General features: G+C 47.9%; 5 protein-coding genes across 13 annotated transcripts in view; all 5 read left to right on the top strand.

Annotated features, from left to right (window-relative positions):
• The window catches only part of GPSM1 (G protein signaling modulator 1), a 95,508-nt gene extending 84,112 nt beyond the window's left edge, over window positions 1-11,396 (top strand). Inside the window, exons 12-14 of the mRNA XM_083375100.1 lie at window positions 5,400-5,559; window positions 6,679-6,881; window positions 7,837-11,396. Coding sequence (XP_083231226.1) covers window positions 5,400-5,559; window positions 6,679-6,881; window positions 7,837-8,040 — 567 coding nt within the window. The 3' untranslated portion in view covers window positions 8,041-11,396. The remainder of the gene's footprint in view (window positions 1-5,399; window positions 5,560-6,678; window positions 6,882-7,836) is intronic.
• Window positions 11,397-32,591: 21,195 nt separating this feature from the next.
• Window positions 32,592-43,346, top strand: ENTR1 (endosome associated trafficking regulator 1). 2 transcript variants are annotated; one of them, XM_083375182.1, is made up of 8 exons: window positions 32,592-32,967; window positions 34,040-34,164; window positions 35,592-35,984; window positions 37,924-37,997; window positions 38,974-39,085; window positions 39,346-39,408; window positions 41,074-41,207; window positions 42,754-43,346. In XM_083375182.1, the coding sequence occupies exons 1-8, from the start codon at window positions 32,892-32,894 to the stop codon at window positions 42,848-42,850; spliced, it is 1,074 nt and encodes a 357-aa protein (XP_083231308.1). In that variant the 5' UTR covers window positions 32,592-32,891; the 3' UTR covers window positions 42,851-43,346. The 2 variants fall into 2 exon arrangements, with proteins under 2 accessions (XP_083231308.1, XP_083231307.1); XM_083375181.1 differs by having other exon boundaries at window positions 32,599-32,967; window positions 41,068-41,207.
• Window positions 43,347-45,638: 2,292 nt separating this feature from the next.
• Window positions 45,639-80,401, top strand: SNAPC4 (small nuclear RNA activating complex polypeptide 4). 5 transcript variants are annotated; one of them, XR_014493906.1, is made up of 24 exons: window positions 45,639-45,657; window positions 47,294-47,437; window positions 50,147-50,187; window positions 51,285-51,443; window positions 54,563-54,688; window positions 56,216-56,294; window positions 56,780-56,861; window positions 57,438-57,542; window positions 59,648-59,720; window positions 59,903-60,067; window positions 61,343-61,490; window positions 63,052-63,158; window positions 63,348-63,442; window positions 64,277-64,371; window positions 66,358-66,443; window positions 67,190-67,603; window positions 67,803-67,895; window positions 68,685-68,913; window positions 71,761-71,831; window positions 73,555-73,662; window positions 75,938-75,962; window positions 76,542-78,193; window positions 79,382-79,593; window positions 80,089-80,401. XR_014493906.1 is itself a non-coding variant. In XM_083375028.1 (23 exons), the coding sequence occupies exons 2-23, from the start codon at window positions 47,305-47,307 to the stop codon at window positions 79,469-79,471; spliced, it is 4,173 nt and encodes a 1,390-aa protein (XP_083231154.1). In that variant the 5' UTR covers window positions 45,639-45,657; window positions 47,294-47,304; the 3' UTR covers window positions 79,472-80,401. The 5 variants fall into 5 exon arrangements, 3 of the variants coding, with proteins under 3 accessions (XP_083231154.1, XP_083231153.1, XP_083231155.1); XR_014493907.1 differs by having other exon boundaries at window positions 80,023-80,161; XM_083375028.1 differs by having other exon boundaries at window positions 79,385-80,401.
• Window positions 80,402-92,553: 12,152 nt separating this feature from the next.
• Window positions 92,554-94,953, top strand: LOC310647681 (uncharacterized protein). Its single transcript, XM_083375139.1, has 2 exons — window positions 92,554-92,803; window positions 93,034-94,953. The coding sequence occupies exons 1-2, from the start codon at window positions 92,788-92,790 to the stop codon at window positions 94,497-94,499; spliced, it is 1,482 nt and encodes a 493-aa protein (XP_083231265.1). The 5' UTR covers window positions 92,554-92,787; the 3' UTR covers window positions 94,500-94,953.
• Window positions 94,954-114,185: 19,232 nt separating this feature from the next.
• On the top strand, window positions 114,186-136,415 carry CARD9 (caspase recruitment domain family member 9). Of its 4 annotated transcripts, none has more exons than XM_083374892.1 (12): window positions 114,186-114,285; window positions 122,109-122,367; window positions 124,051-124,188; window positions 124,764-125,089; window positions 126,590-126,769; window positions 127,420-127,572; window positions 128,812-128,937; window positions 130,350-130,541; window positions 131,723-131,764; window positions 132,355-132,403; window positions 134,085-134,160; window positions 136,042-136,415. In XM_083374892.1, exons 1-12 carry the CDS (start codon window positions 114,235-114,237, stop codon window positions 136,136-136,138), a joined length of 1,689 nt encoding a protein of 562 aa, XP_083231018.1. In that variant the 5' UTR covers window positions 114,186-114,234; the 3' UTR covers window positions 136,139-136,415. The 4 variants fall into 4 exon arrangements, with proteins under 4 accessions (XP_083231018.1, XP_083231019.1, XP_083231016.1 ...); XM_083374893.1 differs by having other exon boundaries at window positions 135,956-136,415; XM_083374890.1 differs by lacking the exons at window positions 134,085-134,160; window positions 136,042-136,415 and having other exon boundaries at window positions 132,355-132,837.
• The last annotated feature ends 4,342 nt before the right edge of the window (window positions 136,416-140,757 follow it).

Raw genomic sequence — 140,757 nt, 5'->3', positions numbered from 1 at the left:
CACATATCAGCAAATTAACTCATTCACTTCCATTCTGACTGCTTGCATAAACAATTTCACATACAAAAATTTCATTTCATACTTTCTCCAGACAAACCAAACTTCCTGACAGAACAATTAGCCAGTGGAACAGCTTGCCACCAGAAATTGTGGGTTTTCAAGAAGAGACTGGACAGCCCCTTGTCTGAATTTTTTTAAAAAATCCCATTTATATCCCACCCTTCTCCGAAGACTCAGGGCGGCTTACAATCTAAGAAGCACAAATCAATGTGCTTAGCAATAGCCTTCGTTCTATGTATATGCCTGCTTATTAGGGCTTTCGGGGGGCCCCAAGCGGCATTATTACAAAGTCAGCTTATTGCCCCCCAACAATCTGGGTCCTCATTTTACCTACCTCGGAAGGATGGAAGGCTGAGTCAACCTTTTCCTTTTGGGAGGAACAGAGAAGTCGTAACTCCTGGATTCCTACATTTAAAGGCAATTTTGTCGGCTGACCTGTCTCCGGCTTGAGCAGGGGGGGGGTTGGACTAGAAAACCTCCCGAGGTCCCTTCTTTGGACCCTTATTTCTGCTGCAGCTGGGTCAGGATTTGTAGTTGCATTGGGAAGAGAGCTGCGAACAGGCTCCATTTGGTGCTTCCTGTTTCAATATCTTGCACCAGAGTGTGGTGAGACAAAAAAAAAAATCAAGTTGGCAACGGGAAGATCACTTTGACCTCACCACTCTGGCTCCTGTCTTTATTTATTTATTTTTTTAACCCTACCGTGCAGACAAGCCCTTCCTTCTGCAGAAGCGGTGCACAGCGCAACTTCAATCGCCCAGGCAGCATGAATGCTGGTGTGCAGGCAGGGGATGATGGAGCCGCAGTCCAATACATTGGAAGTTGACAGCGGGGGCAGGTGGCTTAAATACAAGCGCTGGGACCCGTATTTACTTCTCTGGGACCTTGAAAAGGGACAAGAAAGGGAGCAATTTGATCACCTCTCTCTTCTGACAGAACGGCAACATTTCCCTCCCATATCAACGCCGTGAGAGTTCATTCTCACCCTGCCGGTGAAAATGGAGAAGAGAAATTTGACTGTTGCATAAACAAAAGACAAGTGCAAAAAAAAAAAAGCCCATCCAGCCAAAGGAAGGGAACGGGTGACTGACTAAGGTGAGGCAGGATGAAAAACCAGAGCAAAAAAATGTCTTTATAAATCAGACATGTAAAACACAAGGCCCAGGGGCCGGAAGTGGTTTCACGCGGCCCGCGAAGCCATCCTGGAAACAGTGAGGGAACGGCCCCCGCTGCGTTGGCCCTGGCCCAGAGACCCTCCTTCTGCCAGAGACCCTCAGATCTGTCCCACTCCTGCCCAGGCCCCCATAGGCACCCTTGATGCAAACGATGTAGAGCTGGCCACACCCACCCGGTAGGCCATACACACTCTGGCCACGCCCACCCAGTAGGCCACGCCCACCCTGGCCATACCCACCCGGCCCCCTGAGGGCAACCGCAATGCTGATGCGGCCCTCAATGAAATTGAGTTTGACACCCCTGTTATAAATAATGCCGGCTCACTGCTAAGTGCAATTGCAGAGATGCATCAGAATCAGAAGAGAGCCGGAAGGGACCTTGGAGGTCCTCCAGTCCAGCCCGCTGCTGAAGCAGGAGATCCTAAACCATTTCAGACAAGTGAGTGTCCAGTCTCCTCCCAAAAGCCTCCAGTAATGAAGCACCCGCAACTTTTGAAGGCAAGGTGTGCCACTGGTTAATTGTCTTTGCTGTTAGGAACTTTCTCCTTAATTCCAGGTCGCTTCTCTCTCTGATCAGTTTTCATCCATGATTTCTTGTCTGGTTGGAAAATTAGTTGACCCCTTTTGCTTTGTGGCAACCTCTCAAATACTAGAATACTGCTATCATGTCACCCCTAGTCCTTCTCTCTAGACTAAAAGGTAAAGGTAATGGTTCCCCCACACATGCGTGCTAGTCATTTCCAACTCTAGGGGCCGGTGCTCATCTCTGTTTCAAAGCCAAAGAGCCAGCGCTTGTCCGAGGACATCTCCGTGGTCATGTGGCCAGCATGACTAGATGCCAAAGGCACACGGAACGCTGTTACCTTCCCACCGTAGCGGTCCCTATTTTTCTGCTTGCATTTTTATGTGCTTTCGAACTGCTAGGTTGGCAGAAGCTGGGACGAGTAACAGGCGCTCACTCTGCTATGCGGCACTCGGGATTCGACCCACCAAACTGCCGACCTTCTGATCGACAAGCTCAGTGTCCTAACCCACTGAGCCACCACATCCCTTTTCTCTAGACTGGCCTGCAACCATTTTTCATATCTTTTTGCCTCACCATGGAGTTGACTTCCCGGATAAGTTTTCCTTACTTAGGGGAGGGGGAACCACAGTTGTGTGATTCAAACATCCAGACGACTTGCCCGCCAGAAAGATGTTGGAGAAAGAAAATGCAATGAATGCTGCCTCTGAAGGGGCATGTCGGTCACCAGCCACCAGCATCTGAAAGATACATTGATATGCATCAGTTTGAACAAATTGAGTTGTGCTCCACTGGCATTTGAGAGAACGTTTCGGGTTGCAGTTGAATCCTGAAAAATGGTTCCTATGCTCTGGGAACCTGTATCCTGGGAGCAGTGCAGATGGACACTTGACCCCTTTGGTTCCCAAGCAGAGAAGAAGGTGCAGTGCACTCCCCCCATCTAACCAAAGCAGCACCCCCAGCTTTTACAGTGATTTTTCTATGGGCACCACCTTGATTTTCTATCTGCTGTGTCATAGAATAACAGAGTTGGGTGGCACCTTGAGGTCTTCTAATCTAACCCCCTGCTCAGAAGGAGACCCTATAAGATTTCAGACAAATGGATGTCCAATATCTGGTTAAAAACCTCCAGTGTTGGGGCATCCAAAACTTCTGGAGGCAAGCCGTTCCACTGATCAGTAGTTCTAACTCAAAAATTTTCTCTTTAGTTCTAGGTTGCTTCTCTCTTTGGTTAGTTTCCAACCGTTGCTTCTTCTCCTGCCTTTGGGCACTTTGGAGAATAGGTTGACCCCCCCTCTTCTCTGTGGCAGCCCCTCAAATACTGGAATACTGCTATTATGTCCCCCCAGTCCTACTTGTCTCTGGATTAGCCATACCCCATTCCTGCAACCATTTTCATTTTGAGACTCCAGCCCCCTAATCATCTTTGTTGCTCTTTTCTGCATTCTTTCTGGAGTCTCAGCATCTTTTAATTTATATAATATAGTGACCAAAACTGGATGTGGTATTTTAAGTGTGGTCTTACACTAAGGCTTTATGAGAGCTTACACACTGGAGACTAATTTCTTGTGCATCCAATCACACTTGGCCAGTAAAGAATATTCCTGTTCTGTTTTATTCTAACAATTCTTATTCTCATTCTTATTCCTATTCCATTCCATTCTATATCCTATCCTACCCTACCCTACCCTACTCTACTCTACTATCTCTGAAAACTGACAAGATGGAGGAAACAAGGCAAAACTAGAAATTAAGACGCCTGAACATCATTTTCCGAGCTGGTAGAGGGGACAAATCAAATCCAGTTCCAGTTTCACCCCACTAGGTGTGATGTGTGGGGAACCGTGGTGGCGCAGTGGGTAGAATGCAGTACTGCAGGCTACTTCTGCTGGCTGCTGACTGACAGACGTTTGGCAATTCGATCGTGACCGGCCCAGCCTTCCGTCCTTCCGAGGTCGGTAAAATGAGGACCCAGATTGTTGGGGGTGAGATGCTGCCTGGGTAAACCGCTTAGAGAGGATCTGTAGAAGCAGTATATAAGTCTAAGGGCGATTGCTATTGCTGTGTTCATGGATAGAAAATCATCTCCCTTGTTTCTTTCTTTTTTAAAACTTTTTATTGATTTTCTAATATAACATTTACATATTTGAAAAGCAACATGGCGGCTGAGTACAATAATTTTGTTACACATAGATATCATCAGTACAGATCCCAAACTATTACAATCACCATTCTCTCTCTTTCCCCCTTAATATGTGCTGTCTTCTATTTCAACTAATACAGTTCTTATTCTGTCAGTCAAATAAAAAATAACTTTCTAACGTGTATCAATAGCTTTTAGTTTATGTGTATCTTGTTTTAACATTCAATCTTTTAGACAATCAATGACCTAATCAATTTTTCTCAGTTTTAATTTCTCATGAATATTTAAATTTAACGTTTTGGTATTTCTCATTTCCAAATTTTAAATGATCCCAAGTCCTTTATCACAATTACTCCCAAGTCTGGTTGTTCGGGATACACATCTACTGTATATAAGTTGGAAAATTGTCTCCCTTTTTTTTAAAAAAAACAAGTTTTATTAATTTTCCAATTTTACATCAAAATGTCAAGATATTTAGAAAGCAACGTACTTATTGGGTAATTCATAGTCCAGTAACAAAATCATTTGTACATATCTCAGGTTAGATCATCAAGAGTTCCCTCTCTGTTTCCCATAATTACTATATCACAATCAAGTTAATACATTTCTAGTTATAACACAATCAGTTAAGATATTTATCAATATATCTTTACTTATAGTGATCATGTCCTGTTTTTAAATTCTTACCAATTTTCAATTACAGTGCTCCAATTTAGCCTTTAAGATCCCTAGTATTTAACTTTCAGGTAACCCAAATTTCCCCTATTTCATTACATAATAGTTACCATATCTAACATTCACATATTGCTTAGTTAAATACATTCTTATTTATTTCACAAATACTTTTCACAAATATATTCTATTTGTCATCCTGGTACCTCATCACTTACTCATAAAATATCCTTTCTTGTCTCAATCCGACCTCCATATTATAATTCAAAACTATATTCTCATAGCTAATGTTCATTTCCCTTGTAAATCAAAATCCTAAATATTAAATTGAATAATATCTTAGATAATATCTTAGAATAATATCTTAGTCTCCCCTTAGCCCCGTGGTGGCGAACCTATGGCACGCGCACCGTCGCCCCAGTCCTACGCCTTCAGCTGGGTTTTATAAAACCTTTTCACTTTCAATCAATCAATTTCAACTTCTCGCAGGAAAAAAAAGATCTCGCAAAGTTGGAATTGACTGAACTTTTTAGTTCCACCCAGACTGCCGTTACCACCGCAGCCACGCCCACCCAATGGGCCACGCCCACCTGGCACCAGACAATACATAAGTGGGTTTTGGGTTGCAGTTTGGGCACTTGGTCTCTAAAAGGTTCGCCATCACTGCCTTAGCCCATTATAGATTTAAAGAAACCCATTTTTAAGTCTAACTTTGGCTTTCTTTTTGTGCCAAGCAGGCTTCCATACCAGTGCCCCTAAATCCTCAAGTGGATCTCCCTTCATTCCTACACATGTTATTTGAATCAAGTCTCCCTTGTTTCTTCAGAAAAACCAGCAATCCCAGTCGAATGAGGACTGCTTCTTTGACCTCCTAAGCAAATTCCAGAGCAGTCGGATGGATGACCAGCGCTGTACATTGGAGGACTCCCAGAGAGAGTCGGACGAAGCAACTGCTATGCCTGTCCCTGCCCTGGAAGAGGCGCAGAGTAAGTGGGCCACCAGCTTCCCTGACCCTTGCTCCCTGTCCAGTGCTGGGTTGTTACACAGCCGCAACGCAACTTTCTCGGGAGTTGCCAGCAACCAGTCTGCACAAACAAGCAAGGCTCCATCCGCGGCAGCACACAAAACCACACCCCCGAACTCACATGCACCCCTCTTCCCTGAACTCACATGTAGCCTAAGCCAGGCTCCTCTGCTCCCCCCTGAAGCACCCCACACTCCTTACCTTTGTCCGCTTGACAATCTGTGAGATTGCTAAACAGCAACAATCAGGAGTGCAGGATTTGCAGTTTTTGAGCAGAGCAGCCACAGGAGGAGGCCTCATTTAATCATCAGTGTGCTGTTGCACTCACCCATACAATGTATTGTTTTGAATCTGAAGGCAACAATTGCAGTTTTCTAACCCTCTTCTCCTTCAGCCTCAGTCTTCCCAGGGGACACAGTCTCTTTCAGGAGACAGGGGGGATGGTGTGTCATGGTACGTGGCTGTCTTTCCCTACAGGCACCCCAAAACTAAACCGTTATTTCAGAAGCGCTGTTTTTAAAAAGAGAGGGTGTTGGGTGTCATGGTTCCGACAGATGATACTCTTCAAAGAACTTTGAGGCATTGTTTACCTTAAAGAATCTTTATTTGAGTAGCACAGCATTGGCACATACATGGTCAAAGCACAATTCCCTCCTCCAATTAACAGTCATAAATCACATTCTTCAATTAGTTTGAAATGCCGGCCTTCCCTCCAGTTCTCCAGCCCATTTCTTATCATCTCTTATTTCAAACAACCTTGAAAAAACTCTCTGCTACGATGTTATGTCCAACTAATTCCCATACACATTCTTCCTCCTGCCCCCCCCCACGGCATCATCTTAATTCTAACTCTAAAAGTAACACACAAGTTAAGGGGGAAAATGGCTACATCTTCATATATGGTCAAAGCAAGAACATCCAATGTTAGCAGCGTTGACATCAGGTTCTGCAGACCTCACTGGGAGTGGAAGACAAAAGGCTGCCAGAAATGAGAAGATCCGAGCTGATATCCCCCCCCGCCCCTCCCCCCCACCACCAGGGCTGCCTGGCTTGCTCATCCCTGGGCTGGTTTCTCCCCCAGCTCAGTCCATGGCCTCCCCGCAGACCGAGGAGTTCTTCGACCTCATTGCCAGCTCTCAGAGCCGGCGGCTTGATGACCAGCGGGCCAGCGTGGGGAACCTGCCCGGCCTCCGCATCACGCCCAGCAACCTGGGCCACCTTCGCATGGACGGCGAGGCCGAGGAGCCTGGTGACGAATTCTTCAACATGCTGATGAAGTGCCAGGTGGGTTTGCTCCTCTCCCACGTTTCCCACCACTGCTGGGAAATCCTAATAATAAAGGGGAGGGAAATTCAGCCTCTGCCAATCAATCAGAATGGAGCTGGAAGGGGCCTTAGGAGGTCTTCTAGTCCAGCCCGCTGCTCAGGCAGGAGGCCCCAGACCATTTTACACAAGTGACTGTCCAGTCTCTTAAAAGTTTTCAGCGATGAAGCACCCGCAGCTTCTGACAGCCTCACAAGGCTCAGGGGCTTCTCTCATTGCGCTGGTCTTCATATTCCCCAGGTGAGCATAGAACTCTTTTAAGGTTACTGCTTTGGCCTTGGCACTAAAGTTGGGGTTCAAGCCATCATTTAGCCACAGGGTTCATTGGGGGATTTTGAACCACTTGCTCCCTTGCAGCTATCTCACATGGGCTTGTTGTGATGGAGATGAAATTAGGGGGAAGGACACCCCGACATATGCCATTTTCAACAAAGCAGGCTGTAAATCCAGTAATGAAATAACATACAGCTGTTCAGAGCAGTCTGGCCCAGTTCATGAGGAGTTGTGGCCAACCGTCACCTAGCATCTGGCACATCTTTGCAGGCTGGGCACCATGTCCTCCTCTTGGAGAGCCAAGCAAGAGGGCACAATCCTTTTCCCGTTGTAGGGAAAGATGCTGGAGTGTATGGTTTCCCCTGCCTACCCGTCAAGTCAGTTTAGCACATCAAGTGCTGGAGGTTGTCTAAATTAGGTTATACCCATCCTGCTTTCTCATGCTTTTTCTCCCAAGATGCTCAGCGCAGTGTGTGGGGTTCTTACCGCCTTGCGTTGAAGTCTTCTGACAGCCTTGCAAAGCTGGCTGGCAAGGAAGGCTGCCTGGTGGTATCTGAGAGAGCAACCGAGCAGAGGACTCCTGCCTTGGTGAGGTTCACCTCCTTTAAGTCATCAATGTGGCCTTCTCTTTCCTTCTCTGCAGTCCTCCCGCCTGGACGACCAGCGCTGCGCCCCGCCCCACTCAATGCCCCGTGGCCCCACCGTGCCCGATGAAGACTTCTTCAGCCTGATCCAGCGTGTCCAGGCCAAGCGCATGGACGAGCAAAGAGTGGATCTGGCTTCAGGCGAAGAAGATCAAGCCGAGGAGCGAGCGCCAGATCAACAGCAAAGACCCAGCTTCAGTTAAGCCAGAGCGAGCGGCTGGAGAAGGGAGGACTTCAGCATTGCCCCCAGCTGAAGGCCGTGGCGCTCAAGGCATTCCTGGTGGCAATGGCTCCCTTCTGCCCTTTCTCAGCCTGGAGAAAACGGCAATTGTGAGACTGGCAAGCAGAACGGGCGGGCTCTTTTTCCTGTCCCAAGGTGCCTGTGGACCAATTGGGCAGGATCAGTAAGGGTGAGGTATCTTCTTGGCTTGAACATCAAGCAATGAACACCAGGCTCGGGAACTGAGGAAGGGGGAAATCTGCACCACGGACTCTGGATCAGGGCCAAGCCCTAGAAGGAGCAGGACAAGGGTCTGCTTTGGGATTTGACCCCAAGTCAGGTTGATTTATGCCTCTGCCTCTTTAGGTCCATATCCTGTGCCAAACTGTCAGCCGACTTGGGGAGTATAAATTGAAGATGACAATCAAGGGATACGTGTGCAAATTTTTGCTTTCAAAATATGCTCTTTGCTGCACTTTGTTCTCAGGTGCAATCTGATGCTAGTTGGAAAGGTGCTAGGGAGGAGACAGAGGGAAGGAAGCATCCAGAGCCAAGATATAAGGTTTCTGTTAGCCATGGGAAATTGGGACACCTAATTACAGATAGTGTTTGACTGATCACCCTAATTGATTTCAGAAATATGTCAGGCGGCCGTTTTGATCAGTGACTGCAATCCCGGCTCTCCCAGTTGTAGTGATTGGACAGGTTATTAAGCAGGGCTCATGGAGTGGGGGAGATCCAGTGCAAGCTATCAGGCTGCCCAGTATGCAGAAATCTCTGCAGGCCAGGCCTGACAGCTACAGGGCTCCCTGGGGCACAGAAATATGCCATGGACTTTCTGCCTGCCCCCTTGGCTGATTCTAGGATCCAGCAGCACTTGTAAATTGCTCCACTTACCTTTCCAGTTTTCTGAATCTCTATACAAATAGATGGCTTTGCGTAGTTGGCAGCTGTTCTTAAAACAAGATGGGGTGCGGCCACTTTGCTCAAAGGCTACAATCCTAGCACTCCTGCTTGTTGTTGATGGGTCACTAAGTGGGCTGAATCCCAGGTTAGGTGTGCAGGGGTGTCTTAGGAAGGATAGGGGAGATCCTGAGGTACCCGAGGCAGGCCGTGCAAGAGTTAGCAGATGCTGCAGTGCATCACAAAGCATGCATATAGCCCATTAGGATTGGGAGGTCCGGCCAGTTAACACACAGATTACCCCACTTTTGCCATTTCTTTGCAACTACGGTCAAGTGTGCCCAGCCTGTGTCTGGCAAGGCCTTCTTACCAAGGCTGCCTTGTACCTTCTCCATGGGGTCTCTTGAAGCCTTGCAGGTTTTGACATGCTCACAGGCCAGAGATTCGATCACAAAGAGGCAGGTGTGGGGAGCAGCAGCAGCCTTGCGGACGGTCATAAGTTGTGGCAGGGTGCAGAGTGGCGAGTTTTCATTATGTGGCCAAGGGCACTGACGAGGGCCATAACTTCAGGGACAGGTCCTAGGTTCCTTCATTCAGAACTGTCCTAATGCATGGTTAAATGTGGGCTCTACCTCCATAGCTATTGCAGTCATCACGAGATATTGCAGCGAGCCCTCTCTTTTAGTAACCAACTGAAGGATTTTCAGTTAAAATAAATATATTTGACAAATCCTGGCCCTCTTTTAATCTGGCTTCCTTGAAGGTAGAGAGGAGTTATTTTTCTTTGCTTATCATGTGTTGTTGATTTGGCGCTTATTCCTCAATTTAATCAATGACTGTGGAAGTGGAAAAAAGTGTGTTGCCGTTCCCCTGGGCAACTGGATCTTTTTTCCTGGCTTCCCTACTTGTTTGGTTCTTTCAAAACTCCGGCCTTTTGAAGGGGAGATACAGGTACTTACGACCACAATTGAGCCCAAAATTTATGTTACGAAGTGAAACAATTGTTAAGCGAATTTTGCTCCATTTTACCACCTTTCTTGTCACAATTGTTAAGTGAACCACTGCAGTTGTTAAGTTAGTAACCCGGTTGTTAAGTGAATCTGGCTTCCCCTTTGACTTTTCTTTGTCAGAAGGTCTCCAAAGGGGATCACATGACCCAGGGTACACTGCAACCATCATAAATGTGAACCAGTTGCCAAGCATCTGAATTTTGATCAACTGACTACGCGGATGCTGCAAAGGTAGTGTGAATAACAGTCATAAGTTCCTTTTTTCCAATGCCGTTGTAACTTTCAATGGTCACTAACTATTTTAAGTTGAGGACTACCTGTATTCTATGGTGGTCCCCCACCAAAAAAATCAGGAATTGGCTGCACGCTGCAGCTCCTGAAAGCATCTTGCCTTTTCATCAAATGTGTTTCTTGGAATAGGTGCTACCCAAGTCCAGATTCCTTTGACTGGTTGGAAAACCTCTCGAGAAATGCCAAGGTGTCCAAGTGTGTCTCAGTTCTCTATTTAGTCTGGTCCCTTTGCTGCCTGACAGAACTCTCCTGAACTGCAAATAAATGTCTTCTCAGCAAAATCATCTTCGATCGCATCCTAGGAAACGTCCAATGGTGGTGAACGTGTCCTGACTCTGAAAGGTTTCAAGGGATCCCAAATGCCCCTTCTGGTCATAGCCACAACTAGAAAGCCTTTCTCCTCAAAGATTCCATGGGCAGTGTGTGGGGGGATCATGCCAGGGGACCTGGCTGCCAGTGCAAACAGCCCCACCCTTTGCTTCATGCTGCAGTAGAGGTCTCCGTGCTGCGAGGCCAAAGCCCCACTCCAGTCTCTGCTGCAGAGGGGAAGGTCAGCTGGTGGAGAAGGCCTGGCCTGTCCCTTTGTCCAGGCAGCAGAAGAACACGGCAAGAAAAAAGCTGCTGCTGGGAACATCTTGGCCGGTATACTTGAATGTATCGCTAATTTATTGTTTTTGAAATGTATTGCTTGTGATTTGTTGAGAGGATGGGGAAAGGAAGCAATTTTTTAAAAATTCTTTCCCTTCCCTCTGAGAAGTCAAAAGAGCTGCCAAATTAATTCAAAAATAGATATCTTGGAGTAGAAAGAAAATAAAGTTGTTTAATAAACTTTTTGTGAGCAAAGTTCTTTGGGCATTATTTTCTCAACCGTCCAGGACTAATACAGATGTAGGGGGGGAAACAATCGAAAAGGGATCAGCTGCCTATACATAACGCCCAAAGTATGAAGAATAAATAGGGTGACTCTGAAGTCCTAGTCCATGAGAGCAAGTTATGGACCTGCCCCAGCGGCTCCCTCAGGAAAACAAAACTCTTGACTCCATTACAATTAATCAGAACTTTTACTGAGAGGGAGTGGATGCAGAGAAGTCAGGTGGAATCCCACGCAAGGCAATTCTTTCATTTTCCTCAAACCCTCCCCCCCCGACCAGTCCACTGGCATCCAATATGAGTCCATAGAGGTGATTTGAGAACGCTGAGGTGGTAAACAGCTAATAGGTCACTCTCAGGGCACAACGGCCTTGTAAACAGGCTAGAAAGGAGCCTGTTTCTTCTCCGAATTCTGAATTCTTCCAAATTCCCAAGCGGTTACAGCAAAAGTGGAGCAGCTCCATGTGGAGCTCCTGTTTGCAGTGATCCAAATGGGACATGACTACGGCATGAGTGACGGGGAGCAAGTACTCCCAATCCAGGAGAGGGAGTAACCGGCTTCTGTACAGGGAGGCCATATGGCACATGTGCCAGGTCTTTCAAAGGGCAATCCTTCAAGGTTTTACACGGTGGAGAGAAGGCCCAAGGATGCGGGACCCAGCAGGGCAGGAAGGCCAAAGAACCCAGTGGAGTCACACTGGTTGGTGGAGCAGCTTCAGCATCCCGAGGGTCAGTCATAAGGGATTTGCCAAGCACCCAAATTGTGATCACACAATGGTGTGCGTGTGTGTGTGTGTTGCAGTGGCCATAACTTTGGGTATAGGTCATAATTTTGAATGACTTGCTCTAAGACTTAAAAGTCTAAGTTGAACTCTAAGCTGTATTTGCAGCAATACTGCCACACTGTGGGGAGAAATAAAATTACTGTTCAGGAATAAAAGCAGTGATAGGTGTTGCACATTGTGAAGATCCTGGGGTAGAGGGGCGGAGGGCTGAGCAAGGATACTGTTGTCTTAATTATGTTGTGCACATTTGGGAGCACAAGGTCAACGCTCTCATTCAAATAATGTACGAGTAAACTTTCTTCTAAATAAAACATATTAAAATGGCAAGGACAAAATTACTGCATGTAGCCTTTGTAGATTTTAAATCTACATTTGATTCCATTTTGAGACAAATACATTATGAGGAAATTGGAAAATGCAGTTTTTCTCTTTCAAAAATTGCATGAAATGTGCTAACCATCCTCTTCAGAAAATTCTTGCAGGGCTGTATTTTGACCTCCACCTTCTTTAAGTAGCATCTCCACTCAACACCTCATCTGACCATCTCCTGCTTACCCCTGCCTCAATCTGTATGCCCTATTTCTCCTCCTATATGCTGAGGATATGGATAGTATCTCACAAATCTTTGTTGGCCTCAAGAGAGTCTCCTGTTTCTTCTAAAAAGCTCTAAAGGGGATCATTGAGAGTATGCAATTTAGAGTTTCAGATATCTGGGGATGGTCTTACATGGTGCTTTCATTTGGGAAACCCATTGTTGGAACCATGACATCGGATGTTCTTGCTTGACACCCATACTGATTATATCAAACGGAGCAGCACTTTCGCATCCACAACAGTGAAGGCCAAATTAGCCCTAGATTCAGCCACGGCACACTTGCTCCAATTAGGCACTGAATAGGATGATCATTTTAAGTCAATTTATTATAGGAAAGATGTTTTCTTAATGAAGAGTGAATCCAGGACACAGAATCGAATTTCATTTTGCACTCCATACAGTAGAAAAGGTACAAAACAAGACTTGATTGGATGGAAATCATCCTGTTCAGTTATGTCAGAGAAATGGACAGTAACACCTCATAATATTAAGCATAATTGACACGAGCATCATATTAAAAGAACGTTCACATCGGAAAAGGCATCATGAGTCACATTATGTTGTGGAAAGGTACAATTTCAGCCAGATAAAACCTTTAACATGTACAATTGAAAAAGTCTTTTATTAGTAACCCTGAGAAAGTCCCTTATTTGGCAGTTACTATCTACCCTTATCTTCTTTACTCAACCATCATATTGGAAATATATTATCATTCTGTTGCCTTGTATGTACACTGAGATCTTGTGCGCTTGAGACAAATTCCTTGTGTGTCCACACTTGGCCAAATTAAGTCTGCAATTCAATTCCTGAGATACACACTATAACTGAAGGTCTTTTCACACTCGGGCATATTTATCGTTTTTCTCCCACATGAAGTTTTTGATGTCGATGTAGGTTTCTGCGCGCAATAAAGCTCTTTCCACACTCAATGCATTTATATGGTTTTTCTCCATGGATTTTTTTATGTAAATTAAGGTTTTTCTTTAAATGAAAATGCTTGCCACAGTCCAGACATTTATGTGGTTTATCTCCTGAATGGATACTCTGATGCATGTAAAGACTTTCCATCATATTGAAGCACTTTCTACATTCCTGACATTGATATGGTTTGTCTCCCAAGTGGATTCTTTGATGCATGTAAAGGTTTCCTCTCCGATTGAAGCTCTTCCCACACTCCAGGCATTTATGTGGTTTTTCTCCAGTATGAATCATTTCATGTCTATATAGGGTTCCACTCCTATTGAAGCACTTTCCGCATTCCAGGCATTTATATGGCTTCTCTCCAGTGTGAATCCTTTGATGTTGATGGAAGTTTGTACGCTCAGTAAAGCTCTTTCCACACTCGAGGCATTTGTAGGGTTTTTCTCCTGTGTGGATTCTGCGATGAATAATAAGACTTCCGCTCTGGGTGAAGCTCTTTCCACATTCCAGGCATTTATATCCTTTTTCACCATTGTGCATTCTTAGATGGTTTTCAAGAATTTCATTTGTTTTGAAGCATTTTTCACATTCCCTGCATTTATAGGGTTTTTTGTGCAGCCTTTGATGTGTATTAAGGCTTCTCTTCTGCCTGAAGCTCTTTCCACACTCCAGGCATTTAAATGATTTCTCTCTTGAGTGGATCCTTTGATGTCTGTCAAGGCTTTCCTTTCGACTGAGGCTCTTCCCACACTCCAGGCATTTAAATGGTTTCTCTCCTGTATGGATTCTTAGATGCCTTTTTAAATGTGTCATTTTTTTGAAGGATTTTTCACAATCTGTACATTGATATTTCTTTTCTCCCTCATGGATTCCTTGCTGATTCCTCAGGTTCCCCGATTGATTCAATGTCTTTCCATACTTCAGGAATTCATCTGGTGTCTCTCCTGAGTGGATCCTTTGATGTCTGTCAAGGCTTTCCTTTCGACTGAGGCTCTTTCCACACTCCAGGCATTTAAATGGTTTCTCTCCTGTATGGATTCTTAGATGTCTTTTTAAATGTGTCATTTTTTTGAAGGATTTTTCACAATCTGTACATTGATATTTCTTTTCTCCCTCATGGATTCCTTGCTGATTCCTCAGGTTCCCCGATTGATTCAATGTCTTTCCATAGTTCAGGAATTCATCTGGTGTGTCTCCTGAATGGATTCTTTGATGCATATTAAGGCTTCTCTTCTGACGGAAGCGCTTTCCACACTCCTGGCATTTAAATGGTTTCTCTCCTGTGTGGATCCTTTGATGGGTATAAAGGTTATCGCTCCTGTTGAAACTCTTTCCACACTCCAGGCATCTATACGGTTTTTCTCCTATATGGATTCTTTGGTGCCTATACAGTTTTGCATTCACACTGAAGCTTTTGCCACATTCCAGGCATTTAAATGGTTTCTCTCCTGTGTGGATCGTTTGATGTCTATAAAGGTGTCCCGTGCTACCGAAACTTTTGCCACATTCCAGGCATTTATAGGGCTTTTCTCCTGTGTGGACTCTTAGATGGTTTTCAAGAATTCCATTTGTTTTAAAGGATTTTCCACATTCCGGGCATTCATGCTTTTTTCCTCCCTCCTGGATTCTGTGGCGTTTCCCGGGTCTTCTGCCTGTCCCGAAGAACCCTCCGCCCTCCGGGCCCGTCTCGGGGTCTCCGCCCGTTTCCTCATCCCCGCTTCTCCCTCCAATCGGGCTCCTTTCGCGGGCTCCCCCTCGGCTGATCCCTTCGGCAGCCGCGCGGCCTCCAGGCCTTTCCCCGCCGTCTCCCGCGGAAGGCGCGCCGGGAACAGGCAGGGCTGCTCCTCGGGGCCTCTTCTTCGGCGGCGGTGCTTTCCTCTGGCGAAGGAAGAGGAAAGGCCGGTTACGGCTTCGTCCCCTTGCCCGGAGGGGAGTCCCAAAGCCGCCCGCCCGCCCGGCCGGGCAGGAAGGCCGAAGCCTCCAGCTGTCACTAACCAGGCCTCCTTTCCTCCCTCCCTCAAGAAGTCCCTTCTCCGGAAGTGACCTTTCCGGACTGCAACTCCCAGCATCCCTTGCGCCAAACCTGCATTCCCGGCTCCTCTCTGGCCGATTCAGGAATCTCGCTCGTTGCCCTGTTTTGGTTTCCAGAAGCGAAGGCTACAACACTTCCTTTTGCCCCGGAAGCTCCTCCGCCTGTTCCTCTGGAGGGGCCGCCCCCACGGAGGCCCGCGGCCAATCGCCGCCATCGCCAGAGGGACCAATCGGCGTCCTCTTTCCTTGACTCGGGCAGGCGGCGCCTGCGCACTAGCGAGGGGTTCCTTCGTCCCGTCTCTGCCTCTCCCCCCCCCCCACTCCGAGGGTCTCTCCCTAGACTGGACAGCCATCTGTCAGAAAGGGTGCATGGTTGGGTGGGTGGGTGGGTGGGGGTTGGACTAGATCAGGGGTCTTCAAACCTGGCCATTTTATGACTGGTGGACTTCAACTCCCAGAATTCCTCAGCCAGCATTCCTGGCTGAGGAATTCTGGGAGTTGAAGTCCACCAGTCATAAAAGGGCCAGGTTTGAAGACCCCTGGACTAGATAACCCACAAGGTCCCTTCCAACTCTGATATTCTGTGAATTATTTAAATGTATGGTTTGATTGGCTGTGTTACCTGCCAGAATCAAACGCTGCTCAGTGACTCAACAAGACCGCCCAAGATTAGAAAACGTTCTTCAGGTCATGTTACTCCTTTAAAAGCGGAGTTTGGAAAACAGACAAGGATCAACATTGGTTAGCAATCATAAAAAAAAAATTAAAAAGCAACCAATTTAAAAAGGAAGGCTGCGATCACAACCCAAATGCTTTTCAAAACCACTCCGTTCCGACTTGGATAAAAGGCTAATGAGTCGGGCTGATCGCATCTCGTTGACAAAGTGATCCGTGGGGCAGGAAGAAGCGCCAGGGTGGCTTCATGACTTTTAGCAGGAGAAAGCAAGTTCTCTTGGACTTTCCTGCTTAAACGGTTGGATTCTGCTGGTCCCTCCCAATTCTCTTCACAGACAACCAGTGGCTTCTCGCTGGGGTGTCTCCATAGCTCCAGCACCTTCCATCTCCTGGTGTCTAGCTGATCTTCTTAGGCCAGGGGTAGGCAACCTTGGCTGTTTTATGACTCGTGGACTTCAACTCTCAGAATTCCTGAGCCATGGCTGGCTCAGGAATTCTGGGAGTTGAGGTCCACGAGTCATAAAACAGCCAAGGTTGCCTACCTGTGTCTTAGGCCTTGCTTCACTGACCCAGCAGGACTTTATTTCGTTTGCATGAGATTTCCTGTCTGTTGAGAACACCACCACCACCCCACCTCCAACAAGAAGACATTCCAAATTCCCCCCTCCCCCAATGCTTTGCATTCTTTGCTTCCAGCTGAGGATTTCAGCTTTATAATCATAATAGTAAAGTTGGAAGGGACCTCGGAGGTCATCTAGTCCAACCCCCTCCTCAGGCAGGAAACCCTATCCCATTTCAGACAAATGGCTGTCCAGTCTCTTCTTAAAACTTCCAGTGTTGGAGCATTCACAGCTTCTGGAGGCAGGTTGTTCCACTGGTTAATTGCTCTGTCAGGAAGTTTCTCCTTAGTTCTAGGTTGCTTCTCTCCTTGGTTAGTTTCAACCTGTTGCTTCTTCTCCTGCCTTCAGGTGCTTTGGAGAATAGGTTGACCCCCTCTTCTTTGGGGCAGCCCCTGAGATACTGGAAGACTGCTATCATGTCCCTCCTCATCCTTCTCTTCATTAAACTAGACATACTGAATTCCAGCAACCGTTCCTTATATGTTTTAGCCTCCAGTCCCCCAATCATCTTTGTTGCTCTTCTCTGCACTCTTTCTAGAGTCTCAACATCTTTTTTACATCGTGGTGACCAAAACTGGATGCTGTATTCCAAGTGTGGCCTTACCAATTATTATTAATGATTAGATTAATTATTATGAGATTAGCTCCAGAGTTTCCAGGGGCAGGACAGAGGAGAAAGGCATATCCAGCGCAGTTGATGAAATGGCTTATCCACCTCTCTGGGAAGGATTCTGACGTGGCAGATGCAGGCACAATAACTGAACTGCCAACCCACCGATGCTCCCCGTTTTAAGAGCTGTTCCAGCCATAAAGATTTCCACCTTCCCCAGAAACCTAAAGATGTAACCCATTCCTACTTCAGTGGCCCAACTGATCCTGATTCGGCATCCATGTCAGCAGGGGTGCTCTCCTCCCGCCCCACCCCTCCCAATCTCAACATCCCAGGAAACGTTCCTTCTTTACCCAGGAAACCAGTTCCACCAACCTGCTCCGGAGTTTCCAAGCAACGGCCTGGCTGGCCTGACCCGGGTTCCATATTCACGGCTCCGGTGCCTCCCGAGCTGCCCGATCGAAGGAAGCAGCTGGTTTTCCATGAGGCATCAGGCAAGGACAGGAAGGGGCCCCAACTCCCACCCGTTGAAAGTGAGAGAGAGAGAAGAGGAAGTGCAAGGACGGATGAAGCTTCTTGATTAAGAAGCGAAAATTCTTCCTCAAGGAAAGGAAAAAAAACGGTCTGGTTGCTTTTTAAAACAAAGACAAAAAACAAAACACCTTTGAGGCAACCATGACGTGGATGACTGACAATCTCCATAGACACGCAAGGATTGAGGATTTGAGAAGAAAGCCTTCCATGATGCACAGCCAACTGTCGGTGGGGTGGATGGGTCCTTGGATACTTTCTGAGATGGGTTCAAAGGCTGCCAGTTCCCCTCCATGGAGAGCCTCTCCAAGGCACCACTGTAATCATCATAACCCATGGCCCAGCCATCCTCCCCCCAGTACTGGCTGAGAGCATCCGAGGGAAGAGAAGGAAGAGGGGGGACAGGAGAGCAATGTTCCAATATCTCAGGGGCTGGCCCAAAGAAGAGGGAGTCAAGTTCTCCAAAGCCCCTGAAGGCAGAAGAAGAAACGGATGGAAACTCATTAAGGACAGAAGCAACCTAGAACTAAGGATAATCTGTTAGAGCAATTAACCAGTGGAACAACCTGCCTCCAGAAGCAGTGAATGCTCCAGCACTGGAAGTCTTTAAGAGACTGGACAGCCATTTGTCTGAAATGGTATAGGGTTTCCTGCCGGTTGGACTAGATGACCTGCATGGTCCCTTCCATCATCATCATCATTGATCATCGCAGTCAGCCAGATGTTCAGACTGGATTTGGCATTTTTGTCTACCTATCAACTCCTTACCAAGTACCTGGGATAGGGAGATATGGATGTTTGATGGTATTACAGATCTCGTCGCAGGATGGAAGGCCGCCTTTTGCAATTGACTAACGGCGAATTTGTCAATGCCAATGGTGTCCCAGTATATTATTATTATTATTATTATTATTATTATTATTATTATTATTATTATTATTATTATTATTATTATTATTATTATTTTCAGCCTGGAATTAAGGAGAAACTTCCTAACAGTGAGGACAATTAACCAGTGAAAGAGCTTGCCTCCAGACATTGTGGGTGCTTCATCACTTGAGGTTTTTAAGAAGAGGCTGGACAGTCAGTCACTTGTCTAAGATGGTATAGTGCTGGCATAGGCAACCTTGGCACTTTTATGACTCGTGGACTTCAACTCCCAGAATTCCTGAGCCAGCCATGCTGAGGGGAAAGGGAGAGGTTTCTAAGCTGAGCCAAGCTGGCTTAGAAATTCTGGGAGTTGAAGTCCACAAGTCATGAAGGGGCCATAGTTCCCCATGCTGGCTCAGGAATTCTGGGAGTTGAAGTCCACGAGTCAAAAAAGAGCCAAAGTTGCCTACCCCGGTATAGGATTTCATGCTCAGGCAGAGGGCTGGACTAGAAGACCTCCAAGGTCCCTTCCAGCTCTGAATGCAAACCTCCCACCACTGTGCTTGGGGTCTCACTGTAGCCATGGCTTCAGGGCTACTGGGAGGCTTCTCATGCGCAGATTGCATTAATCCCAGAGAGCAGAAAGGCCCATCCTGGCCTTGCCTTCTGACGGGGAGAGAGGAGCTAAAAAGCTGCTCTTCCTCTCTTCTGTCCCTGAATAGTCCGTCAGTGGATAGAGCCACCTAACCATCTCGTTGCTTGATGTGGCGTCGGCAAATTAAGGCCTTTCATACAATGCAATTCAAGGGGAGAAGGGAGTGTGGAACAAGAGGGGGCTCCCCACAGTTTATTGACTCACCCCCCCTACAACTTGATTGACATTTAAAGGTGCTGTCTTAAAAGCAGAATTTGTGACCCTGAAAATTCTTTAGGGACATTTAATCAGAAGCTGTGGGTAGCTGAAAGCAGTTACACTCTCATTGTTGGTGTCCTCTGGGTTACCTGTCCTACCAGACTATCACATTTTTCAGAAAATAAGATTGGGAAAATTAAGATTTGCAAAGAAAACCCAATATTGGTGGTGACAGGATGGGCACCAAATGGGCCAAAGATGCATTCTTAGAAAAGAATCCCCTTTGCTCTGTGCTGGCTTTCCAGACTTCGCCTTGCCCTGCCGCAATAAACTGTTTCTTGCTGAGGCAGTTCCTTAGAAACCAGTTCCTTAGAAACCCGTAATAGAAGCGCACCAAAAAGAGTAAGTTTTTATGCTTTAAGAGCTCTATGGACAGGCTTATCGAATCAAAGGGTCTAGAGAGCTCCGGAGAATAACAGCAGTTCTTCCACTGTTTATTAAACTCAGCCCTTCTCTTTGCTCGGAAGTGATGATAAAAATCTTAGGCGAGTTCTACCGAATAACAGGTGCTAGCCAGGGGCAGGTAGGCATCCATTACACTTATACAACCACACTCTTTAATAAAAGCGGAACGTAGAAGCCAGTAAAGAGCCTCCCAGCTCCTCCATACCCAGCGTATCCCCCCTTGTCTGGAATCAGAGGGTCTCCTGCTGGAGCTGGGGCTCGACTAGAAGACCTCCAAGGTCCCTTCCAGCTCGGTTGCTCTGTTGGCCGGTAAGAGAACGTCCTGCCTACGTCTAAAAGCACCTGGAGGGCGTCGCTGGGCTCCAGCATCGGATCTCGCAGCCAAGGAGGAGCTGGCTGGAGCCTGAGAGCGGCAGGAGCAGGAATCCCTCCAGCCTTTGGGGAGTGCATGGAATGCGGGGAGCCCCCCAAGGCCGAGGGTCCCGGGCCAGGCTTCCCGGGGGAGAGGGGCGCATTTGGGGGGGGGGGGGCGACGGAGGAAAAGGTCCGACATGCCCAGATATTAAGGGGGGGTCCTGGAGGGGATTCCCCCCCGCTGCAGTCTCGCAAAGGGCTCCCGGGAAAGGGGGGGCGCGATTGGGGGGTCCCTCGGTCTGGCTGCCTGGATGAGGGGCGGGGGGGGCAGAAGAGCGGAGCCCCCCGATCGCCCACCTCCGCGCCGGGAACAAAACCCAGCTGCTACTGCGCAGGCGCCATCTCGCTTATACAGGGAAGGAGGACGCCGATTGATCGCTCTGGCGATGGCAGCGATTGGCAGCAGGACAGCTCGGGGCGGTCCCTGTAGAAAAATAGGCGGAGCTCCCAGCCAAGGGGAACGCACATCTGGGATTAAACTGAGGCGTTTAACTGACGTCGCGCCGAGCCCAGCACGCCCCTCGATACTGCACAGGCGCGAGATGGCTGATTCGAGGAAGGAGGGCGCAGATTGGTTGGTCGGGGGAGGGCGGAGATTGGGAGGAGTTCTCTTCGGGGCGGTCCCTTCCATGGAAAGAAGAGCTACCAGTTTCAGAAAACGGGCTCGCGGCGAAGTCACGCCTCCACTTCCGGGGAAAAAAAATACAACTGAGGCAGTTAATTGAGTCGCCTGCGGACGGGCTGGAAGCCAGGTAGGGCGCAAGGGATGCCGGGAGTCGCAGTCCGATAGGCTCTGTGGCGCAGAAGGAAGGGAGGGGGAGGCCGAGGCCTGGTCTGACGGGACGGGCGCGAGGAGGGAGGCCTGCCCGGAAAGTCTCACTGAAAGGCCGAGGCTTCGGCCTTCCTCCCCGGTCGGGGCTGGGACTCATCTCCCGGAAGGGACGAAACCGTGACCCGCCTCTCCCCTTTCGCCCCTGCAGGACCTCGAGCAAGCCCGGCGGAGGAAGGAACGAGGACTCGCGGAGAAGCCCCGGGAGGAAACGGCGGGCAAGGCCCGGAAGGGATGATCCGAAGGGGACTCCGCGAAAGGAGGCCGCCTGGCGGGCGAAGCGGGGAGCAGGAAACGGGCGGAGCCCCCGAGACGGGCTTGGAGGGCGCAGAGTCCCTCAGAAAAGGCGGGAGACTCGGAAAACGCCTCAGAATCCAGGCGGGAGGAGAGAAATATCAGTGCCCGGAATGTGGAAAATTCTTTAAAATAAATGGAAACCTTAAAGCGCATCTAAGAACCCACACAGGAGAAAAACCATTTAAATGCCTGGAGTGTGGAAAGAGCTTCACTCAGAAGGGAAGCCTTCATAATCATCAAACAATTCACATTGGAGAGAAACCGCATAAATGCCTGGAGTGTGGAAAGAGCTTCACTCAGAGGGGAAACCTTTATAAACATCAAACAATTCACATTGGAGAGAAACCGCATAAATGCCTGGAGTGTGGAAAGAGCTTCACTCAGAGGGGAACACTTTATAATCATCAAAGAATTCACACTGGAGAGAAACCACATAAATGCCTGGAGTGTGGAAAGAGCTTCAGTCAGAGAGGAAACCTTTATAGACATCAAAGCATCCACTCAGGAAATAAACCACATAAATGCCTGGAATGTGGAAAGAGCTTCAGTCTGAGGGGACACCTTTATAGACATCAAAAAATTCACACTGGAGAGAAACCATTTAAATGCCCGCAGTGTGGAAGGAGCTTCAGTCAGAAGGGCGACCTTTATAACCATCAAAGAATTCACATTGGAGACAAACCATTTAAATGCCCGCAGTGTGGAAAGAGCTTCAGTCAGAGGGGACACCTTTATAAGCATCAAAGAATCCACTCAGGAGAAAAACCACATAAATGCCTGGAGTGTGGAAAGAGCTTCAGTCAGAGGGGACACCTTTATAGTCATCAAAGAATTCACACTGGAGAGAAACCATTTAAATGCCTGCAGTGTGGAAAGAGTTTCAGTCAGAGGGGAAACCTTGATGTACATCAAAGGGTCCACACTGGAGAGAAACAGCATAAGTGTCCGCAGTGTGGAAAGAGCTTCAGTCAGAGTAGCAGCCTTTATAGTCATCAAAGGATTCACTCAGGAGAAAAACCATATAAATGCCTCGAGTGTGGAAAGAGTTTCAGTCAGAGGGGACAACTTTATGTACATCAAAGGCTCCATTCAGGAGAAAAACCATATAAATGTCTGGAGTGTGGAAAGAGTTTCAGTCAGAGGGGACACCTTTATGTACATCAAAGGGTCCACGCTGGAGAGAAACAGCATAAGTGCCCGCAGTGTGGAAAGACCTTCAGTCAGAGGGGACACCTTTATGTACATCAAAGGGTCCACACTAGAGAAAAACCATATAAAAGCCTGGAGTGTGAAAAGAGCCTCAGTCAGACAGGAAACCTTTATAGTCATCAAAGAATTCATACTGGAGAGAAACCGTATAAATGCCCAGAGTGTGGAAAGAGCTTCAGTCAGAGAGGAAACATTTATAAGCATCAAACAATTCATACTGGGGAGAAACCGCATAAATGCCTGGAGTGTGGAAAGAGGTTCAGTCAGAGGGGAAACCTTTATGTACATCAAAGGATCCACACAGGAGAGAAACCGTATAAATGCCTGGAGTGTGGAAAGAGGTTCAGTCAGAGCGTAATCCTTTATGCACATCAAAGGATCCACACAGGAGAAAAATCAACAGGCAGCCGAGAGGCAGCAGAAGTAGCCTGCAATACTACATTCTAACCAGTGCGCCACCAGAAGGGGAAGGGACCTTGAAAGTCTTCTAGTCTAACACACACACACACACACACACACACACACACAAAGCAGGAGACCCTATACATTCCAGACAAGTGGCTGTCCGGTCTCTTAAAATCGTCAGGTGGTGGAGCACATACAACTTCTGAAGACAAACCATTCAATTGGTTAATTGTTTTCACTGTCAGGAAATTTCTCCTTAGTTCTAGGTTGTTTCTCTACTTCATTACTTTCCGTCTATTGTTTCTTGTCTTCCCTTCTGGTGTTTTGGAAAATAGATTGACCCCCTCTTCTTTGTGGCAGCCCCTCAAATCTTGGCACCCCTAGACCTTTTCACTATAATCAGAATAGCATTAGAATCAAAATAGAAAATCAGAGCTGGAAGGAACCTTGGAGGTCTTCTAGTGCAGCAGTAGGCAAGTTTGGCTCTTTTATGACTTGTGGACTTCAACTCTCAGAATTCCTGAGTCAGCGTGGCTGGTTCAGGAATTCTGGGTATAGGAGATCCACACGTCATAAATAGCCAAGGTTGCCTGCCCCTGATCAAGTCCAACCGATTGCTCAATCAGGGGTCCCTGCATAATTTGAAACAAGTGGGTGTTCAGTCTGTTCTGAAAAACATCTAGTGATGAAGCATCCACAACCCCTGAAGGCAAGCTGCTCCACTGATTGTCAGATATTTATTTATTAGCATATGGCTGGTCACACACAGAATTAAAAGCACTTCATGTTTACCAGTTAGAACAGTTAAAACAATTTTTTTTTAAAAAGAAGCAATTATAAAACCTAAGAGGAAAGCAGAAATAACATTTCAGAGTTTAATGTCGACTTTGGAGATCCAGTCAGTAGCTGCCATTGTTACGCAGAGGAAGTCCTTAAAATCTCCTGGGTATTTTCTATTAGTGCATTCCCTCACTATATGTTGGATTGTCTGTTGGGGAGCCCTGCAATCACATTGTGCTGAAGGTGTCTCCCCATTTATACAGAGAATCAGCACGCACCCCATGAGTTGTTCTAATTCTATTGTATGTCACCCATATGTGTCGGGGTAGATTAAATCCTGGAGGTATACTAGTAGAATTAATATGCTCAGAAATATCTTGGGAGGTATAGCTACTCCATGCTTCCATCCACTTTTGTATAGTGCTCTGATGTTCGGCCAACAGCTTAAGTGCTGTGAGGAGTGGTGGATTTCTTGACTTTAATTGACATGAGATCAGAGGTATAGGCTTGAATAGGTAGAGAGGAGTTTAGCAGGATCTTACTATACTCCCGAATGAGAGCTTCTTGTCGTCGTAAGTGTGGGGGAGGTATGTGGCTAAGAACTGGTAGCCAGTGAATAGGTGTAGATTTTATGCACCCAGTAATTAATCTCATTGTATGGTTGAGTTGAACATCAACAAGTCTTGTATGTGAGCTGTTTATCCATACAGGTGCACAGTATTCCGCTACAGAGTAGCAAAGCCCAAGGGCTGCGCATCAAAGAGTTGGAGCTGAAGCTCCCCAAGTTGTTCCGCATAGTTTTTGCAGAATGTTGTTTCTGCTGTTAACCTTGGCAGCCATATTCTGAGTATGTTTTTTAAAAGACAGGGTCCTGTCTAAGGTGACCCCCAGATATTTTGGAGTTGCCTCATATGAGAGCAATTTGTTATTTAGGTATACATTGAGTTCTCTTTTTGCCAGTTTATTATTAAGGTGGAAACATGATGTGACTGTCTTACTTTTGCTTGGGATTAACTGTCTTACTTTTGCTTGGGATTGGTGGAAGTATGTGCTCAGAGTTGTAAGGTCGGCTGTAAGTATACCTTCTGTAACTTCGATGTCCTTGTGGCTATATGCTAATGCCAAGTCATCAGCATAAGAGAACTTTGTTGATAGCGTGGGTGGTATATCGGAAATATATAAGTTGAATAAGGATGGGGCCAATACAGAGCCCTGAGGGAGTCCATTATTCAGATGTCTTTGCTTACTAATTTTATCGCCCGTGATGACTTGAAAGGTCCTTGCTGAGAGCATGTTATTTATTAGGCGACCCATGGTCCTACAAGGGACAGCGTGGAGGAATTTGCTTAATAGACCATCCCTCCACACTGTATTGTATGCTGTTGTGAGATCCACAAATACAACAGATGTTTTCAATTTATTCTGATAGCTGCTTTCAATGTGGCTAGTAAGACTAAGGACTTGATCGGTACAGCTCCGATAAGATCTAAACCCAGCCTGCTCAATCGGTATTTGTTCGTTAATTTTCTGTCCAATTCTGTTAAGTGTCAACCTTTCAAGTAGTTTATAACAAACACTTAACAGAGCAATGGGGTGATAGTTTTCTGGCTTGTTGCTTTCTTTTCCAGGTTTTAATATGCCGATTACCTTGGTTCTCTTAAATTCTGGAGGGAGCTTACTGGAAGTTAGGATATCTGTGTAGAATTTTGCCAGCCATTCTCTTGTGTGAGGCCCAGAATGGATGATAAATTCAGGCATTACTCCATCAAAGCCAGGAGATTTTCCAGCTTTGACATTCTTCAGGGCAGTATCTATTTCAGCCACTTGGAAGGGTCGAGCATATTCCTGGCTAGGCGAGCACAAAGTTTTTAAGTACAGGTTTGGTTTTATCTTGTGTCAGATACTGGAACAGTGCTATTATGTCACCCCTAGTCCTTCTTACGTCTAGACTAGCCATACCCAGTTCCCACAACTGTTCTTCATATGTTTAGTCTCCAGGCGTTTCATCATCCTAGTTCTTCTTCCTGGCACTTTTTCCAAAGTCTCAACATCTTTTTTGGAATATGGTGACCAAAATTGAATGCAGCATGCCAGGTGTGGCCTTACTAAGTGTCAGAACCCACCCCAATCCACTTCTTAGGAAAGAAGAATTCTTGAAGACAAGATTGTCCAAACAGGAACTTTTACGAAAACATAGTTGACAGTGGATAATATAGACAGGATCTGAAGCTGTTTCACAGATCGATACTTTTAATGTGTCCCCGAGTAATAACCCCACGCCTCAGTCCATTTGGTGAGTCCTGGATTAGTCAAGTCTCAGGTGTCAAACCCCTCATGGGGAAAAAATTATCACCAGTACATATACAACATTATTACTTCTGCCCTTTAACATTCCATTCGGAGATGCAAACCAGAATTCCCTGCCCACCCCCTTTTTTTTGTTGTTTGGTCTTTTGTGATGGCCACTAGGCAGGCTGAATAAACAAACATTACATCTAATGTATAGGGAGAGGCAATTAGCACCCCTGTCTTCTCTTTCCTCCTTGGAATGGCAGAATCCAGTAAGGGGTGGTGGTGGTGGTGAGATTTAGGTTTGCACAGATAGGGAGTTAGAAATGAAATATAAGTGGATTCTGACATTCTGCCCTTTTAAAAAAAAGAGAGGTCCACCTGTAGAAGAAACAAAATATAAATGCTAGTCCGGTTTGTTAGGATATTCTGTATGAAACTTCTTAAGCAACCTGGGTGCTCTAATGTGATGTTTATTGACCCACTCATTTTCTGCAGAGGGGAGGTGTTTCCAAGCTACTAAGTATTGAGTTGCTCCATGGTGTTTCCTAGAATCCAGGATTTCTTTTACCTCGAAGTGTTGTTCTCCTTCCACCATGATAGGAGGTGGTGGTGGTGGGTTGTTTGTAGGGGTTGTTCTCTTTTTAGTAAACTGCGGTGAAAAATTGGGTGTATCTGCCTAAGATTTTTGGGTAATTCTAATTCTACTGTTACTGGGTTTATGATTCTTTTATATTTTGGTCCGAGTTTTTTTACAGGATTGTAGGGATTTAAGGTATTTTGTGGATAAATATACCATCTCTCCCACCCTGAATGGTTTGGGATCGGCTCTTTTTTTTGTCTGCTTGTGTTTTGTATGCTTGTCTAGCTTCGTCTAAAGCTTTCCTAATGATTGGACAGATGTTTTGTAATTGTGTAATCCATTCCTTCAGTGCTAGAATTACCGGTTCATTTGGGGCTAGTTCTGGCATGGGGTTGAAACTTTGACCGGTAGCTACTTGAAAAGGAGTGTAACCTGTGCTAGAGTGGACCGCATTATTATATGCCACTTCTGCGAAAGGTCCATCCAATTTGTTTGGTGGAAATTAATAAAGCATCTTAAATATTGCTCAAATACTGAGTTCGAACGTTCAGCCGATCCATCCATGTGAGGATGATGACTGGATGACAGTCCTTGGGTGGTTCCTAAAAGGAATAAAAATTCTTTCCAAAATGCCGACGTAAATTGCACCCCCCTATCAGATATGATGCGTTGTGGTGCCCCATGCAATCTATAAATATGCTGCACGAATGGTTTCGCTAAGGCTTTTGCGGTGGGGATCTTTTGGCAAGGGATGAAGTGCTCCTGTTTGGAAAACAAGTCCGTCCAGACTACAGTGTTCCCATTGCTTTCTGGTAATTCCATTATAAAATCCATGGCTATTTCTTTCCATGGGGCTGAGCGGTTCGCCAGTGGTTGTAACAGTCCTGGCGATTTCCCTTGCAGCCTCTTAGCCGCCATGCAAATTTGGCAGCTGACCACGTAGCTTTCTATGTCCTTTTTCATGGATGGCCACCAAAATTGCCTTTTAGTTAAGTGTAGGGTTTTAAAAAACCTGAAATGTCCTGATGATTTTGTATCATGGCACAACTGCATAAAATTGATCCTCTGGGTGGCAGGTATGTATAACCTCTCACCCACCCAGGGTGTCAACGCTGCTAACATCAAATCTTGCTTGACAAGACATGAAGAAGCAGCTATTTCATACGTTAAACTTGTGTATTGCTTTAAGAGATTGAGTTTAAGGTTGGGAGGAGGGAGGAGGAAGATTATCTCAAGGCTGTCTGAAATGAAAGAAGATAAGAATTTGGCGGGTTGTCTAATGGAAGAGAAACTAATTTTTTTTAAATTAATTGGAGAATATGACTAATGACAAAAATAGAAAGGTGGAGAATTGTGTTTTAATATATTGTGCAAGGGGGCGGAGATTTCAGATTCCAGCTTCCTTCGAGCAAGCATTTGCCAGTATATTGGCAAATAAAGGACTTTTAAGGTAAACAATGCCTCAGAGTCACTTGAAAAGCTCATACTCGAAAACTTGACACAGGGAAGTCCATCTTTGATTGTGCACACATGTCTATTTTTCTGGAACCATTCATCACTTTCCAAAGACTTTCGGAATTCTGTTCCAGTTTGGCTATCCACCCACGGCTTCATTTTAGCTTGGGTCCTGTTGGTGACTGGTGCAGCCAGTTGTTCAGGCATAAGTGGTTTAGAGTCAGTGGTCCATGTGCTGTTACATTGGGGCATGCGAGATAATGCATCTGCCAACCCCCCCCCCGGTAAGTGAGAGTGAAACAAAATCAGTGAAAATGTTGGGACCAGCGGGCTTGCTTAGGAGTGAGTTTCCTGGGAATTTTTAGTGCTTCCAAAGTTTTGTGGTCTGTCCAGACCTGGAAGGGGATTTTATTTCCTTCAAGGAAATGGCACCATGTAAGTAATTACCACCTCACAGCATATGCCTCCTTTTCCCACACGGCCCAATGTTCTTCTGTCTGTGTGAGTTTCCTGGACGTATATGCACATGGCTACAATGCACCCTCATTTCTAGGGAGTTAGAAATGAAATATAAATGGATTCTGACAACCGAGCAAGATGGTTTTTGTCCCAGAATTTTGAAGGACCTGGCAGATATAATTCTGGAGCTACTGAATGTACCATATATACTTGAGTATAAGCCGACTCGAGTATAAGCCGAGACCCCCAATTTCACCCCCCAAAACTGGAAAAAGTTATTGACTCGAGTATAAGCCGATACGCCGTTCTGCAAGCCTCTGCCGCCAGCAGAGGCTCGATCCGCCATTTTGCAAGCCTGAATACACAGGAATACCCTGTGTGGCCGCGGCTCTCGGGGAAGCCCTGGCTGTCCGCTTCCTCGCTCCACGCTGCCATTCGGGGCCCGCGCGTTCCCCGGGCAAATCGCGGCGCCCAGCAGGCGAGGAAACACGCCCGCTCCAGTCGCCCCCCCTTCCCTCAGGAGACGCGAAGCAAGTGACCGCCTGGAGCTTACCGAGGACTTGCGTGCGGCCGAGGCTTCGGTGCTTCCAGGATCGCGCGCACCTCTCCCAAGCCGCCGCCGTCCGGAGACCTGCCGAGGTTTGGGGAGGTGCGCGCGCACCTCCCCAAACCTCCCCAAACGTCGGCAGGTCTCCGGACCTCTGCGCCCTGCCTGCCTGCTTCTTTCCGCTGCGGAAAGAAGCAGGCAGGCAGGGCGCGGAGGAACGGAGACCTGCCGACGTTTGGGGAGGTTTGGGCGCCTCCCCAAACCTCCCCAGGTCTCCGTTCCTCCGCGCAGACCTGCCGACGTTTGGGGAGGTTTGGCCGCCTCCCCAAACCTCCCCAGGTCTCCGTTCCTCCGCGCAGACCTGCCGACGTTTGGGGAGGTTTGGGCGCCTCCCCAAACCTCCCCAAACATCGGCAGGTCTCCGTTCCTCCTGCCGACGTTTGGGGAGGTTTGGGCGCCTCCCCAAAGCTCCCCAGGTCTCCATTCCTCCGCGCAGACCTGCCGACGTTTGGGGAGGTTTGGGCGCCTCCCCAAACCTCCCCAAACGTCGGCAGGTCTCCGTTCCTCCTGCCGACGTTTGGGGAGGTTTGGGCGCCTCCCCAAACCTCCCCAGGTCTCCGTTCCTCCGCGCAGACCTGCCGACGTTTGGGGAGGTTTGGCCGCCTCCCCAAACCTCCCCAAACGTCGGCAGGAGGAACGGAGACCTGCCGACGTTTGGGGAGGCGCCCAAACCTCCCCAAACGTCGGCAGGAGGAACGGAGACCTGCCGACGTTTGGGGAGGTTTGGGGAGGCGCCCAAACCTCCCCAAACGTCGGCAGGTCTGCGCGGAGGAACGGAGACCTGGGGAGGTTTGGGGAGGCGCCCAAACCTCCCCAAACGTTGGCAGGAGGAACGGAGACCTGCCGACGTTTGGGGAGGTTTGGGGAGGCGCCCAAACCTCCCCAAACGTCGGCAGGTCTGCGCGGAGGAACGGAGACCTGCCGATGTTTGGGGAGGCGCCCAAACCTCCCCAAACGTCGGCAGGAGGAACGGAGACCTGCCGACATTTGGGGAGGTTTGGGGAGGCGCCCAAACCTCCCCAAACGTCGGCAGGAGGAACGGAGACCTGCCGACGTTTGGGGAGGTGCGCGCACACCTCCCCAAACCTCCCCAAACTTCGGCAGGTCTCGGACGGCGGTGGCTTGGGAGAGGTGCGCGCGATCCCGGAAGCACCAAAGCCTCGGCCGCGCACAAGTCCTCGGTAAGTTTTTTTGTTGACTGGAGTATAAGCCGAAGTGGAATTTTTCAGCCCAAAAAGTGGGTTGAAAAATTCGGCTTATACTCAAGTATATACGGTATGCTGTGTTACACAGGGTAAATACCAGAGGACAGGAAAAGAGCTGATGTGGTTGCAATCTACAGAAAGGGGGGGGAAATGGATTCAGGATTTTAATATCGAGACCTGGAAAAATCCTAGAAAAGATAAGCAGAGGATTTGTGAGCATCTAGAAATAAATAAAACTTATCACTAGAAGCCAGCATGGGTTTATTAAAAAGAGATCATGGCAGACAAACCTTATGGCTTTTTTTTTGATAAAGTAACTAAATTAGCAAATCAGCAAAATAGACATGGTATATTTGAACTTTAGCAAGACATTTAATTAAATAGACCACAACCTTCTCCTTGGTAAGATATTCCCATATAGCAGGGGTCTTCAAACCTAGCCCTTTTCTGACTTGTGGAGTTCAACTTCCAGAATTCCGCAACCAAGCATGCTGGCTGAGGAATTCTGGGAGTTGAAGTCCAGAAGTCATAAAAAGGCCAGGTTTGAAGACCCCTGCCATATAGGGTAGGCAGTATCGCCCCCAGATAGATTCAGAATTGGCTGACCAGCTGCACTCAGCATGTCTGGAGCTCTGTATTGATGGAGGTTCAGTCTTGGGGCCGGTGCTGTCCAACATCTTCATAAATGATCTGGACAACGGAGAGAGAAGGGGAGCTCATCCTATTTGCAGAGGACACAAAGGTAGGAGAAATATGGGTAGGCAAACATGGCCTCTTCGTGACTCGTGGACTTCAACCCCCAGAATTCCTCAGTTGGCCATTTTGATGAAACTGCGGGCTTGGATTCAGACTAGGGGTCTTCAAACTTGGTCCTTTTATGACTTGTGGACTTCAACTCCCAGAATTCCTGAGCCAGCATGGCTGGTTCAGGAATTCTGGGTATTGAGATCCACAAGTCATAAATAGCCAAGGTTGCCTGCCCCTGATCAAGTCCAACCGATTGCTCAATCAGGGGGCCCTGTATAATTTGAAACAAGTGGGTGTTCAGTCTGTTCTGAAAAACATCTAGTGATGAAGCATCCACAACCTCTGAAGGCAAGCTGCTCCACTGGTTGTCAGATAGTGGAACAGTGCTATTATGTCACACCTAGTGTGACATAACAATGCTATTACGTCTACACTAGCCAGACCCAGTTCCCAAAGCTCTTCTTCATATGTTTAGTCTCTAGGCCAGGGGTCTTCAAAGTTGGCTCTTTTATGATTTGTGGACTTCAACTCCCAGAATTCCTCAGTCAGGCATGCTGGCTGAGGAATTCTGGGAGTTGAAGTCCACAAGTCATAAAAGGGCCAGGTTTGAAGACCCCTACTCTAGGCTCTTCATCATCCTAGTTGCTCTTCCTGGCACAACATCTTTTTTGCAATATGGTGAGCAAAATTGAATGCAGCCTTCCTGGTGTGGCCTTACTAAGTGTCAGAACCCACCCCAATCCACTTCTTAGGAAAGAAGAACTCTTGAAGACAAGATTGTCCAAACAGGAACGTTTACAAAAACATAGTTGACAGTGGAATAATATGGCCCCTTCATGACTCTGAGGGCTTCAACTCCCAGAATTCCTCAGCCAGCATGGGGGAACTATGCCCCCCCCCCCGTCATGACTCGTGGACTTCAACTCCCAGAATTCCTCAGCCAGCATGGCTCTGCTTGGAGAGATCTCCCTTTCCCCTCAGCATGGCTGGCTCAGGAATGCTGGGAGTTGAAGTCCACGAGTCATGAACCAGCCACGGTTGCCTACCCCTGGGCTCAAACCTCAGAAGCATTTTGACAGACTTGGGGATCAAGCCCTATCCCAGGGGTCTTCAAACTTGGCCCTTTTATGACTTGTGGACTTCAACTCCCAGAATTCCTCAGCCAGGCACACTGGCTGAGGAATTCTGGGAATTGAAGTCCATGAGTCATAAAAGGGCCGGGTTTGAAGACCCCTGCCCTATCCAATAAGGTGCAATAAAGGTTTTTAAGAAAATGCTGGACAGAATGATACCGCCAGTGCTGCTTGAGCAGGGGGCTGGACTAGAAGACCTCCAGGGTCCCTTCGCAGCTCCATCCCGATTCTAATGAACTTCAGTGCTGAGAAAGGGAAGCTTCTCCGCGGGCGACTCTTCCCGTTGAGTAGCTCTGTGCTTCGGGGGGCGTGGATCCGAGGCCCCGCCCAGGCGCTCCCGGAAGTCCGCTCCTCTGGCGGGGCGGGAGAGTCTCGGCCGTCTCCCGCGGCCCATGGCCGGGCACAGCGCTCTGCCTCCCGGCGCCGTCCTCGGGGACAGCCCGGAGCCTGCCTGGGCAGGCCTCGCCGGTGAGAAAGGCCCGCGGGGGCCCATTGCCTCTGAGCACGTGCAGAGTCTTTTCTGTCTGGCTGGGCGGGCAGTGAGATCCTGCGGGACTCTGCCTCTTTCTCTCCCCAAAGCGGCCCGCTGCAGCGCAGGCTCGCTCGGCAGGCGGGGAGCGACGGGCTGGCCGGGGAGGCCGGCGTCTCTCTGAAACACCGCCCCCTTCCCAGGGTTCCAGGTCCCATGATTCCCACCCAGAGGCCGTAGGGTGGTGTGTCGCTGGGATCGGTGGTGGCCTTCAAAGAAAGAATGAATGAACCTTTACTGTCAAAATACAACCATGTAAAGATGGAGATTGGCTGAGCCAACTGCTCTTTGTTTGTGTGTGTCTTTGCTTGTTTGTGTGTGACAACAGTCCCCGTTTTCTGGTGGTGGTCTTCAACTTTGTGTGTGTGTCTGTGTGTGTGTGTGTGGGAGAGAGAGACAGGCAGGCAGACAGCAGGTGGTGGCCTTCAACTGTGCTGTGTGTGTGTCGGTGTGTCTGTGTGTGTGACAACAGTCCCCGTTTTCTGGTGGTGGCCTTCAACTGCTCTCTCTCTCTCTGTGTGTGCCTGTGTGTGTGTGTGTTTGACGCAGTCCCCCTTTTCTGGTGGTGGCCTTCAACTGCTTTGTGTGTGTGTATGTGTGTGTGAGAGAGAGTGAGAGAGAGAGACAACAGTCCCCGTTTTCTGGTGGTGGCCTTCAACTGCTCTCTCTCTCTCTCTCTGTGCCTGTGTGTGTGTGTGTTTGACGCACTCCCCCTTTTCTGGTGGTGGCCTTCAACTGCTTTGTGTGGGTGTGTGGGTGTGATGGAGTCCCCACCCGTTTTTCTGCAATAGAGCCGAGAAGGAAAGTGCCTCTGAGCACGTGCAGAGTATTTATTTATATTTTGGCCTGCAAGAAGGGGGAGGCGTTTCCCCACCTTGACTTTTAAGGACTGGTAAATTGCCAAACCCAGTTAATGGAGGGCCAAATGGCCAGGTGGGTGGGGGGGGGGGGGAAAGAGGGAAATGGAGAGGTCCTCCTGTCCTTTTTCACATGTTTTCTCTCCTCTGGCAGGTGGGCTGCCTGGCAGCCCGGGGGAGGCGACCAACCCCTTCTCCTTCAAGGCCTTTGTGAGGAGCCAGGAGCAGAAGGCGGCCACGGCCTCCTCGCATGAGGACACCGAGACCAGCAGCCCGGAGGTGAGAGGATGGAGGGGGCTTGGGGGGGCAGGAAAAGGGGTGGGTGGGCTTTTCCCTCTCCAGGCATCCTCCACCCTGATGCCACCTCCCTCAGAGCAATTCACCTGGGGGGCTTTTGCCCAGGTTCGCCTGGTGCGCCAGTTGCGACCCTACCTGGACTGAGATGCTCTACGCAGTCACTCATGCACTCGTGACCTCCCGTTTAGACTACTGCAACGCTCTCTACATGGGGCTGCCCTTGAGGACCACTCAGAGGCTTTAGCTGGTGCAGAATGCGGCCGCGCGAGTTGTGATGGGGCTTTCCCGACACTCCCATGTAACACCTCTACTCCGCGAGCTGCATTGGCTTCCGGTTGCCCTCCGGGTGAGATTCACGGTGCTGGTGATGACCTATAAAGCCCTAAATGGCTTGGGTCCGGGATATTTGAGGGAACACCTGCTGCCGGCATCAAGTTCCCTTCGTCCAGTGCGCTCCCACAGGGAGGGCCTTCTCAGGGTGCCGCCGGTTAAAGATTGCCGGCGGGTAACACCCAGGGGGAGGGCCTTCTCAGTGGGTGCGCCTGCCCTCTGGAACCAGCTGCCCCTGGAGCTTAGGACTGCCCCCGACCTTCGTTCCTTTCGCCGGGACCTGAAGACTTGGCTCTTCGAGCTTTCCAGCCCAGGCTGAGAGTTTTTTAATTGGGGATTTTATATTTTTTTCAGGGATTAAATTTAATCTAATTGTTTTTAATTTTTGTATCAATGTTTTAAGTACCCTGTAAACCACCCTGAATCCGTCGGGAAAGGGCGGTATATAAATTCAATAAAATAAATAAAAAATAAAAATAAGAAGCTGGAAGGATTTTGCTGGAGGTTTAGAGTTGGCGATGAATTTGGGGAGAGGGAAGTCTTGAATGCTGATCAATCAATTAAAAAAACTAATCAATGGAAAATTGATTTGGGCACCGCTTTCCTAGAGAGAGAAAGCCGGCAGGTCCACTGAATTGCCTGCCTCTGGCTGCTGTAGAAGGGCAGGAGAGACCCCCCTGAAAAAAAACACCACAGTATCACAATATGAATAGTAGCCAGTTTTCTCTGTTGATTAATGTGCTGTCATAGAGCAGCTGTTCTCTGTAAGGAGTTGGCTCAGGAATTCTGGGAATTGAAGTCCACCAGTCTTGAAGGGGCCATAGTTTCCCCATGCTGGCTCAGGAATTCTGGGAGTTGAAGTCTACCAGTCATAAAAGAGCCAAGGTTGCCTACCCCTGGTTTATGGAAGACCTGTGACTCAATTCTTTGTTGTTAATAAATGAGCTGTTGTGGCCCTTAAGGGGATTTTTGGAAAGCTACAGCTTCTGCCTGCCAGTTCGGTGCAGGAAGGCCCTTTGGGCTCAGCGTAGGGAAGGCGCGAGATGGTCAAAATCCCAACCTTATTGCTTCGCTTGCAGGGGTCGCTGAGGTCCTGCTTCCTGCTGGAGGAGAGCGCCTTCTTGGCCGAGTCGCTGGGGTTGAACAAGGACATGCGAGAGCCATTTTTTGAAGACCCAACGGCTTTGGACTCCTTGCTGCAAGACGATGAGGATGACTGGAGTGGCTCGTATCGGCCCTCGGCCATCGAGGAAGCTCACCTGGCCAGAGCCCCCAGTGCCTCTCTTAGCGGCAGCCCTTTAAACTCCTTCTCTTGCAACCTCTCCGACCTGCAGACTTTCTCCCCAGAGCAGCTGGGAAGAAATGACCACATCTCCTGCAGCTGTCTTGGGAAAGGGGAGCAAAGCTCGCCAAGCAATGGGACGTCCCCAGAAGATGGCTTCTGCCGACTGTTGCAGCTCCGTTACCAAGAAGTGAGTGTTGATGTCTCTCTCTTGGGAGGCTCTTCTCTCTCCTGACTTCTCCAAGACGACAAGGCCAAATTCCTAGCAAATGTGATTTTACTCTGTCTGTATCCCTCCTTCCTTCCTTCCAAGGTAACACGCATTCTCCCCTTCACGTTTGCCTCCGCAGCAACAGTCTTGTGAAGTAGGTTGAGCTATCGAGAACAATTGGTCCAAAGATACCATCAGCGCTGTAGGGTAGGTCAGACTAAGAAGCCAATGCCATATAGGCCTAAAATTACTTTTATTAAAAAGGTAAAGGTTCCTCCGCACATGCGTGCTAGTCGTTTCCGACTCTAGGGGCCGGTGCTCATTTCCGTTTCAAAGCCGAAGAGCCAGCGCTTGTCTGAGGACGTCTCAGTGGTCATGTGGCCGGCATGACTAGACGCCAAAGGCGCACGGAACGCTGTTACCTTCCCACCGGAGTGGTACCTATTTTTCTACTTGCATTTTTATGTGCTTTCGAACTGCTAGGTTGGCAGAAGCTGGGACAAGTAACAGGCGCTCAGTCTGTTACGCGGTGTTCAGGATTCGACCCGCCAAACTGCCGACCTTCTGATCGACAAGCTCAGCGTCCTAACCCAGTGATAACAGAACGTTGCAGTCCGAATGTGCTTCCCCTCCTCACTTCAGCTTCCTGTGTACAAGGCTTGACTGAGGTGTTTTCTCGCATTACTGTTCTGCCCTGGACTTGGGTTCCTTTTCTCTGATCATTGATAGCGGCTTTTCCTCTTGTCCTTCAAGGCCATTCTTTATTCCGAGATACCCAGTCAGTTAAAGGTGACTTTGAACCTGGCTGTGCCCGGTCCAGCACTTTTAAGCAGAACACGACTCTGAATAATAGTTTTATTTATTTGCTGCCTATCTCACTGTGGGGCTACCCTAAGGCGGCTTACGAGAAAAATGAAGAAATGAAAAAAGAAGTAAAACAGAACAATTAAATAAAACAACAAGAAAATATATGATAAGAAAATGGTTTACTGTCACCATTGCTTTTAGGCCCTGCTGGACTAGGGCTGTCTGTCTACTCTTTTCCTGAGGTGTCCTTGGTGGTTGTCTCTGAGCTTGTTTTCTGGCAGACTCCACTCCTTACTAGCACTGATGATGTTGCCTAGTTGGGTCATGAAATGTCTGCAAGAAAAGCAAGCAAGCAACCCTCATTTCAACCCTGAGCTACAAAGATTCTCCTTGATTGGTGCTTTTTTTTCCTGCCACCATATTAAGTCTCCTGAATGTCCAGTGGATACCTTGGCGGACCAGTTGCAATTTTCTGGACCAGAGACCCGTCAGCTATTTGGGAAAAAAAAAGTAAAAACAGAGGTTGCTGCCGGGCAGTTTTTTTGTTCAAAATTATGCTACAAAAACGGCTCTCCTGCGAGGGTGCCCACGATTTGTTTCCCAACTTCCAAACACGAGTCCAAAATGAGGGGAATCCTGTTTCCTTTCCTCCTGTTTTATATCGAGTTTCTCTCTTGATCATCAGGAGGCGTTCCAAAATCTCCTTCCTAATCGAAAAGCTTGGGATTCTGTCCTTACAAACCTTCATTGTAATTCCTTTCAAGTGGCTGAATGGGCCGGCTGGTGACCCGGGCGTGCTTTTCGTGGTCTGGGAAATTTTGATGGTTGGGTTTTTTTTCCTCCTTTCTGGTTGTGGTGTGGAGTATAGCAATGCAGCATCACACAGATTTCGAAACATTGCAAGGTTTGCTAAGCGCTTTGTGGGAAACACAAGGGCAGAATTCTCTTTGTGTATCCCAGCCAAAGGCAAGATATTTTCACCTTTTTAGCCAGTTGTCCTTATTGGACTGATTTTCTGCCTTGTTACCTATGCATGCAATTGCCACTTTTGAACACTTCCTTTCCAGACGGTCAAAATCCTTCAGCGTCTGAATCTTTTTTTTTTATGTAGCTGAAAGAAGATAATTGCAAGTTAAGAAGCACACTAAGCCAGTTTCAAGCTGTTTCTGACTCTCAGGCAGAGAGGTGGGTGTAAAATTAAGATTCGTAGAAAAATAAAACGTTGAATTGGGGAGTTCTCTGACTGGAACCCCCCCTGAATCAAGTGAGAAAGTACATTTAATGCTGAGAAATAAAAGAAGGGGTCCCATAGCGCTCTAAATATCTGTGAAGATATGGCCGTTCCAGAGGGCGGGTTACCAAAAAATGCCCTGCAGTCACACGAAGGCAGGTTGTTTGACGTTAGAAAAAAGACTTCTTCCTGGTGGAACCATTTCTGCACAGTGATGATTAAGGGGGGCTTCTTTATGATTCTTTGCTGAAGAGGGGATAGGATTGAATGACCCCTTCTAAGTTGTTTATTTATATAGGTTATCTCATTCGGGGGGTGGGGGGACATAACAGTTCCAGGTTCCAACAAGGCAGCAAAGGGTTTACTTACCGCAGGGATGTCAAACTCAATTTCATTGAGGGCCGCATCAGCATTGCGGTTGCCCTCAAGGGTTGGGTGGGTATGGTCAGGGTGGGTGTGGCCTACTGGGTGGGTGTGGCTAGAGTGCATATGGCCTACTGGGTGGGCGTGGCTAGAGTGCGTATGGCCTACTGGGTGGGCGTGGCTAGAGTGCGTATGGCCTACTGGGTGGGCGTGGCCAGCTCTACATCGTTCGTATCAAGGGTGCCTATGGGGGGCCTGGGCAGGAGTGGGACAGATCTGAGGGTCTCTGGCAGAAGGAGGGTCTCTGGGCCAGGGCCAAGGCAGTGGGGGCCGTTCCCTCACTGTTTCCAGGATGGCTTCGCGGGCCACATGAAACCACTTCGCGGCCCGGATCCGGCCCCCGGGCCTTGTGTTTGACATGTCTGACTTACCGTGTCGAGTTAGCAAGCCTGCTTTTAAAAGGCACCCTTGCTCGTCACGTGCTCCCGGGAGACCGTGGAGGGCCGAACTCGCCAGGCGTTGCTGCGGGCTAGAAACCAGGTCGGACCCGTTCCTTCTCTCCGCTAGAATAAAGCACCTGGAAAGGACTTTGGAGAAGAACCAACGGAAAGAGGAGAAGGAGGCTCGCGAGTTGGAGGCTATGGTGCAGCAAGTGGAAGAGAACCTCCAGTTAATGACGGTGGGTCGGAGGGGCCGTGGCAGCGAGCGCTTTCCTGGGAAAGGCTGGGTGTCGAGTTAGGTCTGGGTAAGGTGGTAGCTGACCCTGTTGCCTCACTCTGGGGCGGCGAGATGGACGGGTGCTTCTTTCGTCCTCCCGCCAAGATATGACAGGGGAGCCCTCTGCTCTTTCGCCTGTCTGGTGGGATTAAGAACTGTGGGTGGCCTTTGCCTGCAGCCCCCACCCCCAAAAATTAAACCTTTCTCTGCTTTTTATTCCAGAAACGGGCCGTGAAAGCAGAAAGCAGCGTGCTCAAGCTGAAGCAGGAGAACGCCCACCTTCAGGTACAGAGCGAGGCCTGGCGCCAGTGCGACCAGCAGAGTGATTCTGAAGGAATTTGGGGGGCTGGGATCAAACCCAAAGAGTCCTCGACTTGCCACTGAAATTGGAACCTGAAATCTGGTCACAAGCCAAGCCACCCATGTGACTGGAAACGTTTTTTTGTGACTTTTTTTGTGGCAGTTAGTTGTTAAGGAAATGCTGCCACCAAGTGTGTCATTCAGTGGGTCTCTTCATTCGGATAGCATTTTATTTTTTATTTTTATTTTATTTTTTTGCTGGAAACTGGCAAAACCCATCCTGAGTTATACTCGTGTGACCAAGGAATGCTGCAGCTGGTCGTAGTTGATGGGCTGCAAGGCACCTGACCTACAGTCACGGGGTGGGGGTGGGGGGCAGAATGACCATTTACAACGGCCAGGGGTACTTTACGGGGCATAAAGCCCCCATTCTGTGGCCACCATCAACTTGAACGTTCATTAAGCAACTGGTTGTAATTTGGGCACCGCCTGTATTGGAGCAGGTGAATGATAGGCTCCACACACAGTAGATTGTGCAGAGTCCCACCGGTGAAGCATGTTGTCTGCTTGAACAGAAAGAGCTTGTGAGGTTCAGCTGCGCAGCTGGACACACACACACACACACACACACACACACACACACACACCAGCCTGTCAGGACCTCCTTCAAGGCCACATCGTAAGAAAGCAGAACTCTTGGAAAGAATTTCTTCCAAGCTGGAACATTTTATGAAGAATAGGAGAGAGCAGGCGTAATAAAGAGGATCTGAGATTTAAGTTATGGTGTCTCGAAACAGGGACACCCCCCCCCACACACACACACACCTTGTGGGATAGCTAATCCCTAAGTGTTAAGTCTGTTGTAGGAACCAAGGAGATAATATCAGTCTCCAGCTCACACCTTTTCTCTGGGAGCCTAGACAAAATCCAGGCACTGAAGTTAGATTCCCTATCTCTTCCTTTGTTCTCAATTGACAGTTTAAAAGATAAGAGTGTTCAGAGGAAGAGAATGCAGGGAACAGGATACAGCCCCAATAAACAAAAATAAGGGATTACATTTGTAGGGAGGGGGAGGAAGTGAAAGCAATGGCCCTGCAGGCACATCTCTCTCCCCGCCCCCCCTTGGAAGCATGGCAAAAGCCAGTAGACGTGGGATGAAATAGAAATGAAATAGGAATGGGTTTTGACACAGCCTCTAACGGCTCCCCTCCGCCCTGTTTCTTCCCAAGCCAGCTAGGGATCTAAAAGAAGCAGCTGCCCCAGTTTCTGGAACTGTGGTTCTAGCTGGCTATGGGTCTGTGAGTTCTGAGCTGATCTTGACTCAATGCTTTCTACAGGCTTTGGAAGGACAGATAGTTCCCATTTGAAAAGCCAGTGGGGTAGAAGGGTATGCTGTGCAAAGCAACCTTTCCTGTAATTAAATGCTGATTATTATTATTGTTTTTTAAAAAGGGCTTTCTAAAATAAAGATATAGAGAAGCAAGCTGACTTCTTGGAAGAAAACCTTGGAGGTCTTCCTTGGACCTTGAATGTTCCATCAGAAACATCCTTTGCTCACGTCACACTTTGAAAAACCACGGGGCTGGGGGGGAAAAACCGTTCGGGAAGCCAACAACTAATACAGGCTTCTTTGTTTACATGAAGGTTCAGATGGAAAACTACAGATTGGAGAACCAGGCCTTAAAGTCTGGCCATCTAGAGAGCCTGGCTCTAGTCAAGCAAAATGCAGATGTTGCCTTGCAGAATCTTCTTGCTGTGATAACAAGATCTAAATCGTCAATCAAGTAAGTCTCGAGTAGATGAAGCCGATGGAAACGCTGAATTCATAACAAGGCGCTAAGCTTGGTTGAACAAGCCACAGTTGGTTTAATCAGGGCCGAAACAAAGAAAATCCCCTTAGAACTCAGTGGCGCATATACAACTAGCCAACTTGAGGGTTTATAGTATGTCCCACCTTAGCCATGAAAGCCAGCTGGATGAGCTTGGCCCAGTCCCTTTCCCAGCCCAGTTCACCTCACAGGGTTGTTGTAAGGAGAAATTAGACACGTTCCCTGCCTTGAGCTGCTTAAAAAAATATTATAAAGACGGGATATAAATAAATCACCTTTCTGTTCCAATGAAAAGTGGATGCCTTTTTTTAAAAAAAGGTCCTTGAGTTTAAACAGATTGCTAAAGTCTAAATAGTGAAATAGTGTGATAAATAGCCTTTCCCAGGTGCTAGTATGTTAATTCCTACTGATTTTTTTTAAAGTATCTTCAAAACACTTCCAACTTACTAAATGTAGCAAGGTTAAATTCTGCCCTTTGGCTTCAATGTGGTAGCTGCACAGCATAATTACTAATTATATTGATTATAAGATAAAATTTCACTGTTTATAGCTAAGGAAAATTATGTGGGCTTTACAATCCATGCATTCAGCTTATTGAATTCAGCCACCCAGCTGCTAAAACATCATTCAGGTGCATTTATTTGCAAAGGGGTGTACAGATTGTTAACCTTTATTCTGAACCAGACACTTGAATTCCCAAACTTTAAATCTTGTAAGAATCCAAAATGGCTGGAAAGCAAGGTCAGAGGAGAAAGCCTTGTAGTGACTCACATTTGCGCATGTGTGTGTGTGTGTGTGTGTGTGTGTGTGTGTGTGCTTGTGCCGTGGAAGCTGGGCCTCTGAGGCCAAGAGGGTACGTTTGTGACCTCAAACAAGGGATAGGATATCTTGTTTGCTTAGGGTTCGGAGAGGGGGTGAAAAATGGGGGATAAATTAAATTAGCCTATTTAAAGTTTTATTTGAGTTGTCCACTCCAAAATAGCAGGTGCTAGGGACCACCGCAGAAAAAGCAGGGTGTAAGAGAATATAGCAGTGATGGCGAACCTTTTAGAGACCAAGTGCCCAAACTGCAACCCAAAACCCACTTATGTATCATCGGGTGCCGGGTGAGTGTGGCCCATTGGGTGGGTGTGGCCCATTGGGTGGGCGTGGCTGTGGTGGTAACAGCAGACTGGGTGGAACCAAAAAGTTCAATCAATTCCAACTTTGCAAGACCATTTTTTCCCCATGAGAAGTTGAAATTGATTGATTGAACCCTTTTTTTGCACACGACGGCGGAGGCCTAAAGCGAAAAGGCTTTATTAAACCCAGCTGAAGGCCTAGGACCGGGACGACGGCACGTGTGCCCACAGAGAGGGCTCTGCATGCCACCTGTGGCACGCATGCCATAGGTTTGCCACCACGGGAATATATTGTTGAATAAATTGGGTCTGCCTGAGTCACTGCAGGTAGCAACGTAGCTGTCACCATGGCACTTATCCCATTCTTGTGTTCCTTCTAGGCAGCTGGTTTCTGGTGCAGAAGAATTGCAGCTTGTGGCGCATCTTCTGAAGTCTCTAGACAAAATATCTGAGATACCGTCAGAAGGAAGCCCCTGAGAATCTATTACCTCTCATTCTTGGAGAAAACTAAGATTGGAAGCTGGATTATTCATTGGCTTTGTGCTGTGATCTTTTAACTTCTGAGACTGTTAAGAAGGTTGCAGCTCTTGAGTTATTAACATCTGGATTGATCAACGGAAAGTTATTTCATAATGTGCAAAGATAACCAAATATTTTCACACTTCACTGGCTGGCTGCTCATTTAGAGATTGCTTTAAAAGTCTAGTCAGGAATATATTTCTTATTTAACTTGGCTGCCAGTCAGTGTTGTCCCTGAGCCCAGAGATATTGTTATTATTATTAAAACTGTCTTCCTAGTAGAAATCACATTTCTTATCAACCAGCTGTTGTACAGGCGCGATGGAACCTTTTATTGCTTTTGCATAGCAAAGAATCCAGGATTTAACCTTCTGAATATACAGTTTTGAAGCTTTTTAATTTCTCCAGGTTTTGTAATAGTATTATTTTTAAAAAATTAAAATAAAACTGCAAATATGGAGTTTGGTTTGGCTTATATTTTTGTTTTTTTTTCAATCATGAAAAGGTCTGTAAGCAAATGCCTCCGCTTTAGGGATGGATTGCCTCTTCTGAAGGATTAGATACTATAGTGACCTCTTTTTTTGGCAGAAGTTTCCATCTGCTGCCCGTGATGAGAATGCACGTAAATGTATTTTTTATAGTTTTATGCTTACGAGTACCTTTATATATTTGGTTTTCTATTATGTATTGCCCAGAGTCATGTTTTTGTAAGATGGGCAGCCACATAAATATGAGATATATATAAAATGCACCCCTTTTCCAGTTCATAGTAGTGGTTTAGCAGAGCTAAAGGAAGGATTTACTGCAATTGGAGTAAATTTTGAAGGTTGTGGATGTGTGGATGATGCAGAGTTGTTATCTAAAGTCACAGAAAGAAACTTGATAAAAAAAGAATTAAGCAGCACCCATTGAGTAGTGCCAAGGACGTTAATTAAATCTATTAAGAACTAATTTTCTTAAAGGATACTAATTAAAATCTTACAATCCATCTGGCTCCAGTTGAGGTTCGTTGTGGGGATGTTGTGTAGCATTTTGACTTCTGAAAGACTGGATGGAAATCTCATCAATAACTTGACTAGAAGGATTCAGCCACCTGTTAAAACTGACCCCAGGTTCATCAAGAAAAACAGCATTAAACATTTCAGTGTTTCTCAAATCTTGGCACCGCATAGTTTTTACAGAAAATTACACGTGGGTGTAATTTCTCCCATTTAGTCTACTATTTAATACTCTGATCTCACGGTGACATTTCTGTTTCCTTTCCTCAATCCCATTAATGTAAATAATTAGGATTTCAAGCCTAAATCCTAGATATGGTGTGAGTTTACTCCATGTGCTGGGCCCAGAAGTCATTTTCTTCACGGTTCTCCAATTCCTTCCAGAAACCAGGATTGAACAAGCTGTGGCTAAACGTGCTTGTTTAGTTTGCGAACCACCTTCCATTCAGAATCAGGTGGTCATCTAGTCCAACCCCTTGCTCAAGCAAGAGACCCTATACCAGGGGTAGGCAACCTCGGCTCTTTTATGACTCATGGACTTCAACTCCCAGAATTCCTGAGCCAGCCAAGCTGGCTCAGGAATTCTGGGAGTTGGTCAATGAGACATAAAAGAGCCGAGGTTGCCTACCCCCGCCCTATACCATTTGGTGGAGCAGTGGGCTAATGCCTCCTTAAGTAACACCAGCTGCCTGCAATTAGTGCAGGTTCGAGTCCCACCAGGCTCAAGGTTGACTCAGCCTTCCATCCTTCCAAGGTAGGTAAAATGAGGACCCAGATTGTTGGGGGCAATAAGCTGACTTTGTAATAATGCTGCTTGGGGGGGGGGGCGAAAGCCCTAATAAGCAGGCATATACACAGAATGAAGGCTATTGCTAAGCACATTGATTTGTGCTTCTTAGATTGTAAGCCGCCCCGAGTCTTCGGAGAAGGGCGGGATATAAATGGGATTTTTTTTAAAAAAAATTCAGACAAGGGGCTGTCCAGTCTTTTCTTGAAAACCCACAGTTTCTGGTGGCAAGCTGTTCCACTGGCTAATTGTCCCGTCAGGAAGTTTCTCCTCAACTCCAGGTTCCTTCTCTCCTTGGTTACTTTCCATTCGTTGCTTCTTGCCCTGCCCCCCTCGGGTGCTTTGAAACTAAGTTGACCTCACCCTCCCCTTTGTGGAAGCCTCTCAAATACTGGAAGCAACGCTCCTACTATTTTCCCCCTAACAACCCTGCGAGGTAGGCTGGTCCGCTGCGCCTCCACACTACAGTTCAGTATCTTCCCGGCTCCCGCACGCCAGCGAACCGCCCGCCCGTTGCAGGAGCTCGGGCAGACTGAACGACCCTTTGTATGAAAGCGCGCCGTGCGGATTGCGTTCATTGGCTACCGCCACTCGTATAGCGCACATCCCCCTCCCGTTTCTTTTTCTCCTGATTGGCTGGTCCCAAGACATCACGTGTTCCTACTACATGCCTCCCCCTCCCTCGTTTTGCGCCGCTATTGGATGACGCCGGGCAGGCGATCCGCGGCCGGAGATTGGAGAAGCCCTGAAAAGAAAGAGAACAGCGGATTGGCCAAGGCTTGGGTAGGAAGGTGGAGCTTAGCCGATCGTTGGCCTCCAAAGGGGAAGTGGGCGTGGCTTTCTCTTTCTCTCGTCTTGTAATTCCGGCTTCCTTCGCCCGCGTGTGACGTCACTTCCTGGTCCGTCACCCGGCATGTTCCCCGCTTCCGGCTGAGGGTTGCAAGCGATTCCTCGGCGGCGGCGGCGGCGGCTTGGAGCAGGTGAGGTCCGTGTCAGGATGGGGCAGCCTCTTTCGGGACGAGGAGCTAGGCCCACGAGAAGCCACGGCTTGCTTAGCTGCGATTTCTTCTGCCAGCCTAGGATGGGCCGGGTTCACACACGCGAGTCAAGACCCAGCCCCGCAGCGGCGAATGGGTTGTGTGAACGCAGCAGAGCCGGAGTGGGTGGGCGGCTTTTCCGGGGGGGGGCTCTTTCAAAGGAGAAGCTCGGCCCCTACCGAGACACACACACACACACACACACCCCTCCCTTGTACACGTTGCACGTTTGCAGGGTGCTTTTATGTTACGAGTGGGGTCTTCCTTTATGCGTGTCAGAAGCACCTGCAAGTTCAGAGAGAGCAGGTGTGAAATAGATCATTGAAAATGCAGCACGTGCTGCCTGACGAGCCGCCCAGGATTGCTTTGGGCAGTGAGAGGGGCGACAGATTTAATAAATCAATGCATAAATAATTGTAACTATGAGCCAGCCGTGTGCTCCAGCTGCCAAAAAAGCCAGCACAGTTAGTTCTAGGCTGCATTAACAGAGGGATGGAATCAAGATCTAATCAAGGAAAAAAGCAACTCTTGATAGTGAGGACGATTAACCAGTGGAACAGCTGGCCACCAGAAATCGTGGGTCTTCCATCACTGGAAGTTTTTAAGAAGAGACTGGACATTCACTTGTCTGAGATGGTATAGGTGCTCTTGCTCGAGCAGGGGGCTGGACTAGAAGACCTCCAAGGTCCCTTCCCAATCTGTTATTCCACTCCATGCCTTATTCTTATTCTATTCTATTAGAGCCTTGGTGGAGCAGTGGGCTAATGCCTCCTTATGTAACACCAGCTGCCTGCAATTAGTGCAGGTTCGAGTCCCACCAGGCTCAAGGTTGACTCAGCCTTCCATCCTTCCCAGGTAGGTAAAATGAGGACCCAGATTGTTGGGGGCAATTAAGCTGACTTTGTAATAATGCCGCTTGGGGTGTGTGTGTGAAAGCCCTAATAAGGAGGCATATACATAGAATGAAGGCTACTGCTAAGCTTGTAAGCCGCCCTGACTCTTCGGAAAAGGGCGGGATATAAGTGGGATTTTTTTAAAAAAAGGTTCCCTTCTAACTCTTTGTTATTCTATTCTACGGTCTCCTGTTTGAGCAGGGGGTTGGACTAGAAGACCTCCAAGGTCTTACAAGAGCCTTGGTGGAGCAGTGGGCTAATGCCTCCTTAAGTAACACCAGCTGCCTGCAATTAGTGCAGGTTCGAGTCCCACCAGGCTCAAGGTTGACTCAGCCTTCCATCCTTCCGAGGTTGGTAAAATGAGGACCCAGATTGTTGGGGGCAATTAAGCTGACTTTGTAATAATGCTGCTTAGGGGGTGTGTGAAAGCCCTAATAAGCAGGCATATACATAGAATGAAGGCTACTGCTAAGCTTGTAAGCCGCCCTGAGTCTTCGGAGAAGGGCGGGATATAAATGGAATTAAAATAAATAAAATAAATAAAATTTTCCATTCTGCTCCATTCTAATTTCTATTCTGTCCTATTCCGTTCCATCTTCTATATTTCGTTATTTTCTATATTCTGTTATAGTCTACATGAAATACCTGTGGCTGGTTTTTATACGACTTTTCTGCCTTGTTTGCAGGTGCCTCAGTGATGGAGCTCGAGGCGGAGCGAGAGAAAATCAGGCGGGAGATTGAAGAGCTGGAGAGGACTTTGGGCCCGGTCATTCCCTCGGAGGGGATTGAAGAGCCGGACTCCAGCCTGGAATCTGGCTCTGAAGAGGAAGGTGTGGCCTGGGGGAAAAACATCTCTGCCTTGCCTTTTCGGATCTTTCTGCATCACAAGTCTCCTGTGACTGGGCCCCGGTTTGGTGGGGAGGAGAGCCAAGGAAAGAAAGAAACCCAGAGGCAGCGCCTTGAGTATTATGGACTGCATTCCATAATACAGCTAGTCGTCTAAAGATGTCCACAGCGTTTAAATGATCTTGTAAAACACTGCAAGAGATAAAAATGAGATGGGTCCCTAGTGTTCTCTGAGCTTGCTTGTTTTCTTGCAGACGTTTCATTACCCAAACTGGGTAACATCATCAGTGCTAGAAGGGAGTGGGGTTGGAGGAGGAGGACTGCGAGGTCCTTGCTGCTCTCTGAACTTGCTTGTTTTCTGGCAGATGTTTCATTAAACTTCCCTCCGTCCTGTACGCTCCCACAGAGAGGGCCTCCTCAGGGTGCCACCGGTCAGAGAATGTCGGCTGGTGACCCCCAGGGGGAGGGCATTCTCGGTGGGCGCACCAATCCTTTGGAACCGCTTATTGGCTGAACTCCGGATGGCCCCCGACCTTCGCTCCTTCCGGCGTGATCTAAAAACTTATCTATTCGAACAAGCCGGCCTGGCCTGATGGGTTTGGGGTTTTAACATTATTTTAACTAACTTACCACATTGGGCACAATCATTTAACTTTAAATCTTGTATCCTGTATTCTTATTTTTATTGCCCTGTACACCGCCCTGAGTCCTTCGGGAGAAGGGCGGTATATAAATCAAATAAATAAATAAATAAATCATCGGTGTTAGAAAACAACCAAGCTTAAAGAGCACCAAGAATTCCTCACTTCAGCCCTAAGCTGCAAATACTCTCCTTTAGAGAAAACTCTATTTCTTTTTCCTTATACAAGCATTTGTGTGCTGCTCGCTTCCTAGGTCTTAGGCAGCTTATGCAGCCACTCCTTAAGGAATGGCTGTCTTGATTAGGAACCATTTGCAAATATGGTGATGTTGTTGTTAGCGAAGTCGTGTCTGACCCATCGCGACCCCATGGACAAAGTTCCTCCAGGCCTTCCTGTCCTCTACCATCTTCTGGAGTCCATTTAGTCTCAAGCCTACTGCTTCAGTGACTCCATCCAGCCACCTCATTCTCTGTCGTCCCCTTCTTCTCTTGCCCTCAACCTCTCCCAGCATTAGGCTTTTCTCCAGTGAGTCCTTCCTTCTCATTAGGTGGCCAAAGTATTTGAGTTTTAGCTTCAGGATCTGGCCTTCTAAAGAGCAGTCAGGGTGGATCTCCTCTAGGACTGACCGGTTTGATCGCCTTGCAGTCCAAGGGACTCGCAGGAGTCTTCTTCAGCACCACAGTTCAAAGGCCTCCATTCTTTGGCGCTCAGCCTTTCTTATGGTCCAACTTTCACAGCCATACATTGCAACTGGGAAGACCATAGCCTTGGCTATACACACATTTGTTGGCAGGGTGATGTGTCTGCTTTTTAGTGTGCTGTCTAGATTTGCCATGGCTTTCCTCCTCAGCAGCAAACGTCTTTTAATTTCTTGGCTACAGTCCCCGTCTGCGGTGATCTTGGATATGATGATAATGAACGGTAATAAAAAAAAATCTGTATGAGAAAACTGTCGGAAGGAGATGGCAGCAACCACCAGCAATCTTGGCAGTGTCTGTCTCTCAGTCATTTTGCTTAGCAATCTGGTAGTTGAGACAGAATTTCGCTAAAGAAGGAGTGAGGATACTCGTAAAGGCCACAGATGTATTACATATAACCTTCTCTTTTTAAAGGACAGTGGTAAAAGCTCTACCATAGGGGTCCCCTATGACTTGTGATGACTTGTGGACTGAGGAATTCTGGGAGTTGAAGTCCACAAGCCATAAAGTGCCTACGGTTGGGGACGTCTGCTCTACCATAAAGCTACATGATTATTTTGTTGACTTGGGTTCTATTTTTGTGGCCAGACTTAATTTATTTTAATTTATTTTAATTTTATATTGGATTGTTTTTAAATTTTGCCTTGTAAACCGCCCTGAGTCCTTTGGGAATAGGGCGGTATATAAACCAAATAAATAAATACCTTTTTTCATATTAGTTTTGCCTGCTGAACTTGGAGGTGCTGCAACTTGGAGGGACAGGCTGGTTTTGTGGTTTTTTTTTTTGCTTTACTTTGTGTTGGGTTTCCTTGGAAACTGACCAGGCACTGTAAACCTAAAATTTTGCACAGAGCAGCATTGGATAGCTGTAAGCAGGACAGTGTAAGAATAGATCTGTTTTCATCCTTTTAAGTGTTACTGCTGGGGCTTCTCTCATGGTTTAAATTGCCGATAGGAACTCAGTTTTTTAAAAAAACCCAAACAGTGACTCTTAATAAAATGGTGAAGTATTGTTTGCAACAAGCTAGTAAGGTTTTGCTAGCCTGGGGACATTTATTATTATTTTTCCCCAGAAGCCTTTCGTGGCTGTCAATGAACACTGGTGGAAGTTAGCAGGAAGTCACAGCACCGTTAATTATTACGGAAACTGGAGAACAGTTCTCTTAAGGATCACTTGTAAACTATAGGTAAAATGGGCTTCCTGAACACCATACGCGGTCTCCGCAAAACAAGTTACCTTTTTCCAAGTGATCTTTACATTGCAAGTCGCCCAAACTGCGAAATGGGCTGCATATAAACTTAAATAAATAATTGGAATCTTTCTTTCTCTCACATTTCTATCTTCTCTCATCAGATGACCTGGAAGAGGATGAATCCGATACTCAACTTGACGTGGCAAGTAACCAAGTTGAAATCCTGCCGTAGGAAGTTGGGAGGGGCTGCCTTTGAATAATGTTGCACTTCTGGGCACGTTTTCCTTTCGAACACTCATCTTTATAGAAATACAGGCATGACTAAAAGGAAGGAAGCAATGCGATGGCTAGAACTATTGGGAGAAAGCCGAGTTTCTCGTTGATTTAGAGGCCTTTTGTAGGACATCTTGGCCTCTTATTATTAATATTCGAGATTTTAAATGTACAGCCATTTCTGCATCCAGCCGATTTACAGGCTTTCCATTCAGAAGAGGGCTTCAGAACAAAACTATGCAACTGACTCTTAAATTACACTTATAACACAGTTAAATAACAAAAACCGTAGTTAAACTCCTTGGATTCTAATGATTAAAGATAAATAATACATAGCATTGAAATAATAGCAAGAGATGGAAAAAACAAATGAAGCTGTAGTCACGTAATGTAATTTTTTTTGAAGTTTTATTTTCTAATTTTACATTTAAATATTTAAGCAATGTGGCGGCTGAGTTATAATAATTCAATATAATTCAATATATATATTCAATATAATTCAATAATATAATTCAATAACATACAAGTATCTTTAGTACAAGTCTCAAACTATTACATTAAATATTTCCTCTCTTTTCCCCTTAGTATTTGCTGTCTCAAACAAACTAATCCAATTCATATTATATCAATTAAATAAAAATAGCTTTCTTACATTTATCAATACTTTTTAGTTTATACGTATCCTGGTTATTTTAACATTCAATCTTTGTAAAAAAAAAGTCAATGTCCTAATTAGTTTTTCCCATTTTTTAGTTTCCCATTAACATTTAATTTCCAAGTTTTAAATAACCAAAGTTCCCTTTATCACAATTCAATACAAAATCTAATGTTCAGGATACAGGTCTTATCTATTTGAATATATTTTATTTCTCACCGTCTTACATCGACTAATGATACAGTATAACAACATAATGTAATTTTTTTTTGGCATCCTGCGGCCCTTGAGCTTAACATGTTTATTTAGAGGGGTTTCTTGTTTTCAGCAACAACAATTTTCTAGCTTTAATTCCCTTTTTTCTGTATCAGGAGGTGGACCCAGGTGGGGAGAAAGGTGAGGCTGAGGAAAATGAGGAACTACCCCAGACTCCAGAAACCTGCCTCCAGATGAACCTGGTTTATCAGGAAGTGATTCAGGAGAAGATTGAAGAGATCAACACTCTCCTTGCCCAAAATAAAAAGCAGCAGGTGAGTTAACTCTGTGCAAGGACCTCGGGGGACACAGCGCAAAAGCCTCACCTCCTGCAGTGCTTTGAGACAGTGCAATCTCTTTAACGCAGGGCTCTTCCCAAGTTGGCCCTTTTATGACTTGCGGACTTCAACTCCCAGACTTCCTCAGCCAGGCAAGATGGCTGAGGAAGTCTGGGAGTTTTGAAGTCCACAAGTCATGAAAGGGCCAAGTTGGAAGACCCCTGGTTTAGATGGGCTGAGTTTAATGTTAGGGTAAACAAAAAACGGAACAGCGCCGTTTTCTTCACTTGAAAAGGCAAAGCCATAATCTAGCAGGGCAGTTGAGGATGAGTTGCAGTGCTGGCTGGGAACTGTTGCCAAGACGGGCTGTTTTTCTACCTCATTGGATTAGTTTTGGAGTGTTCTGTACCAGCCTGCTACCGGCCCTGCAGAAAAAGCAGGGACAACCCCTTTACAAACGGCAAGAGGCTGGAATTAAGCCTGCCACATTTATTAACATAAAACAGAGCAAACAAGACGCCAACCATGAAACAGGAGCTATGAAACAGGAACTATTCAAGCGGTTGCCTTCAGCAAACCTGCCCTCCCACGCATTCCCCTTTTATACAGTTCAGGGCATGGCTTCTCTCTGCCTCCTTCTGAGGTGCCCCATTGCCTTCCTCTGTTTACTCCTGATTGACTGCCTCCTGCGTCGGGCGTCCTTGAACAGGGCCAGCTGTGGGTCATCTTCATCCACGCTGTCAGGCTCACACAGCTGGGTCTCTGTGGTGACCAGGTGGGAGGGGCCTGGCTGAGGGCTCTCATCAGCAAGATCTTCAACCCCCTCAGCAAGCTCTTCAACACCCCCCTCCTCCTCTGAGTCGTCCCAACTGCCGAACCCACAGGTTGACCCTGAATCACAACATGGAGGTTTCTGGCAGGAAGATTGGGGGCCTTGGTGGGTTCATTATGGGGAGGCTGTTTTGCCCTACTTTTAAGGTGGTGTACGTTTTAGGGCAGTATATCAAAGTGTCATGAAGGATATCTGCAAAATATATCAAACTCGATGAAGGATGTATGCAAAATATATCAAACTCGATGAAGGATGTATGCAAAATATATCAAACTCTCATGAAGGAGATCTGCAAAATACATTGCAGTAGCAAGCCAGGTTGTATCAAATACCCCCCAGTTGTTCCATCAGCACTCCCCGTGGCTGGCTGAGGAATTCTGGGAGTTGAAGTCCACAAGTCATCAAAGGGCCAAGTTGGAAGGCCCCTGGTCTGGATCCAAGCCCGCAGTTTCATCAAAATGGCCGACTGAGGAATTCTGGGAGTTGAAGTCCACCAGTCATCAAAGGGCCAAGTGAGAAGGCCCCTGCTTCTATATGCAAGGCTTTATTGAGCATAGCATACTGGCACTAATGAGCCGAAAGTCAGCTCTGATTAAATTGGCGCAGTAGCAGCATATTAAAAAGTACAGCAACTCCCTTCAGAACAGTGCGGGTGACATGACCCAATTAAGCTCCAGACAAGTATGAGAAAGAAACTTCAGTTTCCAAAACAGACTCATGCACGATCCTGCAGCTCCACAACTGCAACACACATTCCATTCTTCCCCACTCCTCTCCCCCGTTCTGTAGGCAACCCAAGGGGGAAAAAAAAATATCTGAAGCAGCATGGAGTTTTCCAAGCTTGTCATGCTCATCTTTTCACAGCCTGCCCATTTCATAGGTTTAATGGGGATCAGAGCTATCTAACGGCTCTAGACGAGGTGTGGCGGGACCTTCCTCACACAAGCCCACTCCTCCTCCCCCCCCTCACATTATAATTTCTCACCTACATTTAACAGGATCCGATCTTTCCATCACTCATTTCTCATTGTTGTGGATCCCCCCTCCCTTTTTTTTTTGGCTTGCTGATCAGCATTCTTTTGAGTCAAAATGTAGATTTGAGAAAGGATAAGTCCATTCTGAAAGTGCCTTTAAAAGGCTGGTTAATGACTGACTGGCAACTTTTCATCCAGGGACAGAGCAATTGTGTTATTGGCTGTACGCATTAGTTGCTCAGTGGCAAGTCAGCCTTTCAATTTTGCCTGCCATTTGCTTCATTCAGGCAGTCCTCAACTTATGACTACAACTGAGCCCACAATTTTGTTCATAAAGTGGGTCACCACATTTATATATATATGTGTGTGTGTGTGTGTGTGTGTGTGTGTGTGTATGTATGTATATATGTATACATATACATATACATATACATATACATATACATATACATATACATATACATATACATATACATATACATATATATATATATATATATATATATATATATATATATATATATATATGGTCACGTGATCACAGGGTGCGAGGCGGGAGAGACAGATGTCAGATTTTTTTTTGGTCTCTTTTCTTTTATTCCAAAAAAGCTAAACTCCAAAAAAATTAAAGAAAAACACACAAACGAGATATCTAAAAAGTGCATTAAAAAGGGCCGAAGAAGCTTTTTGAATGAGGAATGAGATGTTTTCAAAGAAAAATGAAGAAAGTCCAGGTGCCGCGTGAAAAAGCACCTTGGGGACACGCATTACAAAGACTTAACACATGTACACATATTATCCCTCCAGTTGAATACTGATTAATATATTGCAACAATATGAGTTTCCCATCCCTTGCAAAACAGACACCCCCCCAAATTTTAACGTACCGGTTCTATTTGCAAATTATTAACCTGCCGGCTACACGCTATTTAGATGACAAAATAGTTAACAGGAAGAAAAGCAAATTAATAATAAAGAGAAGGTTAAGTTTCAAAACCCATCAGAATTTTGAATCTGGGTCCCATTTGTGGGATCCGCCGCAAATTTGAACTGTTGCTAAGCAACAGAAACTAGTCTGTTGACAGGCGGTTTCTGGCATCCCGACATTCGGCTTGCAAACCCTGCACTTTTTCGCAGCCCTGGCAGAGGGGAGAGGTATCTTGTAAGGATGATTGCTCAGCTGAATTGCCCAAATAATGGGGGATGGTGGGCCTTCTTCATCCCAATGCTGGGATGCAGTTGAACTGGGGTTCATGCAGGCCCAGGATTCTGGCTTGATGGGTGCTTTTCTGTTTGTGAATACCCTGCAGGAAAAACTCACCTGGGAGCTGGCCGGAACAAAAGGGGTGAAATCAAGTGACGGGAAATCCTTGCCAGCAAATATGTTTTTGGGCCATTTTATGAAGCCATATTTTAAGGACAAAACATCAGGGATTGTAAGTATTACATTCTAATAATCAACTTATTCAGCTTGAATGCTGCCCGGCTCCAAACATCTCTGGGTGGCCCACAGCAATCAGATTACAAGTGGGTCATAGAAAAGAAAAGTGTGATAAAGCCAGAGGTGTCCATCTCACTCACCCAAGGCCTGGGAGAAGATTCAGGTCTTCCGAACAACAGTAGAGTGAGGATCGGGATCTCGGGAGGAAAAAACCATTCTAGAGGCAGGTGCTGCTCTGGAGAAGGTGCTCTTCCAGGGTCCCAGTAGACTGCTGCCAGACCTGCCCTAGTCGGGCCCTCAGGAAATTAAGACTCTTGAATCCGCTGAGTTGAATCCAAAAAAACTTTTACTGAGAGAACCTGAATGCAGTCAAGTCGGGTGGAATCTGGAGATCCTACGCAAAGCCTAGAGCAATTATTTTGGTTTCCCAATCCCAACTGCTCTGACCTGGCGGCCAAGTACGGTGCTGAGAAGATGTTTTGAGAACACTAAGGTGCCAGGCACGTAACCGTTCACCCTCAGGGCACGACGGCCTTGGAGTCTGGTGAAAACCGGCTGGGAAGGAGTCCATCCCATCTCCGAAGACAGTCCCCCTCCCTAAGTCCCCAGCGAACAGCAGGAGCTGAGAAATCCCAAGCATGCCGTTCCCCCTCGGCACGATGGCAGGACACCAAAGTACTAACGGTGGACCTGACAATGCCAATTGAAGGAGCACAGAGCATGCCCACCCTGCCAGTTTAGAGTGGAAGGCAGATACTGTGAGAGACAGGTGGTCTCTCAAGTAACCAAGTCTTGTAAGGTAAAGGTAAAGGTTCCCCTGCACATGCGTGCTAGTCGTTTCCGACTCTAGGGGCCGGTGCTCATCTCCGTTTCAAAGCCAAAGAGCCAGCGCTTGTCCGAGGACATCTCCGTGGTCATGTGGCCGGCATGACTAGATGCCAAAGGCGCACGGAATGCTGTTACCTTCCCACCGCAGTGGTCCCTATTTTTCTACTTGCATTTTTATGTGCTTTCGAACTGCTAGGTTGGCAGAAGCTGGGACGAGTAACAGGCACTCACTCTGTTACGCGGCACTCGGGATTCGACCCGCCAAACTGCCGACCTTCTGATCGACAAGCTCGGCATCCTAATCCACTGAGCCACCGCGTCCCGTAACCAAGTCTTGTAGACCTTGGCAATTTCTAGCTTCCCTGGTTTGCTTCTCCGTTCGTATGGAAGTCAGCTTTTTTTGGTGGTGTTTTCTGTTCTTCTCCAAGCGATAGTTCTCAGTTTTTGTTAAGACAGGGGGGAAAAACGTCAGCCATATCTAAGGTCCCTTTCCCAAGTGTCCTTCGTAACAGGATTACGCTGGTCTGTGCCACGCAACTCACCCACACTCTCTTCTGTGATTGGGGTTCGTTTTTCCTGAACTCCTTTGATCAGAGTCTCTCCTTCCCTGGAAAAGTCCCCAGGAACGGCACTTGTCCTTATGGCAGGGATTGAAATGGGAAGTGGAACAAATGTGCCGGATCTTTTTCCCTAGGGCCCCCCCGCCAACAACGATGCTCGAGAAAAGGCCAGGCAAGGCATCAAGTCGTTCGAGGAGCTGATCACTATCAAATGTAAGGGTCTACGGTAAAGGGACCGTTCGGTGGGGAAAGAGAACGTGGGTCTCACATGACCTTAGCGTCTTTGTAACCGGGGTAAATAGATGCTAGCTGCCGAGCATCTGAATATGGATCAGGTGACCGGGGAGGCCGCCACGACTGTTAAGTGCGAGGACCGGTTTTAAGTTAATTTTCTTGTGCCGTCCTAACTTTGAACGGGCGCTAAGCAGATGGTTTTAAACTGAGGACTTGCCCTGCCCATCCCCTCTTTTAAGCGCGTTGCACAAGGATTCCTTGGTTTTCTTGCAAAAGGCCTGTGAGACACTGGCCGGGGGGGGCGGGCTTCCTCTTTCCCTGAGAAAGAAGAAATGTGGGGACCTGTTCAGAACTGGCAGTTTTTTCCCCCCCAAGACCTTGAGAATTCCATCCTGCGATTGGTCCATCAGGAAGGCGCGTCCAACGCCACTTTCCTAAACCCCGGCCCTGCTTTTCTTCCTCAGGGAAGAGCCGAGAGAAGCAGCTCCTGCGACAGGCCGTGGTGAGCGATCGCTTACAGCATCTGCTGCAGCCGAAGCTGATGAAGTAAGTTCTCCCGGCTTCTGCTAAGAATCGAGAGGAAAGAACCTTGTATAGCCCCCTCAAATTGTCCGGACCAGAACAAGTTGCGCTTTCCGCCTACTTGGGTTTTCTTTAATTAGAGGGAGATTTATTCAGTTGCACTGGGGTGGCCTTATACTTTGGAGAGATCGTAAAAGGAGCCACAGCAGGCAGACTTTCTCGGTCTAGGAAACACGTCTAACTTTGGGGCGGCAGCAACTCCTGATGAAGACAATCCCAGCCTCGTGGCGAGAATCTTTTGTTTCTTCGCCGCGGCACAGACAAGCTGGCTTTAGAGCTTCAGATGCACTCTTCCTGTTCTCCAAGCTGCTCTTCGAAGTGGGTTCCCCAACATACAAACTCAGGGCATCGTAGAATCTGCCTAGGCCCGATTGATCTGTCCCCCCAAGGCTGTGGTTGTACCCCCTGAGGTGAATTTTGTAACACGACTGGAAAATGCGAAGGGACGAGGCGGCTCAGGTCACCCAGCTTGTGGCAAGGGACTGTTTCCACCTCTGTTTTCTGTGCCTCTGCCCAGATCATTTCTAACTCTTTCCACAGGGTTGAGTATCTGAATGAAAAACGGGAGAAATCCAGGGATGAGATGGAAAAGCAGATCTTGGCGAAGCAGATCCAGGAAACGGAACGTGAAATGAATGAAATCAAGTAAGTTTCAGCCGTTCGGCTAGCGAATCCAGTACTGAGGAAACTCTACGGTTCTTTTGTGATTCAGTGTTAACCTGTGCTCCCAGCAGTTGAGTCTGAGGAATCGGAGGAGGAGGGGTTTGGAGAGCCTTCGGTGTCGGATGGAGGCTCTGATGCACTGCAGGACTCTTAGCCTGGCCCCTCTTGTGTTCCTCATGAGGCTCAGCAGTGTGAGGAGGAGGTGTCAGACTCAGAGGAGTCACAGGTGAATCTGTTCAGAGACGCTAAAAGCAGAAGGCAATTCCAGCAGAGCAGAGCAGAGAAAATCAATGAGGCAACTCAGTGAGAGGAGGAGAAGGCAGTGAGAAGCCACACCTTGGTACTGATAATAAAAGGGGAAGGTGTGGGCCGGGCTGGTTGCTGAAGGCAACCATTTGGAGACATTCTAAGAGAATCCTGGTCTGTTCTTGCTAATCTGTTTGACTCTCGTTGGATGTTTTGAATCATGTATTTTTGGTTGAAGAAAATATTCTGCTAATTTTTTGTTTGAAAGACTTTATTATTTGGAACTGTAAATAAATTTGGGTTGGTTTTTTTTTCCAGCCTATTGATTGTTAAAAGGAAAAAGGGGTTGTCCCTGACACACAAACAGGGCCGGTCGTAGGCTGGAACAGAACAGGTTCTTTCAGGTGCCACAAAAGATAAACTTTATTGAATACACATCTCCAGTGCTAAAGAAGCAAAATCAAGTCTAGCTTCCCATGCGAAAATCTGGCTAATTAGCAATAGTTTTCCATAACCCCCGCCCACCGAGTGTTCATGTTGGCCAATCACACTTCTTTGGTTTGTTATGGGAACGGTCCACTTCTCCATCAGACACCTGTTTCTTGCGTCCTTGCTTCTCATGGTCCATAGACGGCTTCTTAAAAATCCCATTTCTTCCCCAAGTGTCCCCTCTTCCCTATTTGTATGGCAAGTGGAGTAGCGGCAGAGGTTAGCAAGCATCTTAGCAATCCAATCTTGACAGTGAGATTGGCAGCTATTTGGGAAGCTTTCCTAAAGCAACTGGATCCTCTTGCCAGGAAGAGGGATTTGGCAAAAGGGAGCGGGAGAGAAAGAGGGAAGGCATTGACTTCAGCTGCTTCTGCCTTGGTCTTTGCATCCAACGAAAGCGATTTAGTTGTATCTCCAGACGTTCGCCTGGCTCTTCTAGTCTTTCTCAACCTTGGCAACTTTTTAAGATGTGTGAACTTCGGCCCCCAGAATTCCCCAGCTGGCATGCTTGGGGGAAATTCTGAAGTCCACACATCTTAAAAGTTGTCAAGGTTGAGAAAGACTAAAAGCACCCGAAGGCAGGACAAGAAGCAATGGATGGCAACTAATCAAGGAGAGAAGCAACCTGGAATTAAGGAGACACTTCCTAAAAGTGAGGACAGTTAACCAGTGGAACAGAAGTTGCCTCCAGACGTTGTGGGTCCTTCATCACTGGAGGCTTTTAAGAAGAGGCTGCACAGCCACTGATCTGAGATGGTTTAGGTTCTTTTCCCTGAGTAGGGGGCTGGACTAGAAGGTCCCTTCCAGCTCCATTCCATTCTATTCTATTCTATTCTATTCTATTCTATTCTATTCTATTCTATTCTATTCTATTCTATTCTATTCTATTCCATTCCATTCCATTCCATTCCATTCCATTCCATACCAAATTCCATATTCCATTCTCTCTTCTCTTCTCTTCTCTTCTCTTCTCTTCTCTTCTCTTCTCTTCTCTTCTCTTCTCTTCTCTTCTCTTCCTTAATTCTCTTCTCTTCCTTAATTCAATTCTATTCTGTTCTATTCTGTTCTATTCTGTTGTATTCTATTTGAGAAGCAACCTGGAATTAAGGAGAAACTTCCTAACAGGGAGGACAATTAACCAGTGGAACAGCTTTGCCTTCAGACCTTGTGGGTGCTTCATCACGGGAGGCTTTTAAGAAGAGTTGGGACAGTCACTTGTCTGGAATGGTATAGGCTTTCCTGCTTGAGCAGGGGGTTGGACTAGAAGACCTCCAAGGTCCCTTCTATTCTGATTCTCCTACACAGCCGCCTAAAGAATAGCACAGCTTTTCTAATTGCTCTTGTCTTTCCAGCATGCTGCCAGAAGAAACTTTGCTGGGAAACAGACACGATGAGCACGACTGGGACAAGATTGCCAACATCAACGTGAGTCCACCCCCGGCCCCTCTGCCCCGTGGTTCTAAAATCTTCACTGGGCACAGGGGGAGGGAATTTCGCCTGGGAATGAAATTTTCCCCTGCGTGTCTTTTTTTTTAAAAAAATAAATGAATAAATAAATAAAAACCCCACCAAGTTGTGCCCATTTACCCCGTCTTGCGCCCCCCTAGTTTGAAGGAACACGCAACGCAAACGAGCTGAGGAAATACTGGCAGAATTACGAGCATCCCAGTATCAACAAGAAGGAATGGAGCGAGGAAGAGGTTGAGAAACTGAAGGAAACGGCTGCCCGGCACGGCGGTCTGCATTGGGAAGCGGTCGCCCAAGAGCTGGGGGTAAGGCCGGACAGGATGCTGTAGACCAGGGGTGTCAAACTTGAGTTGTCACGTGACGTGTTGTGATGTATCGTGATTTTTTTTTCTCCCCACGTCTAGAGGTGGGGTGGTTGCACTTTCGGTGTGACGCATCCGGTCCACGGGCCAGCAGTTGGACACCCCTGCTGTAAGAGCCTCTAGCTGGAATGTTGACATTTTGGGGTGGGGGTAAAGTGCAATTAAAGTTCAAGTCTTTGAGGCAGCATTAAAACCACCCATTTCTTAAAAGTTGGTGCATTTTATAGAGGCGGTTTTGGACTGCCGGGGACAGTCCCGGCGCTTGGGGGAAAAATTCACAAACCGGTGCAGTAAGTAGAATTTGCAAGGGGAAGAAAAGGATGGCGTTTGACCCTGGAGGGTCAGAGCACAATATAATTCATGATCTATTTCTCCTGTTGCACAGGGAGTCCTTGACTTGCAGGCACAACTGAGCCCAAAATTTCGGTCGCTAAGCGAGACGGTTGAGTGAGTTTTGCCTGTCTCTTGCTACAAGTTGTAAAGTGAGTCGCACAGTTGTTAAGTGAATCTGGCTGCCCCATTGGCTTTGCTTGTCTGAAGGTTGCAAAAGGGGAATCAGGACATAAAGACATGCCGGTTGCCAAGCCTCTGAATTGTGCTCGTGTGATGCTGTGACAATTGGTAAGGTGGAAAAAAGGTCCTGAGGACTTTTTTTCAGCGCTGTTGTAACTTTGAACAGTCGCTCAAGAGCCTTAGTGGCGCAGTGGTTAGAATGCAGTACTGCAGGCTAATTCTGCCCGCTGCCGGCAGTTCGATCCCGATCGGCTCAGAGTTGACTCAGCCTTCCATCCTTTCGAAGTCAGTAAAATGAGGACCTAGATTTGTTTGAGGGGGGGGCAACAGGCTGACTTTAAACCAGTGTAAAGTACTGGGAAGCGGTATATAAGTTTAAGGGCTATTGCTAAATGAACTGTTGTAAGTCAAGGACTCCCTGAAGCTTCTTTATTGATCATCTGTTTGCAAGAACCTCACTAGGCTGACTGCCTTCTCTTGGGGACAGGCAGATAAAACCTTCAAGGGTCTGGCCTCTGCCATTCTCCCCCCCCCCCCCAAAATCTCTCTGAGCTAGACTACCTCTTAACTCCCACCTCTAGTCTAGCCAGGAATTCTACCACAGTCCCCCGTCCCTTGGGTGCTGTGATCTCTTCTGCCTCCCCCACTTATCCCTGCTTCTGGCCCACCCACCCAGCCAACCGGGTGCTTCTGCTCCCTCCCCAGACGCAGCGCACAGCCTTCCAGTCCCTCCAGAAGTTCCAGTCCTACAACAGAGATTTCAAACGGAGCGAATGGAGCCCTGAAGAAGATCAGATGCTCAGGCAGCTCGTGCAGGAAATGCGAGTTGGGAAGCACATTCCCTACCGGAAAAGTAAGCCACTTCTTGGGGGGGGGAAGAGTGTCCTGATTGCAGGACCAGCTTTACAGACAGTCCTCGCTATACGACATCCAGTTGGGGCTGGAACTTCATCAAAGCTGATTTGACGACCTCTTATGTCGCAGTTGCTGCGCGGATCCAGCTTCCCTCTTTTGACTTGGCTTGCTGGGAGCCAGCTGGAACAGTCACGGATGACCATATATCAGGGGTCTTCAAACGTGGCCCTTTTGTGACTGGTGGACTTCAACTCCCAGAATTCCTCAGTCGGCCATTTTGATGAAATTGCGGGCTTGGATCCAGACTCTCAGGGGTCTTCCAACTTGGCCCTTTTATGACTTGTTGTTGTTAGCTGCGAAGTCGTGTCCGACTCATCGCGACCCTATGGACAACGTTCCTCCAGGCCTTCCTGTCTTCCACCATCTTCTGGAGTCCATTTAAGCTCACGCCTACTGCTTCAGTGACTCCATCCAGCCACCTCATTCTCTGTCGTCCCCTTCTTCTCTTGCCCTCAATCTTTCCCAGCATTAGGCTCTTCTCCAGTGAGTCCTTCCTTCTCATTAGGTGGCCAAAGTATTTGAGTTTTAGCTTCAGGATCTGGCCTTCTAAAGAGCAGTCAGGGTGGATCTCATCTAGGACTGACCGGTTTGATCACCTTGCGGTCCAAGGGACTCGCAGGAGTCTTCTCCAGCACCAGAGTTCAAAGGCCTCCATTCTCTGGCGCTCAGCCTGTCTTATGGTCCAACTTTCACTACCATACATTGCAACTGGAAAGACCATAGCCTTGACTATACACACTTTTGTTGACAGGGTGATGTGTCTGCTTTTTAGTGTGCTGTCTAGATTTGCCATGGCTTTCCTTCCCAGGAGCAAGCGTCTTTTAATTTCTTGGCTACAGTCCCCATCTGCAGTGATCTTGGAGCCCAGGAAAACAAAATCTGTCACTACCTCCATTTTATGACTGGTGGACTTCAACTCCCAGAATTCCTCAGTTGGCCATTTTTGATAAAACTGCGGGCTTGGATCCAGACCAGGGTTCTTCAAACTTGGCGCTTTTATGACTGGTGGACTTCAACTCCCAGAATTCCTCAGTCAGCCATTTTGATGAAACTGCGGGCTTGTATCCAGACCAGAGGTCTTCAAACGTAGCCCTTTTATGACTGGTGGACTTCAACTCCCAGAATTCATTAGCCAGGCAGAATAGACTGAACACCCTTGTTTCAAATTATATAGGGTCCCCTGATTGAGCCAAGTGGTTGGACTAGAACAGGGGCAGGCAACCTTGGTTCTTTTATGACTGATTCTTGTGGGAGTCCTTCCAACATGTCCCTGGTTGGTATTTGAGCACCAAAGATGTGAGTATTGTAGGTGCCCCACGCTTGAGAGGTTGGAGCAGCTGATCTTTATCCTCCAGAGGCTCCCAACTCAGGGAATGCAAGGCAACCCTCTTCTGTGGGCGAGGCGAACCGGCCTCTCTCGGCCTGTGCATAAATGATCAAGCAAGAGGAATCTTCTGGTCCAGTAAAATGCTGACTCTTAAGTGTTGCCTGTTGCACAGTTGCATACTACATGGAGGGGAGAGACTCTGCCCAGCTGATCTACAGATGGACCAAGCGAGTGGACCCCAGCTTAAAGCGAGGCGCCTGGACGCCAAAGGAGGATGCTGTAAGTAAGGGCCCTTTTCCATTGGGAGACTCAACAATCTCTCCATTAACTTCCCATCTCCACCGGCTGTCCCTCCCCTTTCTGCATTTCCTCCATTCTTGCTGTTTGGTAGGGCAGGCACACCCCTCTTCCTCCATCAGCAGAACACCTTCATCTGCCCCCCCTTTTTTTTTTGTCTTGTCCTTCCAGATGCTCCTGAAAGCCGTGGCAAAGTACGGAGAGCGGGACTGGTATAAAATCCGGGCTGAGGTGCCCGGCAGGAACGACCTGCAGTGCCGAGACAGGTAGATCCCAACTCATCGCTTTGGCTGTTTAAATTGGACGGTTGCTACTCAGACCAGGACCTATCTCTGCCTGCCCAGTGTTGTTTCTGACTTTCTCTATGACTCTAAGCTTACCATGTGATTTTCATTAGCTACATTATAGGCAATACCTTTTTTAAATTTCTTCTGTGAAGTTTAACTCTTACCAAGTAATGAGAGGGCAGTGGCACTCAAATACAGCACAGGGGCCTAAGTATAGGATTGAATAACCCAGAACTCTCCACCCGTTCTGGCTGTTGCTGAGGATTCTGGGAATTGAAGACACCTTCTTTGAGGGAGCCCCAGATTGGGACTAAAACATCAGTGGAAATGAAAGGGGATGAACGTGTGGCTGTTTCAGCAATGTCTCTTTTAGTTCAGTTACATTCTGACCTTAAAACAGGCTTGGTAGCTTTTAAGATGTGTGGATTTCAACTTCCACAATTCCCTAGCCTTGCCACAGTTGTTAAGTGAATCCCCGCAATTGTTCAGTTACCAACCCAGTTGATAAGTTGATAATCTGGCTCCCCCATTGACTCAGCTCGGCAAAAGGGGATCCCATGAAACAACAACACCCCCCCCGGGACGCTGCGACCATCGTAAATATGAGTCAGTTGCCCGGCGTCCCAGGTTTTCATCACGTGACCGTGGGGAGGCTGCAGAAACACTCCTAAGTTATTTTTTCCAAGGGCCGTTGTAACTTTCAGCAGTTGCTAAATGAACGGTTGCAATTCGAGGACTAGCTGCAGGTCAGAAGGGTCCCCGTTAGCCAGCAGCACGTACTGTCTTCCTTTCCTCTCCACCTGTCAATCGTAGGTACCTGCACTCGTTGCACAACGACATAAAGAAGGGGAGATGGAGCCAAGAGGAGGAGAAGAAGCTGATTGAGCTAACCGAAAAATACGGCAGGGGTAAGCGGGGAGTGGGGGAGGAAACTGCGTGCCCTTGCGTTATGGACCAGGCCTCTGCTGTCTCCCCTCAGGAGACAGCACAACTTGTGGAAACAGGCCCTTGTTTCAAAAGAGGGATCTTTTGCTGAGAGAAAGTGATTGCCGAGTTTAAAAAGGCGGGATCTGAAGTTCTCGCTTCAAAGCATGAAGCTAAAAGTTTTCCGTTTCTTCAGCCTCACTCCCAATGCCCCAGGCCATCCGGAGTCAGTCCGCTGGCGTGAACTTCGTCTTGTGAGAACTTTTGAGCTGAAAAGGCGATAACCAGCCGTTGCCTCGTTCTTGCCAGTCGGCAGGAGTGGAACGCAGATGGCCCCCAGGCTCTTTCTCTCCCCCCCCCGCTTCCTAATTCCCATGTAGAACACATCAAAGGGAAAGTAGGAACAAGGCAGGAAATACAGAAACATCCTCAATCCACACCAATGTGTGCACCCTCCCTCCCCTTCCTTGTGACAGCGTTACTAAGGGACCTGGAGGGACCCGACACTTGCTCTGTTGGGGGGGGCTTCATCAGGCCCTGGGAATGTCCTGTTATTCCTCCAAGGATGCTCCTATGTGCAACTAGGTGCACTTTTGATTGTTTTGTTTTGTTTTGTTTTGCACGGATAGCAGAAAGCTGGCCCTCTCCGCGACGGGCCCTTTAAAAACCAGCGCTTGTCTTGCATTCTCGGACACCATCCTTCATATCAGATGGGCTCTCGCTTTTCTTAGCCCCTTTAGCTGCAGGAAAGGCGGGTGTCAGAATCCATTTATATCACATTCATAAATGTATGTTTAAAACATCCCCCCCCCCCCGGATTCTGCCATCTCCCGAGGAAGGAGGAGCGGATGTGGATTCAGCCTGCCTTAGGTTATTTCAAAGACCAAGGGAAACCTTTTGAACTGGGGGAACAAAGGGGAGGGTTAGGGAAGAAGGCATCTGGCCTGTGTCTCCATTTGAATCTGTAAAGGAAGAAGGCAATAACCGTAAAGATCCGAAGTTCCCTTTTTCCCACGAAAGGGATGACACAAAGTAAATGATGGGGGGGCTGACCAAATGGGGTTGAGGGAAGGGGGGGTGAACCGGGCACTCTTTATAAAGTTTCAATCTGTAAAACAATACCAGGTCCTGTCTTGTATTTCCACAACCAAACATGTCCTAGTAAAAATTCCCTTTGGACTAGAACTGACTCCCAAGAGTTTTTGTTTTCCTAAGACGTGGATTGGGGTGGGCCCGTTTCTGACAGGAATCCTCAGCAAGAAGAAAGCCTGCTCTGTGGTTTACAAATTCTTCTATTTGTTGTTTGTTTGTGTTCATTTTTATTTTTCCATTTCTTCCACGAACAAATCAACAAATATACCGCAATACATAGATACATACTCGTAAGTTTGGGTGCTGCTCATCCATTTCCCCTTTCACTGTATCCACCCTCCTTCTCTCTCTTTCCTCTTCTCTACTTTCTTTCTCCCTTTCTCCTTTCTTCCCTACTTCCCTCTTCTTCTTCTCCTCCCCTCTTTCCCTCCCATTTCTCCCCACTTCTCCTCCTCTTTTCCTCCAGCCTTCCTACTTCCTTCCCCCTCCTCTGCTCTCTTCCCTCTCTCCTCTCCTTCCTTCCCTCCCATTCCTCTTCCGATACAATTCAGGGGTAATGTCCGAGCAGCTCCTCTCCTTAGATTTTCAATGTCTATATTAGGTGTGATAACATTAATTTCCTATTACATCAATATTTCTATAAATCTGGCCTTCTCGGTATATACCTCTGTAAATTTTTATACTACCTCCGGCTATGCAGTACTGTGTCGCCTGGGTCTCCCTCCTTATCTCCTCCTTTTTCTTCCATCTAAATTACCGTTAGCCGTCTTTTAAGAATATTCTCTTTTTCACCCACTCGTAAAATTTCCCCAAAACTCTTTTAGTCCTAGGCATTAAGGTGAGCAAGTGACTCCTTCATTCTCTCTCTCTCTCTTTAGGCCACTGGGCAAAAATCGCTTCGGAGTTACCGCACCGCTCAGGAGCTCAGTGTCTAAGCAAGTGGAAAGTCCTGCTGGGATATCGCGTGAGTGAGGCTCTTCCTTTTGCGAGGTCATTTTCTGGAGAAGGCCCAGCTTTGGTGGGGGTCAGGCCCTCATCTGGTTGTCCCACCAGATCTTTAAAAAGGCCACTTTGACGCCATCGCGCTGTTTGGGCCTGACAACACAAATGCCGAAGCTGGGCGGGTTGTGCTCTGCTGAACAGGACAGGCTTTGCGATGTTAAAAGATATCCTGAGAAATACTACTATCTGCCCTTGTAAGGTGCTTTCGAACCGTGGTGGCGAACCTATGGCACGCGTGCCACAGGTGGCACACAGAGCTCTCTCTGTGGGCCCGCATGCCGTCCCCCCAGTCCTAGGCCTTTTGGCTGGGTTTTATAAAACCTTTTCTCTTTAGGCCTCCACTGCCGTGTGCAAAAAAATTAAAAAGATTCAATCAATTTCAACTTCTCGGCGGGGGGATCTTGCAAAGTTGAAATTGATTGATTGAACTTTTTAATCCCACCCAGTCTGCCGTTACCGCCGCAGCCACACCCACTCAGTGAGCCACGCCCACCCAATGGGCCACGCCCACCCAGCACCTGACAATACATAATTGGATTTTGGGTTGCAGTTTGGGCACTCGGTCTCTAAAAGGTTCGCCATCACTGCTTTAGAAGGAAAGGATGCTGCTGCTGTTGCGCTCTCTCTCTCTCTCTCTCTTTCTCACACACACACACACACACACCAGGTCGCTTGCTCTGTGTTGTAACTCTCTCCTTTGTATTAAAGAGGCACAGGAGGAAGAAGCAAGGGAGCAGACGCTACACGAGGCGCAGACGTGTCCGCCAATGCAGCTCCAGCCTTTCCGAATCCAGCAGTGAATATTCAGAGCTGGATTTGGGTGGGGACGGTGCTGAGGAGGAGGAGAAGGATGAGGGACCCAAGGCCCATCAGCCCAAAGCGGCAGGTTGCTGGAGAGTTCCCAGCCTGGATCTCTGGGTCCCCCCTGCCAGGAAAGAGCTGTCTGAAGTCTACAGTGGAGAGTTGCCTGCGGTCACCCTTCTTTCCAAAGGTTTTGACGTAAACAGAAAGCGGACGCCGGACACTGGGGCTCTGCTGGGTCCAGAAGAGGGACGGAGGACGGAGGATCTCATTGCCCTCAGCCCGGAGATTCCAGAATTGGCTCCAATGAAAGGGAATGAGGTAAAAAAAAAACCACACAACCCTGGGATGTAGGGTACCTAAAATCCTCAAAAAGAACTCTTACACAAAGCCTTCCCTTAAGAAAAAGCTGAACTCCACTGGATTAAGAATGTAATCCTTGTTTAAAAACTGAAGCGTTGAATTCTTCTTCGGTATTTTTTGTTTTTTTCTTCTTCCTCCTCCTCCTCCTCTTCTGCAGAATTCTGGAAACGCCAAAGATGCCTGGAGGGTTTCCTTGGCTTATGTGAAACGAGTCTTGAGGAGAAACAGCTATGAGCAGCAGAGGAGAAACGTAAGCTCCTTCTGAGCACCCCACTTTTGAAAGGAAATTCCAGTCTGAGAACCTTCAAGCTTGCCTCTTGCTTCTGTTCATTGCGCAGAGGTACAGGTAGTTCTTGATTGACGACTGGGAACTTAGCCACCGTCGGAAGTTGCAAATGACGGGGTTTATGCCCTGGGTCTGAAGTTAATGACAGTTGAGCCCCACCCACCCCTTCAGCAGTCACCTGACTGAACTTTGGGCACTCAATCCCACAGCCAGATTGGTGGCCATTGGCAATCCCCCTCCGGTCATGTGACCACTTCGCCGATGGTTTTTGCGGTAAATCGGCCCTTCCGGTTTGGGTAAAACCGGCGTCGTAGCGAACGGTTGGTTTACTTAAGAGCCCACTTTAACAGCCTTTGCTCAACAACTAGTGGAAAAACATTGTGAGATGACGTGACTGTTCCGATTCACAGTTATCACAACCTAGGACCGTAAAATGGTCATGCTCCTTTACAGTCATCTGTCAAGGACTTCCTGTACATCTTGTTTCCTCTGGTCGACTCAAAAGGGCTTATAGGAGCGTTTTCCCTCCCTCTCCCCCTATAAATGGGTGTGGGATATATATAGGGTGGTGCCCCGAGTTCAAAATGGGATTTGCTTAGGAAAAGCATAGCTGTAAGATCTTATTTAGCTGTGTGGCTTGGGGGAGACGTACTGTCTTCATAGCTCAAGATCCTGGGAATGAGGTCCCGATAAGGTCGGACCTTCAGCAGATGAACCCCTTGAATTTCTTACTCTTTCTTCCTTTCTTCCCAGCGGGAAATCAGAAGAAAGAAACGCTTTGCCTCCACCTCCTCCCTTGGCCCCAGTGGTTCTCAGTTGGCCCCGCTGGCCAGCGTGCCAAATGGAGCCGGCCGGCCGAAGGACGGGATGGGGAAGACCACCCTCTACAGGAGATTGATGGTGGCAGTCACACCCTGGGCCGGGAACATGGTGCAGGAGTGGGCCCTCCGGGTCAAGGAGGCCGCTTCCCTCAAGTCCAAAGGTACCTGCGATCCAAGCAACAGCAGCCCATCTCGCCTTACGGAAGCCTAGAAGGGTCAGTTTAGAGAAGGTGGTGAGGCCATCAAGCCCAAGCCCTCTTCGGTGCAGAAATGCCCATGGAAACATCCCCCCAGGACGGCTCTCGAGACTTCCTGGCTCCCATGCTACAAAAAAGATGTTGAGATTTTTTTGGGGGGCGGGAAGTGCAAAGAAGAGCGACTAAGATGATTAAAAGGCCTGGAGAATAAAACGTATGGAGAACGGTTGCAGCAGCTGGGTATTGCCAGTCTAGAAAAAAGAAGGACTAGCAGGGGGGTACATGATAGTAGTCTTCCAATATTTGAAGGGCTGCCACAAAGAAGAGGGGGGGATCAACTTATTTTCCCAAGCACCAGAAGGGAAGACGAAATGACGGATGGAAACTAATCTAAGGAGAGAAGCAACCTGGAATGAAGGAGAAGCTTCCTGACAGTGAGGACAATTAACCAGTGGAACTGCTTGCCTCCAGAAATCATAGGCGCTCCATCACTGGAGGTTTTTAAGAAGAGACTGGACAGTCATTTGTCTGAAATGATATAGGGTCTCCTGCTTGAGCAGGGGGGCGGAGTTTGGACTAGAAGACCTCCAAGGTCCCTTCCAATTCTCTTCACTCTTGAACCGTGTCAGGAAGAGGCCACTCGGGAGGGCAGGATGAGAAGTAGTGGATTATGGGAAGGCAAATGCCTGTCGAACGTTGGAACGTCCTTTCAGAAGACACCAAACTGCTCCCAGGAGTTTTTCATCAGGCGAAACATAAAAGGGAAAAATAGCAGGCTGAAAGAAAGGACATGGTTGTTCTGTTCCAGCCTGTTTGAATGTCAGGGACAACCCCTTTTTATAGTCAACAGGCTGGAAAAACCCAACCAAATTTATTTACAAAGAAATCAAAAGTTCAAAGAAGAGTTAAACCAAAAGTTCAAACAAGAGGAATAACAGACCAGGACTCTAGCAGAAGATCTTCAAATGGTTGCCTTCAGCAACCAGCACCTCCCACACCTTCCCCTTTTATCAGCAGTCTCAAGGCATGTCTTCTTATTGCCTTCTCCTCCTCTCACCGAGTTGCCTCATTGCCTTTCTCTGTTCTGCTCTGCTGGATTGCCTCCTGCTCATAGTGCCCCTGAATAGATCCAGCTGTGAATCATCTACGTCCAATACCTCGTGCTCACACGACTGAGTCTGATGAGGAGCATGACGGGAGGGGCCAGGCTGAGAATCCTGCAGTGCATCAGAGCAACTTCTTACCATGAAGTTCTTCTTAATTCCAGGTTGTTTCTGCTTAATTCCATGATTAGTTTCCATCTCGTTGTTTCTTGTCTTCCGTTCTGGTCTTTTGGAAAATAGATTGACCCACTTTTCTTGGTGGCCGCCTCTGAAATATTGGAATACTGCTGTCACGTCACCCCTAGTCCTTCTTTTCTCTTGACTAGACATTCCCAATTCCTGCAACCTTTCTATGTTTTAGCCTCCAGCCCCCTAATCGTCTTTGTTACTCTTCTCTGCACTCTTTCTAGAGTCTCGGCATCTTTTCTCTAACCATATTGTGGGCAGTTTAGGGATAAAGGTAAAGGTAAAGGTTCCCCTGCACATGCGTGCTAGTCGTTTCCGTCTCTAGGGGCCGGTGCTCATCTCCGTTTCAAAGCCGAAGAGCCAGCGCTTGTCCGAGGTCATGTGGCCGGCATGACTAGACGCCAAAGGCGCACGGAATGCTGTTACCGTCCCTATTCTTCTACTTGCATTTTTACGTGCTTTCGAACTGCTAGGTTGGCAGAAGCTGGGACGAGTAACAGGCGCTCACTCTGTTACGCGGCACTCGGGATTCGACCCGCCAAACTGCCAACCTTCTGATCGACAGGCTCAGCGTCCTAACCCACTGAGCCACCGCGTCCCTTAGTTTAGGGATAGGAAACCACAAATGACACCATAGGAGAAAAGGGTGCACAAGAGACCTGCAAACAGACAGCAAACCCCCCCCCCCCAAAAAAAAAAACAGCCACCAGGTCCAGGAGAAGAATCCGGACCTCAGTAGTTTTTTTAACCTCCTAAGGGTGGCAGCTGTCCTTCTCCCGGAGTGACGGGGTACAGGTAGTCCTTAAGTGATAATTGGGGCTGGAATTTCTGTCGCTAAACAATGCAATCGTAAATTCCAACTCCACCTGACCGCACTGCTTGACAGTGGCAGTTCTTGGTTCTCATCATTAAGCGAGGACTCATGATTACAACCTCCGACTTCCTACCAGCTTCCCCATTGATTTTGCTTGTGGGAATTCCGCCGGCCGGAAAGGTCGCAAATCTGAATCATACGAGCACGGTCTTGCTGCGATGGCCAGAAATTCGAGGACCACTTGTTTATTTATTTATTTATTTTATTTTAATTCCATTTATATCCCGCCCTTCTCCAAAGACTCAGGGCGGCTTACAAGCTTAGCAGTAGCCTTCATTCTATGTATATGCCTGCTTATTAGGGCTTTCACACACACCCCAAGCGGCATTATTACAAAGTCAGCTTAATTGCCCCCAACAATCTGGGTCCTCATTTTACCTACCTGGGAAGGATGGAAGGCTGAGTCAACCTTGAGCCTGGTGGGATGCGAACCTGCACTAATTGCAGGTAGCTGGTGTTACTTAAGGAAGCATTAGCCCACTGCTCCACCAAGGCTCTGTTTAGCACCTTGACAAGTTTGAATAGTTGTTGAACAAGTGGCCGTTAACTTGAGGACCACCTGTATAGAGAAATTCCGATGCTTTGGGTAATTCTTAGCCCTGGCTAATTTTCTGGGAGGAAAAACCTTTTTTCTCTTTCTCTTCCTAGCGGACTTGATCTTCAGGCAGCTGCAGACGGCCCACCTCACAAGCACACCTTTGTTCACGCTCCTGATTCAGGTAAGTGGCAGCGTCTGTCCTGGGCTGCAGCCAAGTGGCTTCCAGTCAGACATGGTTGTTTTGGAGGGGGGTTGGGTTTTTTTGGGGGGGGTGTTGTTTCAGTCTGGGGGGAGCAGGAATTCAAACATCTCCAGAGGAGCTTCATCCAGGTGGGCAGATTTCCTGGCAAATCAGCCAGCACAGGAATTCGCATCTTCCCACAACTGGGCATCAGTCTCCACCTTGATCTTGGCTTATCTGGGGCATTCAGCATCTCTGCTTTTTAACCCAGATTCTCCCTTCCCAAATGCTGCAGAAAACCACTGTTGAACTGCACATAGTCCTTGACTCACAACAGATCGCTTAGCAATCATTGGAAATTCCAATCTGGGGGCTGTTTATGACCCAGATTCAAAGTTATGGCAGTTGTCTCCCACCCCTCACTATGGTCATGTGACCTTAATTCAGGGACTTGGCAACCAAGCCGCATTTATGACTGTTTGCCACATCCTAAGGTCACATGGCAGGATAGAATAGAAATAGAAATAGAATAGAATAGAGGTAGGCAACCTTGGTTCTTTTATGACTCGTGGACTTCAACTCCCACGAGTCATAAAAGAGCCAAGGTTGTCTACCCCTAGAGTAAAATATATGGAATAGAATGGAATTGAATAGAAATTGGAATAGAATAGAAATTGAAATTGAAATTGAAAGAATAGAATTGAATAGAATAGAATAGAATAGAATAGAATAGAATAGAATAGAATAGAATAGAATAGAATAGAATAGAATAGAATAGAATAGAATATAGAAAAGTGTAGAAAAGAATAGAGTAGAATATGAATCAGAATACAGTAGAAAATAATAGAAAAGAATTAGAATAGAATACAAATCAGAAATTAGAGTAGCATAGAAAAGAATAGAATAGAATATGAATTAGAGTAGAGTAGAGTAGAATAGAATAGAATAGAATTCTTTATTGGCCAAGTGTGATTGGACATACAAGAAATTTGTCTCTCTTGCAAAAGCTCTCTACTACTACTACTACTACTACTACTACTACTACTAATAATAATAATAATAATAATAATAATAATAATAATAATAATAATAATAATAATAAAGTTGGAAGGGACCTTAGAGGTCATCTAGTCCAACCCCCTGCTCCGGCAGGAAACCCTATACCATTTTGGACAAATGGTAATCATGATCATCATAAAAATGACATTCCCCATAAAATCATAAGATACCACACTTAGTGATAGTCATAGGATACTAAATATGCAAACAACACAATTCATACTAGGACACTAAATAAAATATAAATTGCAAGATACAAGCAACAAAGTTACAAGAAGCTAGGTAATTGGAAAGATGAAAAGAATAATAGCAATACAGCCTTACTAGGTAATGATCATCATATCGTGATGGTTTTACCAAAACCTGGCGTTTACTTCCAGGTTTGGGGCAAAAACGTGTCCGTCCACTGTGATCCATTGGTTTGCTTAAAGACCGCTGTTTTCGTTAAAACGACCATGGCTTCTGCAAAATAGGTTTTTTAAGATTGGGTCAGTCATGTGACCGAGTTATGACGGTGTCGGACACAAGACTCCCTTATGATCATCAGCTCCTCTTCGTCAGCCCCGCCTCTTGGCTGCAGAGAGGTGCTTTTCTCGTTAACGCTCTTTCTTGGCCGGGCCTTTCGCCTGGCTGGAGACTGACGCCTCGCTCTCCTTTCTCTCAGCTCCTTCATATCGATGTGGACGGCTGCATGAAAGTGATTCAGAGAAGAAAATGCCGGCAGCCAGAGCTGCTGAAGGCCGCCGTCACAACTGTGGACCACGGCAAGCAGGTCTGATCTCCTTGGCATCTCTTTTTTTTTAAGACGGAGGAGGAGGAGGAGGAGAACTTCTAGGTCGAGTTTTGTTGTTAGCGGAGAAGTCACGGAGAGCTGGAGTTCCTACTCAGAGTCTGCTTCCTGGGCAGCCATTGTGGGGGGAAATACCCTCCCTTTAATCCTTGGGGGCTTTCCTTCTTGGCAAAGGAACAGAGGTGATCATCGGAGGTCCTTCGCATCAGTTGGAGCGGATAGATTTTTTTCGAAAATCATAAGACGTAGAAATACGTTCCTCAGTGACTAAAACAAATCCACCCAAAGCAGAATGTCTGCTTTTCAAGCAGAAGATCCAAAGTCATTCCCTGCATTTTTAGTCTGGGAGAATCTGGATGGGAAAAAATAAAAAATAAAAAAATATTCTAGGATCACAACTGCCCATGAATCTGCTAGATTAGCACGGGAGCCTTATGGCAGTTTCAAGGTAGCTATTAGGATCAGACTTGATCTGTTTCCTTGGCTGGATGTGGATTCCCACTGCTGTTTTGCAGGGCACTTTTTTTTAATAATAATATAATAATTATAGGATGAGAGACCACAAGGAAAGACCAGATTTCTGGGCTAGACGTCAATAATAATAATAATAATAATAATAATAATAATAATAATAATAATAATAATAATAATAATATAACAATAATAACAACAACTACTATTATTATTATTATTATTATTATTATTATTATTATTATTATTATTATTATTATTATTATTATTATTATTGACATCTAGCCCAGAAATCTGGTCTTTTCTTGTGGTCTCTCATCCTATTTCTAGTAATTCTGACCCACCTAAATGTGTAGCTAGTCCTCAACATACGGCTGATTGTCTAGCGACTGTTCAAAGACCCAGACCCCATGTTCTGACGATCAGGCCCCCTCTGCTGCCCCGTGACTGAACTTTGGGTGCCTGGCGACACAGCCACACCTTCGGCCATTTGCAGTGCCCCAGTGTCGTGTGACTGTGCTCTGTGGCCCTTCTGCCAATCAGCACGGTCCCAACACCGTGCTGAAGACAAGGCAGCCAGGCAATGCAGCTTCTCATAAATTCAGAAGCATTCCTAGCCATAGAAGCCCGAGGCTTGTAGGTGAGGTGAGGCCTGGAATAGAATGGTGAGTAGAGAGGATGGCCTTGAGAGAGGGAGGAAAGATGGTTACCAAGGCAACAAACAGATCAAAGTAATTTTAGGCCTGCGCAGTGTCTGTCTCTTGATCTGGTCTGTCTTGTAACGCTCATAATGGTGGTCAAGCATCCAGGATCAGCAACTTTCTGTGCCAACAGAGTTGGGTGTCTCTTCAACTCCCGTCTTCCTCCATGGCCAGTTCGGTTGGAGGTGACAAGTGTGTGTGGGGGGGCAGGGTCATGCACAGGGGTTCACTTTTAGTTTGCCTCTTTCCTCTCCCGTTCAGCATCATCTTTAATCTTGCATGGGTTTTCACTTCCCTCTCTGGTGGGCAGGTTCGGGGTCATCCCGGACTCCAGTTCGAAGAGCAGGTAGTAGCTGTAGTCCACATAGTTCCATCTAGATCTGGAGGCCCCCTTAGTCACCTCAGAACTGGACTACTGTAGTACACTGAACACGAGGTTGCCCTTGAAAGCCACTCAGAAGCTCCAGTGGGTCCAGACTCCAGCAGTGAGGGGCATCCCGTAGTAGGTGCATGTATCGTTGCTGCTTCACGAGCTGCCTTGATGTCCACTTGACTTCCAAAGTGCAATTCAAGAGCTTCTTAGCTAGAACGAAGCTCTTCGCGGCGTGGTGTTAGGTTGTTTGAGGGACCGTCTGCCCAGTGAGGTGGGGAAAGTGGGTGCCCCAGGTACCTCCAATTACACCATGCCATCTATCGGCCTGGAAAATGCCCCCATTTAGTCTCGGGACCTGCCTTCTGCAGATCCATACGGCTCCCACGCCGAAAACATCCCAAAACTGTGAAAAACCTCGGCTTTGCTTCTCTAACTCCAATTTAATGATGTAATTCAAGCAGAGCTTTTGGCCCTGCAGGCCGGTGTAGGCCAACGCCCTGGAAAATGAAAGAGTCCCTTCCCAGACAGTCACCCTTCTTTCTCTCCTTCCTGCTTGTTTTAATTCAGAGCACCCTCTGTCAGCAGGACAACTCATGTTCTCTTGGACCTCCTTTTCCCGGAGAGATTTTAGGCGCGGGAGGACGCGGCAGGACCTGATCTGTCAGTCTCTGAAGCGGATTCTTTTTTTTCTTTTCTTTTCTTCCCTTTGCAGCCCTCATCTTCACAGGATGCCAAAGGTGTGTCTCTCTTTTGGCTTTGCTTCCCAATTCCCCTGAAGAGCTGGGGGTGGGGAGTGCTGTTTCCCAGCCTGCTTGTCAGCCCTTACCAACTCCCAAGTCCCAAGAGAGGAGAGCGGATGGCAGGTTCCAAGGAGTGCAGCCAGCCTGGCGTAAAGTGGGATACTCAGGACCTGTGCTCAAACTTCAAGCTCCAACACCTCCAGGCTGCTGTTAGGAGGCTTTTCCTTGCCCTGGACCTCATGGCCCCCGCCAAGATGCTTCCCATCTGTCTTCCCGAGTGGCAGAAGCAGATGCGTGGGGGCAAAACTGAGCAAAGAGAGGGTTGGCTGAGATTCCAGGGCCAAAGGGCTGCCCCTTGGAGGATTGGGCCCTGGTAGGTGATGGGAGGACAGAGGGCCCTCAGGCAGGGAGGAGAGACAACCTAAAGGTTTGGGCTGTAACAGCAGCACTTGCGGGGAAGAGCAACTTGAGGCCCGTGCTGTGTCACCAAACGAGGCGGCCGGAGGGGAGCCCTTTTTTTTTTAGGGGGCTGGCTTTGAAGATCCCAAGTTGAGCTTCTGCATTATTTCTGCCCAGCTCAGCCCAACCTCCCAGCGGTCGGTGTCCAGCCCAACAAGAAGCTGATTCCTCTGAAGGCTAAAGAGGGGCCCGTCCCCGCCAACACATGGAAGGCCCGTTCGCCACCTGGCCCAGCACCCAAGCCGAAAACTGTCTCAGAGCTGCTGCGGGAAAAGAGGCAGCGCGAGCTGACAGCCAGGAAGGCTGCCCAGAAGAGGGTCTTCCTCACCCCCCAGCTGCTCCTCTCTACCCCTGTAATGGTCCCACCGACAAGGGATCCCATCGCCCCCTTGGCCAACTGCCCCCACCCTCCCACAGGCAGCCAGGTGTCACCCAGGCCGCCTCCCGCTTCAGCTTCCATGCCTCTGGAGCCATTGCCCGGAACGAACCTGGCGGGGGGCTCTCAGGAAAAGATCCTTCCCTGCAACAGGAACAAGGATGAGGCCGCGAGAGAAGATGGCAGCCAAGAGGGCATTTCACCTCGGAGGGATCCTGAAGTGGCCAGAGCACCTGCCGGGCCTCCTGCTAATGTGAACTCTGCCCTGGCAGACACGCTTTGCCCCTCTCCAGCATCTTCTGCTGCTTTACCCCACCTCCCGTTGGTAGCTGCTCCATCACAGTCCAGTGCAATTGCGCAACCTACCCTGCCCATCAGCTGGGTGCTGACCCCCCAAGGCCTTCTCCCAGTCACCCTGGTGAGCATCCCCAGTCAAGGAAAGCCAGTGACCAGCGGATCTGGCACTCCCAGCCAGTCTGCCGAGACTTTGGTCAAGATCCCCGCCCCGACTGTGGGGGTTCCGGTGGCGGAGGGAGCCCCGATACAAGTGGGCCTTCCTTCTAGCTCCCTGCAGAACAAGACAGGTGCACGGCTGACAGAAGGTCCCCCTCCTCCTCTGCCGCTGCTTGGGAACTCCACGGAACCGGGGTGCCCTTCATTCCCTGCTGGTCCCAGGGCGCTTTCCTTGCCTTGCACTGCCTCTGGAGGGACTGCAGCCAGCGCCTCCAATTCCGGGCCTTTGCCCCCGCCCCAGGCCAATCGAGACTCAGCCTCGCGAAATATCCCTTCCGACTCAGCACAGCCTTTCCTGCAGGCCTGCCCCTCGCCCTGTCCGCCCCAGGAGGGCACGGCCTCCCCGCTTTCTCGCCTCCTTTCTCTAGAAGCAGAGCCGACGGTGAAGGCGTGGGCCAAGGAGAGCCAGGAGGTGGGGGTTCCCTCCCTGGGAAGGGGCCTGCCGTATTTGCCCCCGTTTCTATGCAGTTTGAAAGCCCTCTCGGCACTGCTGCTGAATAAACAGTCCCTGGAGCGCAGCGCTGCCTCTCTTCTGGCCCCCGAAGGGCAGCGGGAAGAGCCCAGCCAGCCAGACCAGGAGGCCTTGAGGCAGGTGGTGCGCCAGAAGCTCCAGGACAACCCTGCCTATCAGCTCCTGAGAGGACGGTTCTTGGCGGCCTTTAGCTTCCCAGCTGCTCTGGCTGCGCTGCCCCCTCCCAGGATGAACACGACCCTCTCGGGGGACAGGTGGTGGGACAGCAGCCAGGGAGAAGATTCCAGCTCGTCTTTGGAAGAGGAAGAAGAAGAGGAGGAGGAGGAGGAAGAGGAGGCTGAGAGAGAACCTCACGAGCCAATCAGAGAGGCCCCCGCTGAGACAACGGAGGCCAGTGAAGAACTGGAGGTAATCCTGGTGGTGAGAATTGTTAAAAGAGATTAGATGAGATCAGGAATAGGAATTAATAGAATGGAATGGAATATAAGAATAGAATAGAACAGAACAGAATAGAATAGAAGCTGGAAGTGACCTTGGAGGTCTTCTAGTCCAGCCCCTTTTCAAGCAGGAGAATCTGTACAATTTCAAAAGTGTCTGTCTAGCCTCTTCTTAAAGACCTTCAGTGATGGAGCGCCCACGACCTCTGGTGGCAAGCTGTTCCACTGGTTAATTGTTCTCACTGTTAGGAACTTTCTCCTTAATTCTAGGTTGCTTCAATCTTTGATTAGTTTCCAACCATTGTTTCTTGTCTTGCCCTCTGGTGCTTTGGTGAATAAGTTGACCCCCTCTTCTTGGTGACAGCCCCTCAGATACTGGAACACTGCTATCATGTCACCCCTATTTTTACCTTTCTTTGGACTAGCCAAACCCAAGTCCTGCAGCCATTCTTCACACTCCAGGCCTTTGATTCTAGTGTGTTTTCTTTCCCCCTAACTAGACCTGTGATCGCACAAATACACAATTTAGAGCTGCACCTATAAATTGAGATGGGGAGGAACAAGGAACAAAACCCCAAAGAAGAAAACAACATAATGCAAATGGAACAGCTACAAGCAGCATAACACGTTTCTGAGGTCTTAAAAAATTGATTTGTAATTAGTAAAAAGAACAGCGCCACAATCGGCAATAGGTCACCGAGTGTCCCTAGCCCAAATGTCTGACGATCAGCCAAGATTGTGGGCCCTTCCGCCAGGCCAAGAGGGCTGAAGCCATTTGGATCTTGGTGGGATGCTGTTCCACAGAGCAGGTGCTGTGATAAGAGGACTGCTGGGTTCCCCAAAAATAATGATGCTTAATAAAAGGGGGATCCCAGAATGTGCCCATCTTAGAATGAAGATATATAGCGTACTTAGAATAGAGTGGTCCAAATAGAGATCCCTGGACTTTTCCCTGGGATATGAAAATTAGGGGTGGTGGGTGCAGTTATGGAATCCTGAGAGCTGAATTTGCTCAGGGAATTGGGGAAAGACTGGAACCCCCCAGAGGATGTAGGTTTGCGGAGCAAAGGATGCAGGTGATACGGCATGCCCAGGAATCCACCTGTGTCTACAACTGGTCTTGCCTGTTGCATCTATGAATCTTGAGTCTTCTTTTCAGCAGCCTGGAACGGATGTCGACTCCGACCACAGCAGCCCACTCAGGATCCGAAGAAGCAGGCGTCTCCAGAAAGGGAGAGTCCCACTGTGATGGCTCCATTATTCTCCTTATTTCGAAACTCGAGTGGGAAGATTTCTGCTACGTTTCTGACGACCACCCTCTGGACTTTGTCGTTTCCCGTGTTTGGCCTGGAGATGGAACCCCAAAGCCAAGTGAGGGATCGAGTTTTTTTGGGCGGCAAAATTCCGTCTCTGGCATCTTTGTCAACTGGGCAGATTTTGACTACGTTATAAGGCAAACATCTCCTGACTTTGGATGCAGGGAACTTGCCTTCGAAAGCAGCCTTCCCCAATCTGACATAACCACACAGCCTTTGGGGTTGTGGCTTCCAGAGTTTCCCAGCTGGCATGGTCAACACTCAGAATTCTGGGACTTTTGGGGGGATGGCAACTTGCGGAAGTTGACCTGGCATGAGTCCTAGTTGTCTAACTGCATTGTGAATACCCACACTGTGTAGCAAACCAATGCCCTTTTTAGCTCTTTTATCTGTCCCATGTTGGGACTGTGCCAATGTGGTGTTAAGCCATGATAAGGGTTTGTTTTCTTGGGGCCTGTCACTTTCTGTGTTTTGTTAACCATAGGGTGGAACCAAGTGTGTTGTGTGACTGCAGCTGAGACACAGCCCTGCAACTCCCTTCTTCTTGCAGGCTTCCTTCTCCTGGAGCTGCTTTTGCACCAACTCCCAGAGATACTTCGACCCCGGTGATGAGAGTGACCTTATTGGCAGCTGCCATGTTTAATTGAGGTGGTCCTTGAAGGAAGCTATTGGGGTTTCTCATTTTGCTCTCCAGAGCGCTACACCATCACAGCCAGCTACTCCTGCAGAAAGGAAGCAAATGTAGTTAACGTTTCTCAGACAGCTGCTTCAGTGGAATCCCTATAGACCCGTGCGTGAGCAAGCAAATAATGGGCAGAGTTGAATTGGTCTCTATTGCATTAAAATCTTTGTGTTTCATAAAACTGGGTTTTATTTCTGTCCATCTGGCAGGAGATATGTTAGGGGGAGAAGCTCTGGAGGCCTTTTCTAAGCCTCCGGAGCCTGGCTCCATGGCCGCGGAGTGATTTTGCGCCTCCCTCCCGTGGCCCAATCTAGGCTCTGGAGGCCTGGAAAAGAACTCCAGAGCTCAGATCTGAGGGCACAGAGCAATTTTGCGGCAGCCCGATCTGGGCTCTGGAGGCCTTTTCCAAGCCTCCGGAGAATGGATCTATGGCCGAAGATCGATTTTGCCTCCCCACCCCGCTGCAGTTCACGAGTCATAGAAGAGCCAAGGTTGCCTACCCCTGGTTTAGGGAAATAAAGTCGGTGAAATATAGTGCAGGGAAAGGAAACCCAAAGTTTACATTGTAGCGGGTGAAGCAAAGGCAATAAAACCCACAGGCATGTCCCCCTTCCCCCTTTGGAGTATGGCAGAACCCAGGGAAAGATAGAGATAAAGAAAGAAAGAAAAATCAGACAAAACACTTTAAAAAATGTCGTATGATTCAAAGTAAACTATTATGTCTCACAAGTTAGGACTTTAAACCATCATAATAAAAGAAATATTTAAATGGTTGTTCCCAAAACTGCATATCCTTGAACGTTTGGGCTGATAATACTGTATATATTCACAAGCCGAATGGCAATAAAGATTAAGTATCCACATCTCTGCCTTATTGGATCATAATTAGGTCTGTGACAAATATTTAAGGACGGCCTTAGCACTAGAGCAGGGGTGCCAAATTTGCCATGTCACGTGATGTGTCACAACTTTTTTGCTATTGCCGGAAATGGGGTGGGTGCGGTTTTGTTATGACACATCCGGCCCGTGGGCCAGCAATTTGACAGCCCAGCACTAGACAAACCATTGTCCATGTAATCAAGGGCTGCACTGAGTTTGCTGGCTACATATGGCGGCATATTAGCCACGATTAATCCATTTCTGTTTTTCTCCCATGTGGGTTATTAGGTGGTTTTTGAGCTGCCTGTAAGGTCTTGCCTCAGCTAGTCCCTCAAGAAAGCAGAACTCTTGAATCAGGTAGCATTTGAAAAGGAACTTTCATTGAGAGAGAGTGATTACAGAGAAAGCAGGCAAGATCTAAAATTCCCATACGAAAACATTAGGTTAAAACCCACTTTTTGAAATCCCTCCCAACTGCCCAGTCCACAGAGAGCCATTCGAGCGATGCAAAGGTGTTATGAGAACTCTGAGCTAAGAAGGTGATAAGTTGTACTCAGGCACTGCGATCCTCTGGAGCTGAGACAAAACAGATGCCCCCCCCCCCAGGCTCATCCCTCCCCACTCCCATTCCCAGGAAGATACTCAAACCCAAAGAAGAATAAAGTAAAATGGATACATCGCAAAACACCCACCCTCCGCCTGAGATTTGCCCCCTCCCACCAGAACGGCAGTGTCCCAATAGGGATCTTTGTCGAACCTGACACTGCCATTTGTTCTGAAGGATTCACTACACTTCTGTGCATTTATGGTGTAGGGTTTGAGTGTAAAGTTTATAATTTTTATTGAGACCTATTTTGAACGGGAGGAGGTGCGCGCGCACCTCTCGCACCTCCGCCCGAACACCCGTTTGGAGACCTGCTGATGTTGGGGCGGAGGTGCGGTTTGGAGACCTGGTGTCGGTTTAGAAAGCTGCCGCCGCCCGTAGTAGCTTTCTAAACCGGCACCAGCAGGTCTCGACACGGGTGTTCGGGCGGAGGTGCGCGCCCACCTCCCCAAAGGTTTGGAGAGCTGCGCGCGCAGTTCTCCAAAACTTTGGAGAGGTACGCGCGCAGCTCCGCCCGAACAGCGGTTTGGAGACCTGCTGGTGCCGGTGGACGCACCTGCACGCCCACGGCGACGGGTCTCCGTGGTGACGGGCGCTGGGTTGCGCCGCCACCTTCAGCCTGGGCGTCACCGGAGCCACCCCGGGACCTCCAAACTGCCGCCCGACCTCCGCCCGAACACCAGCAGGTCTAGAGAGCTTCAGAGAACAGCAGTTCTTCCACTGTTTATTAAACTCAGCCTTTTTCTTTGATCAGAAGTGATGATAAAAATATTAGGGTGCTCTACCGAATAACAGGTGCTAGCCAGGGGCAGGTAGGCATGCATTACATTCATACAACCACACTCTTTAATAAAAGCGGAACGTAGAAGCCAGTAAAGAGCCTCCCAGCTCCTCCATACCCAGCGTATCCCCCCTTGTCTGGAATCACTGAGGGTCTCCTGCTGGAGCTGGGGCTCGACTAGAAGACCTCCAAGGTCCCTTCCAGCCCGGTTGCTCTGTTGGCCGGTAAGAGAACGTCCTGCCTACGTCTAAAAGCACCTGGAGGGCGTCGCTGGGCTCCGGCATCGGATCTCGCAGCCAAGGAGGAGCTGGCTGGAGCCTGAGAGCGGCAGGAGCTGCAAAGGGCTCCCGGGGAAGGAAGCGGGAAAGGGGGGCGGAATTGGGGGCTCCAACTGGGGACACCTCGGGGCGGTCCCTGCAGAGAAATAGGCGGAGCTTCCAGGAAAAGAGCGCGCACATCTGCGATTAAACAGAACTGAGGCGGTTAATTGATGCCGCGCCGAGTCTAGCACGCTCCTCGTTACTGCGCAGGCGTGAGATGGCTAATTCGAGGCAGGAGGGCGCAGATTCGTCGCTCGGGGCAAGACGGTGATTGGCAAGAGGACTCCTAAGAGGAAGAGGCGGAGCTTCTAGAGGAAAGGGCGCTCAGAAAGGTTCCGCCTCCACTTCCGTAAACGAAAAGAAGTGGGGCGCCCTAATTAACTCGCCCGCGGACGGGCTCGGAGCCAGGTAGGGCGCAAGGGATGCTGGGAGTCGTAGTCCGAGAGGCTCTTTGGCGGAGGGAGGAGGGCGAGGCCAGGTCTGGCGGGACGGGCGTTGGAAGGGAGGCCTACCCTTTGAAAGTCTCACTGTGATGCCGAGGCTTCGGCCTTCCTCCTGGGCAAGGTTGAGACTCCTCTCCGGGGAAGGGACGAAGCCGTGACCTGCCTCTCCCCATTCGCCCCTGCAGGAGTTCGGGCGAGCCCGGCGGAGGAAGGAAGGAGGCCCCGCGGAGCAGTCCCGGGAGGAGACGGCGGGGAAGGCCCGGAAGGGATGAGCCGACGGGGACTCCGGGAAAGGAGGCCGCCTGGAGGGCGAAGCGGGGAGCGGGAAACGGGCGGAGACGCCGAGACGGGCCTGGAGGGCGGAGGGTCCCTCAGAAGAGGCGGGAGACGCGGGAAACACCTCAGAATCCAGGAGGGAGGAAAGAAATATCAGTCCCCGGAATGTGGAAAATCCTTTAAAAAAAACCGAGATCTCGAAAGGCATCTAAGAATCCACACAGGAGAAAAACCATTTAACTGCCTGGAGTGTGGAAACAGCTTCAGTCAGAGGGGACACCTTCATGTACATCAAAGGATCCACTCAGGAGAGAAACCACATAAATGCCCTGACTGTGGAAAGAGCTTCAGTCAGAGGGGAAGCCTTTATATACATCAAAGGATCCACTCAGGAGAAAAACCATTTAAATGCCTGGAGTGTGGAAAGAGCTTCAGTCAGAGGGGAAGCCTTTATAGACATCAAAGGATCCACTCAGAAGAAAAACCATTTAAATGCCTGGAGTGTGGAAAGAGCTTCAGTCTGAGGGGAAACCTTTATGTACATCAAAGGATCCATTCAGGAGAGAAACCACATAAATGCCTGGAGTGTGGAAAGAGCTTCAGTCAGAGGGGAAGCCTTTATAGACATCAAAGGATCCACTCAGGAAATAAACCGCATAAATGCCTCGAGTGTGGAAAGACCTTCAGACAGAGGGGAAACCTTTATGTACATCAAAGGATCCATTCAGGAGAGAAACCACATAAATGCCTGGAGTGTGGAAAGAGCTTCAGTCGGAGGGCACACCTTTATAGTCATCAAAGAATTCACACTAGAGAAAATACGCATCAACGCCCACAGTGTGGAAAGAGTTTCAGTCAGAGGGGACACCTTTATGTACATCAAAGGCTCCACTCAGGAGAAAAACCATATAAATGTCTGGAGTGTGGAAAGACCTTCAGTCAGACAGGAAACCTTTATAGTCATCAAAGAATTCATACTGGAGAGAAACCATATAAATGCCCGGAGTGTGGAAAGAGCTTCAGTCAGAGTGGAACCCTTTATGCACATCAAAGTATCCACTCAGGAAATAAACCGCATAAATGTCTGGATTGTGGAAAGACCTTCAGACAGAGAGGAAACCTTTATGTACATCAAAGAATCCACTCAGGAGAAAAACCACATAAATGCCTGGAATGTGGAAAGAGCTTCAGTCTGAGGGGACACCTTTATGTACATCAAAGAATCCACTCAGGAGAAAAACCACATAAATGCCTGGAATGTGGAAAGAGCTTCAGTCTGAGGGGACACCTTTATGTACATCAAAGAATCCACTCAGGAGAAAAACCACATAAATGCCTGGAGTGTGGAAAGAGCTTCAGTCAGAGTGGAAGCCTTTATGCACATCAAAGTATCCACTCAGGAAATAAACCGCATAAATGCCTGCAGTGTGGAAAGACCTTCAGACAGAGGGGAAACCTTTATGTACATCAAAGAATCCACTCAGGAGAAAAACCACATAAATGCCTGGAGTGTGGAAAGAGCTTCAGTCGGAGGGCACACCTTTATAGTCATGAAAGAATTCACACAGGAGAAAGATCAACAGGCAGGCAGCAGAAGTAGCCTGCAATACTGCATTGTAACCAGTGTGCCACCAGAGGTGGAAGGGACCTTGAAAGTCTTCTAGTCCAACACCCACACCCACACAGACACACACACACACGATTAAAGCAGGAGACCCTATATATTCCAGACAAATGGTTGTCCGGTCTCTTCTTAAAATCGTCAGGTCGTGGAGCACATACAACTTCTGAAGACAAGCCATTTGATTGATTAATTGTTTTTACTGTCAGGAAATTTCTCCTTAGTTCTAGGTTGTTTCTCTACTTCATTACTTTCCGTCTATTGACCCCCTCTTCTTTGTGGCAGCCCCTCAAAGCTTGGCACCCCTAGACCTTTTCACTACAATCTATAAATATGCTGCACGAAAGGTTTTCGCTAAGGCTTTTGCGGTGGGGATCTTTTGGCAAGGGATGAAGTGCCCCTGTTTGGAAAACAAGTCCGTGACCGTCCAGACTACAGTGTCCCATTGCTTTCTGGTAATTCCACTATAAAATCCATGGCTATTTCCATGGGGCTGAGGGGTTCGCCAGTGGTTGTAGCAGTCCTGGCGATTTCCCTTGCAGCCTCTTAGCCGTCACGCAAATTTGGCATCCTTTTTCATCGATGGCCACCAAAATTGCCTTTTAGTTAAGTGTAGGGTTTTAAAAAACTTGAAATGTCCTGCTGATTTTGTATCATGGCACAACTGCATGAAATTTATCCTCTGGGTGGCAGGTATGTATAAACTTCTCACCCACCCAGGGTGTCAACTCGGCTAACATCAAATCTTCTTGCTTGACAAGAGATGAAGCAGCATCTAGTTTAACATATAACTAGTGTATTGCTTTAAGAGATTGAGTTTAAGGTTGGGAGGAGGGAGGTGGAAGATTGTATCTCAAGGCTGTCTGAAATGAAAGAAGATAAGAAGCTCATAGTTGGAAACTTGACACAGGGTAGTCCATCTTTGATTGTGCACACATGTCTATTTTTCTGGAACCATTCATCAGTTACCAAAGACTTTCAGAATTCTGTTCCAGTTTGGCTAGCCACCCACGGCTTCATTTTAGCTTGGGTCCTGTTGGTGACTGGTGCAGCCGGTTGTTCAGGCATAAGTGGTTTAGGGTCAGTGGTCCGTGTGCTGTTACATTGGGGCATGCGAGATAATGCATCTGCCAAACACCCCCCCCCCTAAGTGTTTGAAAGTGAAACGGAATCAGTGAAAATGTTGGGACCAGGATTTTGAAGTACCTGGCAGATGTAATTCTGGAGCTACTGAATGTATGCTATGTTACACAGGGGAAATACCAGAGGACTGGAAGAGAGCTGATGTTGCAATCTACAGAAAGGGGGAAAATGGATTCAGGATTTTAATATCAAGACCTGGAAAAATCCTAGAAAAGATAATCAAGCAGAGGATTTGTGAGCATCTGGAAAGAAACAAACCTTATCACTAGAAGCCAGCATGGGTTTATTAAAAAGAGATCATGGCAAACAAACCTTATGGCCTTTTTGATAAAGTAACTAAATTAGCAAATCAGCAAAATAGACATGGTATATCTGAACTTTAGCAAGGTATTTAAATAAATAGACCACAACCTTCTCCTTGGTAATATATTACCATATAGCAGGGGTCTTTAAACCTAGCCCTGTTATGACTTCTGGAGTTCAACTCCCAGAATTCCTGAGGCAGCATGGGGGAACTATGGCCCCCTTGTGACTTCTGGACTTCAACTCCCAGAATTCCTCAACCAGCATGGCTCTGCTTGGAGACCTCTCCCTTTCCCCTCCCCCTTAGAAAAGAATCCCCTTTGCTCTGCTCTGGCTTTCCAGACTTCACCTTGCCCTGCTGCAATAAACTCTTTCTCGCTGAGGCACTTCCTTAGAAACAGAAGGGCAACAAAAAGAATAAGTTTTATTGCTTTAAAGCCCTCTATGGACAGGCTTATCAAATCAAAGGGTCTAGAGAGCTTCAGAGAATAACAGCAGTTATTCCACTGTTGATTAAACTCAGCCCTTCTCTTTGCTCAGAACTGATGATAAAAATATTAGGCAGTTCCACCGAATAACAAGTGCTAGCCAGGGGCAGGTAGGCATTCATTACATTCATACAACCACACTCTTTAATAAAAGCGGAACGTAGAAGCCAGTAAAGAGCCTCCCAGCTCCTCCATACCCAGCGTATCCCCCCTTGTCTGGAATCACTGAGGGTCTCCTGCTGGAGCTGGGGCTCGACTAGAAGACCTCCAAGGTCCCTTCCAGCTCGGTTGCTCTGTTGGCCGGTAAGAGAACGTCCTGCCTACGTCTAAAAGCACCTGGAGGGCGTCGCTGGGCTCCGGCATCGGATCTCGCAGCCAAGGAGGAGCTGGCTGGAGCCTGAGAGCGGCAGGAGCTGCAAAGGGCTCCAGGGGAAGGAAGCGGGAAAGGGGGGCGGAATTGGGGGCTCCAACTGGGGACACCTCGGGGCGGTCCCTGCAGAGAAATAGGCGGAGCTTCCAGGAAAAGAGCGCGCACATCTGCGATTAAACAGAACTGAGGCGGTTAATTGATGCCGCGCCGAGTCTAGCACGCTCCTCGTTACTGCGCAGGCGTGAGATGGCTAATTCGAGGCAGGAGGGCGCAGATTGGTCGCTCGGGGCAGGACGGTGATTGGCAAGAGGACTCCTAAGAGGAAGAGGCGGAGCTTCTAGAGGAAAGGGCGCTCAGAGAGGTTCCGCCTCCACTTCCGTAAACGAAAAGAAGTGGGGCGCCCTAATTAACTCGCCCGCGGACGGGCTCGGAGCCAGGTAGGGCGCAAGGGATGCTGGGAGTCGTAGTCCGAGAGGCTCTTTGGCGGAGGGAGGAGGGCGAGGCCAGGTCTGGCGGGACGGGCGTTGGAAGGGAGGCCTACCCTTTGAAAGTCTCACTGTGATGCCGAGGCTTCGGCCTTCCTCCTGGGCAAGGTTGAGACTCCTCTCCGGGGAAGGGACGAAGCCGTGACCTGCCTCTCCCCATTCGCCCCTGCAGGAGTTCGGGCGAGCCCGGCGGAGGAAGGAAGGAGGCCCCGCGGAGCAGCCCCGGGAGGAGACGGCGGGGAAGGCCCGGAAGGGATGAGCCGACGGGGACTCCGGGAAAGGAGGCCGCCTGGAGGGCGAAGCGGGGAGCGGGAAACGGGCGGAGACGCCGAGACGGGCCTGGAGGGCGGAGGGTCCCTCAGAAGAGGCGGTAGACGCGGGAAACGCCTCAGAATCCAGGAGGGAGGAAAGAAATATCAGTGCCCAGAATGTGGAAAATCCTTTAAAATAAATGGAGATCTTAAACGGCATGTAAGAATCCACACTGGAGAAAAACCATACGAATGCCCGGACTGTGGAAAGAGCTTCAGTCAGAGGGGAAGCCTTTATAGACATCAAAGGATCCACTCAGGAGAAAAACTATTTAAATGCCTGGAGTGTGGAAAGAGCTTCAGTGAGAGGGGAAGCCTTTATAGACATCAAAGGATCCACTCAGGAGAAAAACTATTTAAATGCCTGGAGTGTGGAAAGAGCTTCAGTGAGAGGGGAAGCCTTTATAGACATCAAAGGATCCACTCAGGAGAAAAACGATTTAAATGCCTGGAGTGTGGAAAGAGCTTCAGTGAGAGGGGAAGCCTTTATAGACATCAAAGGATCCACTCAGGAGAAAAACTATTTAAATGCCTGGAGTGTGGAAAGAGCTTCAGTCGGAGGGCACACCTTTATAGTCATCAAAGAATTCACACTAGAGAAAATACGCATCAACGCCCACAGTGTGGAAAGAGTTTCAGTCAGAGGGGTCACCTTTATGTACATCAAAGGCTCCACTCAGGAGAAAAACCATATAAATGTCTGGAGTGTGGAAAGACCTTCAGTCAGAGGGGAAGCCTTTATGTACATCAAAGGATCCACTCAGGAGAGAAACCACATAAATGCCCTGACTGTGGAAAGAGCTTCAGTCAGAGGGGAAACCTTTATAGACATCAAAGGATCCACTCAGGAGAAAAACCATATAAATGTCTGGAGTGTGGAAAGACCTTCAGTCAGAGTGGAACCCTTTATGCACATCAAAGTATCCACTCAGGAGAAAAACGATTTAAATGCCTGGAGTGTGGAAAGAGCTTCAGTCAGAGTGGAACCCTTTATGCACATCAAAGTATCCACTCAGGAAATAAACCGCATAAATGCCTGGAGTGTGGAAAGATCTTCAGAATGAGGGGAAACCTTTATCAACATCAAAGGATCCATTCAGGAGAGAAACCACATAAATGCCTGGAGTGTGGAAAGAGCTTCAGTCAGAGGGCACACCTTTATAGTCATCAAAGAATTCACACAGGAGAAAGATCAACAGGCAGGCAGTAGAAGTAGCCTGCAATACTGCATTGTAACCAGTGTGCCACCAGAGGTGGAAGGGACCTTGAAAGTCTTCTAGTCCAACACCCACACCCACACAGACACACACACACACACACGATTAAAGCAGGAGAGCCTATACATTCCAGACAAATGGTTGTCCGGTCTCTTCTTAAAATCGTCAGGTGGTGGAGCACATACAACTTCTGAAGACAAGCCATTTGACTGATTAATTGTTTTTACTGTCGGGAAATTTCTCCTTAGTTCTAGGTTGTTTCTCTACTTCATTACTTTCCGTCTATTGACCCCCTCTTCTTTGTGGCAGCCCCTCAAAGCTTGGCACCCCTAGACCTTTTCACTACAATCTATAAATATGCTGCACGAAAGGTTTTCGCTAAGGCTTTTGCGGTGGGGATCTTTTGGCAAGGGATGAAGTGCCCCTGTTTGGAAAACAAGTCCGTGACCGTCCAGACTACAGTGTCCCATTGCTTTCTGGTAATTCCACTATAAAATCCATGGCTATTTCTTTCCATGGGGCTGAGGGGTTCGCCAGTGGTTGTAGCAGTCCTGGCGATTTCCCTTGCAGCCTCTTAGCCGTCACGCAAATTTGGCATCCTTTTTCATGGATGGCCACCAAAATTGCCTTTTAGTTAAGTGTAGGGTTTTAAAAAACTTGAAATGTCCTGCTGATTTTGTATCATGGCACAACTGCATGAAATTTATCCTCTGGGTGGCAGGTATGTATAACTTCTCACCCACCCAGGGTGTCAACTCTGCTAACATCAAATCTTGCTTGACAAGAGATGAAGCAGCATCTAGTTTAACATATAACTAGTGTATTGCTTTAAGAGATTGAGTTTAAGGTTGGGAGGAGGGAGGTGGAAGATTGTATCTCAAGGCTGTCTGAAATGAAAGAAATGAAAGAAGATAAGAAGCTCATAGTTGGAAACTTGACACAGGGTAGTCCATCTTTGATTGTGCACACATGTCTATTTTTCTGGAACCATTCATCAGTTACCAAAGACTTTCAGAATTCTGTTCCAGTTTGGCTAGCCACCCACGGCTTCATTTTAGCTTGGGTCCTGTTGGTGACTGGTGCAGCCGGTTGTTCAGGCATAAGTGGTTTAGGGTCAGTGGTCCGTGTGCTGTTACATTGGGGCATGCGAGATAATGCATCTGCCAAACACCCCCCCCCCCTAAGTGTTTGAAAGTGAAACGGAATCAGTGAAAATGTTGGGACCAGGATTTTGAAGTACCTGGCAGATGTAATTCTGGAGCTACTGAATGTATGCTATGTTACACAGGGGAAATACCAGAGGACTGGAAGAGAGCTGATGTTGCAATCTACAGAAGCTGAAAATGGATTCAGGATTTTAATATCAAGACCTGGAAAAATCCTAGAAAAGATAATCAAGCAGAGGATTTGTGAGCATCTAGAAAGAAACAAACCTTATCACTAGAAGCCAGCATGGGTTTATTAAAAAGAGATCATGGCAGACAAACCTTATGGCCTTTTTTGATAAAGTAACTAAATTAGCAAATCAGCAAAATAGACATGGTATATCTGAACTTTAGCAAGGCATTTAAATAAATAGACCACAACCTTCTCCTTGGTAAGATATTACCATATAGCAGGGGTCTTTAAACCTAGCCCTTTTATGACTTGTGGAGTTCAACTCCCAGAATTCCTGAGGCAGCATGGGGGAACAATGGTCCCTTCGTGACTTCTGGACTTCAACTCCCAGAATTCCTCAGCCAGCATGGCTCTGCTTGGAGACCTCTCCCTTTCCCCTCAGCATGGCTGGCTCAGGAATGCTGGGAGTTGAAGTCCACGAGTCATGAACCAGCCACGGTTGCCTACCCTTGGGCTCAAATCTCAGAAGCATCTTGACAGACTTGGGGATCAAGCCCTATCTAATAAGGGGCCATAAAGGTTTTTAAGAAAATGCTGGGCAGCCACTTGTCTAAAATGATACCGCCAGTGCTGCTTTAGCAGGGGGCTGGACTAGAAGACCTCCAGGGTCCCTTCGCAGCTCCATCCCGATTCTAATGAAGTTCAGTGCGGAGAAAGGGGAGCTTCTCCGCGGGCGACTCTTCCCGTTGAGTAGCTCTGTGCTTCGGGGGGGCGTGGATCCGAGGCCCCGCCCAGGCGCTCCCGGAAGTCCGGTCCTCTGGCGGGGCGGGAGAGTCTCGGCCGTCTCCCGCGGCCCATGGCCGGGCACAGCGCCCTGCCTCCCGGCGCCGTCCTCGGGGACAGCCCGGAGCCTGCCTGGGCAGGCCTCGCCGGGGTGAAAGGCCCGCGGGGGCCCATTGCCTCTGAGCACGTGCAGAGTCTTCGCTGGCCGGCTGGGCGGGCAGTGAGATCCTGCGGGACTCTGCCTCTTTCTCTCCCCAAAGCGGCCCGCTGCAGCGCAGGGTTCCAGGTCCCATGATTCCCACCCAGAGGCCGTAGGGTGGTGTGTCGCTGGGATCGGTGGTGGCCTTCAAAGAAAGAATGAATGAACCTTTACTGTCAAAGGACAACCATGTAAAGATGGAGAATTGGCTGAGCCCACTGCTCTTTGTGTGTGTCTTTGCTTGTTTGTGTGTGACAACAGTCCCCGTTTTCTGGTGGTGGCCTTCAACTTTGTGTGTGTGTGTGTGAGAGAGAGAGAGAGTCCCTGTTTTCTGGTGGTGGCCTTCAACTGCTCTCTCTCTCTCTCTCTGTGCCTGTGTGTGTGTGTGTGTGTGTGTGTGTGTGTGACACGCAGTCCCCCTTTTCTGGTGGTGGCCTTCAACTGCTTTGTGTGTGTGTGATGGAGTCCCCGTTTTCTGCAATAGAGCCGAGAGGAAAGTGCCTCTGAGGCCCAGATATTTAAGGGGGGGGTGTCCTGGAGGGGATTCCCCTCCCCGCTGCAGTCTCGCAAAGGGCTGCCGGCGAAGGAAGCGGGAAAGGGGGCGCGATTGGGGGGGTCCAGGAGGCCCCTCGGCCCGGCTGCGGGGTGGGGGAGGTAAGAGCGAACCCCCAAGTTCAAAGGGAGCCCCTCCCCTCATCTCCGCGACGGCAACAAAAATTCATCTGATTCAACGAAGGAGGAGGCCGATTGGTCGCTCTGGCGATGGCAGCGATTGGCAGGAGGACACTTCGGGGAGGTCCCTGTAGAAAAATAGGCGGAGCTTCCAGAAAAGGGCGCGCACATCTGCGATTAAACAGAACTGAGGCGGTAAATTGGTCGCTCGGGGCAGGACGGTGATTGGCAAGAGGAAGAGGCGGAGCTTCTAGAGGAAAGGGCGCTCAGAGAGATTCCGCCTCTACTTCCGTAAACGAAAAGAACTGAGGCGCCATAATTAACTCGCCCGCGGATGGGCTCGGAACCAGGTAGGGCGCAAGGGATGCCGGGAGTCGCAGTCCGAGAGGCTCTGTGGCGGAGAAGGAAGGGAGGGGGAGGCCGAGGACGGGTCTGGCGGGAGGGGCGCTGGGAGGGAGGCTTACCCTGTGAAAGTCTAACTGACAGGCAGAGGCTTCGGCTTTCCTCCCGGGACGGGCTGTGACTCCCCTCCGGGGAAGGGACGAAGCCGTGACCCGCCTCCCCCCATTTTCCCCTGCAGGAGTTCGGTCGAGCCCGGCGGAGGAAGGAGGGAGGCCCCGCGGAGCAGCCCCGGGAGGAGACGGCGGGAAAGACCCGGAAGGGATGAGCGGAGGGGGACTCCGGGAAAGGAGGCCGCCTGGAGGGCGAAGCGGGGAGCAGGAAACGGGCGGAGACCCCGAGACGGGCCTGGAGGGCGGAGGGTCCCTCAGAAGAGGCGGGAAACTCGGGAAACGCCTCAGAATCCAGGACGGAGGAAAGAAATATCAGTGCCCGGAATGTGGAAAATCCTTCAAAATAAATGGAAACCTTAAAGCGCATCTAAGAACCCACACTGGAGAAAAACCATATAAATGCCTAGAGTGTGGAAAAAGCTTCACTCAGAGGGGAACCCTTTATAATCATCAAAGAATTCACACTGGAGAGAAATCACATAAATGCCTGGAGTGTGGAAAGCGCTTCAGTCAGAGGGGAAACCTTTATAGACATGAAAGTATCCACTCAGGAAATAAACCGCATAAATGCCTGGAATGTGGAAAGAGCTTCAGTCTGAGGGGACACCTTTATAGACATCAAAGAATTCACACTGGAGAGAAACCATTTAAATGCCCGCAGTGTGGAAAGAGCTTTAGTCAAAAGGGCGAACTGTATAACCATCAAAGAATTCACACTGGAGAGAAACCATTTAAATGCCTGCAGTGTGGAAAGAGCTTTAGTGAGAGGGGACACCTCTATAAGCATCAAAGAATCCACTCAGGAGAAAAACCATATAAGTGCCTGGAGTGTGGAAAGAACTTCAGTCAGAGGGGACACCTTTATAGTCATCAAAGAATTCACACTAGAGAAAAACCGCATCAGTGCCCGCAGTGTGGAAAGAGTTTCAGTCAGAGGGGACACCTTTATGTACATCAAAGGCTCCACTCAGGAGAAAAACCATATAAATGTCTGGAGTGTGGAAAGACCTTCAGTCAGAGGGGACACCTTTATGTACATCAAAGGCTCCACTCAGGAGAAAAACCATATAAATGTCTGGAGTGTGGAAAGACCTTCAGTCAGAGGGGACACCTTTATGTACATCAAAGGCTCCACACTAGAGAAAAACCATATAAAAGCCTGGAGTGTGAAAAGAGCTTCAGTCAGACAGGAAACATTTATAGTCATCAAAGAATTCATACTGGAGAGAAACCATATAAATGCCCGGAGTGTGGAAAGAGCTTCAGTCAGAGAGGAAACATTTATAAGCATCAAACAATTCATACTGGGGAGAAACCGCATAAATGCCTGGAGTGTGGAAAGAGGTTCAATCAGAGGGGAAACCTTTATGTACATCAAAGGATCCACACAGGAGAGAAACCGTATAAATGCCTGGAGTGTGGAAAGAGGTTCAGTCAGAGCATAATCCTTTATGTACATCAAAGGATCCACACAGGAGAAAAATCAACAGGCAGCCGGCAGGCAGTAGAAGTAGCCTGCAATACTGCATTCTAACCAGTGCGCCACTAGAGGTGGAAGTGACCTTGAAAGTCTTCTAATCCAATATACACAGAGACACACACACAGAGAGAGAAGGTTAAAGCAGGAGACCCTATATGTTCCAGACAAGTGGTTGTCCGGTCTCTTCTTAAAATCGTCAGGTGGTGGAGCACATACAACTTTTGAAGCCAAGCCATTCGATTGGTTAATTGTTTTCACTGTCAGGAAATTTCTCCTTATTTATTTATTTATTTATTGATGGGATTTATATCCCGCCCTATCTCCCGAAGGACTCAGGGCAGCTAACAACAAAACATATAATAAGTACAGAAATTAAGATAAAAATAAAATTAAAATCATCTGTGCAATAAATTAAAATTGAAAACAAAAAATAAATTAAAAATTGTAAATATAATTAATTAAAATGCCTGTCAGTCCAGGTTAGCCTGGTGGAAAAGGAGTGTTTTGAGGCCGCGGCGAAAGGATTGGAGATTTTGGGCCATCCGAAGTTCAGGGGGGAGTTGATTCCATAGGACTGGCGCTCCCACAGAGAAGGCCCTCCCCCTGGGGGTCGCCAGCCGACATTGCCTAGCTGATGGTACCCTGAGGAGGCCTTCTCTGTGTGAGCGTACTGGACGATGGGAATTTGTTCCCGGCAGCAGATGGTCCTGCAAGTATCCCGGACCTAAGCCATGTAGGGCTTTAAAGGTAAGTACCAGCACCAAATCTCACCCGGAGGGCAACCGGTAGCCAATGCAGCTCACGCAGGAGGGGTGTAATATGGGAGTATCGGGGTGCTCCCATCACTACCCGTGCAGCTGCACTCTGCACCAGCTGAAGCCTCCGGGTGGTCTTCAAGGGCAGCCCCATGTAGAGAGCATTACAGTAGTCTATACGGGAGGTAACAAGTGCGTGGGTGACTGTACGTAGGACATCTCGGTCCAGAAAGGGGCGCAATTGGTATATTAGGCGAATCTGGGCAAATGCCCCCCTACCTAGTTGTAGGTAGTTTCTCTACTTCATTACTTTCCATCTCTGGTCCACTAATTTTGTCACTTGGTCAAAGAATGTAATAAGATTTGTCAGGCATGATTTGTTTTTGACAAACCCATGTTGACTTTTAGTGATGACTTTGTTTGCATTCCTCTGTAGATGAGGGGAGGGGTTCCCTTTGAACTTGGGGGTTTGCTCTTCCCCCACCCTGCAGCCAGACTGAGGGGCCTCCTGGAGCCCCCCCAATCACACACCCCTTCCCGCTTCCTTCCCCGAGAGCCCTTTGCGAGACTGCAGCGGGGGGATCCCCTCCAGGACCCCCCCTTAATATCTGGGCCTCTCGGACCTTTTCCTCCATCGCCCCCCCCAATGCGCCCCTCTCCCCCGGGAAGCCTGGCCCGGGACCCTCGGCCTTGGGGGGCTCCCCGCATTCCATGCACTCCCCAAAGGCTGGAGGGATTCCTGCTCCTGCTGCTCTCAGGCTCCAGCCAGCTTCTCCTTGGCTGCGAGATCCGATGCTGGAGCCCAGCGACGCCCTCCAGGTGCTTTTAGACGTAGGCAGGGCGTTCTCTTACCGGCCAACAGAGCAACCGAGCTGGAAGGGACCTTGGAGGTCTTCTAGTCGAGCCCCAGCTCCAGCAGGAGACCCTCAATCATTCCAGACAAGGGGGGGATACGCTGGGTATGGAGGAGCTGGGAGGTTCTTTACTGGCTTCTGTGTTCTGCTTTTATTAGAGTGTGGTTGTATAAATGTAATGCATGCCTACCTGCCCCTGGCTAGCACCTATTATTCGGTAGAACAGCCTAATATTTTTATCATCACTTCTGAGCAAAGAGAAGGGCTGAGTTTAATAAACAGTGGAAGAACTGCTGTTATTCTCTGAAGATCTCTAAACCCTTTGATTCGATAAACCTGTCCATAGAGGGCTTAAAAGCAATAAGACTTATTCTTTTTGGTGCCCCTTCCCGCTTCCTTCCCCGAGAGCCCTTTGTGAGACTGCAGCGGGGGGGGGGGAACCCTCCAGGACCTCTTGGCGTCCTGAAGCTGAAGCTTCCAGAAAAAGAAACCTTTTCCTCCATTACCCCCCCCCCCAATGCGCCCCTCTCTCCATGGAAAGCCTGGCCTGGGACCCTCAGCCTTGGGGGGCTCCCCACATTCCATGCACTCCCCAAAGGCTGGAGGGATTCCTGCTCCTGCTGCTCTTCGGCTACAGCCAGCTTCTCCTTGGCTGTGAGATCTGATGCTGGAGCCCAGCAACGCCCTCCAGGAGTTTTTAGACGTAGGCAGGACGTTCTCTTATCGGCCAACAGAACAACCGAGCTGGAAGGGACCTTGGAGGTCTTGTAGTCGAGCCCCAGCTCCAGCAGGAGACCCTCAATGATTCCAGACAAGGGGGGATACGCTGGGTATGGAGGAGCTGGGAGGTTCTTTACTGGCTATGTTCTGCTTTTATTAAAGAGTGTGGTTGTATAAGTGTAATGCATGCCTACATGCCCCTGGCTAGCACCTGTTATTCGGTAGAACACACCTAATATTTTTTATCAAGGGCTGTAAGCCTGTCCATAGAGGGCTTTAAAGCAATAAGACTTACTCTTTTTGGTGCCCTTCTGTTATGAGTTTCTAAGGAACTGCCTCAGTTGGTCACTAAGGAAAGCAAGACTCTTAATCCATTCTGAACTTTTGCAGAGATACAGTTGATTGAGGGAGGACAAGGTGAGGTCTGAAAAGCCAGTGCAGATCAAATGGCATTCTTTGTTCCCAAAAGCCCACAGCCTTTATGGCTGCCTCAATAGGGCTGGAAGGCACTCAAAGATTGTCTAGTCCAGCCCCCTGCTCAAGTAGGAGACCTGGCTTACACCATCCTGCTCAAATGGTGGTGCAATCTGGAATGTAAAGACAAGATATGTATAAGCTAAAAATTATTGATAAATGTAATTTTTTTTACTTGTAATAGCGTAATATGACAGCAGATATTAAGGGGAAAAGAGAGTAAATATTTGATGTCATTTGAGATACAGATGCCGTACTCTCTTATATTAGAACATGCACTGACAGTGTAACAACGGATAAGTGCATTAGAGTTTATGGGAACTGTAAACCCTGGATGACTGCAGAGATACGAACACTCCTGAGAGCCCGGGATTCTGCCTTTAAGGCAGGGGACAGGGACAGATACAGAGAGGCCAGGGCAAATCTCAGAAGAGGCATTAGGATGGCAAAACAACAATACAAACAAAAGGTGGAGAACCATTTAGCGACCAACGATCCGAGGCAAGTATGGCAGAGACTGCAGCACTTAACCAACTATAAGGGCAGCACGAGGAGCATGGCAAACACCGATGCCTTGTTGGCTGAGGAGCTGAATATCTTCTTCGCCCACTACGAGGTTAAAAGACCAGACCCCGTAGCCTCTGCTAGCCGGCCTTCTGACTCTCAGCCACTCACCCTGTGTGAACACCAAGTGAGGGCTGTATTGAAGGCTGTGAATCCCAGCAAAGCCGCAGGCCCAGATGGGGTGCTGGGGATAGTGGTCAGGAATTGTGCCGATCAATTAGCAGGGGTCCTGACAAGGATTTTTAACATCTCCTTGCAAACGGAATGTGTACCATCATGCTTGAAGGCAGCTACCATTATCCCAGTCCCCAAGAAAACTGCAGTTGAGTGCCTGAATGACTACAGACCTATTGCATTAATGTCTGTAGTCATGAAATGCTTTGAAAGATTGGTTCTCCAACATCTTAGGACATGCCTCCCACTGGATTTTGATAAACATCAATTTGCCTACAGGGGAAATAGGTCGACAGACGATGCCATAGCTACTGCTTTACACTCTGTAGCAAGTCATCTCGAGAAACCTGGAAGTTACGTCAGGATGCTTTTTGTTGACTACAGCTCGGCTTTCAACACCATTTTGCCGAGCATTCTCATCGAGAAGCTGACTGACTTGAAATTCTCCCCCGCTATCTGTGATTGGATTCAAGACTTTCTTAGGGATTGGGTACAAACAGTGAGGGTCGGGTCTGCTTTGTCCACCCCCCTGAAGCTTTGCACTGGCACGCCACAGGGCTGTGTGCTTAGGCCCTACATGTACTCTTTATACACTTATGATTGTGTATCATCTGACCCATCCACTGCGATAATCAAGTTCGCAGATGATACAACTGTGGTGGGTCTTATTACAGGTGGGGATGAGACAGCATATAGGGCGGAGGTACAAAAACTATCCATATGGTGTAGTAACAACAACTTGCACCTAAACATCGGCAAGATGAAAGAGATGGTGTTAGACTTCCGGAGAAAAAAGGAGGAACCTGCCCCACTTTACATCGGGGAGGACTGTGTAGAGAGAGTTTCCTCCTTTAAATTTCTGGGAGTCTACCTCTGTGAAGATCTGACCTGGAAAGTTAACACAACCCAAGTGGCTAGAAAGGCCCAACAGAGGCTTCACTTTCTTAGGATCTTGCGGAAGAACAGGGTAGAACAGCTAATGACCCTCTTTTACCGGTCTACCATAGAGAGCGTCCTCTCGTATGGTATTGTGGTTTGGTATGCTGGTCTGACAGCCGCGGACAGGAAAGTATTACAGAGGGTAGTGAGCACAGCACAAGACATTGTGGGCTGTTCCCTGACACCACTGGATGACCTCGCCAGGGCTCGTTGCCTTGGAAGAGTGAGGAAGATTCTCAGGGATGACTCACACCCTGGACGGTATCTCTTTACTCTCCTACCATCCGGTAGGAGATACAGGAATATAGCCAGCCATACCAACAGGCTGAAAAATAGCTTTTATCCGTGGGCTGTTAGGCTTTTAAATGGGACATAATCTTATGCAGAATTGACTTGGGAGACCGGTGTGTGGTGTAGTTGGTTCACATGGTGTGGTGGGATGGAGGGTTTGTTGTCACTGTGTGTTGGGGGGAGAGAGCACGGGGGGGGGGAGGCTCAGTTAATCTCAATGTACACATGTTGTACTTTGACAATAAAGGTTTATTTATTTGTACTATAGATTTATGTATCTTATTGAACTTTTGATTAACCCTGCCACTACATGGTTTTTAAAATACTTAACTGGAAAATAAGAAAACTAATAAAATAGACCCTTTGATTCGATAACCCTGTCCATAGAAGGCTTAAAAGCAATAAGACTTATTCTTTTTGGTGCCCTTCTGTTATGGGTTTCTAAGGAACTGCCTCAGCTGGTCAGTAAGGAAAGCAAGACTTAATTTATTCTGAACTTTTGCAGAGAAACAGTTGGTTGTGGGAGGACAAGGCGAGGTCTGAAAAGCCAGCGCAGATCAAAGGGCATTCTTTGTTCCCAAAATCCCACAGCCTTTGATCATACTTGACTTGGAAACAGCCAATCCAGAGCTTCAGAAAGATCAGGTACAAGATTTATTTTTTTAATGGGGGTAGTACAGTAACCCCCCAGTGCAAAGATTAACCTTTTTCTTGCCTACCTGAGGAGCTCTTATCAATTATCACATTTTACTTATTTTATCTAAACCGGCACATTGATATAATGTCCTTATTATCTAACCCTCCAAAAGGTTATGGGAGGAGAATGCATTTTTTTCTTCCAGAACAGTGATGTAATTCTGTTCTCTTTCCATGGCTGTTCAGAGGCACTTGGTAGTTTTGCCATCTGAATTCTCCTACTTCAGATACGGTGGGTTTTATAGAGTTATAGGGCTGGAAGGCACTCAAAGGTCGTCTAGTCCAGCCCCCTGTTCAAGTAGGAGACCTGGCTTACATCATCCTGCTCAAATGGTGGTTCAATCTGGAATGTAAAGACGAGATATGTATAAGCTAAAAGTTATTGATAAATGTAATAATGTTTTACTTAATTAATAACAATGTAATGAGAGCAGATATTAAGGGGAAAAGAGAAGAAACATTTGATGTCATTTGAGATTTGTACTATAGAATTATGTATCTTATTGAACTTTTGATTAACCCAGCCACCACGTTCCTTTTTAAATACTTAACTGGAAAATTAGAAAACTAATAAAATTATTTTTTTAAAAAAAATGGTTGTTCGGTCTGTTTTTGAAAGCCTCCAGTGATAGAGCAGACATAACTCTGGGAGGTAAGCTATTCCACTCATTAATTGTTCTGTCAGAAAACTTTTATTTCTAGGTTTGATCTTTCCTTAACAACCTTCACCCATTACTCCTTGTCCTGCTTTCGGGTGCTATGGAAAATAAATCAATCCCCTCTTCTCTGTCACAGACCCTAAAGTAACAAAAGGCAGCTTGGAGGTCTTCTAGTCCGATCCCCTCCTCGAGCAGAACGTATATCGTATCAAGCAGGTGGATGTCCAGTCTCTTCTTAAAAATCTCCAGTGATGGAGCGCCCACGATTTCTGGGGGTAAGCTGTTCCACTGGTTGATTGTCCTCACTGTCAGGAAATGTCTCCTTAGTTCCAGGTTGCTTCTCTCTTTGCTCAGTTTCCAACCATTGTTTCTCGTCCTTCCCTCTGGTGCTTTGGTGAACAACCTGGCCCCCTCTGCCTCGTGGCAGCCCCTCAAATACTGGAACAGAGCTATGATGTCTCCCCTATTTCTTCTTTTCCGCAAGTTGCCCAGAGGTGGAGCCCAGGCCAAGCCTTTCTGATCTACTAAGGACCTCGTCTGATTCAAGGTCCTCTGATTCTCCAGCCTTCTCTTCAGGTTTTCTGCCTTCCACAAGAACCTTCTAGGAAATCCCTGTCCTTTGTCAGAGCTCTTCATTTCCCACAAGGAAATTTAGCCTGCAATTTACCGGAGATTCTGAAAAACAGAAGTAAGCTGAAGAAAACTTCTGATATCAAGAAATTACCTTAATGACAAGATATGGCTGTTCCAGATAAGAGGGTGATGGCCACACAGTGGGGGAATATTAGGGAGTGATCTGCATCAGTGAGTCTTGTTCAAGCAGCTGTCTTAATGGAGCTTCTACATGCAAAGAGGCAGACCTCTTCAGGCACAAAATGGAGGGGGGAAGGCTTTCCAAAGGAATAACCCTGGCATTGCTAGTATGCATAAATGCAAGGGCAGATAATCCTTGTTAGCACTTCTTGATATTTAAGGGCAAGGAGGAAGTTCAATTTCAAAATGCAAGTCACGTTTGTGAAGGGCTGCTGGAGTCTGGGCTGCCCTCCATTTAGTAGCAAACGTCTCCTAGGATTAGGGAGGGCAACACAGAGGTGAAAACACTATATTCTTTTCATGGAAATGGGACAAATGTGCTCCAGGAAAACGTCCATCTTTCATCTCTTATTGATGTTAAAAGGCTAGGCCAGGGGTTGGCAACCTGAAACAGTGAAAGAGCCACTCAGAACCGGTTCCCTCACAAAAGGGAAAACTGGGAGCCGCAAAAAATGTGCATGTGTGTGCATGCACAGAACGGGGCTTGATTGAAGAGGAGCCTAAGGCCGCCCTGCTGCCTCTACTCTCATTCACTCGCCTTTGCTTGGAAAAGCTTGTCTTGCTCTCATTCACTCACGTTTTGTTTGCAAAAGCTTCTCTCTCGCTCTCTCATTCACTCACACTTTGCTCAAAAAAGCTTCCTTCTCCCTCTATTCACTCACACTTTGCTTTAAAATGCTTCTCTCTCGCTCTCATTCACTGACTTGAAAGGCCAGCCGTGGCATCTCCATTGACTTCCATGGGGACACTTGGCAATGTTGGCAGTAGCGATAGAGGCGGCGAGAGATGCTGGAGGTCTGCCACATCTCCAAGTACCAGGCGGTGCTGCCCAGACACACTGCTGCTCCTGTCACCACAGCCGCCAAATACGGCAAGCGCAGCAGCTTCCATGTCCTCCAGCATCTCTCAGTGAGCACACTAGGCCGCCCCAACAGCAGCCGTTGCCAGAGCGATTGCCCGCCACTTGGGGCCCACTGCTGCCATGGGGCCCAGCACGGGAATTTGTTTCTGCCGCAAAGAAGCAACAAGAAGGTGGTAGCCATGGCAGCAGAAGGCCCCAAGGGCCAGGCAATCGCTCCGGCAGCAGCTGCTGCTGTTGGGGCGGCCTAGTGCACTCACCGAGAGATGCTGGAGGTGTTCCAGGCCCAGTGTGGGAGCAGCTTCGTTCGCCATCTTTGGTGGCTGTGGCGACAGGAGCAGCGGTGTCTGGGCAGCACCTCCTGGTACTTAAAGGGGTGGAAGTTTTTAGTCCCACTTTTTTTGGGGGGGGACTGCACATGGCAGAAGAGTGGGAGCCGCAGGAGACAGCTGAAAGAGCTGCATGTGGCTCCGGAGCCATGGGTTGCCGACCCGTTGGCTAGGCTGAACCTTCTTTTTTTATGGATTGGGGCCACATAGCATCTGTAACCTCTAAATTAGCAAAGCTTTTAAAACTTGACAAACTCATCTGGCCATTGGACTCCGCAGATCATGACAAACCAAACCAAGTTTAAAAATAATCGCAAACGGTCAGTTTTCCACTTTGGGTGATCTCCATCACAGGAGCATACTACAATATCTGTGTCTGCTCAGCTGAAATAAAGTGATTCTGGGAAAATAGGCTTTCATAGAGTCATAGGACTGGAAGGGAGATCCTAAGTTTTCTAGTCCAACCATTTGCTCAAGGCCAGAGCTTATATCATCCCGGTCAAATGGCTATTCAGTATATTTTTGAGAATCTCTAGTGATGGAGCAGCCAGAACCCAAGGAGGCAAGCTATCCCATGGATTAATTGTTCCGTCAGAAAATTTCTCTTTACTTCTAGGTTGGATCTCTTTTAAGAAGCTTCCAGGAAACCACAGATCTATCAACCTGACATCAATTATTTTATTTTATTTTTTTTAATTCCATTTATATCCCGCCCTTTTCCGAAGACTCAAGGCAGCTTACAAGCTTAGCAGTAGCCTTCATTCTATGTATATGCCTGCTTATTAGGGCTTTCACACCCCCCCCAAGCGGCATTATTACAAAGTCAGCTTAATTGCCCCCAACAATCTGGGTCCTCATTTTACCTACCTCGGAAGGATGGAAGGCTGAGTCAACCTTGAGCCTGGTGGGATGCGAACCTGCACTAATTGCAGGTAGCTGGTGTTACTTAAGGAGGCATTAGCCCACTGCTCCACCAAGGCTCTATATTATTACCTTATTTTATTTTATTACCTGGAAAGATTCTGGAAAAGATAATCAAGCAACAAATCTGCAAAAACCTAGAGGCAAGCCAAGTCATAACTAGAGGGTTTGTCAAAAACAGATCACGCCAGACAAATCTTTTGCATTCTTTGACAAAGTGACTGTATTTTTGGAGAAGCAAAATGCTGTGGACATAATTTACTTGGCATTTGGTAAAGGACACGACAACCGACCACTTGATGAGTTAGAAAAAGGTGGATTACAGTTTTAGTGGTCTATATTCATGAAGGATATCTGCAAAATACATCAAACTGTCATGAAGGATATCTGTAAAATAAATTACAATAGCAAGCCAGGTTCTGTCAGCCCCCCCCCCAGTTGTTCGATCAGCACTCCCCAAACTCAGTTTCTCCTTTCTTGCCCCCTCTTTACACCTTCTTTCCCAAAGGAACCTGTCAAGCGTCCTGCCGTCAAAGGATTTTCAGGAGGGGGACAAATGGGCAATAAACCTAATGTGGGAATTGGGGGGGGGGAGACTAACAGCTGAGGAAGAGCAGATCAACATGGAAACACACTGTCCCAGGGATCTTTACGGGCATTTACCCTGACTGTGGAAATTTACCAGCCCAAACACCTTGGTGTTCCCAAAACATGGCGGCATCACATTGGCTGGATCTGGACTGGTCATTGGGGGAGGGAAGGGCAATGAAGGGAAGAGTTTTGTGTTGTTGCATGGGACACTTAGATTCCATCTCCAGCCTCCTGTTCTTGGCCCAGGTTTGGACCCACATGTAGGAGCATGGTCCAGAAAGAACCACGGAAGGTACCAAGGTGAGATGGGTCATCATGGACCTAGAATGGGCCACTTCGCAGTAGACAGTCACTCTCCCCAATGAAGATACCCAGAGCTGAGAAACGTCAACTGCTTCGTGGCAGTGCTCCGCAAGCGGTTCAAGCCCCCCCTGGCCAACCATCAAGCTAGAGATCGCATGAACATTCGTCAGGGATGGAGAGGAGTGGCCGAATATGTCCAGGGGCTTTGCGACTGGCTTGCAGGTTCACTGATTGGCCACTGGCTGATCGGCTACTTTAAGGATGGGCTGAGGGATGTCAGGGTCAAGAACGTTTGTAAACTATTCTTAAAGTGACATTTCACCACAGGGAAAGTAAGTTTTTAGAATTTTTTTTTAACCAACAAAAAAGTCATGGGCATCAGAGACTGACATTATAGTGACTGCAAAATATGTCATAGGTTTGACTGATGCCCACAGAACACTCAAACTACAGTGGGGCAAAAAAGTATTTAGTCAGCCACCAATTGTGCAAGTTCTCCCACTTAAAAAGATGAGAGAGGCCTGTAATTTTCATCATAGGTATACCTCAACTATTAGAGACAAAATGGGGGGAAAGAATCCAGGAAATCACATTGTAGGATTTCTAATGAATTAATTCGTACATTCCTCGGTAAAATAAGTATTTGGTCACCTACAAACAAGCAAGATTTCTGGCTCTCACAGACCTGTAACTTCTTCGTTAAGAGGCTCCTCTGTCCGCCACTCATTACCTGTATGAATGGCACCTGGTTGAACTTGTTATCAGTATAAAAGACACCAGTCCACAATCTCAAACAGTCACATTCCAAATTCCACTATGGCCAAGATCAAAGAGCTGTCGAGGGACACCAGAAACAAAATTGTAGACCTGCACCATGCTGGGAAGACTGAATTTGCAATAGGCAAGCAGCTTGGTGTGAAGAAATCAACTGTGGGAGCAATTATTAGAAAATGGAAGACATACAAGACCACTGATAATCTCCCTCGTTCTGGGGCTCCACGCAAGATCTCACCCCGTGGGGTCAAAATGATCACAAGAACGGTGAGCAAAAATCCCAGAACCACACGGGGGGACCTAGTGAATGACTTGCAGAGAGCTGGGACCAAAGTAACAAAGGCTACCATCAGTAACACACTATGCCGCCAGGGACTCAAATCCTGCAGTGCCAGACGTGTCCCCCTGCTTAAGCCAGTACATGTCCGGGTCCGTCTAAAGTTTGCTAGAGAGCATTTGGATGATCCAGAACAGGATTGGGAGAATGTCATATGGTCAGATGAAACCAAAGTAGAACTTTTTGGTAAAAACTCAACTCGTCGTGTTTGGAGGAGAAAGAATGCTGAGTTGCATCCAAAGAACACCATACCTACTGTGAAGCATAGGGGTGGAAACATCATGCTTTGGGGCTGTTTTTCTGCAAAGGGACCAGGACGACTGATCCGTGTAAAGGAAAGAATGAATGGGGCCATGTATTGTGAGATTTTGAGTGAAAACGTTCCATCAGCAAGGGCATTGAAGATGAAACGTGGCTGGGTCTTTCAGCATGACAATGATCCCAAACACACCGCCTGGGCAATGAAGGAGTGGTTTCGTAAGAAGCATTTCAAGGTCAGTCAGTCTCCAGATCTCAACCCCATAGAAAACCTTTGGAGGGAGTTGAAAGTCCGTGTTGCCCAGCGACAGCTCCAAAACATCACTGCTCTAGAGAAGATCTGCATGGAGGAATGGGCCAAAATACCAGCAACAGTGTGTGCAAACCTTGTGAAGACTTACAGAAAACGTTTGACCTCTGTCATTGCCAACAAAGGGTATATAACAAAGTATTGAGATGAACTTCTGTTATTGACCAAATATTTATTTTCCACCATATTTTGCAAATAAATTCGTTAGAAATCCTACAATGTGATTTCCTGGATTCTTTCCCATTTTGTCTCTCATAGTTGAGGTATACCTATGATGAAAATTACAGGCCTCTCTCATCTTTTTAAGTGGGAGAACTTGCACAACTGGTGGCTGACTAAATACTTTTTTGCCCCACTGTATCTATGTATCAAATATAAATTATATGAATTACTGCAAGAAAAAGTAAAGGGTCTAGATGAAGCAACTCTAACCACAAAAGGAATGCTGTCCTTCCCTAGGAAAAAAGGCAAATATTTGTGATAGGAGGTTCAGTTCTTTGGGGAACAGAAACTATAGTCTTCAGACTGAACACTCAATCTAGGGAAGTATGTTGTCTCTCTGGAGCAAAAATGAAAGATGTAACTGAGAAACTTACTAAAATCATCATCCCCACAGAATACTACTCCTTTCTTTCCCTACACATGGGGACCAATGACGCAACAATGAATCTAAAAACAATAAGCAATAGGGAAGAATGTTAAAGAATTAGGAGCACGACTGGTATTTTTATCTATACTTCCAATAAAAGGCTTATCATCAGAAGTTGTATGTGGTCCAGCACCTGACGATTTGAAGAAAAGACCGCATAGCCACTTGTCTGGAATGTATAGGGTCTCCTGCTTTAACTAGACTAGAAGGCTTCAAAGGGCCCTTTCACCTCCACTGTTATAGTGGTTAGAGTGCATTATTGCAGGCTGCTTCTGTTGCCTGCCGGCTGCCTGTAATGTAGTTTGGAAATTTGAATTTCATTGTCTCAAGTGTGACTCAGCCTTCCATCCTTCCGAGGACAGTAAAATGAGGACCCAGATTTTGGGGGACAATAAGCTGACTCTATAAACCACTTAGGGGGCTGTAAAGCACTGTGAAGTGGTATTGCTATAATTCTGTTGCTTTGCGTGTACACTGAGAGCTTCTGCCCCGGAGCAAACTCCTTGTTTGCCTAATCACACTTGGCTAAACAAATTATTCCATTAAATTAAATCCATTGCGTTCAATTCAATTACTGAGCCATCATGATTGAAGGTCTTTCCACACTCAGGCATATTTAGCATTTTTCCCCATGTGAATCTTTTGATGTTGACAAAGGTGTACACTGTCGGTAAAGCTCTTTGCACAATGAAGGCATTCATACGGTTTTTCTCCAGTGTGATTTCTTTGATGTACATAAAGGTTTCCCCTCCGACTGAAACTCTTTCCACATTCCAGGCATTTATGAGGTTTCTCTCCAGTGTGAATTGTTTGATGTACATAAAGGTTTCCCCTTTGACTGAAGCTGTTTCCACACTCCAGGCATTTATACGGTTTCTCTCCAATGTGAATTGTTTGATGTTTATAAAGGTTTCCCCTCAGACTGAAGCTCTTTCCACACTCCAGGCATTTATGCAGTTTCTCTCCAGTGTGAATTGTTTGATGTGTATAAAGGTTTCCACTCTGACTGAAGCTCTTTCCACACTCCAGGCATTTATGTGGTTTCTCTCCAGTGTGAATTGTTTGATGTTTATAAAGGTTTCCTCTCAGACTGAAGCTCTTTCCACACTCCAGGCATTTATAAGGTTTTTCTCCAGTGTGGAGCCTTTGATGTACATAAAGGTTTCCCTTCAGATTGAAGGTCTTTCCACACTCCAGGCATTTATATGGTTTTTCTCCTGAGTGTATCCTTTGATGACTATAAAGGGTACGACTATGACTGAAGATCTTTCCACACTCCAGGCATTTATGCAGTTTATTTCCTGAGTGGATCCTTTGATGTCTATAAAGGTGTCCCCTCAGACTGAAGCTCTTTCCACACTGCGGGCATTTAAATGGTTTCTCTCCGGTGTGTATTGTTTGATGTCTATGAAGGTTTCCCCTCTGACTGAAGGTCTTTCCACACTTCAGGCATTTATGTGGTTTCTCTCCAGTGTGGAGCCTTTGATGTACATAAAGGTTTCCCCTCAGACTGAAGCTCTTTCCACACTCCAGGCATTTATATGGTTTTTCTCCAGTGTGGATCCTTTGATGTACATAAAGGCTTCCCCTCAGACTGAAGCTCTTTCCACACTCCAGGCATTTAAATGGTTTTTCTCCAGTGTGGATCCTTTGATGTACATAAAGGCTTCCCCTCTGACTGAAGCTCTTTCCACAGTCAGGGCATTTATATGGTTTTTCTCCAGTGTGGATTCTTAGATGCCCTTTAAGATCTCCATTTCTTTTAAAGGATTTTCCACATTCCGGGCACTGATATTTCTTTCCTCCCTCCTGGATTCTGTGGCGTTTCCCGAGTCTCCCGCCTCTTCTGAGGGACCCTCCGCCCTCCAGGCCCGTTTCGGGGTCTCCGCCCGTTTCCCGCTCCCCGCTTCGCCCTCCAGGCGGCCTCCTTTCCCGGAGTCCCCTTCGGCTCATCCCTTCCGCGCCTTGCCCGCCGTCTCCTCCCGGGGCTGCTCCGCGGGGCCTCCTTCCTTCCTCCGCCGGGCTCGCCCGAACTCCTGCAGGGGAGAAGGGGGAAAGGCTGGTCACGGCTTCGTCCCTTCCCGGAGGAGAGTTCCAGCCCCGCCCGGGGAGGAAGGCCGAAGCCTCGGCCTCTCAGTGAGACTTTCCGGGCAGGCCTCCCTCCCACCGTCCGTCCCGTCAGACCAGGCCTCGGCCTCTCCCGTCCCTTCTCCGCCAGAGAGACTCTCGGACTGCGACTCCCGGCATCCCTTGCGCCCCACCTGGCTCTTTTTCTTGCGGAAAAAACTTGGCCGCGAGCCCGTTTTCTGAAACTGGTAGCTCTTCTTTCCATGGAAGGAACCGCCCGAGGAGTCATCCTCCCAGTCTCCGCCCTCCCCCGACCGACCAATCCGCGCCCTCCTTCCTCGAATCAGCCATCTCGCGCCTGTGCAGTATCGAGGGGCGTGCTTGTCTCGGCGCGACGTCAATTAAACGCCTCAGTTTAATCCCAGATGTGCGTTCCCCTTGGCTGGGAGCTCCGCCTATTTTTCTACAGGGACCGCCCCGAGCTGTCCTGCTGCCAATCGCTGCCATCGCCAGAGCGATCAATCGGCGTCCTCCTTCCCTGTATAAGCGAGATGGCGCCTGCGCAGTAGCAGCTGGGTTTTGTTCCCGGCGCGGAGGTGGGCGATCGGGGGGCTCCGCTCTTCTGCCCCCCCCGCCCCTCATCCAGGCAGCCAGACCGAGGGACCCCCCCAATCGCGCCCCCCCTTTCCCGGGAGCCCTTTGCGAGACTGCAGCGGGGGGGGAATCCCCTCCAGGACCCCCCCTTAATATCTGGGCATGTCGGACCTTTTCCTCCATCGCCCCCCCCAATGCGCCCCTCTCCCCCGGGAAGCCTGGCCCGGGACCCTCGGCCCGCATTCCATGCACTCCCCAAAGGCTGGAGGGATTCCTGCTCCTGCCGCTCTCAGGCTCCAGCCAGCTCCTCCTTGGCTGCGAGATCCGATGCTGGAGCCCAGCGACGCCCTCCAGGTGCTTTTAGACGTAGGCAGGACGTTCTCTTACCGGCCAACAGAGCAACCGAGCTGGAAGGGACCTTGGAGGTCTTCTAGTCGAGCCCCAGCTCCAGCAGGAGACCCTCAGTGATTCCAGACAAGGGGGGATACGCTGGGTATGGAGGAGCTGGGAGGTTCTTGACTGGCTTCTACGTTCTGCTTTTATTAAAGAGTGTGGTTGTATAAGTGTAATGGATGCCTACCTGCCCCTGGCTAGCACCTGTTATTTGGTAGAGCACACCTAATATTTTTATCATCACTTCTGAGCAAAGAGAAGGGCTGAGTTTAATAAACAAGAGGAAGAACTGCTGTTATTCTCTGAAGCTCTCTAGACCAGGGGTCTTCAAACTTGGCCCTTTGATGACTTGTGGGCTTCAGCTCCCAGAATTCCTCAGCCAGCCACACTGACTGAGGAATTCTGGGAGTTGAAGTCCACAAGTCATCAAAGGCCCAAGTTTGAAGACCCCTGCTCTAGACCCTTTGATTTGATAAGCCTGTTCATAGAGGGCTTTAAAGCAATAAGACTTACTCTTTTTGGTGCCCTTCTGTTATGGGTTTCTAATAATAAACCTTTATTGTCAAAGTACAACATGTGTACATTGAGATTAGCTGAGCCTCCCCCTGTGCTCTCTCCCCCCAACACACAGTGACAACAAACCCTCCATCCCACCACACTATGTGAACCAACTACACCACACACTAAGGAACTGCCTCAGTGAGAAACAGTTTATTGCAGCAGGGCAAGGCGAAGTTTGGAAAGCCAGCGCAAAGGGCATTCTTTTATTTTCTAACCTGGAATTAAGGATAAATTTGCTAACAGTGAGAACAATTAACCTTGCCTTGCCTCCAGAAGTTGTGTGTGCTCCATCACTGGAGACTTTTAAGAAGAGACTGGACAACTATTCATCCAGGATGGTATAGGGCTTGCTGCTTGGACAGGGGGTTGGAGTAGAAGACCTCCAAGGTCCCTTCTGTTATTCTCTTGTTCTGTTAAATCACCCCTCGTGGCTCCCATCTTCTCGGCCAAAGATCCTGCCTTCCGAGAAACAGCCTTCCTTCTCAATCAATCATACACATGCTCTTTCTACCAACATTGGCAGATCTTCATTTTTCTACATCGTTTCCCATCTTTAGTAAACATTCTACCAATACACAGCTTTATCTACTTGCTCTAGTAGTTTTGCCAATTTTAGATTCGAAAAATAAAGTATAATCAGGACTCCCATTTTCTCTGTCAAACACAACTACCTTGATGTTTGCTATATCAGTTCTGACATCATATTCACCATTGCAGGAGGCAGTCTATTTAATACTCTGTAAATGATTTGGGTCCATAGCAGCAGGCCCCAATCTTTTTGGCTATGCGGACTGGCAGTGGCAGCAGTGGTGCCATGGAGGGCATGGTTTTGTGTGTGTGCCTGCCGTTTGCTCAAACGGAGCTTTGCACACTCACCTGCTGCTTGTGCTGCCCAGTTCCCAACTGGCCATGGTGACAACTGCCCCAGCTTGGTCCATTAGGGGGGAAAAAAGACTCTTAGGCTCATAGTTAGCCAAAAGTACACTTTACTAAAGCCAAATGGTTACAGAACAAGTAAAGCTGGATCTGAGCTTTTTGCACCCAAAGTATGAGATTAACTATTCCCCTTTTTTCACTTCCCTTTGGTTATCCCTGTCCAATTATACATTTAAGCTCTCAAACAACTTACCTCTAAAGTCACTGCAAGCATCCCACGTATATTCATACTATTAATTAATTCCAGCACTATTAATTTGCATCCTTGTTTTGCTCCCTTCTAAGAGCTGAATTATTTGATTAACATTCTGTTACTATTGGGCTTGTGCTGGAGGAGCTAACAGCTCTCCAGCAACCCAGACAGGCCGTCTCCGGTCCTGCAATTGGTCAGCCCCAGGGGGCAAGCATGGGTTCAAACCTATTGGCTGCCACCTTGGGGCTAGGCTACATATTGTGGCTGGTTACAGCCCGAGCTTCAGTACGGTTCCATCAAGAATAAAAGAATGAGTTATTCTGTACTCAGCCTCGTGTCTTCCTTCCTGCAACTAAGAGCCCACGACATAATACATTCCATGGAGTCTCACAAGGGCTTTGCTTCCATCATGTTTTGTTCTTACTGTTTTCAAGAACTGGCCTTCAACTGCATATTTGCACAAAACAAAATATTCACCAAGTGGCAAGTTCTCCTCCACTGGAGGTCCTCAGACTCAACCTGGATGGACATCTGGTAGAGGGATAGGCTCAGATAACTTCAAACGTTCCTTCCAACTTTGTGATTTTGGGATTCTAACCATGCTCCGAAGATGCAGTTCAGCTACATTCTCAGATCACATAATACATTGCAAAAGACAATCCCAACATTAAAAATAAAGTAGTGATGTTAAATGTATGACTAAGGAATTCAAACTATCAGTTTCCTTCTGGAATTGCTCCCTGCTTTGTCTCCTGCAGGAAATGTCTGCCTCTCGGCTCCAGAAGAGCCGCTGCTTGAGAAAAATGGCCAGGTTGCTGCTCACCAGCTGGTAAAGATCCAGGAAGAGAATGAACCGTGGGAAGAGATAACCATGGTCGTCATTAAGACAGGCACCATCTTTGCAGGTTCTTGGCTGTCAACAGTTTCCAAGCCAGATGTAAATCCTGGCCAAGTTGTCATCATCAGCTACACCCAGAGTGGGTAAAGTAGTCCCCTGCTGATAGTCAGTGGTCACTGCCGAGGTCTTTCCTCTCACTTTCCACAGCATCTAGACTCTATAAAGCAAATCAAAATCCAGATTTGAGGGTTTAAAAGGAACTGAAACATTGACTCAAATCAATATATTCAGTTAGCTCTTATTTTCTTCCCATACTTTGTGCATTGGGATAGAGGCACCTTACTCTGTGGCTGACCCTGTTTACTAGTCTGCCGCTTGTATTTCCTTGCCCGTTTCTCAACTTGGCTGTTTTACTACACTCTCCGCTTTCAACCCCTTTAAAGCTCTCCTGAGGAACATAGCAACACACCAACTGACCAACTGAAGATATCCTTCCCTGTCCAGGCAGGATAAAACCCATCTCTTGCCAGTATTCTTTGACAAAGTGACTAAATTATTGGACCAGCAAAATGCTGTGGATATAATTTACTTGGACTTCAGTAAGGCATTTGAAAAAGTAGACCTAGTGCCTTAGAAGATTGAAAAAAAGTCACTCAGCTGTCTTTCATGCCTAAGGTAGGACTTGAACTCTCCACCTCCTTGCTTCTAGCTGGAGGCCTTCACTTCTAGACCAAACTTGCTCTTGAGATGTGATACATCAGTTTAGGTAAAAAAAAAGAGAAAGAGAGATAGAGAGAGAGAGAGAGAGAGAGAGAGAGAGAGAATGAATTACTGTATATTAGCCAGTTTGCAAGAAGCCATAGTTCTACTACATTCTACTTTAGTCAAACCACATCTTGAATACTGAACTTTGTGCTGCAGGGTTTAAACCAAAGGAAGAGCACCAGAAAAGGTTAACAAGGATGACCAAATAGTACCTTAATCCTGCGACGAGATCTGTAATACCATCAAACATCCGCATCTGCCTATCCCAGGTACTTGATAAGGACTCGATAGGTAGACAAAAATGACAAATCCAGTCTGAACATCTGGCTGACTGCGATGATCAATGATGATGATGGAAGGAAGGGACCATGGAAGTCATCTAGTCCAACCCACTGCTCAGGCAAGAAACCCTATCCCATTTTAGACAAATGACTGTCCAGCCTCTTCTTAAAGACTTCCAGTGTTGTGTTGGAGCATTCACTGCTTCTGGAGGCAGGTTGTTCCACTGGTTAATTGCTCTAACAGTTTCTCCTTAGTTCTAGGTTGCTTCTGTCCTTGATGAGTTTCCATCTGTTTCTTCTTGTCCTGCCTTCAGGGGCTTTGGAGAAGAGCTTGACTCCCTCTTCTTTGGGGCAGCCCCTGAGATACTGGAACGCTGCTCTCCTGTCCCCCCTCGACCTTCTCTTCCCTCGGATGCTCTCAGCCAGTACTGGGGGGAGGATGGCTGGGCCATGGGTTATGATGATTACAGTGGTGCCTTGGAGAGGCTCTCCATGGAGGGGAACTGGCAGCCTTTGAACCCATCTCAGAAAGTATCCAAGGACCCATCCACCCCACCGACAGTTGGCTGTGCATCATGGAAGGCTTTCTTCTCAAATCCTCAATCCTTGCGTGTCTATGGAGATTGTCAGTCATCCACGTCATGGTTGCCTCAAAGGTGTTTTGTTTTTTGTCTTTGTTTTAAAAAGCAACCAGACCGTTTTTTTCCTTTCCTTGAGGAAGAATTTTCGCTTCTTAATCAAGAAGCTTCATCCGTCCTTGCACTTCCTCTTCTCTCTCTCTCACTTTCAACGGGTGGGAGTTGGGGCCCCTTCCTGTTCTTGCCTGATGCCTCATGGAGAACCAGCTGCTTCCTTCGATCGGGCAGCTCGGGAGGCACCGGAGCCGTGAATATGGAACCCGGGTCAGGCCAGCCAGGCCGTTGCTTGGAAACTCCGGAGCAGGTTGGTGGAACTGGTTTCCTGGGTAAAGAAGGAACGTTTCCTGGGATGTTGAGATTGGGAGGGGTGGGGCGGGAGGAGAGCACCCCTGCTGACATGGATGCCGAATCAGGATCAGTTGGGCCACTGAAGTAGGAATGGATTACATCTTTAGGTTTCTGGGGAAGGTGGAAATCTTTCTGGCTGGAACAGCTCTTAAAACGGGGAGCATCGGTGGGTTGGCAGTTCAGTTATTGTGCCTGAATCTGCCACGTCAGAATCCTTCCCAGAGAGGTGGATAAGCCATTTCATCAACTGTGCTGGATATGCCTTTCTCCTCTGTCCTGCCCCTGGAAACTCTGGAGCTAATCTCATAATAATTAATAATCTAATCATTAATAATAATTGGTAAGGCCACACTTGGAATACAGCATCCAGTTTTGGTCACCACAATGTAAAAAAGATGTTGAGACTCTGGAAAGAGTACAGAGAAGAGCAACAAAGCTGATTAGGTGACTGGAGGCTAAAACATATAAGGAACGGTTGCTGGAATTGGGCATGTCTAGTTTAATGAAGAGAAGGACGAGGGGTGACAGGATAGCAGTCTTCCAGTATCTGAGGAGCTGCCCCAAAGAAGAGGGAGTCAAGCTATTCTCCAAAGCACCTGAAGGCAGGACAAGAAGCAACGGATGGAAACTAGTCAAGGAGAGAAGCAACCTAGAACTAAGGAGAAACTTCCTGACAGTTAGAACAATTAACCAGTGGAACAACCTGCCTCCAGAAGCTGTGAATGTTTCAACACTGGAAGTTTTAAGAAGAGACTGGACAGCCAGTTGTCTGAAATGGGATAGGGTTTCCTGCCTGAGGAGGGGGTTGGACTAGATGACCTCTGAGGTCCCTTCCAACTTTACTATTATCATTATAAAGCTGAAATCCTCAGCTGGAAGCAAAGAATGCAAAGCATTGGGGGAGGGGGGAATTTGGAATGTCTTCTTGTTGGAGGTGGGGTGGTGGTGGTGTTCTCAACAGACAGGAAATCTCATGCAAACGAAATAAGGTCCTGCTCGGTCAATGAAGCAAGGCCTAAGACAGGGGCAGGCAACCTTGGGTGTTTTATGACTCGTGGACTTCAACTCCCAGAATTCCTGAGCCAGCCATAGCTCAGGAATTCTGGGAGTTGAAGTCCACGAGTCATAAAACACCCAAGGTTGCCTACCCCTGGCCTAAGAAGATCAGCTAGACACCAGGAGATGGAAGGTGCTGGAGCTATGGAGACACCCCAGCGAGAAGCCACTGGTTGTCTGTGAAGAGAATTGGGAGGGACCAGCAGAATCCAACTGTTTAAGCAGGAAAGTCCAAGAGAACTTGCATTCTCCTGCTAAAAGTCATGAAGCCACACTGGCGCTTCCGCCCTGAGTCTTCGGAGAAGGGCGGGATATAAATGGGATTAAAATAAATTAAAAAAAATAAAATTAGCCTTTTATCCAAGTCGGAACGGAGTGGTTTTGAAAAGCATTTGGGTTGTGATCGCAGCCTTCCTTTTTAAATTGGTTGCTTTTTAAAAAATTTTTTTATGATTGCTAACCAATGTTGATCCGTGTCTGTTTTCCAAACTCCGCTTTTAAAGGAGTAACATGACCTGAAGAACGTTTTCTAATCTTGGGCGGTCTTGTTGAGTCACTGAGCAGCGTTTGATTCTGACAGGTAACACATCCAATCAAATAAATAATTAACAGAATAACAGAGTTCGAAGGGACCTTGTGGGTTATCTAGTCCAACCCCCACCGACCCACCCAAGCAGGAGACCCTACATGCACCCTTTCTGACAGATGGCTGTCCAGTCTCTTCTTGAAAGCCTCCAGTGATGAAGCACCAATAATATCTGGAGGCAATCTGTTCCATTGGTTGAGTGGTCTCACTGTCAGGAAATTCCTCCTTATTTCCAGGTTGAATCTCTCCTTGATCAGTTTCCATCCATTGTTCCTTGTCTGGCCTTCAGGTGCTTTGGAGAATAGGTTGTCCCCCCTTCTCTCTGTGGCAGCCCCTGAAATACTGGAAGACTGCTCTCGTGTCTCCCCTGGTCCTTCTCTTTGCTGGACTAAATAATTAAATAACTTAAATAATTCACTAAATAACTAGAACAGGCAGGATTGAACCCCGCTTGCCACAGGCCGCTCCGCCACCATCCTTGCGGTTGCTTGTCACATTGCTCTGTTGACTTCTGACTCCTGCCCTGCCTAGAAGCAAATAAGCTGCTAATGGTGATACATCTCTTCTCTGTCCCGCATCTTCTGTGGTTCCACTTCCTTGGGCCACCTTTTAAGTTCTTGTATTCTGAGAGTGGCTGATTCTCTGCCTCTCAGCCTTACATTATAATGCACCCATCCTGGTCCCCCATGTGGAAAATAACTGGAAGTAATGAGGAAATTTAAAAAGAAAAATATATGTGCTTTTAGTATTATCATGTAATCATATTTTATATTTTATAACAATCATTTTATAATCAGTTGCCTGAGTAGATGCTTTGAGTATATGGGGAAAAATGCATGCCTTGAGTAGAGGGAGGGGGAGAACAGGAGTTACCATGGGGCCCAGTGCGAGTCACCATCTAGGAATTGTTTTTAAGTACCTTCTGGTGCCTGGTACCCCTGGCAGGTGTAGAAGATGGGAGACATCTCTCCTCTAGAATTGATAAGCATGTACATATATGGTATGAGTAAACAGGATAGTAGGAGAGGCATCTTATTAGTATAATGTAAGCAAGCAGGAGGGACGCGGTGGCTCAGTGGCTCAGTGGGTTAGGACACTGAGCTTGTCAATCAGAAGGTCGGAAGTTTGGCGGGTCGAATCCCGAGTGCCGCGTAGCAGAGTGAGCGCCTGTTACTCGTCCCAGCTTCTGCCAACCTAGCAGTTCGAAAGCACGTAAAAATGCAAGTAGAAAAATAGGGACCACTCTGGTGGGAAGGTAACAGCGTTCCGTGCGCCTTTGGCGTCTAGTCATGCCGGCCACATGACCACGGAGACGTCCTCGGACAAGCGCTGGCTCTTCGGCTTTGAAACGGAGATGAGCACCGGCCCCTAGAGTTGGAAACGACTAGCACGCATGTGCGGGGGAACCTTTACCTTTACCTTTAAGCAAACAGGGGCAGAGATAATGTATTCTGTTTAGCCGCTTCTGATAGATTGTAACCTCCAAAGCCTAAGCCAATGGGGCCAAGGGGGAGGGAATGGGGCGTCGCGATAGGATGTATAATAATATGTGAATTTGGAATTTGGGGTGTGGTTCAGTGCTTGGCTACATTGCATTGTTTGCCTTCCTGAATCCACCACACTTTGCAAACCATTCCTTTTTATACTTTGTTGTGAAGTCTGATAAACTTCTTTTCTATTTGCAACTGAGAGTGGATTTCAATTTGTGTCTATTTTTGTGTCTCACACCCATCTCAGGCTAGTCCTCTGCCCCCTCCCCAAATGTTTCCCAGGGTTACATCCTTTCCTACCACTGGAGACAGTCCAGCCCTCCAAGCGTTTGATGGTCCTCTGAAAAGAGAGTCTACTTCTTCGTTTGCTTGTTTCTCAATTACTTTTTCAGAATGACCTCAGGGCCTCATTTCCGTGAAGGCCAAATAGGATATTGAGCAACGGAATAAGAACATTTCAAGAAAACAGAGCTTTTTCCCCCTGTTTTGAACAAATATATTTTGCAACAGTGTTCATGAAATGCAGAAATTCAGATGTTGAACCACTGGCACCTCAGCCTCTCTTGTGAATCAGCTCCTAGCCTTAAATGTGAGGAAAGACTTTAAGTGCAGTTTGAAAGGAGCTTAAAACCAGCAAATGCTCTTTATTCCCCCCCCCCCAGCTGGCTGAAGCCAAAGGAAGCAAACAGCCACTGCAGGGAGGTTGCACCAGGCCCCTCCACCCCATCTCAGCCCTAGGAAGAAGGTGGCCAGGGGAAAAAAAAAATCAAATTTTGCCCACAAATGGCAGGGAATTGTCCAGATAAGTGCTTGGAGTCTGAGCTGCCCAAAATACCAGGAAACAAGCAGCAAGGTCACCCTTCCCTTTAAACATTATTTTTAAATGTTGTTGATTTTTTCCCCCTTCTGGATTCCTCATTGCTTGCTGACCTTGGTTCTTTTCTTGCAGACGTTTCATTACCCAACTAGGTAACCACATCAGTGCCACGTTTTCTCTTTGCTTAATTCCACTGACACAGTTTAATCTGATAACGCCCCCAAGCTCCTGTGTTATTTCACTAGATATATTCCCTAGCCCTCAATTATTAAAGGAAGCGGCGTATTGTATGGGCGCCCCATCCCAAACCTCAGCGGGTGACCTATGTCAACCAGTGGTACGGGTACGCTGGCACCCGGCAGGAGGTACGTGACCATCCTAGAGAAGTGGTAGCTGGGGAGGGGAATGAGCTGAACCGGTGGCAGCACTGCACAAGCCTGAGCGAGAGACGGCTGGAGCTGCAGGGCTGTCAGGGCTCAGCAGAAGCGCCAGGCTCCAGCTGGAGCTCAGCGCTGATTCTGGCGCTTCTGCTGAGCCCAGAAGAAGCACCGATCAGCTGGACTGTTGCAGCATCTCCAGGGTCTTGTGATTTACATTCAGATGCTTGGCAACTGATACAGTCACAGTGTCCCAGAGTCATGTGGTGACCAAAACCTGCTGCAACCACCCAGCTGACGGGGAATAAAATCCAAACACCCCCCCACCACACCCCCGCTGCCAATCCTCAACAGAAATGCTCACAACAATGAAAACCTCGCACAGGAGGAAGAGCACCGCCGGGCGGGCAGGCAGGTGTCTTGCTCGGCTGTGGCTTGGGGGGGCACTCTTTTCAGTGCCATTGTAACTTTGAACAGCCGCTAAGCGAACTGTTGTAAGTCGAGGACTACCTGTACTTCATCACTTTTTCCCTTTTTTTTGGTTTTTTTTTTTTGGACATCAAGTTTTTGACACTTTGCTAGGCAACTGGTGGTACTCGGATGTTGCCCTATCCTAAAAGTGGCACAATGGGTGAAAAGGTTGAAAAGCCCTGACCTATGTCACAGGTGTGGTGGAACGCAGCCCAAAATCCAGGTATTACTTGAGAGGATTGCAGCATCTGAGAAAGGGATGGAGAGACTTTCTTCAGAAGGAAAGTGGGATTTACGGACCAACATCTGTGAGACACAGAGGAATCGCTTTCTCGGCTGACCAGTTTTAATGCCAGTTACTCATGGAGTCAATGAGTCAGAGAAACAACAGGGGAGAAAAGGGGCCCTCCAAAGACAGGATGATGAGTCCCTTTCCCTTCCTCTTCCCAGTGACTCAGCCTAAAAAATGGGTGTCAGACTTTTGTCAGGCTGTGGAAAGTTTCCTTTACACCCACTTTCCATTCCCTCTGTTGGGAGATTCATCTAACCTCTGATCAAAGAGCAAGTGGCTAGGAGGGCCTTAGCCCATCTTCAGGTTATGCGCCAGTTGCGCCTGTTCCTAAATTGGGAACATCTAGCCACTCCCAGACTGGACTACTGCAATGCGTTCTACCTGGTGCTGCTGTAGGAGATGATCAGGCTGTGCCTGAGGGAGGAGTCCAGTGGGTCTTCAATCAATCAATCCATCAGAATAGAGCTGGAAGGGACCTTGGAGGTCACCTAGTCCAACCCCTGCTCAAGCAGGAGACCCTGTATCATTTCAGACAAGTGGCTGTCCAGGCTCTTCTTAAAAAACTCCAGTGATGGAGCACCCATAACTTCTGAAGGCAAGGAGTTCCACTGGTTAATTGTCCTCACTGTCAGGAAGTTTCTCCTTAATTCCAGGTTGCTTCTCTCCTGGATTAGTTTCCATCCGTTGCTTCTTGTCCTGCCCTCTGGTGCTTTGGAGAATAAATTAACCCTCCCCCCTTCTTTGTGGCAGCCCCTCAAATATTGGAACACTACTACCATGTTGCCCCAGCTCTAGTCCTCCTTTTCACTCGACTTGTTGTTGTTGTTAGTTGCGAAGTCGTGTCCGACCCATCGCGACCCTATGGACAATGTTCCTCCAGGCCTTCCTGTCCTCTACCATCTTTTGGAGTCCATCTAAACTCACGCCTACTGCTTCAATGACTCCATCCAGCCACCTCATTCTCTGTCGTCCCCTTCTTCTATTGCCCTCAATCTTTCCCAGCATTGGGCTCTTCTCCAGTGAGTCCTTCCTTCTCATTAGGTGGCCCAAGTATTTGAGTTTCAACTTCAGGATCTGGCCTTCTAAAGAGCAGTCAGGGTTGATCTCCTCTAGGACTGACCGGTTTGATCGCCTTGCAGTCCAAGGAACTCGCAGGAGTCTTCTCCAGCACCATAGTTCAAAGGCTTCAATTCTTTGGCGCTCAGCCTTTCTTATGGTCCAACTTTCACTGCCATACATTGCAATTCACTTGACTAGCCATACTCAATTCCTGCAACCGTTCTTCATACGTTTCTGTCTCCAGGCCTTGGATCATCTCAGTTGCTCTTCTCTGCACTTTTGCCAAAGTCTCTTGTAATGTGCTGACCAAAACTGGATGCATGGTTCCAGGTGTGCCCTTACTAAGGCTTTATCAGTCTGGACTCCCTTCTCCCCTGCAAGATATCTAAGTCCAGCCCACCTTATTTCCACTGACTCTTATTTACCACCAATTTGCTTTGTAATTCAGATTCTCGCAGAGAGCTTAAGCATGCAATAAATCCTTAGGTTCTTTTGGACCGCTGGGTTTTCCTGATTTGCGGGCTTTACAGCTGTCCTGGAAAAAAATCCGAGGGAAGCTGCAGTGGCGAAGAAGGCAGCAGCGCAGACAGTTATGTCTGCCCCCCAGAACAGCCTATGCCACATCTCTGCCCCCCCAAGCTGCCAACCTGTTTCTGGGTCCTAGTCAAGGTTTAACCTCTACAGCCTTTCGTGGCCCAGAACCACCTCATCTTATCCCAATAGATCAGGCAGAGAGAGAATACTACAAGTTCCATCTGTGAGATGCCTACGTTTGATGGGTCCCAGAAGGGGGGGCCTCCTCTGCCAAGTACCCCCCCTAATGGAACATTCCCGCCCAGAAGGCAACTCCATCCGGGTTAAAGTTCACAAAGCCCCTCAAGACCTGGTTATGTCCCCCAACTTGGGGGTCCTGGAGAACCGATGACAATGTAAGGTGGCTCCCTTATTGTCGAAGATGTATGGATACTACACGCCTCTCTGCATTTGTGGTCAACATATTTTAACGTTTTAATGTTTTTAAATTTGAATAGCAAGTGTCTAATTTTTTTTTGCAATGAGAGTGTTTACAATCATCGCTTTTATATTAGTTTCATCTGAATGTTGAATGCTGCTGAGGGCCAGACGGCCATATATATAAATCTGAGAAATCAATTACCCGATTTTAGTTACACCTGTGCTAATGCCAAGAACAAAACCAATCACCTAGGGCAGGTTTTTTGTCTATTCTATTTATAATATTAGAGCTCTGCAATCCAGAGACTAGATTATTGCAAACCAAATATGTGTTATTCACAGGAAGTAGAGCTGATGTCCTAACATACACTGGATACACGAGAGAGAGAGAGAGAGAGAGAGAGAGAGAGAGAGAGAGAGAGAGAGAGAAGAGGAGAGAGAAAGAGAGGAGAGAGAGAAGGAGAGAGAGAAGGAGAGAGAGAGATGTAATGATGTCAGAGGCAACTTGGGGAAAGAAGGAGTTGGGAGGGAGGGAAGGAAGGAAGGAAATGAGAGGGAGGGAAAGAGGGAGGAAAGGAAGGAAATGAGAATGGGAGGAAGGAAGGAAGGAAGGAAGGAAGGAAGGAAGGAAGGAAGGAAGTAGCTATAATTCTACTAACATCCCGTTTGCTTTCCAGTTGGAGACACCTCCCTCCTGCATTTCCCGAGAAGATCCTGAGTGTAGGCTGGGCCTTTCTGTCTCCACTACTTCGGATCCAGAGGACGAGGATGGTGAAACTTGTTGGAACAACTTGGAAAGCTTCCGTGTGAAGTTGATTTCGGTGATCGACCCTTCCAGAATAACGCCTTACCTTCGGCAGTGCCGGATCATCAACCATGATGACGAGGAGCAGGTCCTAAATGATCCCAGCCTGGTCCTCCGGAAAAGGAAAACAGGTAGCCACTGATCATCTGGCTTGGAAAGAAATCTTTGAGTTTGCACAAACTATCAAACAAGGAGCTTCCAGGATGGAGTTTAGCTTGCACCCTTTTTAAGAATCAGAAGTGAAAGGAGGAGGCAACCTTATCTGACTTTCCATTCTTCTCCCTTCATGGAGACAACCTGACAGAGACCGGGAATTCTTCTGCCCCTTTTCCATTCCATCCTTTCCCAAACTCTCCCCCTTAAAATTGAGCTTGACCGTGACCCCCTTGGCTGAAACCTCTGGCCCAGCTGGGAAGCTTTCTTCCGGCCTTCCTGTTGTGATTCAGGGTCAGCCTGTGGGTTCGGCAGTTGGGTCGGACGAATCAGAGGAGGAGGGGGGTGTTGAAGACCTTGCTGAGGGGGTTGAAGATCTTGCTGATGATAGCCCTCAGGCAGGCCTCTCCCACTTGGTCACCATGGAGACCCAGCTGTGTGAGCCTGACAGTGTGGATGAAGATGACCCACAGCTGGCCCTGTTCAAGGACGCCCGACGCAGGAGGCAGTCAAGTAGGAGTTAACAGAGGAAGGCTGTGGGGCTTCTTGGAAGGAGGCAGAGAGAGGCCACGCCCTGAACTCTTTATAAAGGGAATGTTTGGGGAGGGCTGGTTTGCTGAAAGCAACCGCTCAGATAGTGTTTCAAAGCTCCTGTATCTTGGTACGTGTCTTGTTTGTTTTTTGTAGTAATAAATTTGGCAGACGTCATTCCAGCCTCTTGCCGTTTATAAAGGGGTTGCCTTTTCTGCAGGGCCGGTAGCAGGCTGGTACAGAACACTTCCTCAAGAATAGCGTGATTCTATGAGAAGACTCTTTTCTTAGAATCTGTGGAAGAATATATAAACATGTATAAAGCAGAGCGTATGAAAACAAGTCAAGCCAACGTTAGGAGGTGTTTTCGGCTTTGCATTAAAATCACCACTTCAGAGTGACGGCTTTGAGGCTTATCTCTATGACCACGTTTTCCCCAAAATAAGACTGGGTTTTTGCTCCAAAAGACACGTTAAGGCTTATTTTCCTGTTAGGTCTTATTTTGGGGAAAATATGGTACTAAATGCACCCGTCTGGCTGACGATCTTAAGTGGGGTTTATTTTGGGGATAGGGTTTACCTTACAAACATTCTGGGGGAAAAAAATCACACTTATTTTCCGGTTAGGTCTTATTTTGGGGGAAACACGGTAACACCCATCACTAAAATTGGGGGTTTCAGAGGTTGTAAAACTCTTGACTCCACTCCTGCTTTACCCTGATAATTGTGAATTTTGCATTTCATAATTTATAAATGCAAAGCTATTATGAGTGGGGGTTTTTTACCCCAAAGGTCAGGTAGGTAGAAAGTAATAGCTGGTGAATTTCACACTTTAGTAGAAATGGACCCAAGATAAAGTCTTATTTTGTACCTGATAGACTCCATATGGACACATTTATCTGCTATGAAGCTATGGAGAAATCAGTGCATCTGTTTTTCTTGAGAATTGAGCGCAGCATTTTAACTGGGCTTCAAGGGCCCCATCTGGAACTTCTTTGTTATCTTTGGGCATTTAAAGAGAGAGACCAATCCTGAAGATAAGAAATTACTTTGGACAGGAACTGAATTCAACCATCGAACCAGTCCAGAAGTCGAGATTTGAAAGTGGTTGTGTTCTGTTCGTCTCTGCAGGGCTGCTCCTAGATCTGCTCCAGAGGACGGGTAAAAAGGGGTTTGTGGCTTTCCTGGAGAGTCTGGAGTTGTACTACCCACATCTCTACAAGAAAATAACAGGCAACGACCCCACCCGGGTCTTCTCCATGATAATAGGTAATATTTTGCTCTGGTAGCTCTCCTGAGCTCTTCCGGTGACATCCTAAGTCCATCTTTGGTTGACTGAAGTGAAGAGTTCAGCAACTGAGGTGTCTGAGCTACCGAAACTTGGTGTCATGGTTCCAGCAAACGCAGTACTTCAAAGAACTTCAAGGCATTGTTTAACCTTAAAGAATCTTTTATTATAGTTGCATAGCTTCGGCACGTACGTATTGGAATTCTCCTCCCCTGAACACATTGTATCAAACACAATTCCCTCCCTTAATTTAAATGTCATAAATCACATTCTCCCATTAGTTTAAAATGCAAACTTTCCCTCCTGTTTAACAACCCACCAAATTCTAATCTTCTCTTATTACAAACAGCCTTGAAATACAGTCTCCCTACTCCCCCCAGCGTCCACTAATTCTAGCTCTAAAAGTAATATACGAGTGAAAGGAAGGCTATGTCTGTCTCCGTATGTTGCCAAGCAAGAACATCCAATGTTAGCAGCATTGACATCTAGTATACCCCTGCGGTGCTCTCCGGATCCCCATCTTGCTCTGACCCACCTGGGTTCCTCTGCTCTGCAGACACGGCAGGAGAGTCTGGCCTGACGGAGCTGCTGATGAGTGAGGTCTCAAAGCTGCAGGCGGCCATCCGGGAAGAGAGGCAGAAGGTCCAGGAGCTGAACGTGGCCCTCAGCACCAAGGAGGACACCATCAAGGAGATGAGGGTGAGGGACAGTGTCCTACGCAAATACCAGGAGCGGGCACACAAGGTGAAGGAGGAGAGGGATGCCCTCAGCAAGGAGCTGATACTGTGCCGAGAGGAGAACTACAAGATGGCCATGAAATATGCCAAGCAGAGCGAGGAGAAGAACGTGGCCCTGATGAAGAACCGGGACCTGCAGCTGGAGGTAAGGGGCTTTGTTGCCACTCCTTGCTTCTCTTGGGCAAGAGGAAGCAGAGCAGGCCAGGGCTGGTGAGTGAGGGGGGCATGTCAGAACTGATGAGGACTTAAGCTGGGAATGCCTGAATTCCCATGCCAACTCTGCTATGAAGATACCATTAGCTTACACTAATGTAGCCAGGCCAATTTGAAACCCGGTCCCACATTTCCACGCATTTGGTTATTTTCATGCTGATGTGCCCTTTGTGGCTTACCCTATTATCTTGGAGGGTCTACGACAACTCACTGTGGCCAAGACGCCACAACCAAATTGCTATGGCCAACTCATTGCAGCCAACTCGCCACGGGACAATGGGCTGCGAGACAAGAGTTACACTAATATCAAATAATTAAAAAGAAAAAAAAAGAAATTATGAATTAAGATGATTAAAGGTCTAGAGATGAAAACATACGAAAAACGGCTGCAGGATTTGGGTATGGCCAGTCTAGAGAAAAGAAGGACTAGTGGGGACATGATAGCAGCATTCCAGTATCTGAGGGGCCACCACAAGGAGGAGAGGGGAGGTTCAACATATTTCCCAAAGGACCTGAAGGCGGGACAAGAAACAACGGATGGAAACTACTCAAGAAGAGAAACAACCTGGAATTAAGGAGAAACTTCCTAACAGTGAAGACAATTAACCAGTGGAACAGAAGTTGCCTCCAGATGTTGTGGCTGCTGCATCACTGGAGGTTTTTAAGAAAAGACTGGACAGCCATTTCTCTGAAATGGTATAGTCTCCAGCTTGAGCAGGGGGTTGGACTAGATGACCTCCAAGGTCCCTTCCAGTTTTATTCTGATTGATTAAAATAATGGAATAGAATCATTAAAGAGAGGATGCCAACGGAGGGACAAAATGAAATGTGTATGACAAAAATTAAAATATTTTTAAAATTATTTTGTAATAATAATAATAATAATAAAGTTGGAAGGGACCTTGGAGGTCATCTAGTCCAACCCCCTGCTCAGGCAGGAAACCCTCCACCACTTCGGACAAATGGCTGTCCAGTCTCTTCTTAAAAACTTTCCAGTGTTAGGGCATTCACCGCTTCTGGAGGAAGGTTCTTCCACTGGTTAATTGTCCTCACGGTCAGGAAGTTTCTCCTTAGTTCTAGGTTGCTTCTCTCCTTGACTAGTTTCCATCCGTTGCTTCTTGTCCTGCCTTGAGGCACTTTGGAGAACAGCTTGACTCCCTCTTCTTTGGGGCAGCCCCTCAAATACTGGAAGACTGCTATCATGTCACCCCTCGTCCTTCTCTTCATTAAACTAGACATACCCAGTTCCAGCAACCGTTCCCTGTATGTTTTAGCCTCCAGTTCCCTGATTTTCTTTGTTGCTCTTCTCTATCTTGGGAAGCCCACCACCCAGGGCTGTGTTGGAGTCCACAGGAGTCCGCATGCAGGAACTGACCTCTCTTACCCCATTTTTCTTCCTTTTGGGCATCTCCTCCCCTTCTTGCCCCACAAGATCGACTGCCTGCGGCACAGCCTGGTCAAGGCTGAAGATCACTGCAGCCTGGAGCGGAAGCACACACTGAACCTCAAGCGAGCCATGGAGCAGCGGCCCAGCCACGAGGCCGTGTGGGAAATCCAGCGGGAGAAGGACCTACTGTTGGCCAAGAACAAGGAGCTGGAGAGCACCCTGCAGGTCTCTGTTGGGTCAGGAAGGGGGAACCGTTGGTGGAACATGGTGCCGCCTTGGAAACTGTCTCGCAGGACGATACTTTTAAAGTGTCCCCGAGTAAAAAAAACCTCCTCTCAGTCCATTTAGTCAGTACCGATCAGTCAAGTTTCAGGTGTCAAAACCCCTCATGGGAAAAGAGAGCCCCAGTATCATTTGCAACATTATTACTTCCTCCCCTTCACATTCCCATCGGAGATACAAATCAGAGTTTCCCCCCTCTCCCTCTTCCTTTGTTCTTCTTAGCTCAAAGGGTTTCTTCCCTAGTCTTTTGTGATGGCCTCCAGGCAGGATGAATAAACAAATCTTGCATCTAAGGGATAGAGATGGTTCTTAACAGCCCTGCCTTCTCTTCTCCTCCTTGGAAATGGCAGAATCCAGTAAGGGGTGAGATTTAGATTTACACAGTTAGAAATGAAATATAAATGGATTCTGACACCTGCAGATTGAAATTATGCATTTCCTGAACTTTTGACATGCCCCAAAGCTCCACCATCCCTGATCCACCCACCAGCTCATCTCTCCTAGGCAATAAGGCATCTCCCCAAGTGCAGGAGGAAGACACAATGGGGGGAGGTATGGAAGGGTGCCTAATTCGCCCCTTTTCTCTCTTCTAGGTCACCAAGAAAGGCAGCTCCGAGAAGGATGGGGTGCCCCACCAGGCTCTCGAGGCCGAGTGGAGGCGGGTATTGAAGGAGCAACAGGAGCTGGTGAACACCACCTGTGATTTACGCCAAGCGCTCCAGAGAGCCGAAGACGGGCGGGATAAAGTAAGCAGCCGGGCCAGCAAATCTAGCTAAGGAAACTCTGCTCTGACTGATGTTAACCTTTATTGTCATTTTTTTTTTACTGTGGGCACAACAGCACACGTCAAAAATGAAATTTAGTTGCCCCTCTCAAAGTGAAATACATACATGACACACACCTAAACTGTTCTGAACCAGCCCGCTACCGGCCTTGTAATAAGACAAGCCCCTATTCAATCAGTAGAGACTGGAGAACGTCTGAAGCATCTGCCAAGATTTATTTACTCAAACAAGAAACAAAACGCTGAAACTAGAATCCTCAAACGTAAGGGTTGCTTTCAGCAACCAGCCCCTCCCCAAACACTCCTTTTATTTACAGATCAGGGCGTGGCCTCCCTGTGCCTCCTCCCGAGGAGTCCCACAGCCTTTCTCTGTTTGGTCCTGCTCGACTGCCTCCTGCGTCGGGCGTCCTTGAACAGGGCCAGCTGTGGGTCATCATCTTCCGCACTATCGGGCTCACGCAGCTGAGAAGAGGGCCCCGGCTGGGAACTCTGCCAAGCCTCCACGCCATCATCAGCCGGTTCGTCTCCCACACGGTCCTCCTCCCCCTCATCTGAGTCATCCGACACATCTGAGCCGGCTGCCGAAACCACAGGCTGGCCCTGAGTCACAACATAAACATACTATACACAACATATGTATAGACCCACACCCCTCCATATACATAACAAACTAATATTAAATACTGTCCATCTTGAATATATAACGGAAGGAAGAAGCTTGAGAGTTCACATGGTTAATGATGTATGGAATGAAACTGTGGCTGAATCTGGATGTTCTGCTACGGATACCACGAAGCCCCCTCCTCCCAGAAGGCAACAAGGAAAACAGGTTGTGAAGAGGATGAGTAGTGTCCCAGAGAATCTTACGGACCCTGCTCAAGCAACGCTTCTGGGTTATGTCCTGGATGGGAGGGAGGGAACTGCCAATGGATCTTTTTGGCCATCCTCACCACTCTCTGCACCGCCTTCCTGTCTGAAGCAGGGATGCTTCCAAACTAGACTGTGATGCTGTACGACAGGATGCTCTCGATCGTCCCCCTGTAGAAAGTGGTAAGGATACGAGAAGATGTGCTTTTCTCATGCGACGCAGAAAAGGCAGGTGCTGCTCTGCCCGCTTCACCAGTTTCTCGCTGTTGAGCGACCAAGCCAGCCTACTATCCAGAGATTCTCCTGTTGACTTACACTGTATTTATTTTGACAGCTTGTAGGAGAGAAGGAGCTGCTGGAACTCAGATGCACGTCCTTGCAAAATGATAATCAAATTTTCCAAAATCGTACCAAGGCTATTTTAAAGCAGCTGGAAGAGGTGGCTGCTGAAAGAGATCAGGTAAGGATCATTCTATTTTACTCCAACCCGGTGCCCCCCCCCGATGGACTGGACTTCAACTCCCAGAATGCATCACCCTCATCATCTTCTCAGTTTTCTTCTCTTCCAGCAAGCCTCCAAAAACAGTGAGTCTGAATAGAAATCACTATGAAAGAATAGTATGGGTTTGGCTTTTTGAGAGAAAGGGAAATGGCCAACCTTACACTTTCTCAACGTGTGACCTTCGCTACCTAGAATTCCCCCGCCTGCATGGCCACTGTTGAGAATTCTTGGAATTAAAATGCACACCTGAAAGTTTCCAAGGTTGGGGAAAATGCTGGGATAAATGTGAAAGTCTGCCCTCTGTTGGTTGCGTATGGGTACTGAAACTGCAGAGCTCTACTGTGGAAAGGATTGTGAAGGCTGCCCACTGGTGGCTGATTTACTGACACTGTAGTTTCAAAGCAGAAGGAAGCTAAAGGGCTCCACGGAAAAGTTTGCCACCTGCATCATTCTGGGAGAGGAAGCTCATCCCACCTATATGTTGTATATGTGCAGAATCATAGAACTAGAAGAGATGTAAGCGTCCATCTAGCCCAGAGGTCCCCAGCCAGGGGTACTCACACCCCCTGGGACAGGAGTAGGCAACCTCGGCTCTTTTATGACTCATGGACTTCTGGGACTTGAAGTCCATTAGTCATAAAGGAACCGAGGTTGTCTACCCCTGCCCTGGGGGTACGAGACAATATTCCAGGGGGTGTCGAAAACTTGGCTTTTCAAAGTTAGGGTGTATGTGCATAATCTGTCATTTTTCAAACTTTTGTAAGGGGTGCAAGAATATATCAGAAGACTTCCAGGGATGTGGGGTATAGAAAAGGCTGGGAGCCACTGAGCTAGCCCAATCCCATGCTCATTGCAAGGAGGGCTAAGGGTCAGGAAGGCTCTCCAGGAAACAGGCATCGCGGTCCTGCTCCCCAAGGCAAAAACCTGCTAGAACCCAAGATGGAACCTGGGTGGGTGGGTGGGGTGTATGAGGGACAACAGGATGCTGTGGTTTGCAGTGTCCTCCAAGCAGAACTGTTGGACAGCTGGTGATGTGATCGCCCACCATTTTGAGACAGCCAGTGCCCACTCTAAATGAGTGTGTACCAAAGCTGCCTTCATCCCCCGTCCTATCCTGGATGGGGCATTCAGCCTGGCATGTCTTACCAAGACCTACAGTAGATGGGCCCACAGATGGAGGGTTCCCCCTCTTGGAAATGTGCCCATTGAGTTAGGGTTCTGTCCCAGCTGAGAGCCCATGGAAGTCAAGATTGTAAATTGCCTAAAAATTTAAGAGATTTAAAAATAACCTTAGAAAATGGGGAGGGGGGAAAGGCCAGTAGGCTTTGCTGGCAACTCTCTTTGCCTGAGCCCTGATGGGGTTGCTGCAGGCTCTTCTGACCCAGGAGGAATGCCAGAAGCAGTATTCCCAAGGCCTGAGGGAGAAAGACAGCTACCGGAAGGAGATCCGGGAACTTGGGGAGCGTTGTGACGAACTGCAGCTTCAGCTCTTCCAGAAAAAGGGACGGCTGCTGAGTGCCGAAGCCCAGCTGAAACGCCTGTGCCACAATCCCTCTGCCATGGTAGGTTGCAAGGGAAAGGGCTTTGGGTGAATGTTCATTCCTGACCAGCTATGACGGTTGGGAGGGATGGGACCCGAGAGATGACATGTGACCCTTGCTGGTTCCTGCTATGGAAAGGCTACCAAACACTTTGCTGGGAGTCAGTCAGAGGAATGGAATGGAATGGAACAGAATACATGGAACAGAATAGAACAGAACAGAACATATGGAACAGAATTAGAACAGAATAGAACATAACAGAATAGAAATGGAAATGGGATGGAACAAAACAAAACAATAGAATAGGAATTTGAAGGGACTTTGTAGGTCATCTAGTCCCAACATCCAGCCCAAGCAGGAGACCCTACACTATTTCTGATAGATGGCAGTCCATAATAAATATGTAGTATTATAATAAATAATGATAAATAAAAGATTGGTCAGGCATACGGCCTTCCTCCTCTAGGTCTCTCCTGCCTCCTCCTCCTCTATAAATGAAGTTATTGCTCAAGCTCTGATTATCTGAGGATTCCTTCAGTATTCTTCTTTTAAATTCCTTGAGCCTGGGTGGAGCAGTGGGCTAATGCCTCCTTAAGTAACACCAGCTGCCTGCAATTAGTGCAGGTTCGCGTCCCACCAGGCTGAAGGTTGACTCAGCCTTCCATCCTTCCCAGGTAGGTAAAATGAGGACCCAGATTGTTGGGGGCAATAAGCTGACTTTGTAATAATGCCGCTTGGGGTGTGTGTGAAAGCCCTAATAAGCAGGCATATACGTAGAATGAAGGCTACTGCTAAGTTTGTAAGCCGCCCTGAGTCTTCGGAGAAGAGCGGGATATAAATGGAATTAAAATAAAAAAATAAATAAATAAACTCTCTGCTACCTTGGGTGTTACTGAAGGCCACAGTGATGCATCAGCCAAGCAGCCATGTGATTAGTCAGTAAAACTCCTTGCCTTCAGAAGTTGTGGATGCGCCATCCCTGGAGGATTTAAGGAAGAGACTGGACAGCCATTTGTCTGGAATGGTATAAGGTCTCTTGCTTGAGCAGGTTGGACTAGATGACCTCCAAGGTCCCTTCCAGACCTATTTTTCTATGTTCTAAGACTCAATCAGAGCGATTATATATATTTTTTTCCTGGGCAAAGTCTTTCAGCACTTAAGCTGTTTTTAACATCTTGCCAATTAACTTCTTGTTGTTTCAGACTTCAGATCTTGAAGAAAACTCATCCCGGAGTTCTCAAGAGGTGAGTTATGAATAACTGCTTCCCTGTCTTTACTATGCCTGCCCCCATTTGGATAAAGCTTTAGATTCTTACACCCTCATTCCCTGCTACTATTACCTGGGGGGGGGCGGCACATGAGAGAAGGAAAACTGGAAATGTTGTGATTCCTATTTGCTTACGTTGCAGAGACTGTATTTACACACCACACCTCACCTTTTTACTAACTTCGTCTTTCGTGGGTTTGCCCAATACCAATTATATATTTAGCAAAAGGGCTGAGTTAGCGCATTCTCCAAGTTGAAGAAGGACCAGCCAATTGCATCGCAACTGAAGAAAAAAATCTAGCAATATTGAGTTACATCAGGAATTCACTATATTTTTTAAATGATGAGAAGTAAAGTTTCCATCTCTTCTGCACTAGTTGGATGGGTTTAAGTTAAACTCTAGTTCTGCGGCTTGACAGCTCCTTAAAATGCAGGTTATTTTTATTTTAGAATTGTGATACAAAACTTCATTTTTTGCATTCCCTTAACAAGAAAAGAAAGTAATATTCCTTCAAAGATAAGAGTAAGTACTCATTCTTCACCCCTCTCTCCTCTTCTTGCCCAAAGCTGACTCCCCACGGAAATCCCGACGAAGATGGGAAAAGCACCAAACCAAGTATGTTCCATCTGTGGCTAGCAATTTTCTTTTCTTTTCTTTCTTTTCCCTCTCTCCCTCCCTCCCTCAGTTGCTCCTTCCTTCCTTCTTCCTTCCTTCCTTCTTTCTTTCTCGTACTCTGCAATTCAACAACAGGGAGGATTTTGATCCTGGAAGTCCTACCAGTCGATCAGGAAAAGTTACCATGTTCTGATGTTCATGTGTTCCAGAAATCAAGGATGTTGTTTGTCGATGAGTGAGTAAAAAAAAAAACCACTTTATGAATCTGCAGATGTCTTCTTTTCTTTCTTTCTCTTTTTCTCCATTCAGGACCCCCAGTTTGTGTGAATGGAAACATTCATCTTCCTCACTGGGCAGTCACTGGTCTGGAATGCTATAGAGCAGGGGTGTCAAACTCAATTTCATTGAGGGCCGCATCAGCATTGCAGTTGCACTCAAGAGGCCGGGTGGGTGTGGCCAGGGTGGGTGTGGCCTACTGGGTGGGCGTGGCTAGAGTGTGTATGGCCTCCTGGGTGGGCGTGGCCAGCTCTACATTGTTCGCGTCAAGGGTGCCTATGGGGGCCTGGGCAGGAGTGGGACAGATCTGAGGGTCTCTGGCAGAAGGAGGGTCTCTGGGCCGGGGCCAAGGCAGTGGGGGCCGTTCCCTCACTGTTTCCAGGATGGCTTCGCGGGCCGCATGAAACCACTTCGCGGGCCGGATCCGGCCCCCGGGACTTGTGTTTGACATGTCTGCTATAGAGTCTCCTGCTTGAGCAGGGAGTTGGACTAGAAGACCTCCAAGGCCCCTTCTAATTGTATGTTATTCTGTTATGAACTCTGAAGGATAACTATGATGTGTGTGTCTCTCTCTCCATCCACCTCTCAGCCCATCACAAACCAAGCAGGGTAGAGACATCTCAGGAGCTGAGTTTTCCTGCCATCTTCATGGCCTTGTCTTCATCTCATGCAGTTTAAGGTCACAGTTGGTTCTAGTTGCTGTTGACAGGATCCAGTACATGCCATCGTCAGTGGGGCTGCTGATATATTTCACGGTGTCCTGCTTGTTGCATGCAGTGGGTTCCTGACCAGTTTTTCACTGCATCTGCCCATCAGTGTTCTCAAGCCGAAATATTTACTGCTGAATTATTTGTACTGGCCCAGCAACTCACCGCCCACAACTAGCAGTTCTTTTGAAGAATGGAGGGCATTCATGATCAGCCACTGCTGCCTGTTTCATCTCACATCTCTCCTCTACTGTACACCAGCGAATTGTCAGCCAGGCTTGTTTGGGGCATGGGTTTAGCCATGTTTCAGAACTCAGCTAGACCCATGTCCAGAAATAGGCTAACTGCCAGTTCAGACACATGGAGCACATTCCAATTTCCTTTATCCCACAATATTATCTTGTCTGGTGTTGCGGTATGTATCTGTTCTCTCCCCAACATTTTGAACTAGACTGATAAGCAAGGGGAGTATCTGCAGGCCCCTTAGTATGTGTTCCTGGCCAATCTGCAAACTTTATTATCCTATCTCTTCCTTACTTTCAGAAATTCAAAATTCACAATAGTGTGAGAGTCGAACGTTGAGCATCCTTTCCACACCCAAAGGTGCTGCAGTTTTCAGCTTCTCTTTAGCTGCTGAGAGCTTCCTAATTCTGTAGCTTTGTATTACTCAGAACCCCATTTCTGCTCTCCTCCTCCAGGAAGGGGCCTAGCGGATGGGGACCTGCCAGAGAAAGGGCATCGGCGAATGAAGGACAGTTTTGAGCATTATCGGAGGTAAATCTCCCCGGGCACTGGTGTAGAAAAAGCCCCATCACTTATACAATTCAAATCACTACTACTTTATACAAACATTAGTAATACCCTAACCTTAACCCTACACCAACAATAAGCCCTATCTTGATTTTTGGGAGTGGGCCTAATATAAGCCCTATCGCAAAAATAAGCCCATTTTGGGATGAGGCACACACCTAAAAATCAAGGTAGGGGTGGGAGTGTGGAGCACCCACTTACCTTGCAGCCAAGCCCCTCCTTGCTGGCCCACTTCTTCTGAGGCCTCTTCTGCAGCCAGGCCTGCATTTTTCAGACACAGGCTTTTCCGGAAGGTCTGTACAGCTGAGAACCGAGCTATGGATTTGATCCATAGCTTGGTTCTGCCAGACCTCAGCAGCTGAGCACCAAGCACGGTACTCGGCTGCTTAGGCCTTCTGGAAAGGCTTGACTGTAAAATGCAGGCCCGAATGCAGCTGCAGAACTTGGGCCCCAGAAGAAGTGGACCAGCTGGGTGGGGCTGTCGGTGCCAGACGTGAGGTAAGGCCTACCCTGAAAATAAGACCTGGTGCCTCTTTTGGAGGCAAAAAATAATAAGTCCCAGTCTTATTTTCAGGGAAACATGGGTACTAATTAGAAAATTAGGGTCAACTTGTCCAGTTGGTAGATCCAGAAAGACATTCATTTTACTAAGAGTATAAACTTTACTGAATAAACTACATTGGCACAGAGCAAAACCAGCTCTGGGTTTCCCACGCAAAAGCTAGCATAGTTAATTCCTCCCTTTCCCTTTCCCAATCCATTATGTCCTATAACCTCTGTTCATTTTGTTATGGGAACCAGAAAACCACGCTAGGCCAACTACTCAATGTGTCCTTCGGTTGGAGTGATTGGAGCATGGTCTCACGGAAACCGACGATGCTCAGATGCCATTCCCCCCACCCTTGCATTCCATTCCACCTCCTCCATTTTCCTGGTCAAGTTGTGGGTGAAGAATATTAGGTGAAAGGGCAAGTCAGTCTTGACAATTAGCAACATGTGAGAGCATAAAAGTTGGAATATTCTTAAGATGGAAAACATTACCCCAACCAGCCTTTTCTTTGCTGCTCCTTAGAGAAGTTTAGCAGGTTGCAAACATTTTCCCTGATTTCAGAAGCATGCTGAGTTTTGTCTTGTGAGGGCAGATTGCAAGAGACCAGTGGCGTAGCGTGGGTTGTCAGCACCCGGGGCAAGTAATTTGCGCCCCCTAACCTGTGGATTTTAGCACTCGAGTCTCTTCCACTAGATTAGTTAAAGAAACCCTTACCCCCTAAGCACATGTATTGTTTGTTATGAAAATACTGATGTAATTAAAGTAAAATGCATCTAATGCGCCCCCCCCAGATGTTGCGCCTGGTGCGCCCGGCCCCCCCTGCACCCCCCACGCTACACCACTCCAAGAGACAAAGATGCAGCCAGGGTCTCCAAACATCCATGGTCCTTTTAGGACAGGAGAGGGGCAGGGGCCGCCATGCTGATTGGCTTGAGAAGGAAAGGCAGAGCATCATTTAAATGGCCACTCACTGGAGAAGCTGAAGTCCCACGAGCAGCCTCCTGCTCTTAAGGTCAAGGCCACAAATGGGCGAGAGCTGCCAGAGGTCATCCATGAGTGCTAGATGATCTCTGGCAGATGGAAGGATTTATGTCCCTTCCTCTAAACCAGGGGTAGGCAACCTTGGCTGTTTTATGACTCGTGGACTTCAACTCCCAGAATTCCTGAGCTAGCAAGTCTCAGCTTGGAAACCTCTCCCTTTCCCCTCAGGAATTCTGGGAGTTGAAGTCCACGAGTCATAAAAGAGCCAAGGTTGCCTACCTCAGCTCTAAACCCATTTGGAATCTGCCTTGCAGAAAGAGAGCTCTACGGAGAGTGCAAGAGAGCCGCTATCATGAAGCTTACTGGGAACATTCCTCAGGAAGTGACAACACCGACACCGAAGGTTCCTGACCTCGTCTGCTACCTGGAAGGAAAAGTGGAGACTTCACAGGACTCTTCTGCAGGTCTCCAACCTGTCCTCTTCTCATTTGCAAGCAACATAGGCAGTGGGAGGGGTAAATAAGTGAGTTATTTTGCTGAGACCTCGATTTAACATCCCTATCTGGCTGACCAAATGAGGCTGCCAGTGTTTGGGTTCCAGCCCAAGAAGACTCAGGGGCTGTTGGGTTTAGCCACCCCATTCCCCATCTGGAGACTTCACAATTACAGATTCTATATTTTCTGCTTATATATTGGCTGTTGTTTCTTTCGATTCCTCATGCGTTTGTGTGGCATGCCACCCAGAGTCACGCTGCCTGTTTGTCCTCGACTTGCGATTGGTTGCTTATCGACAATGTCAACTGTCCGTCTAGCACACAGGTTGGCAACCTGCAGCTCTGGAGCTGCATGTGGCTCTTTCAGCCTTCTCCTGTGACTCCCAGTCGTCCTCTGCCATTTGCAGAGAGAGACAGAGACAGAGAGGCGCACTTGGACTTCCCTTGTGTGTGTGTCTGTGTAAAAAAAGAGAGTGGCCTGACGCTGTTCTCTGACAAGCTTATTGAGCAGGGCTCCTGCCTTTGCTATGTCTCAGCAGGAAGCAGCAAAAAACAGCAGCTCTCTCTCTCACACACACACACACACACACAAACACTCACACTCACACTGAGTATTGGAAGAGGACTGGCAGGCCAAACGCAGAAGAGCCAGCCGAATAAGAATGTGTGTCATCTTGTTGGAGAACAGCATGAAGCCAGCTTGCCAGGTGAGCAGATCAGACAGAGGGACAGAGGGGAAGGGGGAGAGGGAGAGAGAAGGAGGGAGGGAGAGAGGGAGAGAGAAGGAGGGAGGGAGAGAACTCATGCACAGCAACATCTATTTCTTTTTAATTAAACTCTTCAATCAAGCTTCCTCCCTCATGCATGCGCACACGGGGAAGTTTTGCAGCTCGAGTTTTTTCTTTTCTCTGGGAAATGGGTCCAAGTGGCTGTTTGAGTGTTTAAGGTTGCTGACCCCTGGACTAGCCTAACCTTCATTAGTGGGAGTGGGTTAGGGTTAGCACACTGCATCTATAAACTTTCTTCTCAGTGTAAAGTTTATAATTTTTATTTAGATCTATTTTGACTGAAACTTTTTCCACAATCCATAAATTTTTAGGGGTTTTCTCCCAGGTGAATTCGATGACTTCTGAGAGTTCTGCTTGTTGTGAAGGATTCTCCACATTCCAGGCATTTATATGGCTTTTCTCATGTGTGGATTCTTTGATGTCTATAAAGCTGCCCATTCTGATTTTTTTTAAAATTCCATTTATATCCCGCCCTTCTCTGAAGACTCAGGGCGGCTTACAAGCTTAGCAGTAGCCTTCATTCTATGTATATGCCTGCTTATTAGGGCTTTCACACACACACACCCAAGCGGCATTATTACAAAGTCAGCTTAATTGCCCCCAACAATCTGGGTCCTCATTTTACCTACCTCGGAAGGATGGAAGGCTGAGTCAACCTTGAGCCTGGTGGGACTCAAACCTGCACTAATTGCAGACAGCTGGTGTTACTTAAGGAGGCATTAGCCCACTGCACCACCAAGGCTCTTGAAGCTCTTTCCATATTGAAGGCATTTATATGGTTTTTCTCCTGTGTGAATCCTTTGATGTCGATGGAGGTGTCCACCCTCAGTAAAGCTCTTCCACACTGAAGGCATTTACCGTATATACTTGAGTATAAGCCGACTCGAGTATAAGCCGAGACCCCAAATTTCACCCCCAAAAACTGGAAAAAGTTGTTGACTCGAGTATAAGCCGATCCGCCATTCTGCAAGCCTCTGCCGCCAGCAGAGGCTCGATCCGCCATTTTGCAAGCCTGAATACACAGTCGCCGGGTCTCCGTTCCTCTGTGCCCTGCCTGCCTGCTTCTTTCCACAGCGGAAAGAAGCAGGCAGGCAGGGGGCGGAGGAACGGAGACCCGGCGACGTTTGGGGAGGTTTGGGCGCCTCTCCAAATATCCCCAAACGTCGCCGGGTCTCCGTTCCTCTGTGCCCTGCCTGCCTGCTTCTTTCCACAGCGGAAAGAAGCAGGCAGGCAGGGGGCGGAGGAACGGAGACCCGGCGACATTTGGGGATATTTGGAGAGGCGCCCAAACCTCCCCAAACGTCGCCGGGTCTCCGTTCCTCCGCCCCCTGCCTGCCTGCTTCTTTCCGCTGTGGAAAGAAGCAGGCAGGCAGGGCACAGAGGAACGGAGACCCGGCGACGTTTGGGGATATTTGGAGAGGCGCCCAAACCTCCCCAAATGTCGCCGGGTCTCCGTTCCTCCGCCCCCTGCCTGCCTGCTTCTTTCCGCTGTGGAAAGAAGCAGGCAGGCAGGGCGCAGAGGAACGGAGACCCGGCGACGTTTGGGGATATTTGGAGAGGCGCCCAAACCTCCCCAAACGTCGCCGGGTCTCCGTTCCTCCGAGCCCTGCCTGCCTGCTTCTTTCCGCTGTGGAAAGAAGCAGGCAGGCAGGGCGCAGAGGAACGGAGACCCGGCTTCGTTTGGGGAGGTTTGGGGAGGTGCGCGCGCACCTCCCCAAACCTCCCCAAACTTCGGCAGGTCTCCGGACGGCGGTGGCTTGGGAGAGGTGAGCGCGATCCTGGAAGCTCCAAAGCCTCGGCCGCGCACAAGTCCTTGGTAAGTTTTTTTGTTGACTGGAGTATAAGCCGAAGTGGAATTTTTCAGCCCAAAAAGTGTGCTGAAAAATTCGGCTTATACTCAAGTATATACGGTATATGGTTTTTCTCCCATGTGGATCCTTTGATGATTTTGGAGCTGTCCACCCACAGTAAAGCTCTTTCCACATTTAGGGCATTTATATGGTTTTTCTCTTGCGTGGATTCTTTGATGCTTAGAAAGACTTCCACTCTCACTGAAACTCTTTCCACACTCCAGACATTTATATGGTCTTTCTCCTGTGTGGATCATTTGATGATTATAGAGCTGTCCACCCTCAGTAAAGCTCTTTCCACATTCCAGGCATTTATATGGTTTTTCTCCAATGTGGATTCTTTGATGTGTATAAAGATGTCCACTCAGAGTGCAGTTCTTTCCACACTCTAGGCATTTATATGGCTTTTCTGCTGAGTGGAATCTTTGATGTGTATAAAGGTTTCCCCTCACATTGAAGCTCTTTCCACATTCCAGGCATTTCTCCAGTGTGGATCCTTTCATGTATACAAAGGCGTCCCAGCGAGGCACTACCCTTGAACTTGGGGGTCCCGTCTTCTCTCCCCCTCCCCGCTCCACATTTCTAAAAATAATAAAGCTGGAATATAAATTATATAAATGATATCTTTTGCAGATGAATACATTTAGACTTGGGACAATTTATTTATTTATTTATTATTGGGACTTATATGCCGCCCTATCTCCCGAAGGACTCAGGGCGGCTAACAACAATAAAATACAATGATACAAAAGTTAAAAAGAATTAAATTAACAGCCCCAATAAAATTAAAATTGAAGTTAAAAATTAAAAAACATTTTAAAATCCCTATCATCAGTCCAGGTCAGCCTGATGGAAAAGAAGTGTTTTAAGGCCGCGGCGAAAGGATTGGAGATTTTGGACCAACCGAAGCTCAGGGGGGAGCTGATTCCATAGGACTGGCGCTCCCACAGAGAAGGCCCTCCCCCTGGGGGTCGCCAGCCGACATTGCCTAGCTGACGGTACCCTGAGGAGGCCTTCTCTGTGTGAGCGTACTGGGCAATGGGAATTCATTCCCGGCAGCAGATGGTCCTGCAAGTATCCCGGGCCTAAGCCATGTAGGGCTTTAAAGGTAAGTACCAGCACCTTAAATCTCACCCGGAGGACAACCGGTAACCAATGCAACTCACGCAGGAGGGATGTAATATGGGAGTATCAGGATGCTCCCATCACTACCCGCGCGGCCGCATTCTGCACCAGCTGGAGCCTCCGGGTGGTCTTCAAGGGCAGCCCCATGTAGAGAGCATTGCAGTAATCTATACGGGAGGTAACGAGTGCGTGAGTGACCGTACATAGGGCATCTCAGTCCAGATAGGGGCGCAACTGGCGCACCAGGCGAACCTGGGCAAATGCCTCCCAGGCCATGACTCCAATATGATCTTCAAAACTGAGTCGTGAATCCAGGAGGACGCCTAAATTGTGTGCCCTATCAATAGGAGGTAACACCTCTCCTCCCATAACCAAAGATGGAGCCTCTTGGACTAAATGAGATGCCGGTACGTAAAGCCACTCAGTCTTGGCTGGGTTGAGCCGGAGCCTGTTCTTCCCCATCCAAATCCGTACTGCTTCCAGGCAACGGGACATAACATTGAGGGCATCACTGGGTTGGTTCGGGGTGGAGATGAAAAGCTGGGTATCATCAGCATATTGATGATACCTCACCCCAAATGATCTCACCCAGCGGCTTCATATAGATGTTGAACAGGAGAGGCGAGAGTACCGACCTGAGGCACCCCTCAACTAAGGGGCCTAGGGGCTGACCTCTGCCCCCCTGCCAACACCGTCTGCAAACGGCCCGAGAGGTAGGAGAACCACCGTAAAACGGTGCCTCCCACTCCCAACCCCTCAAGACGTTGCAGCAA

The sequence above is a fragment of the Vipera ursinii genome (assembly GCF_947247035.1).
Source record: "Vipera ursinii genome assembly, chromosome: 16".
NCBI classification, from domain to species: Eukaryota; Metazoa; Chordata; class Lepidosauria; order Squamata; family Viperidae; genus Vipera; species Vipera ursinii.
The sequence above is the reverse complement of the archived record's forward strand: the minus strand, read 5'-3'. Positions and strand labels throughout refer to the sequence as shown.

What these genes read in the sequence shown, in the direction of transcription:
- ENTR1 (XM_083375181.1), top strand. Translation starts at nt 32,892, where the DNA reads ATGGCCGGGCACAGCGCTCTGCCTCCCGGCGCCGTCCTCGGGGACAGC. An exon ending in TGCCTGGGCAGGCCTCGCCG is followed by an intron (nt 32,968 to 34,039) that starts GTGAGAAAGGCC and finishes CTCCTCTGGCAG; the next exon opens with GTGGGCTGCCTGGCAGCCCG. An exon ending in TGCAGCTCCGTTACCAAGAA is followed by an intron (nt 35,985 to 37,923) that starts GTGAGTGTTGAT and finishes TTTTTTATGTAG; the next exon opens with CTGAAAGAAGATAATTGCAA.
- SNAPC4 (XM_083375027.1), top strand. Translation starts at nt 47,305, where the DNA reads ATGGAGCTCGAGGCGGAGCGAGAGAAAATCAGGCGGGAGATTGAAGAG. An exon ending in CGTGAAATGAATGAAATCAA is followed by an intron (nt 57,543 to 59,647) that starts GTAAGTTTCAGC and finishes TTGTCTTTCCAG; the next exon opens with CATGCTGCCAGAAGAAACTT. An exon ending in GCACATTCCCTACCGGAAAA is followed by an intron (nt 61,491 to 63,051) that starts GTAAGCCACTTC and finishes CCTGTTGCACAG; the next exon opens with TTGCATACTACATGGAGGGG.
- CARD9 (XM_083374890.1), top strand. Translation starts at nt 114,235, where the DNA reads ATGGAACCCGGGTCAGGCCAGCCAGGCCGTTGCTTGGAAACTCCGGAG. An exon ending in ACCGGGACCTGCAGCTGGAG is followed by an intron (nt 125,090 to 126,589) that starts GTAAGGGGCTTT and finishes TTGCCCCACAAG; the next exon opens with ATCGACTGCCTGCGGCACAG. An exon ending in GCCACAATCCCTCTGCCATG is followed by an intron (nt 130,542 to 131,722) that starts GTAGGTTGCAAG and finishes TTGTTGTTTCAG; the next exon opens with ACTTCAGATCTTGAAGAAAA.